The following is a 134,089-nucleotide window of genomic DNA, read 5'->3' on the forward strand; positions in this document are numbered from 1 at the left end:
CCAGGATCCAAACGACAAGCGTCAGATCCTTTGCGACGAAAAAATGCAGGCAGTATTCAAGCAGAGCAGCTTGAATATGTTTGCGATGAACAAGCTGATCGGCAGTCACCTTTACCCTGTCGACGAGGAATAGAACGTGACAGACTTGATACTCCTCTTCTATACCCCTTTCCCCTTTTTCTATGCTGTAGAGTCATTTCTCGGCTGTTGTTTACATTTTCATTTTCGTCCTTTTACACGTCGTTTGATGGTTGGTGCAAAGGGTAGCCGCAAGGGAAAAGCAAACTGGTATGGCGTTTCATGGCTTCTTCCGTGATTTTCTCTGAAATATTATAGTCTACTGCGCTTTTTCTTCATTTTTCTCTGTTTTCCTCGCTGTCCTTATATTTTTCAGTTCTCCTTTACCCTCTTACTACCTTTTTTTTTTTTTTCCCCTTCTCATGGAGCACCATATTCATATTGGCGCTTCATGTTACAAACAGTACAGATGTGCTTCACCTCTACACTGATGCATTTTGCTCGATTTTGCATTTCAAGTTTAGCACGGCGCAGCTCCTTACGATATTGGATTTGGATGGATAATAGTTGTTTGCGTTTTGCAGCGCATGTTGGTCAGCAGGTTTGGATCCAGGGTTTTAGAAGACTGGAACATGGCTTGTATCTCACATTGATTTCGTTTTTCATTTTTCCTTTTCCTTTTTTTTCTCCTTTACTGTTCTCGGGAGTCACTAAGATATGCTGGTCTTGGAGGGAAGGTTAGGATGCATTTAGTCCGGTGCAGGTTGAGGAAGCACACGACTATACGACACGGTGGCCTGGTCAATCGGCATACATGAGATAGTTGATAGTTGCACGATTGCAAATGACATACATGATGAGAAGGCCTGGATGCCAGGTTCTGATTAGTCTAGCACTTCAGACATAGCCCTAGTCAGATACTCATTTTATGTACATGATTTCTTTTGCATTTCGAGGCAGCGAACCCGTTATTTTTCATCAGGTATCACTGACAATTCCTCAATCGAAATATCTTGGTAGCACGGATGCGTAGCGGGCACTCGCTAATAACTGTCATTATGTCTCATCCAGGGTAGAAAGGCGTGACTCTTGGGGGCTTGGGCAGGGGATTGCGTTGGTCCGTGCATCCCTGGCAGGGCCAACTAGACCCCCATGTCATCGCCCGCCAGTTCAAAAGTGGGGCAGGCTGGCACGGATGAGGAGGACATGGCATTTTTTGGCCCCTCCCTCACTCGAGAGCTGGTGCTCTCGGCGCGATTTTGGTAGAGCTCTTTGGTAGTTATTTCCCTCGAAGCAACTCTTCTCTCTCTTTCGGCCCCGTCGCCGTATATTAGGTTCCTCCCTCCCATCCTGCCATTGTTTTTCACAGCATAATTTTTTATTTGTCTTGTTATTCGGTTTACCGTCGCATTTGTGGCAATCCTAGCAGCCTATTGGAGAGAGCACTGAACGATCAGAACGCAACTCGAAAGCCGCCACCTACGCAACATACCAACCTCCAACTATCCTGTGCACCTTGACACTGGGACTCCGGCTCACTCAGCAAATCCTTTATCCGACTCAAAGTCAAGAGGCCATTGGATCAATGGACTCTGCGGGCGGAGCAGCCGGTGGCAGCAGCAACGGCGCAGGCCATGCGTCTGCTCCTACCGGTTCCAGATCAGAGAATTCGAAGAGTTCCCGCGGCGGTCGGGGACGTGGAGGTCGGGGCCGTGGACGGGGTGACTCTAAGAGCGGTCGCGGCGGCGGCGAAGGGCAGCAACAACGTGGAGGTCGTGGCAAGCGAGGCGGAGGGTCGAACGCGCCCTCGGGCAACAGGGCTGACGGCGAGCCAAAGGAAGGAGCTCCGGCAGGTTCGCAGGCCAAGGCTCAAACATCAAATGACGACGAGGCCCAGGAAGAGGGCGAGGTTTGCTTCATTTGCGCCAACCCTGTCACTCACAGCTCCATTGCACCATGTAACCACATCACCTGTCACATTTGTGCGTTGCGCATGAGGGCGCTCTACAAGAACAAGGAGTGTCCGCACTGCAGGACACTGGCATCCTTTGTCATTTTCACCGATGATGTGACCAAGCGCTTTGACGAATATGGCGACTCGGACATTACAAGCGCCGACGATAATATCGGCATCAGGTACACGAGCGAAGATATTGTCGGAGACACGGTCCTGCTGCTTCGATACAACTGTCCGGACCCAGACTGCGATTTCGCCGGTCTGGGATGGCCGGATTTGCATCGGCACACGCGATCGGCGCACAACAAACGCATGTGTGACCTCTGCACGCGCAACAAGAAGGTTTTTACTCACGAGCATGAGCTGTTCAGCGATAAAGGCGTTGGCGAGCATATGCGCCGAGGTGACGATAAGCCGGGTGCCATAGACCAGACGGGCTTCAAGGGTCATCCGTTGTGTGCATTTTGTGGCGAGCGCTTCTACGACGATGACAAGCTCTACGAACACTGCCGACACAAGCACGAGCGCTGTTTCCTCTGCGACAGGAGAGACTCGAGACAGCCGCACTATTACAGGGATTACAATGCTCTCGAGAAGCATTTCAAGGACGACCACTTCCTCTGTGCGGACCGTGAGTGCATGGAGAAGAAGTTTGTCGTCTTTGACACTGAGATGGACCTGAAGGCGCATCAGCTCAGCGAGCACGGCAACAACCTGTCCAAAGATGTCAGGAGAGACGCGAGAGTAGTAGACATGGCCTCTTTCGACTATCGATCATCTTACCAACATGAGAGGAGAGGCGGCGGGAGTGGGAGCGGCAGAGAGGGTAGAAGGGAGGGGCGGGGAAGAGGACGCGATCCAAATGCAGAGCCGTTGCCTGTCAGTTCGGCGCAGCCAATGAGACGGGACGAGATTGCGTTCCAACGCCAAATGGCCATTCATTCTGCTCAATCGGTCACCTCTCGTACCTTTGGCGGCCAGCTCTCACAGCCATCGGCCTCTTCTTCTGGTCCTACCCCTAGTCAATCTTCCCGTCAAGGCGGTGCGGGGCGTGGCCAGAGCTCGACACAACCGCAGCCATCCGCTGATGCTATGGCTACCCTCTCCCTCACAGACGTGGCGAACCTAACGCCGCAAGACCACGCCCGCCTCGCCCGTCACGGAGCCGTCATCGAGCGCGCCAGCAACCTGCTAGGCAATGACTCGACCAAGCTCAACCGCTTCCGACAGCAAATATCGTCATACCGGCAGGCCGCGTTGACGGCGCCACAACTTGTCGATGCCTTTTTCGCCTTGTTTAGCGATACCTCATCCAATGCTCTTGGCACTCTTGTCCGAGAAGTATCTGATCTCTTCGACGACCGTGCCAAGGGCGAGGCTTTGCGCAAGGCATGGCAGGACTGGCGAGCCATCAACGAGGACTACCCATCTCTTCCTGGCCTTGGCGGCATGCACGGCGCCACGACGTCTAGCAGCGGGTGGGCCAATGCGGCCGTTGCAAGCCCGACTCAAATGTTGGGAGGTGCGCAGAGTCAAGGCCAGAACTCGAGGCACACCACCAGAGTGTTGAAGCTCAAGAACAGCACGAGGCGAGGGAGCATGTCCAGCATTGCATCTTCCACTCCATCGGTCGGTGCCAGCAACTCGGCCTCGGTCCCTGGCGCGAACTGGGTCAGTGGCAGCGGGTCCTCATCCACAGCCTCAAGGAGGCCGGCGGCATCGTCGGGGACAGCGTCGGCAGCGTTTCCTGCGCTGCCTAGCGCGCGACAAAGCGGAGCTCGCCAGGCGGCGCAGCCATCCTGGATCGGCGTGCCCTCGTTGTCGGCATCATCAGGCGCGAATCGGAACAACGGTCCCGCCCCTCGCCAACCTGTTCGCACAGCGGCATCCATGGCGTCTGGCGGTGCACCACCCGCGCGACGCACTGCGGCCGGCGAAGACGCATTCCCGGCCCTGCCTGCGGCCCCCAAACCCCTTACCACAATCTTCGGCTACGGAACCGGGGCAGTGAGAAGGGATACGGGCGGGGGGAGGAACACTGGCTTCTCGTGGGGCGGTGGAAGCGGCGAGGCCGAGGCGTCGGGCAGTGGGGCTGGGACCGGGTCGGCCGGCGACGATGGCAACGGGTCTGGACAAGGAGGCAAAAAAAAGAAACAAGGCAAGAAGCAAGTCCTTGTGCAATGGGGATGATTGAGGTTTCGCGCCCAAAAACGAGGAGTCCACTACATTGGTTGGAGATAGATCCTTCTCCGTTTGGGAGTTTTCTATGTCTATTCAATGTCTTTCATTTGTGGAAGGATCTCGGTAGGAAAAAGATATGTCACACTATCTTTGTCTTGTTCTTTGTTATTTGTTTCCGTAGAGCAACACACAAAGCGCTGCATGGGTTCCCTTTTCTTACTCTTTCAGCAATCGTGAAGCTGGCAGGTGTTCATCGCAGGCTCTGGCGGACTCGGAGTATAATAACAAGGAAGGACGTCGCTGTTGCTTGTCGCACCTGTGGGGTGGCAGTGCACACAGGGTTGGTCCGCATTTGCGACGATTGCAGATCAGAAACTTTGGCAACCCAGAACAACATACAATTTTAGCACAGAGCTCTTTCCATGTGCGGCGATCAGAAAGCCGGTTCGGAGGAAGATACCAAAAACCGCTCGGGTCGCCTGACCTTTTCGTATATTTTTGCCCGGCCACCAGGTTTTATCGTTCAACTTTGTTTGTTAATGCCGCCATCCTTATATAGACGAAACTAACTGGCCCCGAAAGGTTGAAAGTTTGGGCGGCGAGTGTCAGAATTCCTACTCCACAGGCCACGGTCAAGGACGTGGGGGGTAAAGAGGTGACATTCTTTTTTTATTTTTATTAATTTCTTTTTAAATTTTTTTTTTTTTTTCATCGCTTCTTCTCGTCTGAAGACACCGAATTCAGCGTAGGATCTGGTTCTAAATCAAGTCACGACCGCGGCTACCAAACCATGGGAACACCACTCCCATGTGCAGATCCACATAGACGCCGTTGAAACGCCCCGTATAAATTGTCAAATGGAGACAAAAGGGGAAATTCAAGGGGGGGATGATGCCTCCTCAGCAAGCGTTCGACGAGGCGTGGGCTTCAATGCGCTGCGGCCATCATGTCGCTAAATACAGGACGATTTCCTCAAGGTATCCTATCCTTCTGGTTTGTCAATCACGTTCTCAGCTTTGAGGCAAAATTATAAACGTGATTGTTCGTCCTTTGTTCTTTTCCTGAAGACTTTACCCATCCCGCTGCACCCTCATTTGGTCATTCACCGGCCAATTTACACTCTTTTTTTTTTTTTTTTTTTTTTTTTTTCTCCAGTCCTTCGGAATATTTTACATTCTCTATACAGCACAGGATGCCTTCCTCTTCCAGTCTCTTGAGCGGCGCCGTGGCCGGCAGCCTCTTCATCCAAGCAGCATTGGCTTACACTGTGATCCAAATCCCTTCCCCCTTCATGACCAAGAACATCGACCCGATCGTGTTCCCGGGGTCGTTTGACAAGTCGCATCTGCACTCCTTCTTCGGGGCCGACGCCGTCACGGCCACGACCAACAAGACGGCCGAGCTGCAGAACTCGTGCACAAACGCCGAGAACCCAAACGACCTCTCCATCTACTGGGTCCCGACGCTCCTCTACACCAAGGACGACGGCAAGACCTACGAGCCCGTACCCTTGTTCCGGTTCAGCGCCTACTACAACCTGGGCGAGACCGAGGCCGAGGTCGCCATCCCGCAGGACCTGAAGATGGTGGCGGGCAACGCCGACGCCAAGACGGCGGCCGAGATGCCCGCCGACGCAAAGATCAGCTGGTTCTGTGAGTCCGAGGCCAACCCGCCGGCGGCCGACAAGAACGGCTTCCCGTCCAAGACGTGCAGCACGCACCTGCAGCACGTCATCTTCTTCCCGCAGTGCGTCAACAGCGCCACGCTCGAGACGGCCTACAAGGCGAAGACCCACGGCACAAAGAACGGGTGCCCCCAGGGTATGTCCAGCATGCCGCAGCTCCGCTTCAGCATCCGCTACGACCTGCGCAAGGTCCTGCCCAACGGCTGGGACGGCCAGGCCCCCTTGCGTCAGGCCTGCGGCGAGAACATTTATTGCTCCCACGGCGACTTCATCAACGGCTGGTCCCAGGAGACCGCCCAAAACATGGTCGGCACCACAAAGGAGAAGTACAAATTCGCTGCCGTCGAAGGCCCCCTCAAGAAGAAGGACTGCACGCAGCGTGACGCCGACCCCAGCCACGGCACCAGCAACTATGCCGAGAGCGTCAAGCTGATGAGTAAGAAGACTTGACGAAGGAGGATGATCAAGATGTGAATTGATCCCCCAAAGTATGGTGTGAAACAAAACTTGTATCCACGACTTCATTTTGAAATTCATATGTATATATAGATATGAATAATATTTCGCATTGTTCAAAATGCGCGACTATCGATTCGTTTCATAACCATGACATTAGAAACCTTAAACCCACACACATACACGCCTCCAGCGCTTCTTTAACACAAATGGTATACGCGATTACATGATAAATAAAACCAGACACATTACATCCTCCACGTAAGCACACATTTTAAACCTTGGGGTTCTCGTCGTAGGCGGGAGCGCCCAGCTTCTGCTGCTCGGCAGCGGTGGGCTGGTTGCTGCCCATGAACTTGGTCTTCTTAAGGGCGTTAAGCTGATCCTCTTGGGCGTCGAGGTGCTTGAAGCAGAACCAGAAAGCGACACCGCCGATGAAGGCGATGATGGCAATCGAGGCATAGTTCCAGACAAGCAGGGGATCCTCAGAAAGGGGAACCCAGGCGAAGCCAAGGGCAGAGGCAAAGGCCGACATGAACAGGTTGACCGACATGACGAGCGACTTCATGTTCTCCGGGGCCTTGGAGAAGGCATACTCGTACGAAGTGACATTGGTGAAGATCTCTGAGATACCGACGAGAATGTACGGCAGACACTGAGCCCAGACGTTGATGGGCGCGGGACCCTCCTCGCACTCGGTGGCGCCCGTGCCGCAGGGAGACATGTTGTAGATGTAGTGTTGCATGACAGCAGCAGCGACCATGGAGAACGAGCCAAAGAAGAAACCGCACGTCATACGCTTGATGGGAGTGAAGTTGAAACCAATCTTGCGCAGGCCGGGGTAGAGGAACTTGTCAAAGATGGGGACCATGATGACGATGGAGATGGGGTTCAAGTTCTGGATCAGGTCGTTGGGAGCACCGTTGAGGACCATGGAACCGGCCTGGGTGGTCAGGTTGTTGGTCATCTGGTTGTATGCCAGGTGGAAGATGGGCAGGAAGAGGAAGACCTTGCAGGCCATCAGACCACGCCTGACCTCATCAACCCAAGCATCGTCGTAGGTCATCCATGCCGGGCGCTGGTCAACGGGCACGTTGGAAGGCTTGCCGGCGTCGAGGCTAACCTTGAACAGACCCTGGCGCTTGATGCAGAACGTCCACAGCTTGAGGAATTTGGACAAAACGGATCCGGTAGGCGGGGTAAGGCGGTAGTTCTTCTTGTTGGTCCACAGGATCAGGGGAGCCAGAAGGAACAAGATTGTGGGCAGGAGGAAAGCCAGCCAGAAGCCATAGTGCTTGGCAACAAAGACCATGGAGATCTGTCCAGTGACGGCACCAATGTTGATAGCGAAGTAGAACCACAAGAAGATACGGGTGTTGGTGATGGCAGGGTCGACGATGACACGCTCGCCCGAGGGCAGCGTCTCAACACGGTGGCGAGTGTCCTCGTTCTGCTCGGCAAGCAGGGGCGAAATGTTGGCCTTGAAGAAACCGGTACCGATGCAAAGACACAGGAGACCAAGGAAAAAGACTCCAAAGGAAGTGTCGGGGTTCTTGAGGACTTCGGGGGCAGAGGCGGCTGTCAGAATAGCGTGGGCAATAGTAGAAACACCAATGGCGATGTGGATGGTGACATAACGGCCGAGACGGGCGTCGGCAACGTAGGCACCGACGAGGGGAAAAATGTAGGCCAGGAACTGGTTCAGCAGCGAAACAGCCTGTCCAACAGCCTGTCCCCTGCCAAGCGCTCCAGTCTTGCCGTCCGGAGCCGGGTTGGCACCAGTGGGGTGGCCAGCGGGCAGCTCCCGCACAACAAAGTTGGTGTAAAGGACGGCGGAGCCATAGTACGAGAAACGCTCGCAAAGCTCGGCAAAGGCGATGGTGTAGAGAGACCACTTAATCTTGCCGGAAACGCGACGAAGAGTCTGGAGCTCCTCCTCGGTGGGCTTGTCGGCGTACGACTCGTCGTCCGAAGTTTCGGCGATGGCGTCTTGTTGGGCCGTGGCGGGGCGCGAGTGCGACTTGACCCGGCTCACGTCCATGGACCCCCGACCGGCCATGATCTCCTTCTCAGTTCCCTGGATGGCAGCATCGGGCACATGGGCTTTGGCCACGGCCTCGGCGTTGAGAGTGCCGGTGTTGCTCATGTTGGTGGGGTTGGGCGACCTGTTGAGCTTGCTTTTTTGTTTGTGTCTCCTCTATTGAAAGATAGACAGGTGGGCAAGGGAAGACAGCAGTCTGGTGGCGCGTAGATCGGAAAAAAAACAAGAGCTTGGGGCAGTGTCTCATGCAGGTAGGCAAGGCTTATATAGGCCCAAGAAGCTTGGTTGACTCTCTCCAATCTCCAGCCATGTGGTCCTTATCCCGTACCACGGCCGGTCGGCATGGTTTCAATAAGGAAGGACCCAACCTAAAGACGGAGGAGGCGAGCATCCTTGGGTTTGATACGAGTCTGTGATATGGGGGGGGGTCCCGCATGGTCAAGGGCTAGATGGATGGAGACAGACACATGCAGCATGGATGCATTGCATGGATGGATGGTAGCTAGTTCTTCGGTTCCACTCCTCCAAAGATACGTTGTAACCGTCGGAACCCCCGCTGCCCCATCTTGCACAGTCAACCTAGATCAGCAGTCGCACTGTTATGCGATGCAAGTGCAGAAAAGGAAGGAAATTGTTGGTAACCGGTGCAAAGTCCTCGATGGGAATTACAAAAATACGAGAACCTATCAGATATGTGTGTTTGCTCGGCGCTTCTCAAACTGGTCTGCTGCCGAGTGGCCGGCACTAGAGATGAGGGAGAAAAAAAGACAAAAAAAAAAAAAAAACACTCCTTTCAGCCACCCGTTGCCGTCTTGTCCCGTCCCTGTCTTGCCTGCCTTTGTGATACCAAAGGATGCAAGGCAAGAGAGACATGTGCGGAGGTGGTCTCGCCACCACACTCGCTTCCGAATCAACTTGGGGAATTGGGGATTGGATCTACCTACCAGCTGCTACTACAGCGAGGTAGGGTACCTAGCTTTGCTAGGAACAGGCTACGCCACTGACCTAAAAAAGAAATGATTGAGGGGACTGGCCAACCAACATTGTCTCCGAACTCCATTCTTCGGAATGATTTTTTTTTAAAAAAAAAGTAGGGGGCCACGGGGGAAAATAGAAAGAAAGAAGAACTCGCCGCTAACACCCAGCTCCGGAACGACCACTTTCCCAAACAGGAGAGTGCGCCCGGAGCTATGGCCCACCATGGGATCAAGCCCATTGCAGAGTTTGGCTGGTTGGACAGTGATTCGGTCTTGGCAATGGACCTAGATTTTTCGGTCGGTTCAGGCGGGGTGGAGAGGTGTTGTTGGTGTCGCGCTCCTTCGTTCAATCTGACAGATAAGGGCGGGTAATGAAAACAGAAATGGCCAGTCTGGAAACTTAGCAAAGCCGAGGGCAATCAGTGTTCAATCTGCTCACTTCCCTTCCTTTCTTCCCTGCATGTTTACTGTACTGTGTTTGACAGCATGCGTCGAGATGGACCCCCATTTACTAGAGTACCTACCTTACCCGGTTTCTTCTGACACCACTTTACCTCAGATAGGAAGGTCCTACTTTCGCTGTTATTTGCTAAATAAAAATAACAAGAAAAGAAACCGCAAGTGGTTTGAATTATCGGGACGCCAAACTCGGTGTTGGCTACCTTACATACTGCTAAGTCATGCTTCGTGGCTTCTTGGAGAATATGGCTGTTTGTGGTCCTGTCGCAACGAAGCAGAGAAGTATGGCATGTATCCCTGAATTGATTGCAAGACCGATCACAAGTAGATAGGTGGACATTTGAAGAATACGGATATCACTTTTGTGACAACGTAAATAGTCCCGGGTCAGATCCAAGGAGCCATACGCAAAAGGGTTCTCCGCAAACCAACAACTGATTGATTGATTAGTGGATGGACTGCTTCTAAGCGAAGAACCCCGCAGGTTTGCCCTGTTTCAACAGGCGTAATCGTGGTAGGATTTACCAATTGATAGAGGTGAGAAAATCCGATACCCTTTTCGTTTGTTTGTTCTAAATCTCACAGTGGCAACCTGATAATCGTCTTGATCGTCCTTAATCACATTGATAACTTTTGCTCTCCAGCTTATTTGCGTTTGTAGGTGTACCTTGAGCCTTATAAAACAAAAGAAGGACGTTACCGTTAAGCATGCTAAGCAAAGCCTCCCCAACGCTTGGCGATCCCCTCCGTCTTGTCCGTCTTCGGGTTGAGTTGTGCATTGCTTACTTGCGACGCGAAAAAATGGCAAAAACTTGGCTTCGCTTGGTTGACATTCCGATATGCAGTGCGGGCTGGGCAAACCCAAACACCATACCGTAAGTGCAAGAAAGCTTCTAGCGTGCTCGGCGTGCGCCTTCGAGAAGACTCTTCGCATCCCACCCTACCGTCGCCCGTTCCATCCCGCGCATCCCACACGCACACAAGAAAAACCATCTGCCTGATAAAGGTGGTAAGGCAGCGTAACATTGACGTATTGCATTTAAGGGATGAAGGGTATCTATCTGTGTGGCGAGCAGGTGTCTCGATCAAGATGATATGTTGGCGATGATGTGGCTGACGGACCACCACCAATTAATTTCATTCTCTGGCTGTCAACCTCGTAGTTTTGTGGTGTGCAAGGAACGTATCAAATTGAACCAGAGGTTCAGGGATCAGAAAGCACGGAATCGCACTCTAAAGGTCGAATAACCCCTGTATAGTTGACACAGTGTGCGTCTTTCTCGGCCGATTCCTTAAAACACCCTTGTAGATACCTTGGACACTTGAACCCCCAAACCCAGAAAGCCTCTTTCGCTCTTTCTCTCTCTCTTCCATGATTGCGGGGATAAAACGCATCACGCTGTTTAATTGGTCATGGACCCTTGTCAAACCCCCGCCACACCTTTCACCAAACACATACATCAATCAGACGTGCCCCGGATCCTTTTTTGCCATCGAAACAAAACCGAGCACACGACCACCACCACGGGGAAAAGAAGATAAAAAGAGAGGTGTGTTTGCTTTCCAATATCGCATGCACCAAGACGGCAAAACACACCCGACGTCACAGATAAGGCCAGGCTGTAAGCTGGATAGGAAAAATCTACCACCAAACTTCTCATTTTTAAGGCATCCTGGTTCTGGCCTGTGCCCTATCACCAGTCAGTCAGTCGACACGCCAAGACGTCGTCGCCAAGACAGCTTCAATTTGCAAAGCGGGACTCTTATCATGTATCCTTTCCACCCCTTTCGTCGACCGTTTCCTGGCACGGGGGGTACATTGCAATCACAAAATTTTCTCGCTGTCCGAATGCACCGTCTTGGCTTTCCTCGAAGTCACCGAGGCTTCAAACGAGGTTACCTGCTCATGCTACTTTACTGTCTGGATAGGGCCAATTGGCCCAGGTCGTAATATTGCATTATCTGGGTCGAATCATCAAAATCTTGGCCCTTTTTGTCCGCGTTGGAAAAACTCAGCTTGCCACACCAAAGCAAGGGGATGCCCGGCTGGATCGGCACAACCTTTTTTATAAACTCCAGCCTGTTTTTATTCAAGATATGGCGTATATATCATGCTCGATTGCGCCATACACTAACTGACAAGTCGATGGGGCTTTTTTTTGGCTGCTTTTTCGACTGCCTTGAAGTGGTTTGTAAAAATTTTGCTAAATTTGACAGCAAACTTATAAAGGCATTGCAAGCTTTCAAGTCACAATGGCCACCGACTCGGTTGGTGTGCTTTGGCGGGATGGTCGGGTAGGGGACGGAGTGTGCCTACAGCAGCGGGCAAAGCGGGCTAGGGAAAATACAGCTTGTCAATGGATGGATCCCTTCCACTCCTTTGGGGATTACACCTTTGATTCGTACAAGTTCGTCCCTTATTGGCCAACACGCGCAGCTAGTTGCAATGTTGGAGCTGACGCTGTCATGGCGCCATTCCATCTTTGGAAGGTGCTATCTTTGCCCCGGGGGAGTTTGTCCCATGCGAATGCAGGGGACCTTTTTTGGGTGGGCCGAAAGGCTGTGACAAAAAGAAACTCACTCCAAATAGGCTTCCCTCACCAATTAACGACAACGTCACAACGTCATATGGCTCAGCGCTAGGTAAGCCTAGACGATTCATCACAGCGACATATCTCGTACGAAACAAACGACTTCAATAGTTTGTTAAACTAGGGATTAATTGAGGCTATTCCAAATTCCCACAATGCCCTCTCAAAGCCGGCCGCCAGGCTCAACTAATCTCAACGCTGCTGCGAAAGGACGGGTTGAAGGCGCGTATGCGCTTCCGCAACTTATTAAGCGCCAACACCCTAACATTAAAAATATTTAACATAGATGTGTTCAGAGCTGCCGGAGTCTGCAAGCGGCAAGGCTACGCGATACTTCGAGCGCAGCATACTGAAGAGACCCCAGAGCAACGAGGCCGCAAAAGGCTACTGTAGGACGAGGACCGCGATAAGATCGACGCTCTCCTTTTCGATGAGGGTTTTGCGGGACGGGAAATAACCTACGCAGATCTTCGCGCCGTGGCAGGAGTGAACTGTTCCGGATCTGTACCTCTCTAAGGCGGGCGTTGACTAAAAAAGAGTGGAAGCATTATATTGCCTATGAGAGGACGTATGTATCGCCTCAATACGCCAAACAACGCATGGAGTTCGCCCGCAAATCCCTTGAAGAACGACCGAACAAAGAGACTATCGAGACATATGGTACCCAGGTGAACAGCATGCCTCCGTGCGAGGTTCAAATCAAGTGCAGGTATGTGATTTGATATCTTTCGAGGGTTCGTCCTAGACTACCATTTATATGGTAATTGCACCAGGTCTTTAAGAAACCCGGCGAACGGTATTACCCTAATTGCATCGTTGAACGGCCAGAGAAAGATGGAACCAAAGGGAAATACAATGCTCACTTTTTGGGGGAGCAATTGAGTACATCTTCAAGTCAGATCTTCACGAATTCCATATACCTACCAATACAAACGGCACAATGTCACAAACACTTTACCGCAACAGCGTGCTCAATACGATTGTTAAAGACTGGATAGACACAGAGGGACCCCGGGGCTTTATATTTGGGGAAAGACGTGAAGACGATCTATGTGCAAGATGGAAGCACGATCACGGACTATGGCATTTCTTGAACTGCCCAGGAAGCCCTGATTTTGCTCCAATAGAGAATTGTTGGAGAGTACCTACCAGTTCCGTCTTGGGTCAACCTTGGTTAGACCGTAACGATTTGGTGGAAAGGTCAAAAGAAGGTTGGGCCAGCATCTCGCAGGAGCATGTTAACTGGCTCATCGATAGTCTCCCAGATCGCTTCAGAAGATGCCTGGAAATGGAAGGCAGGATGACAGGATATCGACATTCTAATTTGATGACTAATGACTATTTGTATCTTGGTTGCAAACGATGAGGCCCCAGTTTGGAGCAATTTTCTTTTTGTCCCCCTTTTTTGGGGTGACCTTCGTATGCAGGGTCTCGGCTACAACGACGTAGTACGCGGGCTGCCACTCAAAGTCAATATCCTGCAAGGGGTCGTCCAAAAATCCTCCGCTCTCCCCGTCCAATCTGCCTTCTCAGTATGGAATATGGACAGCAGGTATTTATGTTCGGTCGAAATATTGGGCTTTGTCAGATTAACACGTGTATCTATTGGGTATCGATCGCACTGGGAAGCTGAATCACTAGTCGGAACCATGATCCGTGACGGAATCTCTGGGACAACACAGTCATTTCGAACGCTCCGGACCGGACGTTTTGACATCTCATATGCTAGTTTCGGTCGAGATATCCCTTATGCAGTCTCGACAACCATGGCAGTTACTTGTCCAACACAAGTTCGACAGTTGTTGGCTAGGAGGTGCCATCTTGTCATTGCAGGGAGATGCAGAATGGTTCCCTTCGCTCGGGTTACGGTACCCTCAGTGCCTGATCTTCTCCGACCCAGGAAAGCATCCCCGATCTGTTGCTACGTTGTCGCTGAAGTTTATCCGTATGTTCTTTACACATACACCCTCGGTCTCACCTTGAGGCTGGCTGCCCTTTTTTTCGATATCAACGTGTCTCAAATAGTCCAAAAACAACTGTTTGCAACAAATATCCGTGATGGCCGTGAATAACTTTTAAAGATGTCGATATCCCTTACAGCTGCGCCGTATCTCCCCCTCTTTAACATGTCGAATACGTCTTTGTCTTCATTCCCTTCTGCCTGTATAAGCGGCGAGTCCCGGTGTCCATAAGCGACCCAGGACGACGTATTTGAACGCGGCCGTGGGAGCAAACACTCTACTGTCTTGGAACAGGGGGTCGAACAGGACTTTGGGGGCCGGACCAACGATCTTCTCGTCGGCTGGCTCGCTGAGTATTTCGACCAGGGGCTCTTCCAGCCCACGGAAAGTATATCGACGATTTTCATACTGGCTGTGAAAAGAGCAGCCTGATCAAGAGACAGCAATCAGAACGTCACTTCAATCAAAGTTTCAGGACAACACAACAAAGAAGTCTCATAGCAGCTATGGAACGAATTTTGTGTTATAGACAGCGCCAAAAGCCCCTGGTTGGCTGGAGAAGCGTCCGACTGGCATGGTGACTGCTATCCAAAGATAGGAGTAATCATCTGGAATTTGATTCCGAGAGTAAAGTCGATATTGACGAGGCTGATAAAGATGGTTCCCTGAGGAAGGCTGGCCGTGATAAATCCAAATCGCAAAAGCGGGGTGAACCAGAGGGATGCCGCCGGTTTCCAACGGCAAACAGCTTATTCTCCGGGTGTTTTTTTTTTCCGCCGTTGGTCGAGCAACCCATTGTGCGGGGGAACAAACGTGATTTTGTGTTTAAGCAGAACATATTACGGGTGACCGTGAAGGTAATGCTTTGTAGGATCTTCCAGAGGGACAGGGCCAGAATTCTTTCTTTAGAGCAACGAATACCGGTCAAAGGAATATTTGAATAATTCATTGATTTGTAAGGGCTCTTGATGGAAAGGGAGTACAATATACAGTGGCTGTTCTTAGAACGGAAGAACTACGTTGGGGCGGTACGTCTAAGTCCGGGCTGTGGTATAATTAGTCCAGCTTTTTTGCTCATGTGGGGTGCGTGGCTCTGCGTGGCTCCAAGTCGAAATGTCCGGAATGCTCGGAACAGCGTCATATGTGATTCGTCCATGCTTAGTACGGATTGCTCCCCCTCCAAAGCTACTATTTCCACCGCGACGTCCTGTGATCCATTCAGTTGATGCTTTTCCTATAATATGCCCGGGCGTTGTCACTATCGGTCTTCCAACAGAGGCAAAAAAGAAAAAAGTTTACTGTCAAATGAATTTGCTTAAACGATAGTTCGCGAAGCTTGCCTCAACCAGCCCTGCTCCCCGACGCAGTTCATGCATGCCAGAAGGTCATTGCATAGTCTGATCTTCTAGAAAAAATCTTTGTTTTTCTTGTCCTCTCGTTCTCCAGAGTCCTCTAATCCCATAATCTCTATCAGTAATCTAACCCGTCCAGGGCGAATATACTTCCCACGGGATCGCGTGGCTTGCCCTCGGCGCGGCACGACTGCCGCCGACATTAATCATAACGCCAACCAAACGCATGGTCAACGACAAAAAGATACAAATCCAGAGGTCCAACTTGAACAAAATAAGTTCCTCCAGAACCTTCGCTACAGAAAGAAGAGCCATGGAGCAGCTCAAAGGATCAAAACAAATGGCATAAACCCAGCCTCTCAACCAGTCAGTCGTTTCACTGAGCAGACATCTTAATTGGAGGAGTGCCGATATTGTTGTGGTTGCGGAAGAACAGGACACCCTTGCCACTGCCCTCGGCCTCGGCGCTAGGCTCAACCCATTGGCACATGCGGCTGCTCTTCCAGAGCGATGCAAGGAAGCCAAGCGGGCCGCCGGCAGTGTCGCTGCGGTAGTGCTTGCCCATCACCTTCTTGATGGCCTCGGTAGCCTCGTCGGCGTTGTAAAAGGGGATTGTGCTGATATAGTGGTGCAGGACATGGGTCTCAATAATACCATGAAGCAGGTGGCGGCCGACAAAGCCAAACTCGCGATCGATAGTGGCGGCGGCACCTCGGACAAAGTTCCACTCCTCGGCGGTGTAGTGCGGAAGCGAGGGGTCGGTGTGCTGAAGGAATGTAATGGCAACTGCGGGATTCACGGCTAATATTAGCTCCAATGCTGACACAAGGCTGTCTTTGGAAGAGGTCACAACTTACCAAGCCAGTGGTTCACCCAGAGGTAGGGGATAAAGTACCACACCAGCATGTTCTTGAAGCCGAAAGTTTGGCAAAGGTACACGAGGCCAGCGACAGCAAGACCGATACCAAGGTCGCTGAGAAGCACCTTTCCGGCATCCTTGTTCTCATACAGCGGGCTGCTGGGGTTGAAGTGGTTGACGCCAGTGAACAGACCGTTCTTCTTGCCCTTGCCACGGCCCTCACGCTGGCGCTCGTGGTAGTTGTGGCCGGTCTTGTTGGTGAAGATGTAAAGAGGCCAGCCGATCAGCTGCTGACCAACCAAGTGGATAAGGGTAGCGATGGGCGTCTCCTCGGTCAACTCCGACAGCTCGTGGACCATGCGGCCGATCCTGTTGGCGTGCTCCTCGCGGGTGCGGGGCACAAAGACCATGTCACGCTCAATGTGGCCAGTGGCCTTGTGGTGCTTGCTGTGCGACATCTGCCAGCTGAAATACGGAACCAGCAGGCACGAGTGAAGAATCCAACCGACCGTGTTGTTGATGGTCTTGGAAGGCGAGAATGCCTGGTGGCCACACTCGTGGGCAAGAACCCAGAGGCCGGTGCCAAAGAGGCCCTGGAGCACCGTGTAGATGGCCCACAGACCAGCACGAGCCGGCTTCGAGGGAATGTACTCTGGCGTCACATAGTTGTGGAACACGTAGAAGGTCGTCGCCAGGAGGGCCATGTCACGGGCGACGTAGCTCAAGCTACGGAGAGCAGAGCGTTCGAAGCAGTGCTTCGGGATAGCATCGTGAATGTCCTTGATGGTGAAGTCGGGAATCTCAAAGGTGTTGCCATACGTGTCAACAAGTTTGCCGACCGACTTGTTAGAAGGCTTCTCCTCGGCTGCCGCATCAACTGAGGAGAGCGAAGAGAGTGAGGTTGACGAGGCAGAGTGGCGGGGCGAGTCCATAGGCGACTGAACAGCAGTTCCCGGAGCTGAGACGTCCGAGTCAACAGTTGCCGAGGTGGTCGTTCGCCTCAAAGGGTTCTTCTCCTGGGCAATGCCCGATGTGGTCGATCTGGTGGCGGGCATCTTGCAAAAGGATGCAGGAGTCCTGGGTACACAAGCGCTACTTCAATGAGGAACGCAAACCTTGGGCAGTTGTAAATAGCCTCAAGATATGCCAGGTAAAGAACAATATGGCGCTTGCAACTTCGCCAATTGGCTGGGAATGTAAAGAAGAGAGAGAATTTCTGTTGCCAGCAAGCAGAGCAGAATAGTCTTGACACAATCTTCAAGGATCAAGAGTGTATTGTAGTGCACTAGGTTTTGAGTAACAAGGCGGGACTAAATAAAGCAAGACACAGAAAAAAAAGCATTCGACCATGCTCAAGCCTCGGCCAAAGTTGTAGTGGCGGGATGATTTTGGTGGTTCGATTCGAGCTAGGATTTGTTGGGGTCTTGGGGGGCGGCCCTTGCCTAACTGTGCTTCTAGAGACACTCCCAACCTGGGCAGTCCGCCGCGGCGTTCAGGGGGCTTGCCGCTTTCTTGGTTGCAGCTGCCGGGGGTCGACTCTCCACAGTTTGGACGTTGCATGTTTGGACGCAACGGTACGGTAGGGCGGACGGAGATTGACGACCACGAGAAGAAATGGGCCACAATGGTAAAACAAAGATCGTCTTTTACTAGAAAAGCACAATGCATGTCAGGTGGCGACGGTAAAAGAAAATTGGCCTTGGATGTCTTGCGGGACCTTTGAACATCTGACCATGAATCCCACATACATACAGACATACTAATTAACTATCATATTCTATCAATACTAGTACGTGCGTGACTTGACTTTGGTGACGACGGTGTCGACATGTACAAGTGCGTGCCAGCCTTATCTGCCGAGGTTCCACCATCGTGGTATTTTTATCTGTATCCAGCTCAGGAACCTAGGTGAGTATTTAGGCTATCTTACCTTGGTAGTATCAGAGTATGTGGCAAGGTGGCATGTCTGCATAATATGTGACAAACGGGATGCGCTCCAGCCGATGCTTTTGGCTTGACGTGGAGCAAGCCACATGGCAAACACTTGGACGCATGTCTTATGCGTACTCCGTACATAGTGGCTCGCGTATTCTTATGTTTGTCATGATACGGAGGAAAAATAACGCTAGCACTTGCACGCCGTACATGATCTAAAAACGTTGCGCCTTTGGCTGGCCGTGCGTTGGATAATCTGTAATTACGTTAGTATCTCTTTCTCGTTGCTTACTTTGCCGCGAGGGGGAAGAAAAAAAAGTTACGAAAACCTGAATCACGACTCATACGCATGAATGTATTACGAAGGAATCAGCTAAGGGTCTTTCTCAGATTCAAAAGCTCTCGAAACTTTCACATGCTTGACATGCTTACAGAACTGGGGATGGGTTGGGTACAGAGTACAGTACCTATGTACATCCGAAACAACCAGATCTCCTTTGTATATTCATAGTATTGACTGCCTAGATTAAACTTGATATATTTTCTGCATATCTTTCTATGTCCAAGAAGCATTTTTTATAAATCAATAACTTACCAAAGTTTAATCGCACCGAGCAACTTGGGGAAATCCCATGTGCGCACCTTACCCCAACATGTACTTTCAGGTTTTTTTTTTTTTTTTTCACTATCCGCCAAACAATGGCCAAGTTCAATTGAGAAGGTGGGGTAGGTCCCAAAGGACAAGGCTTAGCGGTCCCACTAATCTAGGTACGCTTAGGACGTTCTACTACTTTTGTGTGAAAGTTTTCAAGCAGGCTCTCACCCTATACGCCGCAATAGCTGTTAATGCCCCTCACCTTAATTGGCATGTGACATGGCGTGGAATCAGGTCGGCACTAACCGCCTGGCCACTTAATCGTAGGCACTTGAAAGTAGCATCGTAAATAATCGGATAAGTGCCAGCTGTCAGATATATTCGCCACTATCTTGCTAGTTAGTAGTATATCAACGTAACTAGCGCGTTGACTCGCCTCAAGAATAAGAAATTCAAACAAATGTATAGCATGAGAAAATGGACGGTTGGCGATTGTCGCGGTAACGTAAACCGACAAAGTCAAAGTCGGTGGTTGCTCCCCTTCCGTATTAGACTCCATCCTCCGTAGGGTTGATAAATTGAGAATTAGAATCCCGAATTAGCAAGTCGAATGCAGAATGCCGAACGCCAGTCCACTTTCATTCTGATTTTTTTTTCTTTTTCTGTTGGGGATCTTCCCCAAGTTTTTTTGTTGAGGCTCCATCGCATCTGGAGACTCAGCCATGTCGGACAAAGAGCGATACCCTGCATAAGGGTACCACACCCCCCTGATTATCAAAGGCGGTGTGGACACGTCCCAGAATTGTCACATGCTCCCCCAGACAACAGGGCTCTTTGGGCTTGTCAGTCTTTTCAGAGTCCAGAGTTCAAGTACACACACTTCTGTATCTTGTTGTTAAACCGAATTGTATATCTTGGGAGTGGCCAAGCGCAGGTGATGCGGTCCCAGCGCAATGGGACCGTCTATGCAAACTGTCATAGTTGCGGGTAAAATGCAACATTGCCTAATTGACCAGAGGCTTGTTAGTTTCAAGTTGATCATTGACATAGGAATTCAGTGGTCTAAGAGAGCCCTTCTAACCTTGTGTCTTCGATACTCTGTACAAGCCAAGGTTATGGGGACAGAGCCCAAGTGCCCCGGCGTTGTATAAGGGATAAGGCTAACATGAAAGAAACTTTTTTTCGGGCAGACGTTGGCAAAAAGTAAAAAGACGTGCCCGCGGTGTGGCTTCTTCAGCTGCCCTTTTATACTTTCTTCTGGTTGAAGCGCCGTTTTTTGTTGGCTTTCTTCTTCTTGGCATTGTTGCTTTTTTGGGTGCCGCCACGATTCTGGTTTTTATTCGTCTGCCTTCCAGGCTCGTTGGGTGGTTTCTTGTGTGCGCCCAAGGCGATATTGCGGTCCAGTACCTCGTCAGCGCTGATACTTGCACCTGTCGAAGGTTTGGCAAAGTTCAACTTTTGTTGGATCTCACGCTTGCGCGGCTCAAATTTCTCCCAAGCCTTAGACTTCTTGGTGTTACCCTCCTCCTTCAATTCATTGCTTGCTTTGCGCTTGTGCTGTTGGAAGCTTGTCAGTGTGAAAGGCGAGGGAATGGAGGTGGATTTTAGATTCGGTTCGCTGTTGATCAGGTTCGGTTTGTCGTCTTTAGAGCTCGAGCTTGAGACGGATGAGTCAGAATCTGAGTCTTCAGACGACTTTTGCGCAATAGAGCGAGGTTGTACCTGTGGAGTGCGACGGAGATAGGCGTCAGCTATTGCACCTAGTAGTCGCCTGGAACTCTGCTCAGTCACAGTGCTTACCCTTGGGTGACCTGTCGGCGATGGTGGTGGGCTTGTAAGGTCCACCACGGTGATGGTAGGAGCCGGCCGAGTGGTAGGGCGAATATACTGTACCGGGCGAATTGGCAGATCGGTAGCAGGTTCTTTCAGATTCTGTGTCTGCCCCGGTAGACTTGTGAATTCCTGCGCTTGTACTGTCGATGCCAACGTCTCCTTTGCTTTCACTGGCCGCCGGGATTTTGCCGGTATCAAGTCTAACAGAGCTGTGCGCTGAGTCGACCTGGTCCATGAGAGGACCTCGTTACGTTGGTTGGCCGTGATAAAACGAGACTTGTCATTGTCTCGAGCTGCCATCACCAAAGGCATGGCGAGCAATACCTCAGCGTCCTGCCACTTCTCGGGACTAGTGGAGGGATGCAGCAACGACTCGCGGGCTTTCTGGATATAGTTGATGGAGGCTCTCGCCAACGCCTTTACCGAACGCTCGTCTAACCGCTGAAGCTTTTTTGGGCTGTCGACACGCGGGTTGTCATCAACGATGACGTTCCATTCATCCACCTTGATCTCTGCCTCGCCCACTGGGTCTGTCTTGAACGTGGAGTTGCGACGGGGACCGCACATTGTGAGGTGTACCCTGGATCTAATATCATCCGCGTCGACGACCCTGCCAAGCTCGGCCTTGGCTTGTGAAGCGACGATTTCGAAAAAGTCGCGCCGATCAGCTCGATCTTTTGACTTCCAGTCTTCTTTGTTCGCAATCATCAGCTTGAGGAGCTCTAACTTGAACTGGGCAGGCCAAGGACCACGATCTTTGCCGTCCATCCTTGCACGTAGTATAGGAGCCATGCCGGGCAGCTTGAGTGTTGCTCGAAAACTTAGCTCAACGATCGAAATTCTAGTTCCGCTATCCTGATAAAATGCATTTGATGTCACTTACTTTTGTATCTTGTTATCTGAAGCTGCAACTGTTTTCATATTGCACGAGTGCAGCCTTCTATGTGTTGTTGCTCGCAGGCGTTGATTTGGTAAAGCGAGATATCTAAGCAGTTCGGGTAGTTGAATCGATGTCCGGTAGGAAACTTTGAGCTGGATCAAAAAAGAGACTGTGGTCAGAGAGGACGGAAAGAATAGCGGGTGCTAGCTGAACACCGGCCTCTTGAATTGGTCTGCGCATTCACAAAGTCAAGGCATAATGTCAGGTCCTCATCAGTTTGTGTTCAAAGCTCTAACAAAAGAGCCTGCCTGAGGTACCTACCTAACCTTTCCACATCTCTCTCTCTGCCTTTCATCTCCTGATTGGCACTTGGGGACTTGGGGTGGTCTGGCATGTCTCCCACCAGTAACTACAAAGGCACAAAAATGATAGTAATCGTTTGGTTTTTGTTTTTTTTTTCTTCTCTGGCCAGTTATTTTACAGCTTTTGAAGAATTGTAAATAAAGTCCTCCTCTACACACGTCTCATCAGTCTCCCCTCCCGCTATAGCAGCATTGCAACAATTATCCATATCAGGTAGCATCCCTAGAATCATAGGTGCGGCTGCCCACGTAATATCGGAGACGAAGTAGACATTTCTCATATAGCATCAGCCCAGGATCCCGTAAGATCGTCCGCTCTCTCGCGATGTCTTGTTCTCATGGCTTCTTTTTTCATGCTGCATCCTGATCCTGCGTAACCACTGCACATCCGCTCTTGACTCTGGCCGCTTCCTTTTGCGTGCCTGTCGGCGCTGCAACAAAGCAATCGCCTGCTCGATTGCAACAGAATCATCATCATCGTCGTCATATTCCTCATCGACAGCGGCGTCGGTGTCCGCGTGATATGTAGCGGCGGTGGTCGACGTGGGCGATGAAGCTTCGTCGGTATGGGGCCAACATGGACTGGTCGTGATCGGCGAAGTTGGCGGGGATGAAGCTGCTTGATGGGCATCTTCGCTGGCGCTAGTCGTATCTCCACCGTCGTCATCCCCGCCGTCGTTGCTATCATCACTGCTGCCATCATCGCTGCTGTTGTCTGACTCAGACTCATCTTGTGCATCCGATTCCTCGTCCGCATTATCTGCTCCGTCACAAGCATTATGAGCGCGTTGCTTCCTCCGAAGATGCTGCATCTCGCCCAGCAGCAACTCACACTGCTCGAGGTCACCGGATTCAATAAGGTCCGGTACAATATTTGGGTTGAGGAGCTTGTCCTCGACAAAGCCGTCAAGTATCCCCCGACGAATCCGGATCCTTGCACAGCTCTCGATGAGCCTTTCGATATCACTTTTGCAGGGGACTTTCTTCCCCGCCATCGCCTGTCTCTCTCGGGGGCCAACAATGACGCCGAATGCCCCTGACAAGTCACTCCATTTGTGGGCGACCTCGACTAGTCGCAGCCGCTTCCGAATATCGATCCAGAACGGCATGTCTCTGTGACATTTTGCACCGTTTGCCAGGGCAGCGAGGTAATATTTCTCTCGGGCTACAAACTCCACAAGCAGATCCCTTTTCTGAGATTTGCTCAACTTGACTCTCGTCCTAGCCCTGCGCCTCACAGGGATGTGCTCGTCGTCGGAGCTATTATCGTCTGAGCTGCCACCATACGAGCTGCTGCCATCCGATTCGGACTCGCTGGACGACTTGCCGCCCTGCGAAGAGTTTTCTGTAGCTGATGACCGGCGAGGCGGAGGAGTGGCCGGGGCACGTGGGGCACATTGCCGTCGAGGAACTTTGTTCACGGCAGGACTTGTCGATACAACCCGAATCTCGAGCCGCTCATGGCGTTGGGCCTGCTCGCTCTGTGCATTCACATGATCGCCTGCACTTTTTCTAGGCCTCGAGGGTAACTGCAGGTCCATGAAAGGCCGACCACGGCGGCCAGCATCTTGCATTTGTCCACGTGGGCGCTGGGTCTATTATTTTCAACGTGTCAGACGCGAGAAAGAAGAAAAAGGTCAGAAGATATGTAGAAATGTACCTTGGGCTTAGATGGAATGTTCGCTCCGTAATCCCTCTCCATATCCTCAAGCTTTTTGTCTCGTTCTGCCTGAGCTTGCCTCAAAGCCCTCCGCAACTTCAATGGCGTGCCTCTGAGCTTAGGCACAGCTCGAGCATCTGGGCCTTGACGAGTGGGTGAGTTCATGAGGGATGCCGGGGGAACTGTTTGGGGTGTGTCTTGCAAATCGAAGCCGACATATGTGGAACTGATGATAAACGAAAGAGGCTTCTGTTTGAGCTTTTGCACTTATGCGAGCTTCTTATGCCGCTGGAGTTGGAGGGGTAGGGAAAAAAGAGAAATGTGATTGTGGGTGTGGAGGAATCGTGGTTGGGCTGTAGGGTTCGTGGTAGGGAGAAGGCAGTCATCACGCGTATGGAGGCAAAGTTGGTTTTCAACGCGACGCGTCAGTTGTAGTCCAGAGGACGTGACTTTCTAGACTCTCTAAGGGGTGCCAGCTTTTTTTTTCTGTGCATTTGGTTGGAGTGAGTGACAGCATAGCACTGGTACCTGGCCGTTGTCGACACGGGAGCACGCGCCAGAGTACCCCGGGACCAACATAGCAGCCAAAGGTTGGCTGCCCCTCACATCCCCATCAGATCGAGCACATATGTCGGCCTTCTAGGACACCTTGGCTAGGTTGAGTAGGTAGCCAGTTGATATTCCACTGTACTTCAGCATTTATGCCAGTCTCGATCTACTCGCATTTTCAAAAACCTCCCCCACCTTACTAATTATTACGTTTTTGCCCAAGACTGAAAGAGAAGTTGATAGACGTTTTGATCTTTTTTTTTTTTCTTTTTTTTTTCTCCAAAATCCTATGTAGTCTTACTACCCTATGCTGGTTTATCAAAACCTATGAACAATGCTCTGTGGCTTATCTTGGCCAAAAACAGAATACCCAATACAGAAACATGCATGCTTCCCTCATGATATGTATAAACGTCGAAAAAAACCTTTCCCGTCCAGCGATGGAAGACAGCCCATTTCCCAAAAAAAAAAACAAAGGAAACATTAGTTACAACACATATACCGAACCTTTGCTTCATATACCCATGGCAACCAGATCAGCCGCTACTTCTACTGGGACCAAAGTAGCCCAAGGCTTCTCTCCGATCGTCCACTATCCTGCCCCACTCGAGCAGTAGCCGGAACATGTACACCTGCATATCCGCCGGCCGAGTAACTTTTTGCGCCCACTCACGCCCCTCGAGCGCGATTTTCTCTCCGAGATGGGACCCCCGCCTGCCGCCGAAGAAGGCGGCCACCGAGTACCAAGCGTCCGTTCCCATCCCCAGCCGCAGGTCAAGTGGCACGTAGTGACGCCATGGGTGCACGCGCTCGTCGAACCACGTTCGAAAGAGGCCGGCCCGGTACACGAGGCTCTTGCTCTGCAGAAATGGGAGGAAGCGCCCGCTGAAGCCGGCACCGTCCAGGTCTACAAGGTGTCGGAATTTCCAGTGCTCCTCAAATGGAACCGAGTAACCTGAGCTTTTCTTGTTCTCCGCAGATGCCTTGTCGTTTTCTGCATCCACCCCCTCGATCGTGATTGGCGAGCGGCGGTTTTCATAGAAATGCTGCGTCTCAGCGTGACAGTCGGGTCCCTCGCATCGGGGGAAGGCGCCAACAAAACTGACGTTCAATCCAACGCCTGAGGTGCCTGCAGACGGCCCCATCTGTTCAGCAAGCGCATCTGCACCATCAACAAACCTTGCCCTCAGGAATGAGGTCCACGACCCAGCAGCAGCAAAACCATCCGTTGCAGAACCACGCCAGAAAACTGTGTTTTGCTTCTTGTCCCACGACATGTCATCAGACTCTTTGTAAGGCGACTTGGAATGAAAATTCCACGGCGATGGCACTAGAATGTCGACGAATCCCGTAACCTTGGCTTGGCTGAAGACGGGCATCATCTTCTGGGTTGTGATCATGGCTGCTGGCGAGAAAATGAAACCGTCTAGTTGCGCCATGTCGGGCTGATGGCACACATCCTGAGCCCCTGTCCAATTCGAGACGACCCTGCCTTCCATAGTCAAGGAGACGTGTGGCGCTGCACATGCCAGGCAGGTGTCCCTCTTGTTCCACCACCGCCAATTCCTCGCCGGCGAGTCGGGGGGACATGCTGGTGCCACCAAAGTGCGGTAGATGGGCTTTTTGTGATAGTCTTCAAAGAAAGGCGGTAGGATCATCTTGCTCTTCATGCCGTCCTTTGCCATGAAGCGATCTGACCATTTTGAGGTTGAGGCCTCAGATGAATTGAACGATGTAATCAGATATTCTGTCCCCATATTTCCCAATCGAGATCGGGTGATTCTAGCCTCGGCCTGAAGCGCCGCCTGATCTTCAAATGGCACAGCAGCACGGCACTCGTCGTCGAGGTTGATGGCAAGATCCATGTCGGGGAGCCACTTTGAAAATGGGCGTATTATATCGGCCATGCCCATCACCATCCACAAGTGGGTGCCCGGGATATTTGGCGACAGCTTAACCTCGCCATTCTGGATCCGTAGGCCACCCATCGAAGACTTGGGATACTCGAGCAGCTGACCGGTCATGTCCCGAATGGCGGAAGGCTCCATGCCCCAAAAAGGGAGAAGATCCGACTCAATCTGGGAAAAGTCGTCAATGATGATTGATTCTTTCGTCCGTGCAAACTCATACCACTTGTCGAAATTGGGCGGTGGCGGTATGCCCTGTTGCTGCCGATAAGTCCGAACCGCCTCCTCGAGCGTTTTGCTTCTGCCGGCCCGTGCTTGCCACCTTTCGGACTCGGCGTAGGCGGCGGAAATAATGGTTCCTAACCCTGACACATCTTGAACAGCAGATTCATCCGGTATACCCAAAACCGTCGAGTAGAGAACCGAGCCAGCCAGTATCAAGTAGCCAAATATTAACGCTCTGTGTACGACCCCCTCGGAAGCAGATGACCTCGGTTGCGGGCGCAAGTCTCGGTCCCACCGAATCAGCATTCCAGCCGAGATGATCATAATTGTAGGAAATAGCGTGGATGTCGTCCAGTCCATTTGTTCCCAGGGCGCATCGTAGCCACGTGTAGCGAGTCGATGCACGTAAAGGCTCAAACCGGAGAGTATGAGCGCCATCGTGGCTGGATGTATCCTGGCGAGTAAATAGATAACCGACAGCAGTAGCACCGCTGCACAAAACGAGTCGCCGACTAAGTCAGACCCCTCTAATCCGTCGAGTGCGTCGTGTACCTGGGCATCATACCCGCGCGTAGAACCGACCCAGACACAAAATGACATTATGGTGGCCGTGGTTGCAAAGACAAAACTGAGTGTCTTCCAGCAGGAGCCCGAAAAATAGCTCGAAGGGTTGTTGTCGACCCCGTCACTGCCTTGGCCTGGCCGAAGACGATGGGTTAGTACCAGGAAGGCGGCGTCCAGGGCCAAGCAGAGAACCTGCGTAGCAGGGATGTACTGCTCTATCCTCCACCCCCGCGGACAGATGACATCCGTAGGCCGATACCAGTGCATCGTCATCTGGGCGGATGCGAGGGCCCACATGGCCGCCAGCACTGCATATCTCAGGCGCAAGTTCCTCGAGCCATGGCAGTGGCGACCTAGTCGACATTGCTTCAGCTCTTCGTCATCATCTGTCCTCACGTGGGGCAAAGATATCCACGTGTGTTCTGCCGGGATTAGCCCATCGGCCAGAACGACGGATAGTGGCAGCAGAGCCTTTAACATATGTATGAATTATCGCGTCAGCTTTCAAGGCGACTCTTATATCGAGGTGGGTAGGGATGCGGCCTACCTGGATCCAGCCCCAGGAACATTGTATGTGCCTCAACACGTGCCAGAAGAGTAGTCCACGGCAGACAACCACAGACAAAAGTACAGATACTCTTGTTGGAGGAGACCACCGTTTTATGATTGCGGCAACATGTTTCGCCGACTTGAGAAGAGGTTGAAGAGTCCGGCGCGGCTCTGGTTCTGTGATTGTGAGGATCGGTATTTGCGAGGTAGCAAGTCCAGGTTTTTCGTTGACATCTAGAGCCTTTGGCCATACAGTCTCATTCGAGACCAGACATGACAGGACAAAACAAAATGCTGCAGTTATGGTGAAGACGGCTATGGAAAAATATTGTGGTCGCGCAAACGAGGAGGTGCTGTCAAACTGGGAGCCTAAATGGCTAGTGGTCGCGACGAGGCATCTGGGGGTTGTGTTTCGTTTAGGTTAGTGCGCCGTCAGCACCTTTATTTTAACTTTGACGTTGTCGTGTCGTAGTTGAACATCTGAGGTCGTTCCGTCTGATGCGGATCTGCAGGGGATTTGATTTGCATGCGAAACCCAATTCTTCTTCTGACCTCACATCTGCACATCACAAAAAGCCAAATTGTTTCAGTGTGCAAACTCACCCCAAAGCAAAGAGGTCAAATCGACGTTTCGTCCCTTTTGGTCTATCCATCGTTGCTGCGTGCCAAGCGATCGATTGTGCAGCGGGAACCATCCAAGACAAGGCTTATTGAGCCGTGCTGTGCCTCTTCAGCGACGCGCGATGAAATTATCGCACCAAGCTTTGCGGTCGCCCAATTACAGACGATCCACTCTGCAGAGGAAAGTCTTCTTGCCCGATCGACATCGGTATATTTTCGAAGTCGCGGTCGGGGAAGCCAATGTGGTTTTCTGCGTCGTATGGGTCGAGGGAGGTGAAAATTCGTGAAGAAAACGACCGTTTTTTTTTCTTCCTCGAATGGATGAAAAGAAACTACAATAGGGGGGCGAAGTAACGTAGAGCAACGTGCGTTGTTGGTAGATAAGAGACCAGCGGCTGCAAGTAAAATCTTGGAATAATACTGGGTGGCCAACCCCGTTGCTTCCCCATCACTGCCCACTTCCCCCTGGACATGGGGGCTTTCCGTGTAGATTTTGGAACCATCGAGATGCCCCCTTCCCTGTTCAATACGTCGTCCCTATCCACTTCTTGTGGGGAACGGTTTGCAGCTTTTCCCAGCTTGGCTGGAGCTTGCAGCCTGCTCACCATGGGTACCTGAATCAAGCACGAAGATCTACCTTGGGGAGGCGCCCACGGATCAGACAACCGGCGTTTGGTATGGATACCATGAAAAGAAAGCAGAAAGCCACACCGTGGAATAATTTAAGCAAAAGAAAAGAAGAAAAGAAACACAACCGTGCATATGAACCACTGCATGCAGCGCCGCTACCGGGAATTAACTCTGAATAAGTCCAATCAAGAGAGATTATGATTTGAAAGCTAGGTACAGCACCAGCCATTGGCCGACCAAATCATCACGCACGAAAAGTTGATTGACGCAAAAAAAATGACATGTCACAGCCCCGGCGCAAGAAGTAGCCGCATGAGACTAGCCTAGCTATCTGTAAATCCAAGGTCGGAAGTAATACTGATAGGCTAGACATGGTTGATACAGGGTCGTAGTGAAATGCCTTTCGGCAATTCCTGGCCATTGAAGTTCTGTGGACTTCGTCCGAACTTTTGCGCATAACTGGACATATTCAATGATGATGTATGTATACCTAATCGTACGTTGCTCTCGTATTTTTTATAGTTGGGGCTTCCCTGGATGCAAACAAGACGGACATGAAAGGGGTCCCGCCTACAAAGAAAGTCCTGTTAGGTAAACTAGTGTAGGCCTAGTCCTAGACCATTCATCCCTGACTAGGTAGAGACCAGGTTATTAGTGGCCAAACGCCATTGTAGGCTGGCATCGTATGTGTGTAGAAGGCTGGCTGAAGTGGTTCATTCTCGGAAGGCCGAGTCATTATTGCCCTTGGTCTTGTTCACCTCCAGACTTGGACTCTTTCGGGATGCTGTAAACTTCTTTCTTGCGGCCGATCTGTAAAACAAAACAAACAAAAAAAAAAAAATTAATTAAAAATCTCCGTCAGCAAGCAAATTCCCCGGTCGCATCACATTGCCACTGATGCAGCAATTGCTTACCCATTGTTTCTTGCATTCGCGATACGCACTGGGACCCGTGGCGCATGGGTTGAATGGGAATCGCGAGTTAGTCTCCTCAGGCGCTTCCAATCAAGGGTCTAGCTCTCCTGTCCTTGGCAGGCAGGCTCTGGCGTTGACTGCTCACGCAAAATAATCCTGGCACATGGTCCTATCTCCGCCATTGCGGTTCAGACATTGTATGCTCCTCGCGGCGGCTTCCTGGCACGGGTCATAGAATTCGCTAAGGTCTTTGCTGTCGGTAGAAAAGGTCGGCGAGCAGAGCCGTAGGCCGGGTCAGTCTCATTCGTCACGGTGGCTCAAGAGTCGTCGTGCTGGGAATGAAAGTACCAACTTTCGGAACTTGCGCTTGTTCTTTTCGCTCCAAGGACCGTCGCTGTGATCGTCTGGTTGTTGTGTTGCCATATTTTGTTGCGTTTTGTTTGAAAGATTGCGCGACGTCGGATGCGAGTGGTTGTCGATCTTAACGTCTGTCTGTTGCACGAAGACCAATCCCATGTGTAACAATTGACCACACGCAAAATGTCGAGCAATGCCGTCATCGGACGCTTGCGATAACAATTGTGTTATCACACTACTCGCAGTCACGTGCACACGTCACTTGTAACCTATGGCAACCGTAATCGGAAACATTGTGAAAAAGAGAAGAACTTTCCTTATTCTTGTTCCTTCTCTTCAGCTCAAACAGTAGCTTTCGATAAATCTTTTTTTTTTTTTTTTGGTGTTCTTTGTCATAAGAAAAAAGGGGCATGTTCGTCACAACATCTCCGTAGACAGTTCTTTGCTGCACATGCAGTCATGTGTCAAACCCCGTATCAAACCATAAAAAACACTCCTCCCACATCTGCTGGGCCCCCCTTCAGTCTGATCTGGACCTTGTCGTCTTTTTATCATTTTTCTTGTTCTTTTTCTCCTTCTCCTTGGCCTTCTGCCCAGCCTTCTTACGTTTCTTGTCTTGATTTTGCAGCCTTTTAAGAGCAGCAAGCTCATGCAAGTCTTTCTTTTTTATAATGCCATCCTCATCACCTTCGTCGTGGATGCTTACAGTCTCAAGATGCTCGGCTACATCTAACTGCTCTGCTGAGCTGGATTCGTCCGCTGATGTCACCGCAACTTCAGCACCAGCTGGTGCCTGTAGATTCTTCCGAGACTCGAGCTCAAGACTTGCCAGAGTGATGGGCTTGCTGGAGCCTTGTGCCTGGACCCACTGAGCGGTGTTCATGGCAGCTCCGGGACGACCGCTCACTAAGCCCTCGATGTGACTGTGAATGGCAGAAGTTCTCTGTTTCTTCTGCTTTATTGACTCCGAATTGGTGCCGCTTGGTTCATTGTCGCCTTCATCTTCCTCGCGATGTCGTTTTCTAGGTCCTTGGCCCTGCTCCAACGAGGAGTCCCATAGCTGCTTTTTTCTGGCCAGTCCCTCCTCGAGAGCGGCTGGTGGTGACAAAAAGTAAGTGGAACGCAAAGAGGCAATCATCCTTGTCTGGATGTTATATGGTATGATGCTGTTGATATCCTTGGCAAGCAGGACCGAGATGGCAGCCTCCGCATCCAGCCGTTTAGCTTCGTCGCTATCGCCAGCCTTCAACACATCAAAGTGATGAAGTAAGTTCTGCATGGCCAAAGCCTCCAGTCTTCCAAGCTCTTGCGCGTCACTGTAGCTTGCGGGCGTCTGTTCGGCTACGCCAAGCACCATCTTGTTCCATTTATCCTGCAAAACCAGCAACCTGTTGTCGTCCGGTCCACAGCTTGGCAGCTGCCCTTTACCTAAAAGGAGTCTTCGCTCAGAGCAGAGATTGTGATGGATGCGGTTACGGACATCAGGCCCGTACAGTACAAGGCCTCTTGACTCTCTAGCCTCCCTTGCTAGATCTTCGAAGAACTTGGTCCTGGCCGAGTCTGAGGCGGTCGCGTATTGAAATCGACTTTCGACCATTTTCTGCAAGAACCATTCTTGGTCTTCTGACTTTAGCCTTACTGTCTTTCTCAGCGACTCCTGCGATTTCTCGCGATGTGCATGGGTTGGGGAAGCTGGTGGGTGCTGCGGGAAGGAGTAACCCTGCGGAATTGGATAGCCTATTAGTGGCGGCGGCACTGTGGCAGGGAAGTGGGCTGGTGGTGGCATTGGATATGGGTGCCCTGGCTGGTCGAGCGATGAAGGTGGCTGTCAGAACTCTTCTATCAACGTCTTTCATCTGCGCGGGCTCTCTTACAACTGGTGGATAACCCCATGGATGTGGAAGGTAGTACATGTGCGCATTTGGATGTGGCGATTTGTACGAAGTTGGGGGACTCATAACGCCGGGACCAGGTCCGGAAAGGCGAGCTTGAGGGGCTTGTTCGTCATGCTTCTTCTTCATTGTAGTGCCGGAAGCTGTAGCAGTATGCTGATCTGTAGATGTCTTCAAACGGGTACTTTCTGATGTCCGTTTTTCTTGCTGTATGCTTCTTCGTTTTCTCTGCTTTCTGCCTGTCACCCGACTAGCCATACAAGATGTCTTTCAACAGCCGTGAAAAGCTACCGTCCGAACTCTTCCTGCTTATTCTCCTGTGTCAGTTCTTGAAACTTGTGACGGCACTCTCAAGCTCCTTTTGACCGGCCATTCTGGGCTTTTTTTGATGCTTCATCCGCCGGTCTGGAAGAGTGAAAGCCAACAGTGAGAGCCTATATTGGCGCAGCCGGCTGCTGTTGTAGGGAGGTAAGTGCCTGCTGCCCACGTTCTTATACGTTGGAGTATGCCTGGAAACATTCAACAATAATTGAAACTGGCTTACCTATATTGATAGAACTACTTCATATAATTCTCGATGCTGCTGAGTTGAACCTTCTTTGTCTCTTTCGATATAAGAGCTATGGGTGACTTGGAGGTGCAGGTTGTTGACATGGTAGTCTGCAAAAGTTGAAGTTTGTGCGTGGAATCTGAACGAACTTGGAACGGTCGAAGGAAATGGGTTTGTTCCGGTACCGGAACCACCCAACAAACCTGAGTGAGAAGTGACGGCAAAGTCAGCAATGAGCGCCAGTCAAATATCGAGAGACAGCCCTAGTATAAGACGCCTAAGGCGAAGTACCTGGTTAGATAATTGCTTAGAAGAACGGTTAGTTTCTCCTTTTTCGGAGGTCTACAGCCTTCCTACAGCGCAAGTCTGTTTTATCTTATAATGATACGTTCACGCATATTCTTAGATTCTCAGCGTCTTTTTTTTAAAGCCTAGGTAAGCAGTCAAGGGGAGACAGAGACAGACTAAACAACGTATACACTCAGGCCCATATAAGTACCTTTACATGCTTAAATCGCCTATCTTAGCTGGCAGGGACAGACTCTCCTTCCCTGTACAATACATAGGCCTTACTTACCTCGACCTGAACTTGGGCTATACGGTGAGATATAGGAGCCTACTGTGATGCTTCGGGACACCCGATTTAGTTGTCGAGGGTTTGCCATTATAAGATCGTACATAAAATTTGAACTTCTAGGTGTCAGGGATGTGGCGCCACAAAAACATCATGTAGGGTAAAAAGCTCAACTGGGTATCCGTCCATCTCATTTTTCATTAAGCGGCTGGGTACAATCTTTCCCGTCTATGGTATATTACAGCTTTCTAGGTTAATTGTACCACCCGCCTATCTTTATGTGTCCTCCTGGCATCGTGGTATCTACTGCCTCTCTCGCCTCCTAGGAGCTGCCCTGATGATATCGTCCACTCTCAACAGAAGCTGCAATGGTCGCAAAGTTAGAAAACAAAGATCTACAATTACGGTGTACAGAAAAAAAGGGGAATGTGTTTATAACTTACCTCAGCTGCCTCGCTGGCAGATGACACCACGGCCTTCTTCAGCTTGTAGCTCTCGATGACGCCGATGTCTCGCATGTCTGCGATGCCACCACCGGGTGTCATCAAGTCCAGTCCGTAAGTTGTCATGCCGTCATAAATAGCCTTGCGCAGCCGGGCAACAAGCTCGCCCGAGTCAAGACCAGCGTTGTCGGCCAGGATAGTGGGAAGCTGGCGCAGTGCCGTGGCAAAAGATGCGACTGCCATCTGTCTCTTGCCCTCGACGCGTGTTGCCGCACCTTCTACCGCTTTGGCCATTACCATCTCGGCGCAACCGCCGCCAAGAGTAGTGCGAGGCTCCTTCACTGTTTGTGACAAGACGGCCAAGGCATCGTGCAAGCTGCGCTCGGCTTCATCCAACAGCTGCTCTGTAGCACCACGAAGGACAATTGTGCAAGCCTCGCCAGCCGCAACGCCCGAAAACTTGATCAAAGTATCTTCGCCGATGATGATCTCCTCGATCAAATCACAATGACCCAGCTTGACCTGATCCGGATGGTCGAACGTTGAGGTGATTTCACCACCAGTGACCAGCGCCAATCGCTCGATGCCATCGAAGTCGGCATGCTCTATCGACATGATGCCTGCATCAGTAAACAGCTGCTCCGGCCAGTTGTAAATGAGCTGCCTGTTGATGAAGCAGTTAATTCCGTGCGCCTTGATCTTGTCGACCTTGGCCTTCATCTTGTCCTTCTCTGCCTTTTCAAGCTCTGCAAGCTTGCTTGTCGAACCGACCTTCATGCGCGCGCCAAAAATCTTGACCTTGTCCGTGTCCATAGACGTATTGGCGACCAGGATCTTGGCGTTTTCTAACCTCTTGGGCTGGTTTACACCAATCTTCTTGTCCAAAATAAAGCCCTCATCAAGGAAAGAATCGCTGAGCTTGCCGCCTGCCTTCTTAATTATCTGAATGTGACTGAGGTCGGCAGAGTCCTTCAAGCGCAGAACGGCTTCGCATGCCAACCGAGAGAAATGATCACGGTCTTGGGCAAGCACCTTGGAACTGAGTGTCGTCCTTGCAATGGCCAGCAGGTCCTTTTTGAAAGCCTCGGGGTTTTTGCTGTGGTCAACTGCAGACTGCTCAAGGGCTTCGAGAGCCGCTCTGCTTGCTATCCGGTATCCCTCAATGATAGTTTGAGGATGGATCTTTTTGCCGACAAGAATCTCTGCTTCACGCAGCAATTCGGCTGCGAGAACAGAAACTGATGTGGTGCCATCTCCGACCTCGTCATCCTGGACTTTTGAGATGTTAACCAGCACCTTTGCAGCGGCGTTATCGAGAGCGATTGATTTGAGAATGGTTGCACCGTCGTTGGTCACCATTATCTCTCCGGTGGAACTGCAGAGCAGAGGGAGTCATAGTCAGCTTCTTCTGCGAATTGTATCGAACTTATTTGTGCGGTGATACGATATCCTACGCGCCAGAGTGAGCGGGTGGGCAACATACGCTGACTGCAGGATCTTGTCCATGCCCTTGGGTCCCAGTGTGCTCTTTACAAGGTCGCCAACAGCGATGGCGCCGACGAAGGCTGAAAGACGGGCATTCTCGCCCTTCTCCTCCGTCGTGCCCTCCTCGAAAATCTGTGTTGGGCTAAAGGACGACTGTAAGACGCGGCTCGGTCAGCGATCGAACGTTGCAGGGCTGTGTAGCGGGGGGCGACGGAAACATTCGTGTATGTTGCTTTGCCTACCTACCATTGTGTTGACCAGATGCAAGATATGTGCGCAGAAAACGAGACAGGAAATGGTGTGTTTGCACAAAATGCAGATATGCTAGCGGCTGGAGACCGTTTGCGCCGATGCCTTTTCCACCTCCAGAGAGAGCTTGATACTGTCGGAGCTTGAGCTTCTTCACCGACGGGCAGGAAAGAAAATAATGGCGCGACAGGGAAATCGAACTTTTGGTTGTCGCTCTGGGGTACCGGTACTTTCAGATACACATTTATTTTGCAGATCAGGAATGTACAAGATACGGACCACCCCTCGAAGTGGGGCACATAACTTTTACGAGGGGCAAAGACTACAAACAGCCTGCGCGTGCCCGAAGCCAATAACGCGGGGCTCGGAGCTGGAACTTCAAATCGCCGTCCCACATCTGCCAGCTCCGAAAATTAATTCGCTGCCCAGAACACCAAAAGTCGCCTATTGAGTGCGACGACCCTTGGCCCCGAAGCGCAAAAGCCCTCAAAGCAGCCCGCAGACAGCTCAACATCTACAGTTGTCGCTTATTGAGGCCATTTTAAACAAGGCCCAAAATACTGCAAAGCCAACCGGACTTTTCGAGGTTGTCAAGGTCAAGTCACATAGACAAACTACAGACCCCACGAATCTTGGAGCACCCCGCTTTCGCACAAAAATTTCCATCTTTGGACCAAGGCTAGCTATCGCCCACACACCGACGCCTACACGACCGCGAGCGAACGCACGATCACAACGGAAGTCAAGCGCCTACTGAGCTCTGCCCAGCATGGCTCCGTCATACGAGCACCTCCGCGAGGCGGACCTGGACGAGGATGAATTCGACGAGGATGAGGTTGACGTTTCTGATCTCCGCGAGAAGTTCGAGGTGCAGTTGGAGCAAGGCTTCGACACATTTGTGGTTATCGATGGCCTCCCAGAGGTCACAGAGGAGCAGAAGCCCAAGCTTGTCAAGTTCCTGTTGAAGAAGTTGACCTCGGTCGGCAAGACAAAAGAGGACATGATTGATATGCCCATGGGCCCTGATGGCAAGTCTCTTCGGTAAGACTTAACCTCGAGAGTCTGCTCATGCAGCTTGTTTCTGTTAAGGAAGCATTTCTAACACCTGCGCCCCAACAGATTTGCTTTCGTCGAGTACTCTTCGCCCGGCGAGGCTGCTGCCGCGGTCAGGCAGTTGGACCGCGTTCCTCTCGACAAGAAACACACACTCCGCGTCAACAAGCTTATGGATATCGACCGTTTCGGACGCGAGGGTAGGATAGATGACGAGTACCAGCCCCCCCACATTGACGAGTTCCGCCCGAAGGATCACCTCCGCTCATTCATGGCCGACCCCTCGGGCCGTGGCCGCGACCAATTTGTCATGTTCCGTGGCGACCACGTTGGTGTTTTCTGGAACAATGAGAAGGATGCCCCAGAGAACATTGTGGACAGGCCTAACTGGACCGAGAGCTTTGTCCAGTGGTCTCCTCTTGGCACATACTTGTTGTCGATGCACATGCAAGGTGTGCAGCTCTGGGGAGGGCCAAAATGGGACAGGTTAGGCCGGTTCCCTCATCCGTTTGTCAATATGGCTGCCTTCTCTCCCCAAGAAAACTACCTCGTCACCTGGTCAAACCGTCCGATATCCATCCCGGATGAAGGCCACCCTGCTCTCTCAATGGACGATGACGGCAAAAACTATGTTATTTGGGATATCGCAACAGGCAAGCCACTCAGGTCTTTTGCCAATCTCGACCTCCCGCCTGACGACCCCAACAAGCCGCCACGCAAGCACCCCTGGCCTGCTTTCAAGTGGGCATCCGACGACAAGTACGTCGCAAGGTTGACCCAGGGTCAGTCCATTTCCGTGTATGAGCTGCCGCGTATGAACCTGCTCGACAAGACTACGATCAAGGTTGAGGGTGTCCAAGACTTTGAATGGGCACCGTCACGCCCGCAGAGAGATGGAGTCAAAACCTATGAGCAAATGTTCTGCTACTGGACACCCGAAATTGGCAGCAACCCCGCCAAGGTCGGTCTCATGTCCATTCCCTCGAAGGAGGTAGTCCGTTCGCTCAACCTTTTCAGTGTGTCCGATGTGAAGCTGCATTGGCAATCCGAGGGTGCTTATCTCTGCGTCAAGGTTGACAGGCACTCGAAGTCTAAGAAGTCTCAGGCAACAACGCTGGAGATCTTCCGTGTCAAGGAGAAGGGAGTCCCGGTTGAAGTTGTCGACACCATCAAGGATACCGTTATCAACTTTGCTTGGGAGCCCAAGGGTGACCGCTTCCTCGTCATCACAACAATCACGCCCACTGGCGAAGTTGCAGTTCAACCTAAAACCGCCATATCCTTCTTCTGCCCTGAGAAGTCCAAGGGGCCCACAGTCGGCAACTTCAAGCACCTGCGAACTCTGGACAAGAGGAACAGCAACGCTATTTACTGGTCGCCTAAGGGTCGATTTGTAGTGGTCGCCACTGTTCACAACCAAAACAGCTCCGATTTGGACTTCTTCGACTTGGACTTCGAAGGCGAGAAGCCCGAGGGAGAGAAAGACTTGACCGCAAACCTGCAGCTGATGAACACAGCCGACCACTATGGCATAACAGACGTCGAATGGGATCCTTCTGGACGTTTCGTGGCTACCTGGGCTTCTGCATGGAAGCACACTGTAAGTTCTGCGACTACTCACCATGTATGCCTCGAAGGCAGCTAACTAAGGATTCATTTGCTATCAGATGGAGAACGGATACCACATGTACGACTTCAAGGGCGAGCAGCTCCGCGAAGAGGCTATTGAAAAGTTTAAGCAACTTCAGTGGAGGCCGCGACCCCCTACACTGCTCGCCAAGGAAGAGCAGAAGCAGATTCGCAAGAACCTTCGTGAGTACTCGCGCGTCTTCGAGCAAGAGGATGCCGAGCGTATTGCTGGCGCAGACCAAGAGGTGGTCGACCGCAGACGTCGTATTCTCGAAGACTGGTACGAGTGGCGCGAGTCTGTTGATGTCGAGGTTGATGAGGAGAGCGCCGCAATGGGAGTCTCATCCAACCCTGCAGAGGAGCTACTCAAGGCCAAGACGGCTGAGATCCTTGCAAGCGGCCAAGAGGAGGAGCAAGTCATCGAAGAGATTGTTGAGGAGGTGCTTGAGGAGAGCGAGGAGATTGTGAGCTGAATCAGCAGGCACGCGGCGTTTTCTTAAATGGTCTGGGTCGTCGGTAAAAGTCAAGGGCAGCGGTCGATTCCTGGCGGGCGCAGTTACTTGAAAATGGATGTCATGGCTTTAATACGTAGAACGTATGTTTCTTTTTAGTGCAAAATCCAAGGATGATATGATGACAGCTGCGCATGGAAAAAGCGAGAATGCAGTACACGCCCTTGCTGCCCATCACGGCAGTACCGGTATTCTGGACGACTCGGATACGAGAATATGTCATTTTCATCAGATGGCAAGTGAAACCTGACTTTGTGAGTGAGGGGAGAGACGGAGCAAGAAGTGAACATAAAAATAAATTAAGTTGCAGCAAGAGTATAAACATCGGCTGTCATCTCCTAAGCAGAACTTAGATTGCCAATGCTGACTGGCTCTGGGCCCTCACATTTGCAAAATAGTCTCAAAAAGCACACCGGAGATCCCAATATAGGCACGTAACTAAAAAGCGGAGTACGTATGCAGAAATGGCCACAGGCATCTTGTTAGTTCTAGACTTAGAGCCCACCAGCAGAAGAGACCGACAAGGCTGCCGACGTGTTACTACAGCACAGGTTTTTCAAAGCTTGTCGAATAAGAAGCATGTGCAGAGGTACGTCTACAACTCACTAAAAGGAGCAAGAGGAGGTAGGTTGATTAGTAGACGAATGAAGATGGCTGACTGGATTGTACATCTTGATTTGCAGAAGTTGCAAGCCCCGTTTTCGTCATTGTGGACTGCTGATGGCAGGATTCAAACCAAATACTGGGCCGCCTCTGGGCACATCGACTGCCGGTTTGGTGGGTTTGGTGAGGCTGGTATTATGATATGCTTTTTTAAGGGGAGGCCCCACACACACCCTGTGCCCTTGTCCATGAACCTCCTGAATTTGTGCCTACGGATTTTCGATCCCAACTGACTGATCATAGGCATTATGACAATTTCGTTCGATGTTGTGGTGTTATCTTCCTTGCCGATTTCGTCTCGTGTCTGCATTGATTGGCGTCCCTTCGCTCTCATCCCCCCTTTTTGATCGTTTGGATTTATCGGTGACTTTTGTGTTTACATTTTCTTTTCTGACAGCGAGTTCTTTCGTTCGGGAGCACGCCGCCCTCTCGTGCAAGAGCCAAGCTCCACCCCACGATTAATTCGCGACGCCTTCAGCCATCGAGCTCCAACGTAATTGCACATTGAAGATTGCGTCGCTTGGTAAGTTTCGGAACATCAGCGTGGCATGCAAAAGTCGATTTCTCCAGCTAACATAACCTGCCAGATGCCACCAGAACCTTAGGCTGGGTCGATTTAATTTCTTGATCCTTGCTACTCGCCCACGTTGCTGCAACCCTACTACTTTACGTCCATACTCGCATGGGGAGACCATTCAGGACTTGGATCTGACTCCAGCGGAGAGAAAAGAGTCTGAAAATGCTTCCATCACTTCGGTTCCAACGACTGGTACCCGTCGCCTTCATTGTCCTGGTCTGCTTTTTCTTCCTGGGCTCACGTCTTAAAGAAACGCCGGACCCTGCCCTCGGCGCTCTTGACGGCGCCATCAGCCGGCCTGAGGGCGCGTCTGACGCACAGTCCCAAGCACAAACTCCAGCGCCACCATTAACGCCGACGACCCCCGAGACAAAGAGCGACGACGTGGCAGCGAAGCCAGGCCCTCCTCAATGCGCGTCCGAGATCGAGCGGCACCGTGCCTTCGGCCTGTCAAGCCAGTTCGTTTACCACAGGCGCTGCATCAAACCCAAGCATACGTCCGACGCCCCGAGAGATGTCGTCACAAAGATACAGAAGCCGCTCATCGGCAAGGGCGCCCACATCAACCTTGATACCTGTACACATGACGATCTCCCGCCATGCGACCCCCTAACGTTGGAGGTGCCATTCAAACACCCGGCAAAGAAATACCCACACCTACTCTTTGGTATCTCTACCATATACAAGCGGTTGGAGGAAAGCCTGCCGGCATTCGCGACATGGCTCGCCGGTTCCGAATCACCTATGGTGGCCGTGGTGGTGGATGCGGAGCCTGAGAATGAGGCGCCCAAGGATTTCAAGGCCATAGAGGCTGTGTATCTCAAGGCAGGTATCAAGCTGACCTGCGTAAAGCCGCGCAACTCGACTCTCAGTGTGGACCAGAATCACTTTGCTGTAATTGATGACCTCGTCGAGGCCGCCACGCCGGAGATCAAGTGGATAGGGCTATTGGATGATGACACATTTTTCCCTAGTCTGTACAACCTTGATCAGGAACTTGCAAAATACGACTACAAGAAGTCGGTATGGCTAGGAGCCCTCTCGGAGGACTTGGAGGCGATCCGCAACTGGGGCGTGATGGCATTTGGAGGGGCTGGTGTCTTCCTCAGTGTCCCTTTAGCCAAGGAGCTAGCGCCACGAATTCCAGACTGCATCAACAACGCTCGCCGCGACACGGGAGATGCCATTTTGCGCGATTGCATCTTTGACGAAACACATACCAAGCTTACCACTGTGACGGGACTATATCAACACGACCTTCGCGGCGATATCTCAGGCTTCTACGAGTCTGGCGTACGCCCGCTGTCCTTGCATCACTGGAAGTCGTGGTACCATGCGCCCGTGGACAAGATGGCCAGCATAGTAAATGTGTGCGGCGACTGCTTCCTGCAGAGGTGGCGCTTTGGAAACGACACACTATTTGCAAACGGTTACTCCATCACACAATATCCCGGGGTTGAGGGTGGCCTCGACAATCTTGACTTGGAGAGGACAGAGACGACATGGGTTACGAATCGCAACGACTTTGACTGGAGTCTGGGACCGCTCCGGGAAAGACTCGCCGATGGAAAGAAGAAGTCGTACCTCCTGGTCGACATAAAGAAGTCCGACATGAACCTGATTCAGTTTTATGTTTTCAAAGGCAAAAAGGAGAACCAGGAGATTGATGAGCTTGTCGAGATTATATGGGAGTTATAAATTTTTACGAGCGGTAATCAGCTTGACGATATATGCACTTGAACGTTCATACGTTATTTCTCTTTCATATTAATAAACAAAACTTTTTGAATTAATGTCCATTTACAGATGCCTCCGAGTATGTACGTGTTCACTAGTAACCAGAAGAGATTCAAACTCGACCTATTCAGCAAATATTATTTGTCTGGCTAGCCAGGTGGCCCCGGTTGCGCTGTTCGCAAGAACTAGTTCAACAACAACAGTTGATGGCGTGTCGCTGCTGACCTTTGCTAAAAATTAATTCCATGTCAAATAAAAGTTTGTACGAGTAATTAACTGTTCAGGTGCTGAAGTTAAAGTTGCTGTATTTTTGGTGACCGGGAGAAAGAGGAAAAAAAAAAAAAAAAAGAAAAAGAAAAAGAAAAACCAAGGATACCTTAACTCAAGCAACCTGACTGATGAGCTTTCTTTAAGACAGCATTGACCCCAGTCCCAAAACTAGTCAAGATCAACGACCTAATCTAATCGTAGTATTCCATTTATTTTTTAATACTTTTTATTTTTAATATTATTTTCTATAGTTCTATAGTAAGCACAAAGGGTTTGTTTTTTCCTAAAGAGAAACCCCCCCTCCCCTAGTTAAGTACCTTGTCTTGACCAAAGTAGAGAGTTAGGCAGTGCAGTCAGTATAGGAGGGAGTACTGCTAATAGTATTTTGGTAAATAATGTGATTGCCAAGACTTTGACCGATAATGTCGATCAGGAGTTTTTTTAAATTGGCAAACCCCGCCAATCGATTGTACTAGGCCCTCACGGCTCTGCTTATACATTTGGTTGCGGCTTGCGAACCGCCCATTATATTTTCATTTTATCTTATCCGTTGTTGTTCCCCCGCCAAGGCCAGCCATGGGATGGGGTGGGGGACAGGGACTGGACGAGCTTCCAACCGGTTTCTGCGAATGACAAGCGAGCCACAGCGTGCTTAATCTCCGACTATTTGGAGCAATAAGCACAAGATTTAAAGGTCATTGGTTATAGCTCTGGTGATGAACAAAAATGGTTCGAAACTTTGGACACATTATCTGAAGACTGAGAGGAATCTACTCCAGGTACCCTCACATGCCTAATAAGTCATTGATTGATTTGGGCGTCAGTAAATTGCCTTGCTTACCTTGCCTACTAGTCAAGGCTTTGCAGTCGGAGTTCACGGCGATTCTTTTATTTTGTTCTTATTTGTTTTTCTCGCGATTACTTTGTGTCCATGACCTCTCCCTTGACTAGGCGTCACCGGGGCCGAAATGCGCTACTGCAGCTTGGTGGCTGCGCACAGTTTGCTGCTACGAACCCGCGACATTTTCAACGGTAGGTTTCAGTCACACAAGCCACGCGAGTAGCTCGAATCGCTTTGGTTCCGACAATTTGTTGCAAGGTGCAACGCACTTCCGACGTATTGTCGTAGGCTTAGTGGTCTCGAATTCCTTTAGCAGCCAACAATCATGTCTTGTAATGAAGGACCCTTTGCTTTGGGTATGGATGTCTTGAATCTAACTAGAGAAAGACAAAGAAAAAGGTCGGCTCCAATGGATTCTGCAGCCAAACCGTCGTAAGAAACTGAGCAAAAAAAAAAAAAAAAAAAAAAAAAAAAAAGTCGTCTACGGCAAAACAACTTTTCATCCTGCAGTACAGTAGTAGCATGGTTTCTTCCTTGTTCAGGGTCAATCCAAGTAAATGGGGTATACTGTACCAAATACCAACAACAAAGAAGTACCTCTTTCCCGCTTCACCCCTGGATAAAACCTCGTCGATGTACCTCATAGATGCATCAAGCAGGGAATATACCTGTGTTATCCCCCTGGGGCGGTCCAGCGCCCCTGGCCGGTACCTTGGATGATTTGATTCGGTCGTAGAAGCGCGGGGGTGAATTGTCTCATTTGCTTTGCACACTAACAAATTGGTATGGGGACCTTGAACCAGGATGTTAGCGGTGCCTTGTTTCTTTTGTCGAGAGAGAGGGTTGGGGTGGGCGATCCACCGGGCCTGATTGCTTGTTCGTGCAATCAATTCAATTCTTTCTCTGTGCTAGCGGTCAATTACCGCTCTACCGCCTAGACGCATCATTCGTGATCGGGCTGGGCTGCATCTTCAATCCAAGTTTTTCCCCTTTTCTCTACCCTCTTTGCCGTCATTCATTGCGTCTTATCTCCTCCACCCACGCTCTTTGTTTTTTTTCATTATTTTTATTTTATTTTATTTTTTTATCTTCTTAACATTACCTTTGCCGACAAGTCCTTGTCGAGTCTGACAATTATCTTGTCAACCCAACACTCGTTTCCTAGTCATTCATTTGTTCAAAGTCGCTCGCTCGTTGCGATCCTTTCCGCTTATTGTTTTGAAGGAGGGACTGTGTACTGCCATCTTCTTTTTCGACTAAAAGAGTCAATTCCTTCGATATTCCCTGCACTCTATTTTTGGCTGCCTGGAATAACCCGACACGCCCGAGACACTCACAGGCCTGGGTCCGTCGCATACTTCGGTTGATACTGCGCATCTTCCCGCTGCACATCCCAACTCTTGCCATCCGGACTCTCGAATCACAGCATTCTATCCTGCAGACGAACCTCATTTCCCCTGGAAGATTGGAAGACCTCAAACTTTAACCCGGATTTCAGCTGATTACTCGCGACTGAAAACAACCAAAAACCCGGCCGGCCTTCGGAGCCCTGCCAATCGGCAAAGGCGATCGATACCCATAACCGACGACCACAGGTGGCATTCAAATTCGTTTGGTGCGCCCCTATATCCCGAAGGAAGATCTCAACACGGCCCAAAACAAGGTCGAGAGAAGAGGGCCGTTTGGTTGCGTGATTCTAGCCCGTCTACTCGCCTCGTACCTGTATACCTTCGGAGCGTTCCGTACTGTCTTAGCCAAAGAATGAACACAGCCCATCTGCCAACATGATGCTACACGAGCCCCCAATGGCGAATCATCTGGCTTCACTGAAACGAGCCGACTCTCCTCCCGGCCTCACCGGCTCGAAGTCATCCAAATCCTCGTCCTTCCACTCTCGGAATTCTGACGACAGCAGCGTCCTGGCAGACGTTAGCCATTTCGAGGAGATAGGACTCGACGATGTTGCAACCCACCTCGATCGGGAGGCGCCCGTCAAGACAGCCCCCAACCCTTTTAGCACCTCGTACCCGACAGACCTACGAGCCGCCTCCCGCGCAAAGTCAGCACCACGCCTGCCCGCCCCTAGGGACTTGGGCAAGACACGACCTTTGCGAGAAATCACTACCGGACCCAAGACACGGCCAAAATTCCCCCCGCTACACACCACCGACCTTCGGACCATCAATGTACGCAGCACAAATCTCAACACACTCTATCCCGCGCCCATGACAAGCCCCATTCGTTCCAAGAGCTTAGGCCCACGCAATGCCGCCATTCTACCCTCGAGGCGCCGCAGGAGCCAGAGTCCCAACTTGTCCTTGGTTGCACGGGATCCAAGCATAGCGATGATACGACCGCGAAGGAGTAGTTGGCAAGCAACCCATGAGCGCAAGTCATCTTTGGAGCTGGAAAGAGAGTGCGACGAGGATGACGATGATGACATCCCCGACTATCTCATTCTGGACAACGTGCCGATATCCCCAAGACCACAATCCGAACGTTCGAGGAGTCAGGTGAGCTCCAAGGCCAACTCCCCGGATCGTGGACCCAAGGAGAGGGTTAGGAGCATCGGCAATGGCACTCCTGCCGTTGCCATGGCACATGGATCTCTCAGATCACCGACCTGGAAAACGGACAGTGCGCTTGCCTCGCCACCAACCTCTTACGGTCCCAACCCCATATCCACACCACCGAGTGGCACTGTGAGCCCGATGAAGACGCGGACTAAGAGCTGGACGGTTGCATTGGCTGAACTGAATGCCGAAGCAAAGGAACTGACCGAGAAGCTGGAGGAGCATGCCGATGAACTGCAGCAAAAGTCCGCTCAGCGGTCCAGCACGGGTTCCATGCCCACAAATCGACCCCGATCAGCTGACTCCAACGACAGCAAGACACGTCACAAATCAGCATTGCCAGAATTGCCACCGCTGCGCAGGAGTAGTATTATGATTGATCCCCTGCCGATATCTAAAGAAAAAGAAGCCGTGCTCTCGAGGACCCGTCCATCATGGCTACCACCCAAGGACCCTGCCGAGGAGCGTCGTCACCTGAAAGAATACCAAAAGATGATGGCAAAGAGCGCAGAGGCAGATAGGCGGCGAGAGACGGCTAAGAAGCTCAAATCGGAATGCAAAGACGTCGCGGCGGATACTCTTATGCAAGTTTGGGAGTTTGACGTGCTCCCAAGATGGAACGAAGCCATTCGGGAGCGTCGAACTCGCGAGCTCTGGTGGAGAGGAGTTGCACCAAGGAGTCGAGGAGCCGTCTGGACAAGAGCCATTGGAAACGAGCTGGGCCTAACCGAGACATCATATCGCGCCGCGCTTCGTCGCGCTCGCGAGGCCGAGGAACGGGAGGCTGCAGGAAAGTCCACACCTGCCGATCAAAAATATGCTAGCTGGGTGCGTGCCATCCGACGAGACGTTGAGAAGGCCACTTGGACCGACCTCAGAATCTTCCAGAAAGGAGGACCTTTACACCAGAGCCTTGTTGATATTCTTTCCGCCTATGCCATGTACCGCAGTGATATCGGGTATGTTGCTGGATGCAACGTAAGTTCTGACTCTTATCCATGAGACGGTGTCATATTTGGTGCTAACACAAATCATCTCATCAGACCATGGCGGCTCTTCTGCTCCTTAACCTTCCCTCTGCAACCGAATCTTTCATCGCACTGGCAAATGTGCTTAATCGACCACTACCTCTTAGCTTTTACGCCGCCGACCCTGGCGCAAAAGCTACGGCATACAGCCTTATTCTTCAAACTCTCGCCCACAAATCGCCAGCTCTGCACAATCATATCACCAACTTGCCTGACAATGATCCCGAACTATACCTGTGCGACCTTTTTACTGGCCTCTTCACTTCTCACCTACCATTAGACGCTGCCGCACGTTTGTGGGACGTCTATGTCTTCGAGGGAGACAAGCTTCTGATTCGTGCCGCCGTGGCACTAATGACGGAGAACGAAATGTCTTTGCTTGGTACCACCAGCGCTTCAGAAGTCCATACCGTCCTTCAAGGCCGCTCTTGCACCACATCGTCTTCATCACTAGGCTCCGACAAGCATTCCAAGTCGCAACGCGTAGTTGGACGTGCTGGAGAGGAAGACGCATGGATCAATGCCGTGCGCTCTGCTGGCAAAGTTTGATTGTCACGCCCTTTATGACTGCATGCAACCGCCCCTTGCTATTTGGCCAAATATTTGTTCGACGCTCGACGTCATGTATATACCCAGTATTCAATCTGGAGAAACTGGGCTTCGTCTAAAGATTTGTTTTCCCTAGCCTTTTGTTCTTTTGGGGGGCGTTGATTTGACCGGGCCGGATTTTATACTGTTAGTTATAACTTCTCGCTGCAAGCTGATCTGGAGATTTGTCCCTCCAAATCGCGCTTTATTCTGTATTCTTAATCTTCATCTGGGTATACAAACCCAGGTAGGTACCTAGAAAGTTGCGCCCAGTCAACGTTACTGTACCTGGACATAACCTGGCTATGTTCTCAAAGACCGTTCAATATCACGATGAAAAGTGTTTACAAACAAACTATTTGCACAGCATAGACGGTTTTTCGTTGTGGTGATTGGAAGGTTGATAGTCGCCCACATGACCGACATACAGGTATCAATTACGGGCTTGAGACAGTCTGCTGTAGTCTAGGTAATCGTGTCACCTCTTCCGTGCCACGGCAGGGCAGGATGCATGCACGTCATGAGCTCAACACTTGAGAACACCAATGACGCATGCCAAGCAACTGCGTCACCAAACCACAACGTCGACACTTCTGCCCTACCACTTGCCTTGGTTTTCCTCCCGTCCCAAAATTGACGTTACGATGGAAAGTGGGTTTATAAGAACAATAAACCAAGTCCTCCAGCTTGGCCGGATTTCCTTGGGATGCGTCACTTTAACAGATTCACGAATCCACTCACTCACTCCTAAGAAAAAATATAAAAAAATAAAAAAATTACCCAGTAATACACTTTCAAAGATTGGTTTGCCGTTCTAGCCGGCCCCAAACCTGAGAAGGCAAGTCGTACCGCGAGAAATGTCCGAAGTAGAATCCTCTATTGTTATTTCGGGTGTTATCCCCCCTCTCCATAACACCGGTGCACTCTCGATAGATGCGTACCAGTAGAAGCTAATTCTAGGATAAATAGAATACAAAAGGGAACAAATACAAGAGCAGAAATAAGATAAGCAAAATAAATCGGGACAAAAAGAAGTCTTGCGACAAAAGGAAACCTCCAGCGGCACTCCCCAAAAGAAGAAAGAAAACGCAAACACAAACATGCCATTCTTCTACAGCAAAGGCATTGGTGGTCGGCGCTTTGGAACGAGCATCCATGCCGACAGGCATGGTGTGCGTCGAGGGCCGTGGAGGTTTAATATCTGCGGCTTCAACTGCTTCAAGAACCGGCATTGATAGTTATTTGATGGAGAGAGAGCATGCTGCCTCCGCAAAGACCGAGATGAGGGATATATGAAGAAGTTCCCTGGAACCGGGTACACAACAAGACATTGACTAGTCGCCTAGAGAGGCGGGTTTCATGGAGTAAAGTAATTAGATCCAGGTGACGACTGTTATGAGAATTGACAGGCAGGCAGTCAGGCGAATAGGCGCAACGCAAAACACAAACAAGACTTTCGGAATGGAGTTTTCTCCTATTGTGATAGAAATGAGACTGGAAGATGATTTGGCGGAAACACAAATTCAAACAAAACGAAACAATATTTTGTGATAAAATGCGCCATCAAAACTCGCGAAAAATGGGGTCCCAGACTGAGAGACGCCAGGACATAACAGCAGTGAGATATTGTTGTAAACACGGGGTCGCATGAAGACGCTTGAGCGCCAGCTGGCGAGGTCGGCATATTTCAAGACAGCCATGTTGCAACATGGCTGCCCGCCAGCTTTGGCGGCCGCATCGCATGCAGCGACCTTCTGCCTACTTTGTTCTCTTCAGCCATCTTGAATTTCTTCTGTTTTTTTCTTTCTCTCTGTTTCATCCGCCGACTTCAAACTTTGGTGAAGCTCGGTTCTCGTACCCAGCGCACGGTTTCGTTGCCACGACAAAGGAGATCGGCGTGGCGTTTTTGTAAGCGAAAAAAAAAAAAAAAAAAAAAAAAAAAAAAAAAAAAATCAACCCGTGGAAAAGCGTTTTCTCCCGTCGCCCCTGCCTGAAAGCCCCTTTGCCGGCGACTTGGCGACAGAAGTGTTCTTCTCGTCCGTTGCCTTTTTGATCTTGGGTGGAGTCGTGGCCGGTGCCTTGCCGTCTGGTTTCTTCTGCTCATCCCTGACATGTTTCTTCTTGGCCATCACCGCAGCGGCTCGTGCCTCCTCCTTTCTCTGTCGCTCCTTTCTTGCTTTCTTGTTGAGCCTTGCGCGCCTGTTCTTGAGAACTTTTTTCTCCCGCACATCGGCGCTGATCGTGGTGGGAGCCATGCCTCCCTGGTGGTTGTCGTCCGACTTGGTATGGTTGACGTTGGTTGTCGGCGAATTCCGAGGCTTCTTGCTCTGTGCAGGGCAGCCTTCCGCGTCTTCAATTGTCTTTCGCTTCTTGGAAGCAGAAGACTGTCGGTGGTCTGCCTGGGAACCACTCTGCTTTAGGGATAGTCGGGGGACGTCTTGATCATATTTGCCTAGGTTGGCATGGGGAAAAGTCGACTGTAATGGATTAGAATGAAGGTGTGGAACCGAAGGAAATGTGGCTAGCGTCTTCTTGCCGGGTTTCTTTGAAGATGCCGGTAGGCCAAAGTCGTTGATTGGCGCGACAGGCCGCTTCGGCCCAGTGAAAATAGTAGCAGGAGTATTGGCCGCGATAACGCTGTCAGCTTCCTCATCGGACGTTGCTTCGCACTTGATGTGGACCAAAGAAGACCTTGATGGTACACCGTAATGTGACGCTTTACGGTGCAATGTCTGGGAAGGAGTATGTCTGGGGATCTCGTCCTCTTCATCAGCAAAAGACTCTTCGAGATTCTCCCGCTTGAGAGCAATAAGTTCATCATCAGAGATGCCGGTATATGACTGCTGGCCTGCCTCTGGCTTAATCTTGACTGTATCGGGACAGAATGCAGCCTTGTTCTTTGCAAATGCCGGCTCGGCCCCTTTCTACGATGTCGAGCTGGTATCTGCAACGGCTTCAGTATTGTCAACATCGGGGATTGTGCGGGGCATCTCATCTGGAGAGTCCCAATGCTGTTGTTGCTGAACGGGATCCTTAGAATGACCTTTGAGAGCAGTGGCCATGTCATCCTCGGGGAGACCAGGACTGGGAGCTTGTTCTCTCCTTCGCCGCTGCAGTGAGACAAGTGACTGGGCAGATCCGTCTTCAAGGGCAGGAGAGGCATTCCTGAGCCTACCAGCCTCGTCAAAGTCGAGGATACTAAAAGCATCCGCCCAATCTTTCAGAGAGCCGTCACTGATAGGAGAGCGTGAGGGAGACCTGGCCGTGGAGCTCTGCACAATGACGGGCTTGTGCTTGTAGTCGAGCTCAGTTGAATGGCTAGCTTTTTCGGGGCCTGGTACATTCTCATCCTGTCGGCCTGCGTGATTTGACTTGTAGTCGCGGGCGAGAAGAGCAAGAGCAATATGCACCTTGTCGCACTCTTCGACTCTCCTCCGGGCGCGCTCATCGCCCTCTCTCTCCTGTCGCCGCTTTTCTTTCCTTGTAGCGATCAGAAAGTCAATGCCAGTTTCGTGGAACCTGATCCTTCTGGTCTTCCTGCCAATCGTCGATCGTAGCCAATCCTTGTTGAAGCCCCTCTCGATGCCGTCGTTCATCAGTCGGTCCACAGAGGTCTGGGCGGGCTTCTGACCCCGTTTTGTCGTGGGTACGATGGGTGGGACTCCGGTCTTGGATGACCGTTCGAGAGCTCGGGGCAAAAGACTCATGTTGGCGACGTATCTCGTGCCGCGGATTCTCTGCCTCCTGCCGAACCGCTGGGAGTCGCTGTCTGACGCCGACGAGTCCCAGGCAAGCAGCTCCTCTGTGAAAAGAAGCTGGTCCTTGAGGCGCTCGTCGTTTCTGAGGCTCCAATTCACCTTCCGAATCGCTTTGGAGACCTGTGCCTTAGCATCGTCAAGACTGGGCAGCTTCTCCTCGGTCCAAAGTTGAGCTGGGGCCACGTTGTTGTCGGTGGTCAGATCGATGATGTTTGGTGTGGCTTTGTTCTTTGCAGAGTATCTATCTGTTGGCTTGAGACCCGAGATACAAGCTGGTAATGCATCTGGATCAACTGAAGCTGCTCTGAAGGAGGAGGAGGGCTGAGTCTGCGCAGTTCGCGCACTATAGCTGTGTAAGCTATGAGGATCAGTGGGGAGATGAGTCTGAGAAGGTAGTCCACGGGGTGAAATGGAATTGGCGGCAACAGCCGCCTCGGAAGATCGCCGGCTCTTGTTGGCAGATAGAGTTGCTGCAGTCCTTGCGGAAGGAGAAGATACTGGACTTGGCGGGCTGCTATTGACTTGAGGCGCGGGAAGACCCCGGCCTGCCGTGCGACTTTTGGATGCCGAAGAATTCCCGATGGTCTTAAGCAATGAACCTCCATCTTCCCCGGTTAGATCGACAAAGCAAACCTTGTTCCTTGATGACGAAACATAAGAGCTTTGTAGTGAGCGATTGCGCAAAATGCTACGCGGAGCCGGCGGTGTGCTGATCGGGGGCATAGTTGGTGATCGTAAGGAGACCTGTTCTGAAGAAAGATGACGAGCTAATCAATGGTGGTAAGGAGAAATTAAAGTGGTCTTGCTTCTTTGAAGAAACCTCGACTGATCAAAGTTGAGCCGTGGCAAAACGCGTTTGTGAAAGTCGGACTCCAGTGTTAGATCTGGTGAATGTAAAGAGTAAAGCACGTGGTATATGACATAACCAACTCCCAGGAAAAGTTATGAGATTTATGGACAGAAACAAGAGGTTGACCCAGAAAGTGAGTGGAAAGTGAAATGGAGCAAGTGTAACTAGTCTAGAGTCTAGACTTAAAGCTGAAAGACGAGCCACATAGAATTGAAGCTCAATAGCTGTTTGCGGATTCAGGATATCAGCGTGCCTGCTAAACACGGTAAAGTTGATAAGTGATGCAGCTAGGGTGCAAATCTAAGGGGTTGGTGCTGTCAAGTCCATGTGTTTTTTTTTTTTTTTTTTTTTTTTTTTTTTTTTTTTGCTTTTCTTTAATGAATTGTTCCATCAAAAGACTTCATTAGTACAGAGATACGCTTACAAATACAAAGGGCCTGTTACCACTGAGAAATGGTTTGCCGCTGAATGCTATTAGGTAAACCACTACATTCACCAAAGGAAACACCTCAGGCAGTTACAAACACTTGAGGCGGTTCGCATTAGAGACGTCAGTATTCACGCTCAAATATGTTCACGACAGGGAGTGATTTGCATCAACCGATGGGGTCACTATCGGCAAGGGCGGATGGATCATCAAGATAGAAACCGGATCAATCTCCGCGAGCTGCCATGCGTAAAACCTTCAATCATGATCTCATATTAGTTCCATTGCTCCTACAAGTGCCAATGTTCCCACCATGTAGTAATCAACGCTATTCATAAACAACGCAGAGCTTTTCCCCCAAGGCAGTCAGTCATTCCAAGTCTTCAACTCTTCACGGTGTTATCCACGTTAGCCTCTCCCCCTTATCTACTTGCATGACAGGTTGCCATCTCTAATTACTATTCCGTCATCTTTGACAGCAAAAGGTCAGCATCATCACAACGGCTACTAGAGTGTGCGTAGCCAAGATTCACTTACCCAACTTGAGTGTGCTGGCCTGCTGGTTACATGTGCAAGCAAGCACATTGCCCTCCTTGAGACTGCACGTGTCGCAGTAGTTGCGGAGTTTGCCCCTGTAGTTGATCAAATTTCCTGTCAGTTGCTGGCAATTTTGTTCAGGCTATTGGTAAATAATATCCTCAGGAGAAATTACAATGGCGACCAAATCAGCGTGCTTTTGCTGTGATCGACACCGATGCACTGGTTGAGGTCCAGAGTGCTCTCGAGTTTCGTAGCCTGAGGACTGGAACATATGCCTTTGAGATTGTCGTTGAGCGCCTTGCCTGGATAGCCGTTGACTAGCTGGATGTTGGTACACGAGTCGCTGATAACGGTGCTAGCCTGACGCATGGTTATGGCAGGGAGGGCCGCCACGAATGGGATGATGATCAGGTTGATGAGATACATGATGGCTTTGTTGGTCTGTTGGAGGAGAGTAACAGAGATGAATGACCACGAGCCGGAATTGGAAAGCAGGCGAGGTAAGGTGAAAGGAAAGAGAACGAAGCGAGTGAATCTTTGTTTGGTCGTACGAGATGTGATGGGGCCGTTTTGCCGAATTCGTGACAAGAACAAAAGAATCAGAGAGTTTGAGGACTGGGACCAAGATTACCACTCTAGCATGTAGGGCGTCTGGCTGTCCACGTTCCTTCCTTCTGGGGATTCGACGACGGGGGTGGGGGGAAATCTTCTATTGCTTTGCGGTACGAGATCCAAGACCTGATCCCACGGGTACCTAAGGCAAAAGGTTCGCGACGCAGACTTGAAATTAAGGGACTATCAGCCAACCCACTGCAAATATCGCCGGCTCGACAGTCCGAGACCTGGGTGCAGTAAAACAGCAACCATGATGATCTTTTACCTAGGTGGGTAGGTAATTAAAGATAGTTTAGATTTTTTCCGACTTCCTTCCCACTTGCTGCCTGCTTGGTTCTAGAATAAGGAAAGTTTTCTGAGCAGCCCCCCTGAGCCGCAGCTTTTTATGCAGTCCGAACTATTTTTCAAGCAGGCTCTGTTCGCATTAGCGAAACGGGGAAACGATCCTCAATTCACTTGATGACTGTTTGGCTTTACCCCGGTTCGTGGGACGACTTTCCGTCCAGCTTAACCAGGATTCCCCACTAATCTCGCCAAGCATGGAACATTGGCATCAAAAAAACTGCCGTGCCCCACTTTGAAGAGAGCCCCGCATCCGACCAGTCATCTGAGCCTTCTCTTCCTTCGAGTAACGATAACGAATGGATCGAGTTTGGCAGAAGTTATGCACGAGGGGTTTCGCAGTGACTACTGTAGTAATCTATATCGAGTACCGCTTCACAGCCCCAAAGTAGACAGGTACCTTTGCTAAGGTAATCTAGACCACCTTGGAAGGTGATTTGACAGCACAAACACTTGGCTATATCCGAAAAAAAGAAGGCCTACAACCAAAACAAACCAAACAAAAAAAAAAAAAAAAAAAAAAAAAAAAAAAACCCCCTACGCCCCTCCACGACTCTTCCGAGACTGGCGTCAGGTCAACAGCCATGTCCTACAATGGCAGCTACTACAGGCCGTCCCTAAAAAACAGCGTTGACGTCCAACTCCAAAACGCGTTCGGAGATGGCAACTGGGCGACCGTCGTTCGTTTGGCTGACAAAAGGGCCAAGGCCACCAACGACCCCTACTTCGAGGTACGAGTCAAAGGTCCTATAATAACCCTCGAAATGGAAATTCCTAGCTAAGTTAAGCCACACAGGTAGTAAAAGCATGTGCAGCCACACAGCTGGAAGGGCCGCTTGAAAGACATGCGGCACTGGTATCTATCGACAGCTTTGTGAGGAAAGGCACTGTCCTCAAAGATGCCGAGGCCTTGGAGCTCTACGAGTGGGCACTCAGGGACTTGGCTGGCCTCTTTAGTTACACCGAAACTCTAGGTGCCATGAGGTCGCGATGGGTCAAAGCGAACCCGCGCAGTCCAGCAGCACTTCAATGCCTGAGAGCCTGCATCCAGAACTGGGATCTGGTTAATGCCCAGCAGGTAGGCAAGATATTGTTTTGTTTATTCTTCCCCACGCATGAATCTGAAAATCCTAGCTAACGCTCCGATAACTAGATCGCAGCAATCCTGGATAAAACGCCCGGGGTTCAGCGACATTTCATGTACTATAACATCCTTCTAACATATATGCTCTCTGTAAGCTAGCGACGCACCAAAAGACTACGTACACCCTTGACTTCTGGCTGACATTGTCAACGCTACCTCCTTACTAGAACAGCGAGCAGTGCCCCAGGGAGAAACAGAAGATATATGGCATGCTGGCAATGAAACAGCTTGAACGAGCCGCGGAGCTCACCGAGTCGGTGAGTCGCTGATATGGCACCAAACTCGCCATACTTGGCTAACCACCATCTTCTCAGAACCCCCACAAGAGCAATGAGGACAACCAGAGCAAGCTGTCGGATAGGGGTCTCCGAACAGACGAAGAAATTGTATTTTATTACCGATTACTCGCCGCTCAGAGTGCCCCCGCCGAGTTTCTTGCCCACATGAAAAGCCCGGTTCTTGGAGCACTGAAGCAATTCGATGAGGGGCGCAAACACCTCCTTATGGAAGCACTCAAGACTTTCGAGAAACAGCAACAATGGGAGGCAATCTTTGAGTTTTGTCTCCATGCTTTGAGCAAAGAAGAGAGCGACGGATCACCTTCATTCCTTGCTGCCGATCTGATCATATGGAAATCCCTTATAAGTGCGGCAGCGAAAATGTCAAACCCCGAAGAGTAAGAAACTACAGAGCGGTCTCTGATTTTGTTTTACAACCCATGCTGACTATATGCAGAAGCCTCAGCCTAGTACAAAGCCGCCTTGCGGTGTTTGCTTCTGCAACCAAATCGCAGAAAGTACCTCCTATGTATAGGAAAAACATCGGAATTGCGCTTCTTGAGCTTACCTTCAAGAGCGAAGGCAGCGGCTGGTTTGAGCCCGGGTCAAGTAACCCAATGAGTACGCGGGTGGCGCAGCTCGGACTCTTCCTCCAACAATACGGGCATGAGATATCAGCATTTGACGACGTGAAAGGGTTCGTCGAAGTGTTGAGCTTTGAAGAAACTCGCTGTTTGTTGGACGAGGTGCTTATGAAGAGCATATTTACAAAGGTTAGCCCGCTCTAGCTTACAACCCCCCCGGTCAAGCTGTGTGCGTAACTGTTACAAAGGTATGCGTCGAGCTGACATGACCTTCGTCATAGCACCACTCGCCTCATATTTCCTCTCTATACGTCAAGCTACGATATCACCTGACCACCTCTCCCCACTCGATAGCTCACGATTACGAGGAAGCCAAGGAACCAGCGAAACGCTTCCGAAAGCCCTTGTCTCGTTGCAAATACTGCTCTGGCGTACTGGCGGGCAAAGAATGTCAAGACTGCCTCCGTCAAGTTGCAAAAGTGGCGATGGAGCTGCGCAAGGTCAACAGCCAGAAGCAGCCCGATGAAACATCAGATTTGGACCGAGATCCTACCATTGATCTCGCTCTTGTGGCTGCCATGTGCCTTCTCAAGCTCTCTGGCCTGGCATCTTCTAGCCTTGTCCTTCCTGTGCAACATCAAGTAGACTTTAGTCTCTTTCTCCAGGCAGTGGCAATTCTCGACACCCAGCTGCAAAGCACGCCAGACCAGCCGCCTCTTCGATTACTTCTCTCGCGGCTGTACATTGTTCTTGGCTGCGCATCCTACTCTCATGAATTATGGTTGCCACTGGGGGTCAAAAGAACCATCCACGACTCTCTCAGCCCACTCTTCTTTGATCGCATATCGACAATATCACCCGGACTCTTTGTAGGTTCAAGACCGCCAATGGAACCCCTGAGGACATTCTACTCGTACACCCTGCGAGATCCATGCCCCGTCAAGATCTGGGATGCTTTCGATGCTGGAAGCTACAGCTCGGTTCTGGAGATCACGGATTATTGTGAGAGGCTTCGTCACAGCTGCACCCTCATCATGACAGTCGTTGAAGAGCGTCGTGTAGCTCGAGCGCTGGGAGGGCGACTGGGGAACTTGGAGGATATTTCCTTCCTAGGTCAGTGCAGGAACGAACAGTACCATCCCCTGGTGACAGTCACATATACTAAGACATGAAGAAATCGGGGAGGAAAACAGGCGACATATACGACCATACAACTCTTTTCACGACTCTCGATGTAGGATCTGTCATGAATCTTGAATCATCTCATGCACCAGCCCCACTAGAACAGCTTGGTGTAGGGCCAGCACCTTCGGTAAGAATTCTAAGGACACTTTCTTTGGTCGCGGAATCTGCAGCAAAGGCCTGGAATTCAACTGACCAATTTCGGCCTTGTTCTACAGAACACCCGTTCGCACCTTGAATTGCTTGCAGAGCAGTTCCTCCAACTGTGCGATTTCACGCCGTCCAAGGACTACAAGCCAGCAAAACCAGCTATCGTAGCTGAAGAAGACCTGCGGTATCTCTTGGAGATGCTGACTTCGCTCCACGAATCATTCACCAACTTTTTGCATCTCGGCGACACGCCTTCTCATCTGGCCCGTGCAGAAGAGGCATATTACACCATCCTGACGTTGCTGTCTGGGCTGATGTCCATCGCGATAACTACAAGCCGCTCAGAAGACGTTACTCTGACTGCGCCAGAACTGATGTCGGCCATCCTGGCCACCGTTTCGACAATGAAGCAGCTGGCCTTCAGCACATCACTTCCAAAAGGCCGAAAGCACATCCTGCTCCAAGTCAGCAGCCCGCATGCGGCAGCCTTGTTGCGCGAGGCTGCGGTAGCTCTCAAGAACGGCGCATCGTTTGTGCTCTTGCTTCATGAGCAGGCGCTGGCGCGGGACCGATCGGGTAAAAGCGGTCTGCACAAGGACATCGTGGCACAGATGAAAGAGATAGCCAAGGTTTCGGCAGAGGTCCTGAACCAGACTAGAGATCACTTCAAGTTGCTCAAGTCCGAGCTGGGGGAGCCGGGGTGGCTAGATGACGTCGTCAACTTGACGGTGGGAGAGCAGAGCGACGGCCTGGCCGCGGCGGTTCTAGCTACTGTAGGCGGCCGCGCCAACATGGAGAATTGGGCCGGCAGGATGCTTGACAGTTGGAGGGAGGGTGTCAAAGGATGGACCATGGTAAAGACTGACTAGCCAGAACAAGCAAGTCATGCAAGGGCCCGTTGAAGAGTGAAGTTTCCAAGGGATATAGTAATTTTGACCACGGGCGAACAAAAGAGAACTACTGTCCCATGACTGATTATTGTTGGGGGCGACAGTTCCAAAGTACTCCAAGCCCTGAAAGGGAACGGTAAAACAAGGAACAAGAAAAGAAAAGAAAACAACAGAAGCTAAGGTTTATGCGGCAGATACGGCGATAAAGCGAGTAGGGATATTTAAAGAAGTCGGTCTCTTCCGGCGTGCGTTTAATGTCGCAAATTCTATTTCTGCAAAGTGTGGCTGCCCTGGCTACCCCTCCTCCGCATGGCCTTCCTGGTGAGGACCTCCTTGCGCTCCTCACGAAGTGTAACCCAGACCCAGAACCAACACATCAGCTCCAGGAAGGCGAAGGTGAAGAAGACGCGGTTCTTGAGGCCGTCGCCGCCCCACGTCGCGGGCTTGTAGCCGGGGTTGTGCACGTGCGCCGACGGGTGGGTGAGGATGCCGCGGGGGTTCGCACCGGCGTATATCGGCGACGAGGCCGAGAACGTAAACGTGTAAAAGACGAGGAAGAGAAAGATGGACATTCGGAGCGGAGCTGTTGTTGGGACGGGGCATCGGATACCCCTAGTTAGCAAAGTGTGAAAAGCTATGGGGAGAAAAAAAAAAAAAAGAAAAGCCAGATAGTCCAAGATGGCCGGGTCTACTGCGGACGAACCTTGTGTACCCCAGTGGTGAACGAGGCAGATCTCGTCGGGCAGGCTGAGGGTGACGAGATCAGTGATGCCGACAAAGGCAAGTATGACTGCCAGGAAGGCCAGAGAGGGCGACTGCGAGTCAAAGGCGCGGGCGAAGGGCTGTGGGATTCGATGTACGAGGGTCCTTGGTCAGCTAGGTCGAACGGACGTGAGGGCAAGGAAGATATCGACGGGATAGTTAGTACGCACCATGCCCATAGCCTCGCCCAACACCCACACGAGCGCTTGGTCGGCGACGGTGATGGGGCTTGTGAGGAAAAAGTAGCCCAGAGTGATATGAAATAGGGATAGAGAGGTGATGATTGTCCTGGCTGATATGAGCGCCATATTTGCGACGGTTACCGAGGCTCTTTGGTTGGCGCTTTTCCCGGTCGTGATGGTTTTTGCATTGGACGGTTTATTTCTGGTTGTTTCGCATGCTTCGTTCGCCTGCAAGTTCGGATCGGACAGGAAGAAAAGCTCGATCGCGCGATTGAATACGGGCTGCACGACGAGTAGGGTTAGGAAGACTTTGGAACGGATTGTCGGTCAATAAAAAGGTAGGGAAGTAGACACAGCTACCTAGCTGTGAATTGTAAAGGCCAATAGTGGTGGTTGAAGAAACATGTGTATATAAAATAAAGTGAAAGTAAGCGGCAGGCCAAAATGCTGGAGTCTGACCAAGACAGCTGGAGAAGGGTAGGTGAGTTAATCCGAACTAGCCATCAGATCAAGCTGTCTCATCAGAATGAAGCAAGTCAACAATTGACTGTCAGTAATAGACTGAACTGCTCCTGCAGATGGGGATGGGTTGACAGTGCATGGATGTACTGTATTAGTTCCACTAAAGATTCACGAGACGGCAGACGTTGACGCGAGCGGTGCGCCCCACGTCCGAAGTGGGGTTGCAGACGGGATGGATGATTAACGGCGACAGGATGGATTGGTCAACAAAGTAAACTGTCTTTGGCAGGACCCTTAGCTGACTCAGCTTTTTTTTTTTTTTTTTTTTTCGAATCTTCTTTTTAGAGTCGATTGCCATGGGGCTTGATCGCATTACGTCACACCTTCAGGAGGTAACGTGGAGTAAACAGCAATAGTGGAACAGCCGCAGGTGGCCCCTGAGCTGAAGTACCTTGGCTTGCTTGGGTAAAGTATCCTCAATCGCTCGCCCACGACAGCAGAGGCACAAGCAGTGCTCAAGATATTCTCGTCCTCGAGGCGCTCAGACGTCCGAAATGTCCGCCCAGGAGCAGGGCAATGGCAATTTGGATATAGCAAGGCATCTGCGGTACTTTACAAGATGCATGCGAACCCTGCTGCCCCAACAGTACACGAGCAATGACAGCACCCGCATGGCCCTCGGCTTCTTCATCATATCCGGCATCGATCTACTGACCCAAAGATCCTCCTCTGCCGATTCCGCACAGAAAAAGAGCACTTCCCACATTTCCGCTACAGACCGATTGAACTTTCGCGAATGGGTGTTGTCGTGTCAGCACCCCGCCGGCGGCTTTGCTGGCTCGACCACGCACACGCTACCTCCGCACCAGTATGACGGCTGGGACTTTGGATCCCGGCGCACGAAGCCCGGAAACTCTAGCTGCTCCAACATAGCAGCTACCGCCTTCGCGCTTCTCCTTCTTGCCATCCTGGCCGACGACGCCTCGGGAGAAACAGTCTTCTACGGCGTCGACCGCGTCGCCACACTCCGCTGGCTGAAGAAGCTGCAGCGCCCCGACGGCAGTTTTGGGGAAGTGCTTGTCGAGATTCCAGACGTCGACTCACACGATGGAAACGATAAAGGACCCGGCTCGGTGATCGAGAATATTGCAGGTGGACGAGACATGCGATACTGCTACCTGGCTGCCATAATACGCTGGATACTGCGCGGTGATGTGCAGCCCGAAGACCCCGGATGGGTCGAGGATATCGATGTCGAGGCTCTTGTGCGTCACATCCGTGCGGGCCAGACCTTTGACGGCGGCGTAGCAGAGAGCTCCATGCACGAGAGTCATGCCGGATACGCATACTGCGCCGTCAGCGCACTTTCGCTCCTCGGCAGACCTGTCGAAGGCGACACAAAGGACCCGCAAACGGGGCCTCCCGAGTCCTCTATAGACATACCGTACATTCTCCACTTCCTTGCATCTCGACAGTTTGAATACAAAGATGCGCCCAACGACGAAGATGAGGACGAGGAGAATTTCATCCAACCAGACTCGCTCTCCCGCTTGTCTCTCACTGACGAACACCCACCCTTTGTTGGTTTCAACGGACGAGTCAACAAAGTCGCTGACACATGCTACTGTTGGTGGGTGTGCGGAACTGCAGACATCCTCAGGCAAATGCACGGCTCCAAGGGCGTTGACGTATCCATGGCCGAGGAGTCGGCGCGCCGATTTTTGATGGAGAAGACTCAACATATGATTGGTGGTTTCAGTAAGCACCCAGGAGGCCCTCCAGACGTTTATCATGCCTACTTTGGACTCAGTGCCCTGGCCGTGCTCGGCGAGCCAGGTCTGAAGTCTTTTGATGTTGGTCTTTGCGTCAGCAAGGACAGTATTGCAAAAATAGAGCTTGGCCGGCGGGGTCTTTTTAGGAGAAAGTATACGGCTGCCGATGCATCCAATCTACAAACCCACACAACCACGAACGGCGCGCCACAGCTGTCTAGAAGGGATCTCCTAAGCATGGGTGAAAACATAGCCGGATGCAGTGTGAGCGATTTGAAACAAGGGCACACATCGGAAGCACCGGCTCTGCTTGAGCAGATAGTGCAACAGGCAGGAAATAGTCTCAAGGTATCTTGAAAGACATAAGAGAAAATTGACGGTCAAACTTGCATACATAGGTGACTCAAGTTGCCGTGAACAGGTTATTTCACTGAAATATTTGACCAGAAAATGGCGGCTATCTAAAGCAGCCAGGAGGAGGTAGAGTCCGATTTTATGAGAATATCAAAGACGCTCACCAGGGGATATCCATAAAGCAAAGTTTGTGCGGAGTATACACGCGGGCCGGAGTCTATAGCCAGCAAAAATGAGAAGAACAAAAAGGTGGAAAAAAAAAAAGAAAAAAAAAAAGAAAAGAAGGCAAACAAAAAGAAGGGCGCTATGCACAGATTAAAAACACCCGTAGTCGTTACATTCGTAAACATCAGCGAAGATCCCTTCGCTCGCCATCGCCCAGAGTTGGCTCACTGAGAGTGATTGGACTGATGGGCTGCGTTACCATCGGATCCGACCCTTCCTTGCTCTGATTATCCACGGCCTCCTCGGTGCCGCTATTTCCCTTATCGTCGGGCTTTTCACCCGCCTCATCTTCCTCGAAAATCTCCTCGACCCGCTCACCCGGCCGACGGATAACAGGCGTAAAAGACTCGACCTCTTCGATATCGTCATTCCCCGGCGCAAAGTCCTCCTCGTTCTCCTCCTGGATTGTGATCTCGCCACTTCTTCGTCCCAGTCCGCTGGCACTGGCTGACCGAGAGTGCGACCCGGCACTTGAACTTCTTGTACCGCTGCCGTTGCTGCCACCGAAGGCGAGCATTGGTCCTTTGAAGATGTTACGCTTCCTCTTTGCAAACGTCACGGACGACCCTATTCCAAAGGGGTTCGGGGATCCCGGCGCCTGCATCGATGAACCGCCCGACATGGCGTCATTAGGGCCTCCTCGGACGAGCCGGATGTTGCTTGGAAAGCCAGACATTGTCGGTGTCGCCGGGAGGACTTTGACTGAGTGGTGAGGCGAGCGCGTCGCGTGCATTGTGGCCTTGGACATGTTGGTAGACACAGATCCGTTGGAGCTGGTTGAGCTAGCTTTGGAGTGAGAGTGATGGTGGTGATGCATAGAACGGACAGATGATACAGATGAAGAGGTGGACTTGCGCCCGCGGAGTCCCGCCGTGCCTGCCGAGGACCTTCTAAGTGCCGAGCGAGGCGTGAGTGGTGATGGGGACAGCGACTGTCTCTTATAAGCCGCAGACCCGCTCCCGCCGCTAACCACCCTTTGATGCGGGTGGCTGTTGGTTGGAGCAGTAAGAATTGGAGGCACAGTAGTGCCCGATGTTGTACCGCCCGTCGGTGATGCCAGCGCCCCAGAAGCGGTAGTTTTAGAAGCGAAACCGTTGGCAACCACGCCCTTGGGAAGCCCAGAGACGTTGGTTTGTGAGGATGAGTTGGCCATCGTCGAGTGCTTGCTGGTTTGTGGTCTAGGACTGGCATCCTTGGACTTGGCTTCCTTGTTGCCAGACTTACCAACCCTTTCTAGCAAATTCGGTGTAGAATGACTTCCCCTCCGGCCCGAATGCCTGTTGCGTCTCGTGTTCTCAATGATCCAGTGGGTCCAGTTCCTCCAGTGTGCCACGATTACTTGAGAAGGCTTCTTCCTCACCTTCTGCTGCGATCCCTCGTGGCCTTGCGAGCCTTCTTCACCAACCCCAACTGATCCACCGCTGCTGCCTCCAAAGGCATCGCTGGTCGTCACCAAGTGGAGTGTCGACCCTCTGGACCGCGCGCTTCGCAGGACGCCCTCCTTGGGCGGAGGAATCGGCCGTCTGTGGCGTGAGGAACTTGCCGACCTAATGGAATCCTTGTCGATTGGCGGTGGAGGTATTTCGCCGTCGGGACTCAGACCCCCATTCACATTGTTTACGTCCTTCAGTCCGGGAAAGTCTGGGATCCGGAGATCCGGATAGTGTGCACTTCTGCGTTCTGTCCTCCCCCTGGTCCTCGGCGGGGGTGGGTCACCAAGCTTGACGAACTGACTGCTAGAGCCCGTCCATTCTTCCCCGACAGTAGCCAGACGCTCAAGTCTGCTGGAGGTGGTTGACAAGCGGCGTGATATACGGTTTTCCTCCTTCTCCTTGCGCTTCCTTTCTCTTCGTAACAACTTCCTTTGCTCCTTTTCCGTAAGCAGTGTCCACCATCCGGCGAGCGAGTCACATCTCTGGGAAAGAACCGACTCGATGACAGCATCCATATTGACACCAGCGCTGCGCATGCGCTGTAAGACATCTTTATCCAGAGCTGTCGAAAAAGGAGCTGGCTGCTGCGCCTGAAGGATCGTCAGTTGGTTGGGTGCATGATCGGCGAGGAAAGGATGATTTAGGATTTCGCCAAGCTCTGGGCGGCGCAGAGGCCGTTTGGAGAGCAGAGCTTGGAGGAGTGATAGCGCATCTGGAGGAATATGGTCGGGATATTTCGGCTCTTCCGATAGAATACGACGGCGTGTGTCGTCATCGTCGTCTTCATCAAACGGGAGCTCTCCGCACAAAAGAGCATACAGAATAACGCCAAGGCTCCAAACATCAACCTTCTCACCCGCGTACTTTTCTCCCTTCAACATCTCGGGCGCAGAATAGCATATAGTCCCGCAAAAGGTCTGCAAATGGTTCGATTTGCCCTCGTACTCTCTAGTGAAGCCAAAATCAACCAGCTTGACATTCTCGTGTTTGTCCAGAAGGATATTCTCGAGCTTCAGGTCGCGATGGACACAAGATTGCATGTGAACATATGTAACGGCACCGACGAGTTGGGTGAAAGTTTTCTGGACCTTTGTAACCGGCAGCTTCCCATGCTTGAGTAGATAGTTGTAAAGTTCGTCGCCGGGGCAGTATTCGAGAACCAGCCAGACCATTGTTTCGGTAACAATAACCTCGTATAACCGCGCAATGTGCGGGTGCACAAATTGCCGGTGGTGGTGTATCTCACGAGCGAGATTGGAATCATCCTTCTTGGCAGACTTGAGGACAACCTGTTTCCATGCGATCCAAACCATGTTAACCGATGCACTATTTCGATTGACTGGGGTTGAGAGTAGCGGGAGAAACACGGACCTTGGACCCGTTGATGAGCTTGTGCGAGGCAAGGTAGACCTTTCCGAAGGAGCCTTTGCCAATCAGCCGACCAAGTGCGTAGTTTCCCACGGTTTTGAGTTCCTTATTAGAGAATTCACTGAAAAAAGGCGTAAATTAGTGAATAGCCCGTAAGTGGTCCACGGCAAGCAAGGAGCAAAGCAGCTCGAGCGCGTGCCGTAGGTGGTTGAATGAGAAGCTTACTCGAGAAGTGCCTGGTAAGAGTTGGCAAGCTGGAGACATGGCATCAAGGTGTTAGCGGCGGCAGGCAATTGACGTGTCATTCCAGCCGGAAGGGCCGTGTGACGCACCTTTGCCTTCCTTCCCGGGTCGGGCTTTGCCCTGGCCGACTGCATTACTCCGTCTCGCTGGAGCTCCTGGGCAGTACAATGCCCTCAGGCCCAGGTCCACTCTCAAACGACGGAGTTGTTACTTGATTGAGAGCGTGTGACGTCGGAAGTAAACGTTTCGAGTGTTTTTTTGCCGGCAGCAGATGTGATGGCTCGGCCAAGGTACTGGCGGAAACGGCGTGACTCTTCGACTTAGGCATGTAGCTCGACGTGTTTTGTATCGTCTCGAGGTAGACGGAGGACGGTCGCAGGGTGACAAGACTGGCCCGGCTCTAGCCCTTATTGTGACTTATGATGTCTGCTGGGAGCATATGATGGACAGCGTGACAATTGGGCTGTTGGCGAGACGGTATGAATGGCCTCCGTCGCGACACTCGCCGGGCGAATCGTGGCGTCCAATAGCGTATCGGTCCTGGCTTTGCGGCGGCGGGAACGGGGCTCAACGTGACGACTGGGTTGACAACTTGGGCTGAATTGAAATCGCTCGCATCGCCTGCTTTGGGTAGAGCAGATGTTGTTTATAACAAACCTCCACAGCAAGTGGTTTGGTATTTTTCGTTCCTGCCTTGGTATGGAAGTTGAGGGTGCGTGCGCAAAGTCGCAGGGCGGAAGGTCGAACGGCATTTGATGCAATGGAGATGAATCCGTTAATTGGGATGCTCCGCATGTGGGTCCTGAACTCCTGTCACTTGGGTTACGTAATGCCGATGTTCATGTCTCACCTAATCACCCCGGGCAAGTAGAGAACACCCCCAGGTACTTCTTTCACCAACAGCAGCCAACAAATCCCATCTTGGCCATGTGTTGTGGTATAACAATCTTAACCGCCCCCCCCCNNCAAACTGGGTCTGCTGAGAAACACCCCAAAATACATACTTTATTAAAAATAAACATAAAAATAAAAAGACGTACAGACCTAACAATTTTCTGACATGGATACAACGTTACTCCTTTTCCTAATGTGGTCGCTTCTATTGTTCCAAGCGAAAAGCTTACAACAAATCGGGAATCCGACGCAAGATTCGTCCGGCCCAACATTATTAAATCATGATCTCAAGCTAGATAGTCAGCAGCCTCTCAACATCCAATCGGACATTCCTCCTTATCGCTCACGGCTTCTCGATTTGCATCGCTCTCTTGTTGAGATATCATCCACAACGGGACACGAAGCTGAAGTAGGGACTTTCCTCTCTCACTACCTGCAAAGTCGCGGGTTCGATGTAAAACAGCAAAACCTCTCCATGGTGGAGGACGCCCAGGCCCACAGTCACAAGCCCAGGCGCTTCAATATCCTCGCTCGTCCGTCCACAACTCACAGTAGCACAACCTGGAACCCTCGTCTGCTCATAACCTCGCATATTGATGTGGTGCCACCCTACATTCCTTATTCCATCGATGCCGACCCATCAGACGTTACGGAGGAGACGATAATTCGCGGACGCGGCAGTGCGGATGCTAAGGGCAGTGTGGCATCACAGATCATCGCCGTGGAAGAACTTGTCCACAGAAAGCTCATTCGTCCGGAGGATGTGATGCTTTTGTACGTCGTCGGTGAGGAAGTGGATGGCGCAGGGATGAAGCGTTTTTCCGACTTTTTGGAGGACCCAGGCAAACCATTTCATGGATTCGAGTCGGTCATCTTCGGAGAACCCACAGAAAACAAACTTGCATGTGGCCACAAGGGCATTATAGCCTGTACCATCACCGCCAGCGGCAAAGCAGGGCACTCTGGCTACCCTTGGTTGGGCGAAAGTGCCAATGAGATACTGATGCGAGCTTTGGTGAGAATACTTGATACCGACCTTGGGAGCAGCGACAAGTTTGGCAACACTACTATCAACGTGGGTACCCTCGCTGGCGGTATTGCATTCAACGTGATTCCAGAATTTGCCCAGTCCAACATCTCAGCGCGCGTAGCAATTGGCCCAGAAGATTCAGGCCATGTTGTTGTTCGCAATAAAATCGAGACAATACTGGCAGAAGAAAACGCAGACCATCTCAGTATCGAATGTGGGCTCGGGTACGGCGTCGCAACTTGCGACTGCAGCATCGAAGGCAAGTTTCCCTGTTTAATCCAAGCCAAATTACCAGTATTGATAGTGTTTCATTATTGTAGGTTTTCAGACGACTATAGTTAACTATGGCACAGATATCCCAAACCTTAAGGGTAACCACACGAGATATCTGTATGGGCCAGGTAGCATTTTGGTCGCACACTCCGACGATGAAGAACTTACCGTGGGTGACCTTGAAAGTGCTGTCAAGGCATATCAGAAGATCATTTTACACGATTTGAGTACTTGAGGAACAAAAAAAAAAGAAGTTGGAATCAGGAAATTCTCAGCAACATGTTGCCCATTTTCCCAAATCCTTGCGTACAATTGATCCCATGAAATCATGAATCCATGTACCCATAATCCCAAAATATATATACACTGTACCAATCCCTACGCCGAATTTGACCCTCATTCTCTCATAACCTTTGCCCAAGTTTCCGCCATAACTTGGCTAAAATCGAACTTGCCATCCTGTTTCACTACCACTCCTTTCTCTGTCACAATCGCGTCGATCAAGTCGTGAGGAGTGACGTCGAATGCAGGATTCCAGACATCTATCTGCTGGTCCGCCGTCGCAACCCTTAAAGTCTTGGAAGGATCGACTTTGCCGTCTTGGTCGACAAGAGCACCAGAGATTTGCGTCAACTCTTCCTTTCTTCTTTCCTCAATCTTGATGCCCGCGCCCGTCGTCGTTTCGAGGTCTATGCTGGTTGTAGGCGCTGCCACAACAAACTTAATCCCATGGTGACGAGCCAGGACGGCAAGCCCGTAGGTGCCCACCTTGTTAGCAGTGTCGCCGTTGCGCACTACACGGTCCGCACCGACGATGACAGCCCCGATGTTGAACTCTTCTTTCTTCAGCGCGAAAAGGGCTGCGGCCATGGAATCGGTGACCAGTGTGCTGGGGATGCCCTCATACACGAGCTCAAACGCAGTCAACCTGCTGCCCTGATTATAAGGCCGGGTCTCAGTGCAAAACGCATGGTGAAGCGTCTTCCTCTCCTGGAGGGAGCGAATGATACCCAGGGCGGTGCCATGGCCAGACGTCGCCAAGGAGCCGGTGTTGCAGTGTGTCAACACAGAGACTTTGCGGTCGGAGGTTACATCCAACTGAGACTCGAGCCATGCGGCACCAAATGATCCAATAGAGATGTTGCTTTGGAGATCTTTGGCGAGTATGTTCTCAGCGGCCTGAACATACGCGGCAAGGATGTTCTCATTTGCTTTGGTGGCTGCCAAGTCTACTTGGCGGATGGAGTTTTTGAGCAGCGTGATTGCGTTGCTCAAGTCCACAGCTGTAGGACGGCTGCCTTTGAGATAATCGAGTTTTGCGTCGATGAAGGCGATGAACTCATTAGGGGTTCGGTTGGCTTGCAGAGGTTTAGTCACTTGGGTTTGCGCAACAAATTGGAACATCAGGTGGCTTACTTGAAGAATTCGCAAGCTGCAGCTCAACAGCAAGAGCCAAGGCGGCCACGATGGCTATGGCTGGGGCTCCTATTACAGAAGTAAGTTTAACCGTGAACTAAGCCAAATGCATACTACCTGCAGAATATAACCAAGACGAGTTATATTACCTCGAACTCTCATAGACTTTATGCAGTCAAACGCCTCCTCGCTTGTCGAAATGTCGTCATAGTGGTTTTCGTGGGGAAGCCGAAGCTGGTCAAGGACCTCAAGCTTCGGTGTTGCTCCGCCCGAGTATCGGATTGCTTGCAAACTGGTCATTTTTTTGACAACGGGATATGAAAGTGGTCTAAGTCCCCATCCAAAAAAAGAAGCTTTTAAAGTAAGTTAAGCGCTATGAAAATCAATGTGAGAGAAGCTTCTTCTCCAAAGACTTTGAGAGATTGTAGATACAAGTTCGACGCCACAGCTATTGCCACCCCGCTTTCGTCGTGATCGAAGGGGAAAAAACACAAGCCCCACTTTGTCCCCATCGCAGCGATGGCACGCCAATGCTGACATATACGGGAGATCCACCTTTGTCGAGCTCAAGCTTAAGCTCGCACGACTGCAAAAGGCGGCATTCTACTCGAGGCCAACGCGAAAGTACCCGCGCCAACGAGCTGCGCCAAGGTGATGGATTATAGTGCCTTGTACAATCGACCCAGCAAGGCATATATATAGGTACTTCTCGTCTAAACAGCGACTAGACTAAAGAGACCATCACCGGCTGGCCGAGGTGGCTCAATGATAACAGCTCGGGGTTTGAACACGGTCATTCAACATGGACCAACAGTACTCGACCTCGAAAGTTACGGGTATGTAAAGATTGACCTCGAAAAGAAGGCCCACTGCCAATCCGAAATCTAACACTTTGAGTGTCGTGCCGTACCCAGTCGAGTATTTCGATCCCCATGATGTTTACAAACTCATCGCGCCGGGATTACTGCCGTTGCTGCCTCTACGCAATCTCAATTGGAAATCGCACGCCGGGCCCCCGCGATCCATCAACACCCTCCACGTCGACCTTGTCCCTGCCGGCGGAACTGCTTCTGGTACTACAGCCACTGCCACTCTTTCCCCAGTAGCTTCTCCGCAACCAAAACACGCCTTCGAACCCTCAGCACACGATAACCACGATGGCTTCCAAACCCAGACCCCTGGCAGTCTCCCAGCCTCAGGAGACCATGCCGACCCGCTAGCCACGGCGCCTCCACCGCCTGGAAGGGAGCGACGCCATCAGATCCCCGGACTCCGACGAACACCATATCTAAAGATCCTCCTGGTGCGATGCGACGACAACGATTCGTACAAAGCGCAAACGCGCTCCGAGATACGCGACTGGCTCAAGCAGAACACGCCCCCACAAAGCAGCAAAAAGGCCAGCAAAGCCGAGAACCATGATGCCTTCGAATGGCTCATCGTTCATGTGGTCATCCCCAATACCGTCGCGGCCACCCAGCCGAGAATCACGGGCAAAAGTGACGTTGCCGACGCCAAGGTTGCCTCACGCTGGAGGGGTAGTTCCACAACCTTGCTCGAGAAGTTGATGACCGATTTCAACACAACCAAGGGCCCTGTGGACAGAGTTGCCCAAATCCGCATTGGAATCAACGACGTACCTTATGACATTCTCCCACGCGTCGTGCCAGCAGTGCCTACTGGCTACACAGAGACTTCGCAAGATGTCGAGAATGCTTGGGCGGATCTCATCGGCAAGATGAAGGCGTGGATCTTGTCATCGTTCGACATGCGCGTCAGCCAATACGAGGAGGATATTAAGGAGAAGGATGCACAGCGCAACCTACCAGGATGGAATTTTTGCACCTTCTTCATCCTCAAGGAGGGACTGGCCCGGGGTTTTGAGAGTGTTGGTCTGGTAGAAGATGCCCTGGTTGGCTACGATGAGCTCAGCGTCGGGCTTGACGCAATAATTCACGGCCAGGCTGGAACCCAGGTCGCAGAGACACATGGGGGATCGCTGCTCCCATACACCGAAGAGTTGAAGATTATGGCACAGAGAGCGTTAGCAGCAGCGAGCAACGAGAGCATGGACCCTGACGACGACAACGAGCTGCCAGTCGATCTGCAAGCTGGCAATCCCAATACAAAAGCGAGTCAAGGAGTGGGTGCAGCAGGAACGAATGCTATGCCGGATTCCTTCGACCATGATGTCCTCATTAGTGCAAACAAGAAACCCTACCGTGAGCTCATCCTCGCGAACAACGTATCTGTGTTTGATTTCAGGTGCTATATATTCGCCCGCCAAATAGCCCTGCTCTTCCGCCTGGGCAACGCTACTGCGACTAGGGAAGAACTCCTTGCCAAGACAAGGGAACAGCAGGAATACCTACTTCATGGAGTAGCACCCCGGACGCCGGCTCTTGTGGATAACAGGCAACATAATGATGCAGAAAATCTCTCCATGCTGGCTGAAGTCTGTCGGAGGACATTAGAGTTTATTCCTTCTGTTTCAACGGTGATGCGTCAGGACTTGCTTGCGGCCCTTGGTGGAATGAACAAAACAGGGGAGGAGTCGTCCTCGTCTGACAAAACATATCCGTCTCCTCGTTTGGTCGAGGTTGTTGACAACATAGTTTCTTCCTTTGCATTCTCTGCTGCTCAACAGATCCTTGCGCAAACATCCACCAAGGCGTTGCCAATACCAGAACCAAGTGTAGCCGACCATGATAGCAAGGAGCTGAAAGCCAAGATCCCGGAGCCCAAGACCATGGTAAATCCGGTGAGAAGCTCTTCCTTGCATGGAGCTTTTGGAGCACACGCACAACAAGGTGCAGGGATTGCGCAAGTTACACACGAGGCAGGCCACGTACACACACAGTTTCTCAAGGCTGGTCTAGAAGAGCTTGCGGCTAGGCGTGCAGAGCTTTTTACTCTCTCGAGAAACATCCTTGAGGAATGCGGAAAGAAATGGGGATGGAGTGACGGCTGGGATTCTGTTCCACTGGTAGGGGATCCCGAAATTGACGGCATGGAAGACATAAACCTGGACGACGAGGGTAGCAACACATCGATCAAGCAGACACCGACTCCGCCAGTACAGGCGTCCCCTTCTTTATTCGGATTAGGCACGCGGCTCCTATGGACAGCACTTGACAGTAAAGACGACTTCTATCGACTGTACGAGACACTGACTCTCAAGGCGCTTCGCCACTATGTAGTCGCAAGCCATTTCAACTCAGTCAAAGCAAATATGATTGATATGGCAGTTCTCAAGTTCCACTTGGGAGAGTTCCACGAGGCAGCCAAGTACTTCATGGACACGATCCCTTTCTTTGGAGAAAGAGGGTGGTCTCTCCTCGAGCTCTCGCTATTAGTTATGTACTGCAAATGTCTCGAAGAGCTTGGCCATCAAGAAGACTACGTTAAGGTCACTTTGAAGCTCTTATCCAAAGCAGCGATGGCAGAGCACGAACGTCTCCAGCATCGCCGAACCGGAAAAGCAATCCACAAAGCCAAACCCACCAGATATCCAGAAAGCACTGCGATCAGGGGATTCCTTCCCAGTGTGCTCCAGATCACTAAAGAGTTGACGCACGATGTCCTGGTTCCCTTGCGCGATTTCTTCTCTGAGGTTACCTTTGATGGCGCCCCGGCCTACAATGATATGCAAGACAGCTTCTCGATATGCCTGGCTATGCAAAGTCTACTCGTCGATGACCTGGAACTAGACCAAGTTCAAGTCAAGCTGCGATGCAATGATACAAGCGGACTGAAATACATCTCGCTTGCGAATCCTTCTCCAGTTTGTATCAAACCGGGCAGAAACAAAGTAGAGCTAACGTGCAATGTAAGTGCGTCTTGTATCCACTGACTGTGGGTACTGCTTTACTAACATTATGCATTTCCCCCCTACTACAGGTAGCTGTCGCCGGTGAATACGAGATTGAACAAATCCTGCTGCGTAGTGGCAAGCTTCAGTTTCACCTCGAAAGGGATCCGGCTTTCAAGACTCACAAGGGAATCAGGGGCACCGCGCATCCGGAGGTTGTGATCAGCTCCAAATTGAGCATCTTCCAGAGAGCGGGGTCCTTGGATATTCGCCTGCTGCCTGCGAAGCAGATCCGGCTTGACAAGAACAGCTCTCTTGAAATCGAACTCACCACCGGTTGGAACAGGACACGGACGTGTGACGTCCGTGTCAAGGCTGCCACAGGAGGTTTGAGGCTACTTGTGTCCGATGGGACACTTGTCAACGGCAAGAAAGAAACAAGACTGGAACCACCAGAAGCTGGATTGTTTCACCTCGGAGAACTGGAGAAGTGTTCAACTGTCCGACTTCGTTTTCCCTACACGGTCGAGCAAGATGTGCCCGCCATCGCAGTCAGAGTCGAGGTGATGTACACCACCAAGGAAGATGGGCCGGTACACTTGTTTGCGAAAACCCCGTCTATCAGCATTTCCTTGGCCCTTGGTGTCAACGTGCAAGATGTTTTCAAGCACAACGCCCTCTTCTCCCGCTTTACGGTTACAACGGCGAGCGCGAGCCCTTTGAGACTGTTTGCTAGTGAACTGTTGGAGTCGGACCTGTTCTCGGCAGACCTTGGTGGCACCCCGCCTCCTTCGAGGAACGACACGTATCCCATCACTGTTTTCCCAGAACAACCTGCCAGTTTACTGTACAAGATGGTGCGGAAACGTGGATCCACAGCCACGGGGAAAGGTACAAGCAAAACTATGTACCTCAAACTTACATACACCGTGGTGCAAGATGAGATCGAAAGCCTCGTGGAGGCTTCCCTTATGAGGGCCTTTGAGTCAGACGAGGCTTTGGGGAAGCTGCTCTCGATATACTCCCGACTGGTGACTGGCATCGTGCTAGCTCACATTAGAACGGCACCTCTTGCATCTTGTGACCTTGAGCAGACCGTCATGTCTGGTTTTGTCTCGACCGCCTTTCTTGCCAATGTACCATGGGAAACGCGGTTGACAGCGCAAATCGGCCTTGCAAACGGATGCCAGATCGCATCCAAGCTTGCATCGGTCATTAGGGATTGGCAAGTCCAGCACCCCAGGCTTGTTTTGACCTCATCGGCAGACCAGACCCAAGACCTTTCATGCATACTGATTCCTGTTGACATTCCCTCAATCAGCATCGTACACACAGCGGATATTCAGCTCGTTCCGAATTCCAGTAATGCAACTAGCGACGGTGGACGGACCCACAGGATGCCGCAAGAGACGTGGAAAGTGAACGAGTTGATCCCGTCCAACCTGCACCTCAAGTGGTCAAGGATATGGGACACAGGAGACGCAGAGAAAGAAGCTACTTCACCACCTTCAAGGGACGCAATCGAGTTCAGCTACGAGGTCACTGCTCCTCAAGACACTTGGTTGATCGGTGGGCGACGCAAGGGCCACTTTGTCATACCGGGACTGGATGAGGATGCGACAACAGATGAGAAGTTAGCGTATTCGCTCGGGGCATGCTCTACACCCGACACGGAGGCTGACATCGCCTTGCTGCTTGTACCGCTGCGCGAGGGCTGGCTTCCATTCCCTAGCGTTGAGATTCGGGAGGTACGAAGCTTTGCTACTGGCACAACCGCCTCGCGAGAAGGGGATGTCCAAACTGCCGGTACTACAGTCGAAAGAGGGACTACTTTTGAGACGGACTTTAAAAATTTGGGAGAAGCAATTCATGTGATCGCAGACCGCCATAGTGTTACTCTAAGTTTGGATGCGAGTGGGCCTGGGGGAGGCCCCTTAGTTTTGGGAAATATTTAATATACATTTTTTTTTTTTTTTTTTTTTTTTTAGGTGCAGTTGCAGTAATAAATAGCATGTTCCCGGCTGTCGGAATCACCGAAGAAACTTTCTAGACTCGACGCATTATAGAATTGACAAAGCAGAGTCTATAACTTGCTTTGCAAAGTACATGCATGAATTAACATTGTCATCATGTTATGCAGTCCAGGCATTCCTTGACCGCCTTGGAAACCTATAGAATTGACACTGGAGAGTTTTCTCCGCGATTTACTATCTACAAGTAAGTTCAGTGGTTCAAGTTGGAAATCTATCGAATTAATGCAGGAGATTCTTTTCTTTCCAAAGTCTATTAGCCGGAACAAGGCTATGCAAACAAGATACATTTTGGCGTCTTTGGAGAACCTATATGCTGATTTTGAGGCGGCAGCAACTCATTGTTGACATTGCCCAGTCTGGGGTTTAGCCCGTCGACCTCAGCTGGGGAGGTAGAGGTTGCAGGGCCTGGTGCTATTTTGGGGTTACAAAGAAATGTATATATATATATAGGTTGTGCTTTGCCTTCTGCCCTTGGGTCCAGACTTTTATTTTCACACCATCCTTTTTTAACAATATAGATATTCAACCTCTGGTTTGCAATCCATTAGCAATTTATATCTTCTTTTTGTTTCACCCACAGCCCCTCTTTTATTTTGTTATCTTTCCTTTCCTTTTTCAAAACAAAAATGCACATTTTCAAGATTGTCCAGCTCTTGGGCCTGCTGGCCGCCGGCGCTTCCGCCTTGCCTACCCCAGCTGCCGCCGATGCCGCTCAGCCTGGCGAGGGGGGACAGTCCCAGGCCCGTACGGAGCCTGGTTCTGGCAACGAGGCCAATGTTAACCGGCCCAAGGAGACGGTCAGATGCCCGAGATGCCCGGAAAGTGCATTCCCGTCCGTGCAAGAATACGCCGAGCACTACGGCAAGGCTCATCCTTCTGATGCCTGGCCCCGCCCTATCGCCATTAAGAAGGCCAATTAGTTGGATAGAAGAATTAAGACAGGGGATGGAAAGGTGAAAGGGTTGGAGCGCACACGAGGACGGTGCATTTGGTAGACGATATAGAGAGACTTTTGCTACCTGCCGTCTCAGCGTGCGTTGTTTATTTACTCTTACAAACTCTAAGTTACACTCTTTTTCATAGAAAATTTTACTATGCTCTCCTACCTTGTCCCGAAGTGTACCAGTGACGGTGCCTGACGTAAAAGCTGAATTTTCCTAGTCTCGGGGCTTATCCCTGAAGCCCAGAGCTCCACAATTGATCCACTTCGTTCCATTTCGTGGCTCAATTGCGGTTTTGCAATGTATTTGTGGGTCTCTCCAAAAAAGCCTTTAGTTTAAGTCTAAGGACAATTTGTCGATTTTCGCCGTTTATAGCGGTATTTTCGTCCACTCGGCGACCAATATTCCGTTATAAAAAAATAAATAAAAGTCGTAAAAATAAACGGGTTGCACAATGGATATGGTATTTAGTACCGTTAGTAATAACGATTTAATTATCATTTTTATTTATTATAATGGCTGAATTGGATAACATTTGCCTCTAATCCGCTTATGGCGATATTGTTTTTTCGATTTTTTTTGGATTTTCGATTTGTTTTCGTAATATTTTTGTTTTTTGACCAAATTTTCAAACTTTTGCACGTGAAGAATGGTATACGTGTATATGACGATATTGAAATTTTGGTAAATATACCGTATTATATAAACAGTTAAATAAAGGGATGGATAAAGTATATATATTGTAATATAAAATTCACAATTGAAACGCTTTTATATTTTAACCAATTTTAAACATACCAAGACCAAGGTTTCAGGGATTGGGTTACGTATGAAAGGAAACGTCCACGTAGAATCTGGCTTATAATATTTGATTAAATTACTCTTTTATTAGTCTCAGTGCTCAGACTAGACCCCCCTGATTCGCAATGGGGACCGAGCGCTCCATATACCTTTTAGCCACATGGCTTTTCGACCAATTACATTGGCCGAAAAGATCGCGCTCGTTCTAGTCTGAGGACATCTTGTCGCATTTCACCGTTTATGGCGGTACTAGCAACGATAATTTGTCGCATTTCGCCGTTTATAACGGGTATATATAATATTATAAAAAGCCTTATAAACGCCCTGCGACCGCACGTTAAATATAATAAATTGCATTCTTTATACGCGTAACCAATTGAACAGCGGTATGATTAATATATTATATTCGAAATATAATAGCATAAAAAGACAGTATAACTACGGTATGCAATTAATATTCGAATAACATATTAAATAAAAATTATATGAATATGAAATAACCTGCATTAAATTAGTTGGAGCTAAGGAAATTTGGTATCGAAAACCGCGTCCTTATATTTAATTTATTTGGAAAGAAATTTCAATGTTTAGTTACATTTGTATTTTATTATTATATTTAATTATTGTTTTGAATAATAATATATAATATCGGTTCAAAACCAAGTATTATTATTGATGATTAAGCGGATTTAAAACTACAAAGTACATGCAATTAACGTTTAAAACAAAACTTTTATTAGTACTTTTATATTATTTATTAAGTTTTCAAAAAACTGAATATTTTACGCAAATAACTTTAAAATAAAATGAAATTTTAGTATCCTCATTTTGTACTAACCCTATTTATAAACTTAATTTAATTAAATAAAGCAAAAAATAGAAGAAAAGCATATATTTAACATTTCCTTTTATATAAAAATAATATAAGTAGGTATTACAAATTGGACTTCACATCAACGTTCGTATATTTATATTTGATTCAATCCCTGAAAGTTTGGTTTAATTATTGTAAAAACTGGTAAAAATATAAAAGCGTTTCGATTGTAAATTATATATAAAATTACATACATGTTACCTATTCGCCTGTTTTACGGCTTATATAACTCGATTTATATACCAAATTGGAATATTATATTATGTATATATTTACCATCCCCCACGTACCAAATGCATCAAATTTGGGCGCAAAGTAAAATAATATACAATTAATTAAATAAAGCAAAAAATCGATTAAAAATATATATTTAGCACTTCTTTATACAAAAGACTTTTTAAAGCGAGTATTATAATTTCAAACACACATGGACGTTTGTTTATATACGTCATCGAATCTCTGAAGTTTTGGTTTCATTATTGTTAATATTAGTAAAAATATAAACGAGTTTCGATTGTAAATTATATATAAAAAATATATACTTTGCCTATCCGCCTATTTAACAGTTTATATAATACGGTATATGCACCAAAATTTATTATAACGATATATATATATAACCCTCCACGTGCAAAAATTAAAATTTGGTTAAAAATCAAAAATAATATTAAAAAAAATCGAAAATCGAAAAGAAAATCGAAAAAACAGTACCGCCATAAACGGATTAAGGGCAGGTGGTATCGAATTCGGCCGTTATAACAAATAAAAAAATAAATTAAATCGCTGCTCATAGCGGTATTAAACGCTATTTTTAACGATATTTTCTTTTTTCAATATTTTGCGTGGTTGTGGAATAATAAAGGACTGTCGGTCGAAAAAAGGCCGAGAATACCGCCATAAACGGCGAAAATCGACAAATTGTCCTTAGACTTAAACTAAAGGCTGTTTTGGAGAGACCCACAAATACATTGCAAAACCGCAATTGAGCCACGAAATGGAACGAAGTGGATCAATTGTGGAGCTCTGGGCTTCAGGGATGAGCCCTGAGACTACGACGATTATATAATTTCCATCCAAACGAGTAATAATTGCAAAAATGGTAATAATAAATAATGCACCAAATACGCGCGACGAAAATAATTATAAGTTCGAAAAATAATAGTTGTTTATAGCGAAACTATTACGCACACCTGTTTGGACCAAAATAATCGAAACGAACTGGATTAGCAATATATAATGGTTAAAATATATCGACCCGCACGTATAGGATTAACCACCGCCTAACCTTTAGCAATTATTGGACCCCAAAATGGCCGTTATATATTTTATGCAAAGTTATTACGAAACCCTGGTTAATAAACGCAAAACCCAAGGTGCGGCAATATATAATTTTAAAGAATAATTGCGCGACCGATATTAAAATTTTTTTAAAAGTTGGACAAATTACCAATTCGACCAAATAACGCGCGAAATCCGTAAAACGTACGTCGATTTGTTAGACATAATATACGGACCTATCCCAGGAACAAGGATTAACGATCAATTCGTACGGCTTTTCAGGGACGAGGATAATTAACTAAATAAATAAGCTAACGAAAAATAAAAAAGGAAGGTTAACGTACGGTAACAATATTTATTCCCTAATAAACCGTATATTTATTAATTAAATACGATAAATAAGGAAACTATATTGCAAAACGGATACGTATTAGGAATACGCCAAATTTTGTCCCAAATATAGTAGGCGCGCACGATTTAGGAATGGGGATTTTAACTATACCGGGAAACAGATTAACGTACGAAATTTATATTTATCCACAATTCCTTTACTATGGAAGGAATAGCGAAAGCCAACGTACGATAAATTAAAGGCCAGGAATACCCAAATATGAATTACTCAGCGTGCGATTAATAATAAACGAATTTATAGATTTTATAATGGTAAACCGTTTTATTGAGATATGGAAAACAGCGAATAATTATATAGGAAAACCGTATAATATATTCCTGGATAGAACCAGAATTTTCGTTTAAACGTACAATAAAAAAGGATTATTATTAACTAATACCACGCCATTTTCTTCAAAATTTTAACAGACCGCACGCGCGATTATTGGATCAATTTTTCCGGGTTAAATACGCGATAGGACGGAATATACAATATATTGGATAAATATTTTAACACGGAATTAAACTATGTATAATATTATATAAATTGGATAATTACCACGTTCGCACGTATAAAAGAGGAAAACGTAAATAAAGGTAATTCAAAATTGCTGGAACTGCTGCTGCACAAATTTAGGTTCGTATAACGAATATTGGGCGACGAATACTAAGGAAAACGCCAATTGTATACAACAATCGTACAAATATGCCGAAAAGTGCCGGAATTCGAAAACGCATTAATAATATAGAAAGGGACGTACGAAACACTATTTTTTAACCTGCGTGCGTTATTTTAAATGGTATAAAACCGAGTTGGCAGGTAATAACTGTTAAATAAAGGACCGCAGGACGCCAATTTTACAAATAAACGATATTACCGCAATGAGGAAAAACTAAAAGGACGCGCGTACGCACTAAAATATAAATAAAGCGGGATAAAAAAGGTGTACGTTAGGTTACCAGGCCCAAAGGTTAGCTTCCGCACGATGGGGAATATAAACAGATATTAGGATAAAAACACAAATATTTATTTTATATATAAAAAGTAAAATTGTCGATTGTGTAAATATACCAAAAAGGAAAGGGAAGACGTACGCCAAAGATATTACCAAACGTGCGATATATTGGGCAAGGAATACGAAAGTTTTAATTAATTTTTCATAAATTGGGAAGTAGACAGGCCGCAGCCGCACGACGATATAAATGAGGCTAACGACGAGGACGAAAATGAGAATAATGAATACTATTTCGCACAATTCCTGCAAAATTAGGCGTATATTTATCGCGCGAGGGGCGAATATATATATATATATATATATACCAGAATTAATATAATAAGCAGATTAATTTGTGTTGCACAATGAATAGAGCATAATATATTCAGGTGAATTTAGTCTCAGTGCTTAGACTAGACCCCCCTGCTTCGCAGTGGGGACCGAGCGCTCCATGTACCTTTCCGCCACATGGCTTTTCGACTAATTACATTGGCCGAAAAAATCGCGCTCGTTCTAGTCTGAGGACATCTTGTCGCATTTCGCCGTTCATGGCGGTACCAGCAACGATAATTTGTCGCATTTCGCCGTTTATAGTGGTTATATATATTATATTATTAATAGGCTTTATAAACGCCCTACGAGCGCACGTTAAATGCAATTAGTTGCATTTTTTATAGGCGTAGCCAATTGAATTACGGTATAATTAACATATTGTATTTGAAATATAATAGCAAAAAAAGGAAAAAACAATATCATTACAATATGCGATTAAATATTCGAATAAAATATTAAATAAAAATTATAAAAATATGAGATAATCTGCGTTTGAATAAATGGACCTTTAGAATTTTGGAACTGAAAACCCCGTCCTCATATCTAATTTGTTTGGAACAAAATTTCAATATTTAATAAAACTTGTATTTTACTATTATATTTTAATTATTATTCTAAATAATAGTATATAATATTGCTATGAAGCCAAGTACAAATATTTATGACGGAAGCGGACTTAAGATAACACAGTGCATGCAATTATAGGTTAAAATAACGCTTTTATTAATATTTTTATATTATTTATTAATTTGTCGAAAAGCTGAATATTTTACGCAAATAATTTTAAAGAAAAGAAATTTTAATATTCGCATTTCGTTAAAATTTTGTATATAATCGTTAATCAACTTCATTTTTACAAATTCTATTTAATTAAATATGGCAAAAAATAGAAAAATAGCCCAAATTTAACATTTCCTTTTATAAACAAATAATATAAATGGGTATTACAATTCAGATTTCACGTTGACGTTGCTTTATATATTTCATTCAATCCCTGAAATTTCGGTTTTATTGTTATAAAAATTGGTAGAAATATAAAAGCGTTTCGATTATAAATTATATGTAAGATTATATACATCTTACCTATCCGCTTATTGAGCGGCTTATATAATTCGATATATATATACTAAATTGGAATATTATATTAAGTATAAGAATGCCATCCCCCACGTGGAAATTGCATAAGATTTGGCTGCAAAATAGAATAATGTAAAACTAATTAAATAAAGCAAAAGATAGATAAAAAATATATTTAGCATTTCCTTAATTAAAAGATTGTTTAGAGCAGATACTATAAGTTTAATCCAGCGCGGATGTTTGTTTATATACGTTTTCTAGTCCCTCTAACTCTGGTTTTATTATCGTAAAAATTGGTAAAAATATAAACGAGTTTCGATTGTAAATTATATATAAAAGTGTGTTTACTTTACCTATCCGCTTTGTTAATGGTTTATATAGTGCGGGTTCTAAACCAAGATTTAATATAACGGTAAATATATATATACGACCCTCCACGTGCAGAAATTCTAAGATTGGGTTAAAAATCGAAAATAATATTAAAAGAAATCGAAAAAACAGTACCGCCATGAACGGATTAAGGGCAGGTGGTATTGTTAAGTATATGCGTTATTTAGCATGTAATGGGTCCACTTTTATTTGTATATAAGCCACAATAGATAGTGCCGAAGTGGGGCTGCTGAGGTTGTCAGATTTTCTGTTATATTTTGTGTGTTGCAGGAGTTGCGATTTAAAGTCAGCGAATGGGGTTTCACCCTGTACCGGGTTTAATACCCACCCTGCATTTACGAATTAGCTACCCTATACCGGGTTAAAATTTTCACCAAATCAGCAAATCAGTGGGAACTTAAAAATGGTTTGTATGGAAATAAGGGTGTTTTTTTAACAACGCATATAAAATAACTTTTCGGAAAATCGTGTGCGGTACCGGAACCTTTTGCGGGGTGCGGACCCCCATTTCGATGTCGGAGAGTATGTAAGGGAGATAAAGCAAAGTTTCACCCACCAATGAATTAAATTTATTAATCCCAAAATTAATAAATTTAGTGCATATAAACCCTGTAATTACAGGTTTTTACAATGCAATTAGCACCACGCCGCACCTAAGCTAATACCTAACCCCCTGTTAGCAACCCATATTGTTAACAGGTTATAAGCCCGGAAAGGTTCTAACTTGTGCACTAAACTGCATTTTGAAAAGCTGGAAAGCCTGAAATTTAAGCTTTATTTTGGTTATTGTCGCATTTTTACAGCACGCATATTGACGAAGATATTGCTGTTTTTGTGCAAAATTGTTGGTTTTGGGCGCTAATTAAACACTTAACCCCCTGTATTTACAGTGGGGATCGCTAAAAATTAACGTTCGACTCAGGCCTTTTTAGGTACTGCAGCGATCGCTTGCATTGCAAATCCAAAATATTTGGTATGGTTTTTGTGGATCGTGCACGCTACTGTAATTGGTTTAAACTTTTAATAGGGTTCACGTTAGCGAATTAGGGCCAAAAACCCCTGTATTAGTTGGCTAATAGCCCATTAAATCCTAGTGCGTTTAGTAGGGTTTACAATAGCCCACAAACCCATTAGCGGAATTACGTTAATGGTCAGTTTATCCTGCACGATACCCTGCAATATACCCTGCACCCATTTAACCAATTGAACTCGTTACGTGCACCTGGATTAGTACAAATACCAGGGCACCCATTAATTGGGGATTTCAGGGATTCCAACCCTGTATTTTAGTGGATTTTAACAACTGAAAATAGCAATAAGCCCTGTAATTAGCAATTACAAACCTATACCCGTTAAAAGGCAAACGGTATAGCAAATCCTAATTTAAATATGGTATTTACCCTTAGGCAATTAGGTTAGTTAATTATAATTATAAATTAGCGAATTGCAATTATAATTCAGGCTATTTTACAATGGAAAACAGCCCTATTGCGGGCCTTCCAGGCCCAATTCCAACAGATAGGGGGCCTGAACCCAGCCCAAACGAAGTTTTAACCGTTAAATTACAGGCCTAAAACCTGCAATTAAAAGCGTTAATTACGCAAATGGATTAATTTCAAAGGACAATTTAACAATTAACTGCCCTGTTAACCCTAAAAAGCGGTAATTCCACTAACTTTAATGGTAATTCGGAAAACAAACCCGCTACCGCACCCCCTAATCCACCTGGTAACCTAATTTTAGGTGACGGGATAGGTAAAAAACTATCGAAACGGGTATTTTCCTTCCCCGAAAATTGTAAATTAGTAGGGGTTAGCAATTACAATTTGTGGAAACAGGCGTTCATAATACAATTTAAGGTTATAAAAGCAGCGGAATTTATTTCCAACTTTAAAATTGGTTATACTTTACCGGAATGCGAACAATTAATCCTATTATTTATTATAAAAAACAGCTTAACCAAAAAACTTTTAAAATCCATTGCATGGCATTCCAACCCTGTAACGGCTTATAAAACCCTGGAAAATAACTACTCCGTTGCACCCGAAATTAGTCGAGATTCACTATATCGGGAATTCCACGCCCTAAATCTTTCGAAATTTAAAAGATTAATACCTGAATTTAACAACCGTTTTAGCTTATTAGTAGCTGAATTAGCGAATACTAACGTGCAAATTAACCCCGTAAACGTACGAAATCAATACCTACGGGCCCTGGAAGGGATATGTGAACATGGCTAGCGCAGGGCTTATTATATTAGCTACCCTGCATTATCTTATAACGGCTAGCACGGGCTAATTTTATTAGTCACCCTGGATCGAATAAATAAATAAATAACAAATAAAACGTATACGCGTTTATACACACAAAGCTTTATATATCACGTCTTTGTTCATAGGTTCAACAATAAAACAAATACGTCATATATAATTTAGCTTAATGGTATAATGCACATACCATAATCTATATTATATATACGTTGTTAAAGTGCGTGGGTTCGAATCCCGTTGTGGTCGCAGATTCTCTGTGCATGCATAAGCACAATAGGCCGTTGGGCTCAATAGGTCGGCAGGTCAGTCACATAATCTCAGTGCTTAGACTAGACCCCCCTGCTTCGCAGTGGGGACCGAGCGCTCCATGTACCTTTCAGCCACATGGCTTTTCGACCAATTACATTGGCCGAAAAAATCGCGCTCGTTCTAGTCTGAGGACATCTTGTCGCATTTCGCCGTTTATAGCGGTATTACCAACAAAACACCCAATGCTGCGATATCGCCAACCACCATTCCCCCCGACACACAAAAAAATAAAAAAATTCTACCATTATACCATATATTTACACATATTAACCTTTATTCGATATACCATTAAACCAAATAAAACCCGAATCCAACAATGGAAAACATATTTCTAATAATATTAATAAATACACCCGAAAAAGTATTCCCATCCGCGCAACCTGTAACCCAATATTTTACGTCCGACCTAACCTTATTACCTCCATCGATATCGCAATTATTTTCGTTTTTATCGTTATCCCAATTATTATCGCCCAATCCTATATTCGAAAATAAATGGGAATTTAAACCCTTTTTAATCGATTAAAAGCAATTACCGAGGGAATCCGAATTCGAAACGGAAATAAACCCCAAAACCAAATTTATTCGCAATATTATTAAATTTTGGCGTAACCGTTACCGACGCACCAATTTTACGCAATTTATCCACGTTTGGGTAATAGCGGTAAACTTTTACGAAATTACCCGACCTGCCCTATCGCGAATACTTTTTTTTAAAAAAGCATTACGAAACCCTTAAATCCGAAAACGTTTACGCGCTAATAAAGTCGAATACCGTTTTAATAATAAATTTCCTGCGCCTATTAAAACCGACCTTTTGCGCAGGGAATTGCAACAATTAATATAATATTTACGCCTTTTTAACCGGTTCGAGCCCACAAATTTCCAATTTTCGGGAATAAAGGATTGTTCCGCCAAAAACGTGAACGATATGGATTAATTTAAACAAATATTCGACACGTGCACCCAGGAAATCCCGTCCAAAACGCCAATATTATACAAATTTATATTTTTATTATTATTATATTCCCGGGGCCACCGCCCGTTTTATCCATTGTTACAAATTTCGAACGTGGTACACCTGGAACCAAATACCTTTTTAAAAACCACAAACCCCCCAACGTTAAAAAACCAACGCGTTATATTTATATTGGCGATTTTAACCCACGGATATTTCCCCCAAAAAAGCAATTATTTGTTACACGCATTCGCATTATACTTTATAAATAATGGAATTCCACGACGTATTGTAAATATATTATCCGGGTTTAGAATATATTTATTTTATAAAACTATTAAACGGTAAACCCAACAATTTATCGCCGTTGCCCGAATACGTTATTAATAATATCTATATTTATATTTAGCTTTTACCGCGAACAGCAATAATAATTTTGTACATATATATATATATATATATATTTATATATATATATATATATTAACATATAAACCAATTTAAAAAAATCGCTCGTAACCCAACACTATTTTTCGTATATAATAATTTCAACTTTTTGGATAAGGTACAGGATTTTAGATATGGAAAACGTAACCGAATGCAAAATTTAACATCGTATCTCCTTATATTAACGCCAAAATTTGAACGATATACGCAATTCCAATGCTACGCCACCGTACTTTTCCGCTAAAAATGGTTGCAAACGCCCGCCTTTTTACAATATCCGGACACCTATTACGAAAACGCCAAATATTATATAATGCACCAAATTTGTGGCTTTTTATTCCCCAACCGCCCACATACGCCTGGAGCAATCCCACAATACCCTACCCTCGCACAAATTATATTAACCTTTTACTTTATCCAAACCCCCGCTATTACCGAAAACGAAGGGAAATACGCAGGAATTATCCAAATTTACGAAATCCTTTTTAAACGTTTTTTAAACCTGCTACCCGACCATTTCGACTATTTTTCCGTCCTGCTCCTCGTTTATAGGAATTAAAAAACAACGTTATATATCCGTACTATTTAAGGAATTTATATCGAATTATCCCAACCCTTTAACAAAAAATAATATACATTACCCGTACCAGCGTTTTTCTATATCGAATTCAATTTTATAAACCAATTATAGCAATATTACGCCCCCATTATATTTATAAATATAAAAGGGTTAGGGAAATATAACCAGCTTTAAAAAAATAAAAAGGAGTTTTACCACGTTTTACGGCTTTTACAAAATGCATTCCGGTCCCGTATTTTATATATTATAATTGTTATTTTAATCCAAAACGGATTATTGGACAGGGATTAGATTTTTAAAAACGCCCTGGAAAAGGCTTTTACCGATATACCATATAATATATATATTTCCGTGGTAAACCGTATTTACGACAATATATTCGCTAATTATATTAACGGTTTAATAGGTATTGGATTATCAAATATAAAATATAAAATTAATATCGCCTTCCGCACGCAACGCCGTTATTTGCAAATAATTAACCTTTTATAAATAATAATAAACGCGTTCCACCAAAGAAATTACGGCGTATTGGAAACTATAATACCGCAATTAGTCCTATTTTTCTACGGTTATAAAACAAAAAACTATAACCCTAAAATATGATATTTAACCTAGTTATTACGACCAGAGGTTATAAATTAACAGTTGCGCACCGGGATTTTAAAATTAGCGTTCGTAAAATATACCACGGCCGGGAATGGATTCAAACCGGCAAATTTAACAATTAAACATATTAATAAAGGTTTCGCTATAAATATTAAAAACAACCGCAATTCCACGCAAAATTTGCGAAAAACATTTCTAAATTGTGCAGCGATGGGGCCAATCGCAATTACGGTGCGCAAAATATTGGAAAACATCGCCCGTACACGCATTAATGGCAAATACCACATAATATCAACCAACCAAAACATAATCCATTATACGTATTTATTATTCCAAAATGGTTGGGGAAGCGAAAAGGCCGAAACATTACCCAATTTCGATTTCGACGGCCCTAATTTATTATATTTGGGTTTAAAAAAGCTAATGGGCGACAAATTGGAGGTATTTAATTAAAAAATCGTACGCCTTAACAGCGTGTTATTTTAGGCGGATATTAAAAAAATAAAGGCAAATCCAAAGGAGGGATACAACCGGATAAGCGGTTTAAATATTAGTGGTATAATTAACACCGAAAGAGATTTGCTGGACGGAATATACGAAAAATCCGACGAAAAAGGCGCATAAAATTTAAAATAATAAAAGGCAAATTACGCAAACTAAAACGGGTAAAAGCGAAAATCGTTTTATTATAAAAAGGAGTTAATGGACGAATAACGGTAACTTTACCCGCGAATAACGGAGGTAAAACAGCGTCCGCAAAACCAGTAAATACAAACAAACAAATACCAATTGTAAATTTGGTTTAAAATAAAAAACGAGGTATAATTTCCTCCAAAATCCTCCGTATAAACAACCGGTTTCCTATCCATTTTCCTTACCCAAATAAACTTTATCCTCCATCCACCGCCAATTATAAATCCAGCAAAAAAATCTTGGTAATAACCGTTATTATAATACCCCATTAACCACGAATAATAAATCCATTAAACCGGATTTTAATAGATATAACTGCTACAATATTATATATACAAAACCCCCAATTTCCTAACACCAAACCCCAAAAAAAAACAAAATAAAAAACCCAAACCGATTAAAAAAAACGAAAACGTTTGGCAACGTTAAATATTTTTTTAAAAATGGGTTTATTAACGCCACGCCTCATTTTCCGAGCTGGGGTCGCGGGAAACGATCCAGGGACCGAATCGTCCTCCTCCTCATCCTTTTTTGAAATAAGTATGCAGGGTTTTTTTAACGAATCGAATATCAATTTATCGTAATTAAAACCAAAATCGATAAATGAAAAAAACGGAATAACGACCGCCAAAAAGTCGGCGTTATTATTACTAAAAATGCTTTTTTCAAACGGTTTATTGGTTTCCCGGCGTTTAATAACCCAAAAGCTAAAATTGCTTATTCGGGCCCCGATAACCCGCGCGGTCGCGGTTTCGTCGTAAAATTTATCGCTATTTTTAACTTATTTTATAAATTTAACTATAAACCCCTAATTTATAATAGTAAAATCGAAATAAAGCAAATATGTACAATTAATATAATTAATGAACGTATTACGGCCACTATTTTGCTCCTGGTATTAATAATTAATATAAACTGGACCCAACGTTAAAATAAAAACTGACGTTTTTTCCACCAAATCCTGTTCGTTAAATTATTTAGGAATATTTGATACGAATATTAAAACCAGGCGAAAATAAAATTCGCTTATGCGGCGCGTCCTGTTAAAATAAAAGGTATTAAAATGCTGGGGGGGGGGTTTTATTATCCAAACGAAGCAGTTAAAAGGCCAGGAAAATATAATTGCCATTACCTTATACGCCAGGAATTGTTTAACAATTGGAAATTGGATAATTTTAAGGAAACGCATGCGCGTAATATATTTAAGTAACATTTACTATGTATTAATAACGGCCGGAACAGTAGAAAAAGGGGCATTAACCTTCCGGAATATACGATTTTTTACCCAATCGAAAAAAGTATTTCGCATTTCAAAAATGCGCCAAATAATAGGTTTATTTTAACCCAACCGAATTAAACGACCACAAATTTGCAATTATATATTGGCGTTCCACATTAAAGGGATAATAATGCCAATATAATAATTGGGGTGCAAATTAAAACCAGCGCTGGAAATGTTAATATTTAGGACACAAACGTCAAAACTGGAGCTGGAATCGGTGAAATCGGAGACGGTTTTATCGCGTTGGGTTTAGGACAGGCCTAATCGGATAATAACCACACCGAAACTGGTTTTTTCCAAAATAAAAGCAATAAAATTAAAAAGATTAGCAAATATATTAAAAATTGTAATAATTGTTACAAAAATGGAGAAATAATAGCCATTATAACATTTATTATAATCCAAAAACATAAAAATTGTAACAATTGTAACAATTGTTACAATAGCTGTGGGGAAGGGAAGGGATTGTAACAATTGTCACCATATAACCAATTTACGCTTAAATCCAAGGATTAGGGGTTATAACCAGGACGCGTTGACCCTTTTTTTTTCCTCCATACAAATTTCGACCACGCGGGTAATAAATAGCGATTCGTTTAATATAAAATAAACCATTTTAACCCTGCCCGACGGAGGTAACGTTTTAAAATTAATACAGGTTTTCGAATAAACCTAGTTAAAAGGACCGTCGCCGCTATATTAAATTAAAACGTCCACAATTACCGATCCAAAACGGGTTTTTCCTTCCTGTAAGTTTTTTTTAAAACTTTGTCGGACGTTGCGGTATTTGGCCTTAAAATCCATTCCTTTAAACGCGAATATTTTACCCAATTCCGCCGAACTAATATCCCGGGTATCGTCCTCGGCGTGGATTATTAACCAAAAAAAATAATTAATTGCCAAAAACTGCAGCAAACGGATAAAACCTATATTAAAAAAAACCGAGGTTTAACGGTTATTAATTATAATATCCGCATTAATAGGAATTCCTAATAAAATGGGACCAATTTGGTCGGTATTTTCGCCCACGAATACGGTAATAATATTTTTAAAAATTGTTTCGGTATTCGTTATAACGTTTTCGAAACGGTGGCCAAATTGGAACTCTTCAATAATAATATTATAGGGCGGAATACGTTTACGGGGATAAATAATTGTACCGTTAGGTAAAGTAAACCCGGTATTTATACCCCTGCGTACCGTAAATACGCCCGTATATTTAAAAATTATTAACGATTTTTCGTTTGGTATAGTAATAGGAGTTATAAAATTTAAAATTCGAGGGTAAAACAGCCACCATTTCCAACCCATCGACTCGAACTTTTATAAAAAAACTTTAATATTTTTATCGATATTAAAAACGACAAAACAACCATTACTTTCCCAAATAAAATCGACCGTAAACATATTTTCCTAAAACAGGTTTTCAGGTCGGGCGAAAAAAATCGCAATTTTGTCCCAAACCAGGGCATTAAAACCAGTAATATCCCTAATTTTATTAATAATCGGCGTGGTAATGGCCATACCTCGATTAATACAAAAAATAAAACGAAATGCGCGGTATATTATCGATTCGCGGTAACGGAGGTATTAAATTTCGTTTCCAATTATACGTTAAAAAAAGGTACCGGATAATAAATATATAACCAAACGCCGGATATTTTTGGTGTTTTCGCCCGTGAAAAAATAGGTTTTCCGACCGTTTCTGCGTTAACGGTTCCTAGCAAAATTATTTCATTTAAATAAATATATTAGTATAACGAAATTATAACAACTGTTACAAAAAAACATTTACTGGGTATTATTTTCAATATCGGAATTATCGTCGAAATTGTCGACGTCGGGGGGGGCGTTGCTAAAAATTGGAATCGATAATTTTATCTATACACCATGGGTTAAACACCTTTTCCGCGTTATAAATTTCGTCCAATTGTTCAGTTTCTCGGATTAAAAATGTCGAATAAAATATAATAATAACCGTGCCCGCAAATTTGGGATTAAATTTGCGGGCGGCGAATTTAGTTAAAATATTGTAAAATTGCGCCTGGGTAAAAATAGCAGCCGCTCGCGGGGTATCGGCAGCGTATACCTCGGTTAAACCATAATAGCATTTAACGTTAAGGGCTGGGAAATTGGTAATTATTTTTTTAAATATTTGCGAAACAAGGTTGGCCGGGACGAAAATCAAAGTGGGAAAACATCCGTCGGTATTTTGGATAAATCGGTCGTATTGGTAACGGATATACCACATATAAATCGCCGTAAAATAAATAATCGTTTTTCTTGTGCCGATTTCGTTGGTTAATAACCAATTTTTAAAAGTTAACTGCTCCAATTTTAATAGGGTATAGGTATTTAAACCGAAAAAAAGTTAATTTAGCAAAAACAAAAACTGTAATAATAATTACAAAAATAGGGGTGGGATTATAACAATAATTACAAAAATAGGGGCAAAATTGTAACGATAATCACCATAATCAGGGACAATGCATATATAATTTACCAACCAGTTAATATGGTAACCAATGGCGACTAAAAGGAGCATTAAATATATTCCAATTAAACCAAAAATATTTGCCTTTAATTTTTTTATATTTAAAACCGATTTTGTTATCGGTATTTAAACCGTCGACAGGCAAAATGTTTTAAAAAAAACGCAGATTTTTTATAACAATCTAAATCGCGTCCGAATTAAAAAAATAACCAGTCCAAGGATAACCTTTAATTACAATGGAAAATTGCGTATAATATACCAAAAAAACCGCTAGGATTTTTTCGCGGGCGTTTTCGAAAATTTCCTTTTCTGCGCGGTCCATATTAGCAAATTAATCGGCGATAATGGATTGGGTTTATATAAAATTAAGGAAATCGTTTTATTGGTCGTCGCCAAAAAGTTTGGGATAAAATTCGGTAATTTTTGTTTTGGGTTTGGTAAGGATGGGACGATGGAACCGCCCCTCGTCGTACAAATTGTTAAAAATATTTTCAAATATTAACAAATCCAATGGGTGTATTTAAATTTAATTTGCACGTTTTTTTTTCTTTTTTAACCGTCCGACTTTAATAAGTTTAAAACGGGACCCGGTATCGATAACGAATATTATTATCGTCCTGTTGTAATAGGCGCGGTTAAAACCAAACAAATTGGCGACGTCGATAGTTTGATCGGCTCGCGAACGGGCAACCAAACGATACTAAAATTATATTAAATATAAATTATTTAAAACGATAACGTTCTCGGCGATAATTGCATAATCGGCGACAGCAAACAGGGTGGAAAATTATTCGATATTAAATTTAAAAAAATTGTGGCAATTTCCACCAAAATCGCTAGGATTTTCTTTATTTCCAATAACGATTTTTCCCTACCGGCGAAAAATAAAATAAAGGAAATAGTAGCAAATTTTAAACCAATCGTCGATATGGTAGCCGCTATATACATATAATCCAGGGTTAGCGGTTTTAAACTTTAAATCGCCGTTTTTAAGGTTAGGTCCGGTAATTAAATTAACATCGTGGCGAAAATTGTGGAAATTATAACCGGTTTAAATTTATCTACTAATATTTTTAACCCGGGGAGGTTAATATCGTTTTGGCGGATAAAAAGGGGGATAAAAGGTAGGCGACGCCGATTTGCCAAATTATCGAAAATGGGTTTGGTACCCCTATCGTTAAATATATCCGGTACGGAAGTTAAGGTCTTTTGCCAAACGGGCATTTTATTACCTTTAATCTATTTACCGGGATTACCTGCCTTAAAATAAATTAAAAACCCGAATACGTCGGCGATTAAAAATAAATTAACCAACAATTAAAATTATACCCGTTATTACAAAATATATAAAAGGGTGAAAACCAAATTGTAACAATTATTATATTATAGCAATAATTGTTTGGTATTACCGCAAAAAATTGTAACAGGTGTTATAATATAAAAATAGCAGGATATATTAATGCAGGGATTATAATAATTGTCGTAATCCAATAAAAAGAAATATTAACCTATTATATTAATAAATTGTACCAAAACATTCATCGTTTCGTAATCAAATATAACCATTACCTCGTTTATATTCGACGAATTACTATTAAAATAATATACCAAAATTTGGTTATTAACGCGTACTTTTGTTGCGGCGACGCCAATAACGGATTAAAAACGTTTAGGGGTTTGGGCCATTAGGCTTTCGTTCGTATTACGGAAAATATTATTTCCGCGACCAAACCAGGCGGGCGGGTTAATATTATTATTAATTTTAAAACAATTAATATAACCTAAATAAGGTATAATACGAACCATTTTGGCAATATTCGTATTTCCTACCTTGCGCCAAATTATAATAATTATCGCCGATACGGATTGGTTTTTACCTAGTTAAAAATCCTTTTATAACGGGACGGGCAAACGATCCAGGAAATCCGTATTTTTATACGATGGAAAATAATATTTGGGTTATACGAAATTTATTAATCCATTATTTGGCGTCGAATTAGGTTTAAATTGCGTCCGTAATACCGAAATAAGGTTGGTTTTAGCTAACCGAACGGTGGTGGTTTTGTATATACGGGGTGCGGGCGGCCTATTTAATGGTACGGGTGCCGGGTTAATAATAATTTCCGATTATAATGTAGGGGGCCGGTTTTTAAAATCCTTTGGTGGCGGGGATAATACGCTGGCAGGTGGTTTAAAAGATATTAAAGGAATTTGCAATTGGCGGTTATCCAAATCCGGGGCAAATTCGTTATAATTATCGTCCATATTAATATTATTATCGCCTTTATTCGCGGACGCGGGGGCAGGTTAGTTGTCGTTTTCGCCTATATAAATATCGTCGTTATTATAATCGACGGGGGCGGGGGTAAATTCGTTATCGCCGGCGTCCATATCGGTATTATTTCCATCTTTATCGACGGGGGCGGGGGCAAATTTATTATCGCCGGAATTTATATCGGCATTATTTTAATTATTATTATTATTATTATTAGGAATAGGGGGAAAATTTAGGGGGATTCCGGTTGCATTTGGATAACCTTATAATGTAAAACGGTCCAACCGAGCAAAATTTAATTCCAAAATAATTGCAGTGTCCGCGTCGTGATTTTCCACATTTTTAAAATACTGGTTTATTTTTTTTATCCGCGTTCCTTTTTATGGTATAATTATTAAATTGGTAAATAGTTTAACATTACTAGGTATATATCCCAACGTAAATTTGGTAGTGGTTTGGGCGGAGGTTTTACCTTTTTGGCGTCTTTTAGGAGTTATAATGACAAAAAAACGTAATTATAACAGTTATTACGGTTTTTGGCGAATTAAAGCAATTATTATAACTATTATCACAATAAAATTAGTTAATTTGCTCCGGACCTAGCCGGGTGGGAGGTATTTTTACAATGTAAGGGCGCTAATTATAATTTACCCTCGTTACGACTGGGTTAATAATTATTTGGGTGGGTAAAATATAAATAATTTTGTCCAATTAAAAATATTTCAATTAAGATTCCTAACGAATGTGTTTGCAATATTTGGTAAAGCAATTTTACGATTGTAATAATTATTACGTTTGTTAATTAAAAATTAAACGTTGGTTTAATCGTTACAATTTTTTATTAATCGTTACAAAAAAAATCTGGCGGTTGGGAGAAAGGTTTTTATTATAAAAAAAAAGAAAAAAAGCTAATAAAAATAAAAAAGGAGGTATTTATAATTGGGTTTACGTATAGGGTTTTCTGCTAATAAAATAAAATTAAAGTGGAAACGCCAAAATTTCCGGAATTTAACCGTAATAATTATTACAATTCGCAATATCGAACCTTTTTATTTTAATCGGGGCGCCGTTACGCCGTATTAACTTATATATAATCCAAGCTTTTAATTAACGTAACAATTGTTATTATCCAGCATTTGGTCGTTTTATTTAGGCCGTTAATTGGGGATTTTGGTATTTAACAATTATATACCTTACGTTGTTTAATTTTTCCCCCCTGGTTAATCCAATTCGGCGTCGCCTTTTTTATCGTTCGACCCTTTTATAATCCAAAGTACGTTATTTAATTTAATTAGGATTTAACCTTAATCCTTTTTTAGCTTTTAGGTTATAAATTTATAAACGTTCCTATATTGGATATTTTTGCAACCGTTAACGCTGACCAGCATTTTAACTTATAATTATAATACCGTTTAATTCGTTCGTCGGCGTTTATTAGTTTATTTTCCCGAATAATTGTTAAATATATCCATCGTTTCCTAAAATACCACCGTGTTTTAATTCCGCCGCTTTTTTTTTATTATTTGTGCAAATAGGAGGCGTAATTTCGTATTCCATTTTGGTATATTATTGGGAATTAAACAACGAAATAATCGCTATATTGTTCAAACCATTTAATTAATTGTAAATTTGGAACATTTTCCAACAAATTGTTTTTCGTCCATTCCCGGTTATAGGGATGGACGAATTTCTTAACGATATTAAAAATTATTGGTTTGGGTAATACCAGCTGGGATGGTAAATCGTATAACCGCCGCGGGTTTGGGAAAAAGATGGTTATTGCAAAATGGGCACCCCATTTGTCCAATTGTTTAAATATATAACCTTTTTTGGAATTTTTCCTGGATATTTTAATTGGCTGCTTTTTAGGGGGTAATGCGGGTAAACCTCCAATTTGGTGCACGTAAACGTTGCAACAATTTTCAAATTGGTTTATTATAAAAAATGGATTCGTTTCCTATATAAAATCTAATATAATTCGTCGAAAATATTTAACGTTGGCAAAAATTTGCATATTTGGCGCCTCCTTTTTTGATTTTTTCCTATTTATTATTTCCTATTGAATCCAATAGGGCGGAACGCGTGGTTTAAATATACCCAAAAAACCGGTTTATGGTAATTCCGACGTTTTTACCTGGTTATTGTCGTTTAAATTAAACTTAACAATACGTAAAAGGTTAATAGGGAATAACCACGTTTATAAATACGTTAAAAAATTTAAATAAATAATTTATAAATTTTTAACGTTTCCTCGTAATACCACGGGTTATTTGGTTAATTTGGTTAATAATTTTGGTTTGGTTAGTTTGTATTTAACGATAAACCCGTGCCTATCGAAATACCAATAAAGCGCAAAAAAATATGCGGTTTTTTTACGGTTGGGCCCGCGTGCGGTTCGTCCGAATTTTTACCACAGGTTTACGGGGTCGGTTAATATTAACGCGCCGTATTATATTATACGTTTTATATTAGGTATATCCATACCCATACCTCAAAACAAAATGGAAAATATAATACGAATTTTAAAATCCGGTTTGGAAAATTTTGCGTAAATTTTAATTTTATCGATTTTAGGTGTAAATACATTATACCGGATAATTATATCGGTTACATTTCGTTTAATAAATTTCCTAAATACGAGGTTTTTTATTAAAAACTGGCGTATTTGGATAATACGGCTCCTGGCGTCCATATATATAATGGTTTTAAAAATACGGGTGGCGGATAATGGTATAATATTCCCTATTAGGAATAGGAAACGCCGGTCATCGTTAACAAAGGTTTTACGTTCCAAACACTATATTATAATCGTAATTTCGGGTCGGTCGAAAGGCGTTTTAACGAAACGTATTATCCTTTTATAATACAATTGGTCGAAAACGTAAATTTTAATTTTTGCTGTAAAAATTACGGTGCACCCGAATATAAATACGGTTACTAATATAATTACCCGGACCAAACGCAATATGGAAAGCGATTCCCTAAAATCCTTCCACTGTAAAATTATATAAAATTTATTAATAATAAATAAAGCGATACGTTGGTGGAATATAGGGTTTCGAAAAAATTTAAAAAATCGGTAACTGGTGGCTTATTCCGGGCCTAAAGAAATGTGCGTATATTTATAAACGGTTTACGGGTTCCAAAAAAAGTTATACTAAACAAAATTAGTTTTGGTAATAAAAACCGCATATTTATATTTACGTTTAAAGTAAATTGGTCGATTAATTTGGGGTTCGCGGCGGGATAACGTTATATATTGGGTAATTGTTTTTGCCCTAATTTGTTTAATAGATTTACTTGGATAATGGTGGTATTATTGCAAATAACCGAAATAATTTATAATATTATATTTTTCCCGTACCCGGTTTTTACCAGCAAAATAACATTTTTTATATTATATAAAACCCGGTATATATACTGCATTTAGTTATAATATGGGATTCGTGCAGGAGTATTAGGGGGTTTGTGGAAATTGAAAAACCATATAACAGTTGAGGAAACGAGCTTATATTATAGGTTTAAATTACCAAAAACTTTGGTTTTAACGTATAATTCCGGGAAAATGTATACGTCGGAGGAGGTATTTACCGCCGCGTGTGCGGGATTGGGACCGCGAAAAATTGCGTCGATTTGGTGGGAAAACAAAATATATATAGGCGTGTTTCCGGACATTATATATATATAATTTAATACAAATATATAAAAAATTGCGGAAATAATGGTTTTTTTTAATGGGTGGATGTATAGCGTATTATATAGTATATACCCTATACGGATTGTAAAATTAATGGTTTTGCGTTATTTATATTAAAATTTATATATAAAAATTCCTCTCGCTTTTGCGATTTTCCCCATATAAATTTTAACGGATTATAATCGTTATTAGTGAAATGCGAAATGGGTATGAATGGTATTTATGGGTGGACGTATAATATATTAAATAAAATCTACTTTATACGGATTATAAAATAAATAATTTTGCGATATTTGGATTAAAATTTATATGTAAAGATTCCTTTCGCTTTTGCGATTTTTTATATATAAATTTTAACTGATTATAATCGTTATTGTTAAAATACGAAATGGGTATCGATGGTGTTTTTGGGTTAATAATAAGGATACCGCCATAAACGGATAAAAGGCGGGCTATATTACATTTTTAATTGGCGTACCGGGTGCAAAGAATTTTGGATTAATAAAAAAGGCTTACCAATTCCTATTTTTAACGATGTTTTCTTTTTTCGATATTTTGCGTGGTTGTGGAATAATAAAGGAGTGTCGGTCGCAAAAAAGCCAAAAATACCGTTATAAACGGCGAAAATCGACAAATTGTCCTCAAACCTGAACCAAAGCGTTTTTTGGATGGACCCACAGGTACATTGCAAAACCGCAATTGAGCCACGAAGTGGAGCGAAGCGAACGGAGTGGATCAATTGTGGAGCTTTGGGCTTCAGGGATGAGCCCTGAGACTATCAGTCACATGAATAAGGCCAAATCATGTAACGTGACCCCGCATTCCGGACATCCGGATCGAAGATCTGCACCTACGGATTCGAACACGTAATTCACAACTTAGCCTTAGATTCATCACCTTCATACCTTCATCGATTCAACGATTCAACGAATCGATTGTGCAATAACAATATATTATCTCTATTACCCGCTAGCAGACGGTTATCTGCCATTTCAACGTTCCATTAACCTTATACGTGATCCACTTTTCCCCGCGTTTAAGGTTAAGCTTATTCTATCTCGTAACCTCCTCACAGGATATTCCCTATTTGGACCGAACGCCAACGCAGTACCCAACGGGCCCTACAGGCAATAGGCCAAAATTCGGAAAAGTTAAATTTGCAATACCTTATGGCGGACCTTATATCCGAAAATTCGATTTCAGGCTCTAACACGGCTAAAACCGCTAATTAAAGGTTTAAAGGCAAAAGAACGGGTAAAAAAAACGTTAAAAAAGGCGCTAAAAAGGAAAATAATGGGCAGGAAAACACCTTTAAATTACGAAAAAAAGTAAAAACTTTAATTCGGATTTTGTTTCTGCAAAAAATACTAAATCCTCCTCCAGCGAATCAACCGCTGGAACGTCCATAATTTCTATGGATTTCGAATTATTTACTGGCTTGATTGCAGGTGACGTTAACCAAGGCGCAGCGTATAACGCCTTGGAACAGGAGGTTAATTCCGCTAATAGCGGAATTATAAAATCACGTTCGGATTCGAATTCGGAAACCGATACCGGTAAAACGTTAAAACCACAGGCTTTAGCAGCTAATTTTAAAGCTAAAACGAAACCTGGACGCGGCGTAAAAAAGACCCTTAAACCATGGAAATTAGGTTACCCTATCCTGTACGATACAGGTAGCACGCACCATATTTTTGCAAATAAGCAATTTTTTACCGCTTATACCCCCGGTTTTACAGTCAAAATCAATATAGGAGGTGGCCCTATTAGGCCTGTAGGCACCGGAACTGTGAAAATACAGGTCCGTTACGGCCAAAAAGCTGACGAATGTAAAAAGGTTACGTTAAATAACGGTTTATATATCCCTTCGTTTGGAATAAATATCGTTAATAGTTTTATACACTATAATATAAGGGGTGTATTATTAAAAAATACCCTGTACGATAAAGATCGCAAAGCGTGGGGACGTTTAAATACCGCTAAATATTCGTTTTATTTGGAGGTTAAAGGGTGTAATATCCTTATTCGGAATAATATTATTTCGAATTACGCCTGTGTAATAGGTGAATATAGCACCGCTTTTAGCATAACTTTACAAGGGGTTATAAAGGGTTACGCAGCCCCGTTGGAAATAAAATTAAATAATATAAACCCCGAAAATTACGAGGACTATAGAATTTACACCGATTCGGAACCGGAAAAAAATACGGTAACGGAAAAACTAAATCCCGAACAAAATACGGAAATAACCGTAAAATCACCTGTAACGCAGAAATTTAGCGGTAAAAACCCTGAAAATCCACGTGAAATTGGGCCCCGTAGGCCCGGCACACCGTTAAATAACCTTTTTATACAACCTAATACAAAAGGGATTATTTCCGAAAAAAGGGGTTTCCCGTACAAGAAATCCGTTTTTAGAACCTCCTTTATTATCGGATTTAAAGCAGGCCCCTGTAAATTACCTTTTTTTAGGCCTAAAACGGACTACGGACGGTTGGTTAACCCCTGAAAAAACGGAATTATAGGTGATTGTAAAGAAATCCAGGCCTAAAAATCCCTGTTATGGCACAGACGTTTGGGGCATATAGGGTTGTTATTGCTAAAAAAAACCGTTAAAATCACAAAAAGTTTACCTAATTTCGACAAAATTAGGGCAATTACCTATATTGCTTATATTAAAGCCATTTTTGGTAGGCGTACAAATAAAGTCGCACTCCTTACACCCCCTAATATTTTCGATTTTATAAAAGGTAATACAGTGACCTTTAAACCTAATCCTTACAATAAAAAGCCCGTATTTTTGTTATTAGTGAACCGAAAATCACGTTTTCGGTGGTTTATCCCATTAAAAAATAAAGCCGGACCTAGGGTTTTAATAGCTATTAAAAGCTTTTTTAGGGCTTTAAAGGCTACGTACGGGCGCTACCCCCTGAATTTTCATTTCGATGGGGGGCACGAGGTTAATATAGATTTTTAAAATTGGTTTACAAGCAAAGGTGTTAATTTTAGCATTTCGAATCCCTATAACCACGGCCAAAACGGATTAACGGAACGGTCCTTTAAAGTTATTTTGGATAGGTTTTGGTTTACCATTACAACGGCGGGTTTACTATTATATTTATAATATTATTTATTACCTGCCGTGGTTAATTTAGTTAACCGTACAGCCGTAATTAATAGGGATTTAACACTTTACGAGGAATTTTATTCCAAATTCTGGCCTGGATTACCGTATAAGCCCAATTTAGGGCATTTTCGGGTTATTGGTACTGTATACCAGGCTACTATACCGCTGGAAAAACGCCAAAAATCTAATAAATTGGCCCACGCACCGAAACGGTGAAACTTTCAACCCATTTATCCAATTCTACGGCGTTGGTTTACGCCCCCGCTAAACGGGCCGTCTATTAATCCTTTACCGTAAAAATTATAAAGGGTATAACCGCTGAAAATTTGGCTATTCCAGGGGAAACGTTACAAATTTTAAAGGGGGAAAATACAGATTTAAAGGGGGATTTTGATTCTGAACCTAAAAACGAAATTAACAGCGTTCCAGCGGATAATTATCCCCTAAAAAACCCTGAAAATGAAGGGCATTTACCACCGGTTACAGGGTAACCACCACCTGTTACAGGGCATTTAAACCCTGAAAATACAATGCCCGCCAGGCCTGTATAACCTACCGTTCGCCCCCCGGAACCTATAACGGTAGCGGTACCTAATCCAGTACCTAAAATAACGGAAGTTCCGGTGTTTTTAGCACCTAAAATACAGAATATGGAGTTAAATTCGCGGTTCGAAACCCAAATCTAATGGATATAAATTACGTGCATTATCTTTGTTTTTAAACCAAAAAAAAATAAAAAAGCCCATTAAAAATGGAGAACCACATAGTTATCAATAGGCATTAAATAGCCCTAAAAATTCTAAATAGTTAACTGCTTTAGCGTTTAAATTCGACCAAATCGTTACTGCAAAAACCTTCCGTTTTATCCCAAAAATTAAAATACCTACAGGCCGTAAAGTCGTTTTTACCCGGCCGGTATTTAAATTAAAAAAGGATGAGAATAATAAGCTTATAAAATATAAAACTAGGCATGTTATTAGGGGTTTTTTACAGGTCGAAGGCCTAAATTATATCGAAACTTTTGCTAATACTAATATACCACTTACCTGGCGTATATTATTAGCTATAGCTAATACACAAAATTGGGAAATAAAACAAATCGATTTTATCGGTTCGTTTTTAAATAGTAACCTTACCGACGTAAATATATATTTGCAAATTCAAAACGGTTTTAACGAATGGGCAAAAAATTGTAACCCTACCACCGCTAAGATTTTAGTGGAAATGGGTTATAGCCCAAAAAATTGCAGGTTATATAGTTGGAAAAGGCGCTATATGGTTTGAAACAGGGTCCAAAAAATGGTAAAACAACCTTAAAACCCTACTTTTTAAACAAGGTTTTGAACCATTAATCTCTAATCCCGCTGTCTTTTCTAACGTTAAATCCAAACATTTTATCGTTACCTTTGTAAACGACTGCCTGCTAATAGGTCCTATATTGCAATGAATTTAGGATTTAAAAGCCCGTTTTAATAAGGTATACGCGTTGGAAAACAGGGGCCCTGCAGCCTATTTTTTAAGCCTTTGAATTATGAAGGATAAGCCTAAGCGCCTATTTTGGTTCCATTAAAATTAATATATAAAGGAAGTATTAATAACGTTCGGATTAGTTAATTGCAAACCTATATTTATTCCCTTATAACCGGGTATGCTAAAATACAATGGGGGTAAACCCGTTAATGCGCTGGAAGTTAAATTATTATAACGTATTATTAGCACCCTTATATATTTAGTGCTATTAACGCGCCCGGATATCGGTTTTGCGGTTCAGTGGTTTTCACGTTTTTTAACAAAAACCACTACAATCCATTTAACGGCAGCTAAAAACCTATTACGTTATTTAGCGGGTATTAAATCCTTATTTATTTATTACGGAAATAAAGTATTTAAAGCCGAATTACCACCCAGTTTATTAATAGGGGGTTTCAAAAGCCTAAAATTACTGGGTTTTAGTGATAGCGATTTTGCCGGGGCTAAGGAAAATTCAAAATCCATTTACGGATATTTATATTCCCTATTTGGGGCCTATATAACGTGGAAGTGCAAAAAGGCTAATATTATAGTTTTAAGCACTCCAAAAACCGAAACCGATGCCTTAGCGGAAAGCCTGCGTAAAACACAGTGGTTTAAAAGCTTATTTATAGAAATTAGACTACTTATAAAAGGCCCTATTGCAATATTTGGAGATAATACAGGCTTTATAGCTAACGCACATAACCTTACGCACCACCAACGTATTAAATATACGTTATTAAAATTTTACTAAGTACGGGAGTTAATTATAAAAGAATTAATAACCTTAAAATACCTGGAACCCAAACAAATGCCCGTTAATAACCTAACGAAACCCCTAACGCTTCCAATTTATAGGGTTTTGTTTGAAACTTATAGGGCTTAAACCCCTAAAAATTTAGTTTTTACCTATTGAATTTTAGGGCATTTAATTAGTTCGTTAACTAATTACCCATTACATCTCCTTTGTTTGCAAATACTGGATTTTTGTTAGCCCAATACCGGCCGTATTACCCTAATTTACCCTGCACAGGTCGATTAATAAGCAAATTATACCGACCTTATACCAGAAGTCGAATCAAAATTGAAAAAGCTCGTATTTTGGGCGATTTACGCATTCGAAATACCCTATATAATATGCCTAGTTTGGACTATTACCAACGAATAGCCAAATAAGCTACCTGGTTTAATAGTTAATTCCGTGGGTCAATATTATGCAAATCGGGGGTTCGAATCCGGGGGTTGTTACAATTTTGGGGTTTTTTTTTTCAATTCGGGGGTTCGTCCATTTCGGGGGTTACAGGTCGGTATAAAAAGCTTAATTATCCAGGGGGTTCATATCGGGAGTTCGAGTCGGGTTGGGACACAAGGGGGATCTTTGTTTTTAGGGTTTTATTTTTTATGTATTTATTTTTTCCGATTTCATGTAAGTTGTAGCAAAAAAAAGGGGGTGTTAATTATATGCGTTATTTAGCATATAATGGGTCCACTTTTATTTGTATATAAACCACAATAGATAATACCGAAATGGGGTTGTTAAGGTTGTCAGATTTTTTATTATATTTTGTATGTTGCAGGAGTTGCGATTTAAAGTCAGCGAATGGGGTTTCACCCTGTACCGGGTTTAATACCCACTTTGCACTTACGAGTTAGCTACCCTGTACCGGGTTAAAAGTTTTACCAAATTAGGAAATTAGTGCGAACCTAAAAATGGTTTGTATGGCGATAAAGGTGTTTTTTTCCAAAACCCATACAAAATAATTTTTCGGAAAATCTTGTGCGGCACCAAAACGCTTTCAGGGGTGCGGACCTCCATTTAAATGTCGGAAAGTATGTAAGGGAGTTAAAGCAAAGTCTCCCCCACCAATAAATCGAATCTATTAATCCCAAAATTTAGTGAACAATTTAGTGCATTTAAACCTTGTAATTACAGGCTTTTACAACGGAACTAGCACCACGCCGCACCTAGGCTAATGCCTAACCCCCTGTTAGCAACCCATATTGTTAACAATAACGCATATAATTAACATATAAAAATCATGATTAACGGTGTTGCGACGACGTTGGGTTTGGTGTTGGTAATACCGCTATAAGCGGCGAAATGCGACAAATGGTTTTTAGATTAGAACGAGCGCGATTTTTTCGGCCAATGTATTTGGTCAAAACGCCATATGGCTAAAAGGTATATTGAGCGCTCGGTTACCACTGCGAAGCAGGGGGGTCTAGTCTGAGCACTGAGACTACCTAACGGCCCATTGAGGCTAACGGCCTATTGTGCTTAAGCATGCACAGAAAATCTGCGACCACAACGGGATTCGAACTCACGCACTTTAACAACGTATATATGATATAGATTATGGTACGTGCATTATACCACTGAGGTAGACTATATATATAACGTATTCGTTTCATTGTTAAAACTATGAACAAAGACGTGATGTTTAAGGCTTTGTGTGTATAAACTCGTATACGTTTTATTTATTATTTATTTATTTAGTCGATGGAGGGTGACTAATAAAATTACCCTGTCCTTGCCGTCGTAAGATGCAGGGTAGCTAATAGAATGAGCCCTGCCCTAGCCATGTTCAGAAGGGGGGTATTCGTGAATATTATAGTATCTGAAGCTTTGGCATATTTAACAAATTATATTAGCCATTAAATAGTCTAGTAGGATATATATATACTAGATCTACGCTGTATTTAACCAAAGGTTCAGGACTTTGGCTACGTATAAAAACAAATATATACGTGAAATCCGATTAATAATGTTAAGTTTAATTGTTTTTTATAAAAATGTATGGTAAATTTATATTACCTTCATATATTTTATTTTGTTTCATCAAATAACATTCATAGGAAAAAATCAAATAATCCTTAGCAATCTTACTATTAGATGATACTCATTTTAGAATATTTTTTCGTTTTATTGATAATTCAGTTAACTATTTAATCTCTTAATGAATGATCCATTAATTTAAACACATTAATCAACTATTCAACTCAAATGGTAATTGCATGGGTTCTGGATCATCAAATCTGTAAAGACATCGCTCTCTAATAACTTACTGAATCTGTACTCCGCTAAACTATTCATAGTAAAACCTATATATAAAAACAAAAGAGAGTAAATAAATATATTTAACATTTGCAAATCATCACAATTGAAATAATTATAATATCGGTTTTTACAATAAAAAGTTCCCCAAATTCTGAATAATGCAATACAGTTGACATTATATTTTACCGATTTTTATATAATCTTTGAGTCCAATATACTATTATGTATAATGGTTATACGGTTATTTTTACGTGTATAATAAATATAAAAGGCGAATATAATGCAAATACCCGCTATAAACGGCCAAATATGACAAAATATCCTCAAATTCGAACGAGCGCGATCTTTTCGGCCAATTGAATTGGCCGAAAAACGAAATGATGAAAATGTGTGTAAAACGTTTGGTCTTTCTTGCGAAACAAGGGGGTTTAATTTCAACATTAAAACTAATTGGCGGCCCAAATTCGGTTTTCTCGGTCTTCGACACCACTTCGCCACCAAGGATCCATATGGACTTTTCCTTCTTTTACCACCCCAAGCGCTATCAATTTACCGTCCTCGCAGCTAGCTGGTGTAATGGTCCAATCAGCCGATGTTGCACCATACGATGTTTGCGAAAACTCCTTTAAACTCGCATGACGGCAATATTCCGGAAAATTAATGTGTTTTATGTCAAATTCATAAAATTGTTGGATATAGTGATTCATCCGTTTATCCAACACTATTCCTGTTAATTTAACTTCGCCTAATTGCCCAAATTTGAAACAAATTCCGTTTACCGGTCCAGCACGGGCGACATCATTAATAGTTAGCCAACAGCCGTTCCAATTGATTTTAACCGTGTCGGCGGCTTTAGTGAGTTGGGCGCCCAAAACGGCTATTAATGAAATTGCTGTAACTTTCATAATAAAACGTGAATTGAAAATAATGATGGGATCATTTCTTCAATTTCGTTAAACAAAATTGAAAACAGTCGATAAACCGTACCGGACAAGGAATAATAGCTGTTTATAGTGAAAATTGAGATTCAAAATAATGAAAAATGGATTTTTTTGTAAAAAAGTTACGTTGGTTTAATCAGCTTTTTACATGTTTATCAAGCGTTTTATATTCGCGCTATGTATAACATCCTTATATTTCCCAGTAAGGCCCTGGTTTTGTCGCATATAATTAACCGAAGAAAAAATCAATGCTTTTATTTTCATATTATTAAAAGCAGCTATTATAGTATTTGGCGCAAGGATTCCATTTACAATTGTACCTATTTATGTGGCTTTTTGCGAATTTTACCAGGTTTAAACTTTCCGGCGTTTGTAACATTATATTTAGCATTCGTATCTTTCGAATTCCTTATTTAAATAACTTTTGCTAATATTTTATGCTCATTTAATGGGGTTTTCGGTAATTTCAGGGCTTATCCCTGAAGCCCAAAGCTCCACAATTGATCCACTTCGTAGCTCAATTGCGGTTTTGCAATGTACCTGTGGGTCCATCCAAAGAACGCTCTGATTCAGGTCTGAGGACAACTTGTCGGTTTTCGCCGCTTATGGCGGTATTTTCGTCAATTCAGCGACAAACACTGCGTTATAAAAAAATAAATAGAAATCGTAAAAATAAGCGGCTTGCACGTTGAAGATAGTGTTTAGTACCGCTATTAACAACGATTCAATTTATATTTTTAAATGTAGAATTGGGCGAACTTGCTAGGCCCTACCCTTAATCCGCTCATGGCGGCATTATTTTTTCGATTTTATTTCGATTTTCGACTTTCTTTTGTATTATTTTTACTTTTTGATCAAATTTCCAACCTTTTGCACGTGGGGGGTGATATACGTATAAATGACGGTACATCGAACTTTGGTATATATGCCTGACTATATGAGCCGTTGAATAAGGGGATAGGTAAGGTATATATAATTCTGTATATAATCTACAATCGAAACGCTTTAGTATTTTTACCAATTTTATCGATAATAAAAACTAATTTTCAGGGAGTGGAAAACGTATATATATAAGGGTCTACGTAGAATCCGATTTTTAATATTAGCTTTGAAAATGTTTTTATCAAAGGAAATGGTGAAATTGTATTTTTTTATACTTTTTACTTTATTTAATAAAATAATGTTGGTAAAAGAGACGTTGAAGAATAGTTATATATAAGAGCACAATGCGATTGCTATATTAAAGTCTTTTTGGATTCTACGAATAATTGGGCGAATCATTAAGTTTTTCAATAAATTATTTATTAACAATATGGGTTACTAACAGGGGTTTAGGCATTAGCCTAGGTGCGGCGTGGTGCTAGTTCCGTTGTAAAAGCCTGTAATTACAGGGTTTAAATGCACTAAATTGTTCACTAAATTTTGGGATTAATAGATTCGATTTATTGGTGGGGGAGACTTTGCTTTAACTCCCTTACATACTCTCCGACATTTAAATGGAGGTCCGCACCCCTGAAAGCGTTCTGGTGCCGCACACGATTTTCCGAAAAATTATTTTGTATGGGTTTTGGAAAAAAACACCTTTATCGCCATACAAACCATTTTTAGGTTCGCACTAATTTCCTAATTTGGTAAAACTTTTAACCCGTTATAGGGCAGCTGACTCGCAGGTGCAGGGCGGGTATAAACCAGGTACTGGGTAAACCCCATTCGCTGACCCTTTGAATCGCAACTGCTGCAACATGAAATATAAAGGAAAATCCGATAACCCCGGCAGCCCCACTTCGGCACTATTTATTATGGCTTATATAAAAATAGAAGTGGACCCATTACATGCTAAATAACGCATATAATCAATACACTTTAATTTCATTATTTCCATCATAGCCCTATTAACCCGTGATTTTTCTATTCGACGGGGCCTTTAGGTCTTAAAAATTGGATAAGGAACCAAAAAACGGGTTATCCAACGTCTTTCAATACCTTTTATATCTCCGGCGGCTTAAAAAAATCATCCGGCAAAATAGCGGAATTTTTAATTCGTTGGCGGAAGCCTTAAAGCTGTTTTAGTTAGTACTTAATCAGCTAAATACTTTTCCTGTTCCGTAAAAAGCCTTTGAAAAAGGGTTTGTGCTTTTTTAAAAGGTTGAAAACGCTTAACGTTAACTTTGAAGTGTAGACCTAGGTATACCCTATTTCGGGAGGTCTTTGCATTTGGATCGCCATTATTGACGTCGTCAATTGCAGATTATTAATTATATGCGTTATTTAGCATGTAAAGGGTCCACCTTTATTTGTATATAAGCCACAATAGATAGTGCCGAAGTGGGGCTGTTGGGGCTGTCGGATTTTCCATTATATTTTGTATTGCAGGAGTTGCGATTCAAAGTATCTGCGAGTGGGGTTTCACCCTGTTAAGAACAGGCCTTATAAAGGCCCTGCGACCGCACGTTAAGTGCAGTCGGCTGCATTTTTCATGCGCGCAGCCAATTCAACAGCGGCATAATCAACACACCCTGTACCGAATTTAACACCCACCCTGCACTTACGAGTCAGCTACCCTGTACCGGGTTGAAATTTTCACCAAATCAGCAAATCAGTGCGAACCCAGAGATGGTTTGTATGGAAATAAGGGTGTTTTTTCAACAACGCATACAAAATAATTTTTCGGAAAATCGTGTGCGGTACCGGAGCCTTTTGCGGGGTGCGGACCCCCACTTCGATGTTGAAAAGTATATAAGGGAAATAACCCAAGATTTCCCCGACCAATGAATTAAATTTATTAATCCCAAAATTAGTAAACCACTTTAGTGAACAATTTAGTGCATTTAAGCCCTGTAATTACAGGTTTTTACAATGCAATTAGTACCACGCAGCACCTAGGCTAATGCCTAAACCCCTGTTAATAACCTATATTGTTAACAGGTTATGAGCCCGGAGAGGTTTTAGTCTGTGCATTAAAGTGCAATTTGCATCGCTGGAAAGCCTGAAGTTTAGGCTTTATTTTGGTTATTGTCGCATTTTTACAGCACGTATATTGATGAAGATATTGCTGTTTTTGTGCGAAATTATTGGTTATAGGCGCTAATTTAGCATTTAACCCCCTGTATTTACAGTGGGGATCGCTAAGAATTAGCGTTCGATTCAGGCCCTTTTAGGTATTGTAGCGATCGCTTGCATTGCAAATCCAAAATATTTGGTATGGTTTTTGTGGATTGTGCACGCCACCGTAATTTGTTTAGATTTTTAGTAGGGTTGCCGTTAGCGAGTCAGGGCCAAAGACCCCTGTATTCGTTCGCTAATAGCCTATGAAACTTTTTTAGTGCGTTTAATAGGGTTTACAATAACCCACACACCCATTAAATCCTAGTGCGTTTAATAGGGTTTATAATAGCCCACAAACCCAATAGCGGAACAACGTTAATGGTTCGTTACTGTTAATTATATGCGTTATTTAGCATGTAATGGGTCCACTTTTATTTATATATAAACCACAATAGATAGTGCCGAAGTGGGGCTGCTGAGGTTGTCAGATTTTCTGTTATATTTTGTGTGTTGCAGGAGTTGCGATTCAAGTCAGCGAGTGGGGTTTTACCCTGTCCCGGGTTTAATACCCACCCTGCACTTACGCGTCAGCTACCCTGTACCGGGTTGAAATTTTCACCAAATCAGCAAGTCAGTGCGAACCCAGAAATGGTTTGTATGGAAATGAGGGTGTTTTTTCAACAACTCATACAAAATAATTTTTCGGAAAATCGTGTGCGGCACCGGAACCCTTTGCGGGGTGCGGACCCCCACTTCGATGTCGGAAAATATATAAGGGAGACAAAGCAAAGTCTCCCTCACCAATGAATTAAATCTACCAATCCCAAAACTAGTGAATTTAGTGCATATAAACCCTGTAATTACAGGCTTTTACACCGCAACTAGCACCACGCCGCACCTAGGCTAATGCCTAAACCCCTGTTAGCAACCCATATTATTAACAGTTACCCTGCACGATATTTTGCAATTTACCCTGCACCCATTTAACGAATTGAATTCGTTACCTGCACCTGGTTTGGTACAAATACCAGGGCACCTATTAATTGCGGATTTCAGGGATTCTAACCCTGTATTTTAATGGATTTTAACCATTGAAGATAGCAATAAACCCTGGAATTGGCAATCACAGGCTTATACCCGTTAAAAGGCAAACACTATAGCAAGTCCTAAATTAAATAGGGTATTTACCCTTGAGCGATTAGGTTAGTTAATTATAGCTATAAATTAGCGAATTGCAATTATAATTTAGGTTACCTTACAATGGAAAACAGCCCTATTTCGGGCCATCCAGGTCCAATTCCAACAAATACGGGGCCCTAACCCAGCCAAAACGAAGTTTTAACCGCTAAATTACAAGCCCAAAACTTGCAATTAAAAGCGTCAACTACGGAAATGCATTAATTTTAAAGCATAATTTAACAGTTAACTGCCCTATTAACTTTAAAACGCGGTAATTCCACTAATTTAAATGGTAATTTGGATACTAAACCAGCAACCGCTACCGCACCCCCTAATCCACTTGGTAATCTAATTTTAGGTGACGGGATAGGTAAAAAACTATTGAAACGGGTATTTTCCTTCCCCGAAGATTGTAAATTAGTAGGGGTTAGCAATTAGGACTTGTGGAAATAGGCGTTAATAGTACAGTTTAGGGTTATAAAAGCAGCGGAATTTATTTGCAACCCTGAAATTGGCTATATTTTACCGGAATACGAGCAATTAGTCCTATTATTGCTTATAAAAGACAGTTTAACCAAGGAATTTTTAGAATTTATTGCATGGTATTCCAGCCCCGAAACGGCTTATAAAGCCCTGGAAAATAATTATTCCGTTGCTCCCGAAATTAGTCGAGATTCGCTATATCGGGAATTCCACGCTTCAAATTTTTCGAAATTTGAAAAATCGATACCTGAGTTTAACAGCCGTTTTAATTTACCGGTAGTTAAATTAGCGAATGCCAACGGGAAATTAACCCCATAACTATACAAAATTAATATTTTCGGGCCCTGGAGGGGATATTCCCTATTTGGACCGAACGTTAACGCAGTACCCAATGGGCTTTGCAGGTTATAGGCCAAAATTGGGAAAAGTTAAATTTGCAGCACCTTATGGCGGACCCTATATCCGAAAATTCGATTTCAGGCTTTACAACGGCTAAAACTGCTAATTTTACATCTGAAGGCAGAAAATCGGGTAAAAAGAACGCAAAAAAAACCGCTAAAAAGGAAAATAATGGGCAGGAAAACACCTTCAAATCACGAAAAAAGAGTAAAAACTTTAATTCAGATTCTGCTTTTGCAAAAAATACCAAATCCTTTTCCAGCGAATTAACCGCTGGAACGTCTATAATTTTTATAAATTTCGACCTATTTGCGGGTTCGATTCCAGGTCACGTTAACGAATGCGCAACGTATAACGCCCTGGAACAGGAGGTTAATTCCGCTATTAGCGGAATTATAAAATTACGTTCGGATTCGGATTCGGAAACCGATACCGGTAAAACGCTGAAACTAGAGGCTTTCGCAGCTAATTTTAAGGTTAAAACGAAGTTTGGCCGCGGCGTAAAAAAGACCCCAAAACTTTGGAAGTTAGGTTTCCCTATCCTGTACAATACAGGTAGTACGCACTATATTTTTGCACATAAACAATTTTTGAACGGTTATACCCCCGGTTTTACAGTAAAATTCGGTACAGGAGGTGGCCCTGTTAGGCTTGTAGGCACCGGAGCTGTAAAAATACAGGTCTGTTACGGTTAAAAAGTTGACGAATTTAGAGAGGTTACGTTAAATAACGTTCTATATATCCCCTCGCTTGGAATAAATATCGTTAGTGGCTTTATACACTATAATACAATGGGCGTATTATTAAAATTTACCCTATACGATAAAAATCGCAAGGCGTGGGGACGCTTAAATACCGCTAAACATTTGTTTTGTTTGGAGGTTAAAGGGTGCGATATCCTTATTCGTGTTAATTATGTCGCTGTTCGAATGGCTGCGCGCATGCAGAATGCAGCCGACTGCCCTTAGCGTGCGGTCGCAGGGCCTTTATAGGGCCTGTTCTTCACAATTCGAAATAACGTTATTTCGAATTACGCCTATATAATAGGTAAATATAGCACCGCTTCTAGTATGGCCTTACAGGGGGTTATAAAGGGTTACGCAGCCCCGTTGGAAGTAAAACTAAATAATATAAACCCTGAAAGGGATTAGAAATTTACACCGATTCGTAACCGGAAGAAAATACGGTAACGGAAAAGCTAAATCCCGAACAAAATATGGAAATAGCCGTAAATTCACCTGTAACGCAGAAATTTAGCGGTAAAAGCCCTGAAAATCCACGTGAGATTCGGCCCCGTAGGCCCGGCACACCGTTAGGTAACCCTTTTATGCAGCGTAATATAAAAGGGACTATTTCCAAAAAAAAGGGGGTTTCCCACACAAGAAATCCGTTGTTAAAACCTCCTTTATTATCGGATTTAAAGCAGGCCCTTGTAAATTACTTCCTTTTAAGGTTAAAACGAACTACGGACGGTTGGTTAACCCTTAAAAGAAACGGAATTACAGGTGATTGTGACGAAATCCAGGCCCAAAAAACCCTGTTATAGCACAGGCGTTTGGGGCATATAGGGCTATTATTGCTAAAAAAAACCGCTAAAATCACAGAGGGTTTACCTAATTTCGACAAAATTAAGGCAATTACCTATATTGCTTGTGTTAAAGCTATTTTTATTAGGCATACAAATAAAATCGCACTCCTTACACCCCCTAATATTTTCGATTTTCTAAAGGGTGATACAGTGACTTTTAAACCTAATCCTTACAATAAAAAACCCGTATTTTTGTTATTAGTGGACCGAAAATCACGTTTTCGGTGGTTTATCCCACTAGAAAACAAAGCCGGACCTAAGGTTTTAGTGGTTATTAAAGGCCTTATTAGGGTTTTAAAAGCTACGTACGGGTGTTACCCCCTAAATCTTCACTTCGATTGGGGGCACGAAGTTAATATAAACCTTTAAAATTGGTTTACAAACAAAGGTATTAATTTTAGCATTTGAAATCCCTATAACCACGGCCAAAACGGACTAACGGAACGGTTCGTTAGGGTTATTTTGGATAGGCTTTGGTTTACCATTATAGCGGCGGGGTTACCGTTATATTTATGGTATTATTTACTGCCTACCGTGGTTAATTTAATTAACCGTACAGCGGTAATTAATAAGGATTTTACACCCTACGAGGAATTGTATTCCGAATTCCAACCTGGATTACCGCACAAGCCCAATTTAGGGCATTTTCGGGTTATTAATACTGTATGCTAGGCTATTATATAGCTGGAAAAACGCTAAAAATCGAACTAATTGGTTTCCCGCACCGAAACGGTGAGATTTTTAGCCCATTAATCAAATTTTACAGCGTTGGTTTACGCAGCCGCTAAACTTGCCGTGTACAAAACCTTTACCGTAAAATTATAAATGGTATAACCGCTGAAAATTTGGTTATTCCGGGGGAGACGTTATAAATTTTAAAGGGGGAAAATACAGATTTAAAGGGGGATTTTAGTTCTAAACTTGAAAACGAAATCAATAGCGTTCCAGCGGATAATTATCCCCTAAAAAACCCTGAAAATACAGGGTATTTACGACCTGTTACAGGGCAGTTGCTACCCGTTACAGGGCAGTTACCACCCGTTATAGGGCATTTAAACCCTGAAAATACAGTGCCCGCCAGGCCTGTACAGCCTACCGTTCGCCCCCTAAAACCTATAACGGTAGCGGTACCTAATCCAGTACCTAAAACAACGGAAGTTCCGGTATTTTCAGCACCTAAAATACAAAATATGGAATTAAATTCGAAGTTCGAAAACCCAGATTTAATGGATATAAATTACGTGCATTATCTTTATCTCCAAACCACAAAAAAAATAAAGAAAAAGCCCATTAAAAACGGTAAACCAAATAATTACCAACAGGCCCTAAATAACCCTGAACATGCTAAATGGTTAGTTGCTTTATTGTTTAAATTCGACCAGATCGTTACTGCAAAAACTCTCCGTTTTATCCCCAAAATAAAACTGCCTGCAGGCCGTAAACTCGTTTTTACCCAGCCGGTATCTAAATTAAAAAAGGATAAAAATAATAAACCTATAAAATACAAAGTTAAACTTGTTGTTAAAAGTCTTTAACAGGTCGAAAGCCTAAATTATATCGAAACTTTTGCTAACATTAATATACCATCTACCTGGCGTTTATTTTAAGCTATAGCTAATGCACAAAACTGGGAAATAAAACAAATTGATTTTATCGGTGCGTTTTTAAATAATAACCTTACCGACGTAAACATATATTTGCAAATTCCAAACGATTTTCACGAATGGGCCAAATCTTATAACCTTACCACCGCTAAAATTTTAGTGGAAATGGGCTATAATCCGAAACAATTGCAGGTTATACTATTGGAAAAGGCGTTATACGGTTTGAAACAGGGTTCAAAAAAATGGCAAAACAAGCTTAAAACGCTATTTTTTAAAATAGGTTTTAAGCCGTTAATCTCTAATCCTGCTGTTTTTTATAACGTTAAATCCAAACATCTTATCGTTACATTTGTAAACGACTACCTGTTAATAGGTTCTAAATTGCAATATATTTGGGATTTAAAAGCCCGTTTTATTAAGGTATACGCGTTGGAAATTAAGGCCCCTGCAACCTATTTTTTAAACGTTTAAATTATAAGCGATAGGGTTAAACGCCTATCTTGTCTCCAATAAAATTAATATATAAAGGAAGTACTAGCAACGCTTAGATTAGCTGATTGCAAACCTATATTTATTCCCTTACAACCGGGTGTGTTAAAATATAGCGGGGGTAAGCCCGTAAATGCGCTAAAAGTCAAATTATCACAGCGTATTATCGGTACCCTTATATATTTAATGCTATTAACGCGCCCGGATATCGGTTTTGCGGTTTAGTGGCTTTTACGTTTTTTAATAAAAACTACTGTAATCCATTTAAGGGCAGTTAAAAATTTAGTACGTTATTTAGCGGGTATTAAATCCTTATTTATTTCTTATGGAAAGAAAGTATTTAAAACCGAATTACCACCCAAGTCTTTAATAGGGGGTTTTGAAGGTTTTAATTACTGGGTTTTAATAATAGCGATTTTGCCGGGGTTAGGGAAGATTCAAAATCCATTTACGGATATTTGTATACCCTATTTGGGGGCCCTATAACGTAGAAATGCAAAAAGGCTAATATTATAGCTTTAAACACTCCCAAAACCGAAACCGATGCTTTAGCGGAAGCCCTGTGTAAACCACAGTGGCTTAAGAACCTATTTACAAAAGTGGGACTACCTATAAAAGGCCCTACTGCAATATTTGGAGATAATACAGGCTTTGTAGCTAACGCATATAACCCTGCGCACTACCAGCGTATTAAATATACGTTATTAGAATTTCACTACGTACGGGAATTAGTTACAGAAGGATTAGTAGCCCTAAAATACTTGGTATCCAAACAAATGCTCGCTAATAGCCTAATAAAGCCCCTAACGCTTCCAATTCACAAGGTCTTTCTAAAGCTTATAGGGCTTGAACCCCTAAAAGCTTAATTTTTACCTATTGAATTCTGGGGAACTTAATTAATTCGTTAACTACTTGCCCATTATATTACCTTTGTCTGCAATATTGGATTTTTGTTAGCCCATTACCGTCCGAACTACCCGAATCTATCCTGCACAGGTTGATTAATAAGCAAATTATACCGACTATACACCTAAAATTACGAGACCTATTCCAAAAGTTGAATTAAAATTGAAAAGGCTCGTGTTTTGGGCGATTTACGCATTCCAAATACCCTATGTAATAAGCCTAGCTTGGACGGTTGCGAACGAACAGCCAAATTAGCTACCTGGCCTAATAGTAAATTCCGTGGGTTAATATTATGCAAGTCTGGGGTTCGAATCCGGGGGTTGTCACAATTCTGGGGGTTTTTCCATTTCGGGGGTCATAGGTCGGTACAGAGGGCTTAATCATCCAGGGGTTCATATCGGGAGTTCGAATCGGATTGGGACATAAGGTGGATCTTTTTTCTAAGGTTTTATTTTTTATGTACTTTTCTTTTCCGACTTTATGTGAGTAGTAGCAAAAAAGAGGGGGTGTTAATTATATGCGTTATTTAGCATGGAATGGGTCAACCTTTATTTGTATATAAGCCACAATAGATGGTGCCGAGGTGGGGCTGTCGGGGTTGTCAGATTTTCCGCTATATTTTATGTGTTGCAGGAGTTGCGATTTAAAGTGTCAGCGAGTGGGGTTTACCCTATACCGGGTTTACACCCACCCTGCACTTACGAGTCAGCTACCCTATATCGAGTTGAGAATTTCACCAAATCAACAAATTAGTGCGAACCCAGAGATGGTTTGTATGGAAATGAGGGTGTTTTTTCAACAACGTATACAAAATAATTTTTCGGAAAATCGTGTGCGGCACCGGAACGCTTTATGGGGTGCGGACCCCCACTTCGATGTCAGAGAGTATATAAGGGAGATAAAGCATAGTTTCCCCCACCAATGAATTAAATCTATTAATCCCAAATTTAGTGAACAATTTAGTGCATTTAAGCCTGTAATTACAGGCTTTATAGCGCAACTAGCATCACGCCGCACCTAGGCTAATGCCTAACCCCCTGTTGGCAACCCATATTATTAACAGATATGTGTACTAAACTGAGGTATTATACTATATGTGTATATATATATATATATATATATATATATATATACCACCCCCCACGTGCACAAACCATAAAGTCTGGCCGCAAAACAAAAATAATATAAAATTATTAATAAAGCAAGAAATAGGTCGAGAATACACATTTAGCATAGATTTTACAAAAGACTTTTTAAAACCAATATTATGAATTCGATGGGATGTAAACGTTTGTTTATATACGTACTCTAATCCCTGTAACTTTGGTTTTATTATCCTCAGAATTGGAGGTAAAAATATAAGCGAGTTTTGTGAACATGCCTAGCGCAGGGCTAATTATATTAGATACCCTGCATTATCTTATAACGGTTAGCACGGGATAATCCTATTAGTCACCCTGCATCGAATAGATAAATAAATAACAAACAAAACGTATACGCGTTTATACACACAAAGCTTTATATATCACGTCTTTGTTCATAGTTTCAACAACAAAACAAATACGTCATATATAATCTAGCTTAGTGGCATAATGCACGTACCACAATCTATATATATATACGTTGTGAAAATAGGTGAGTTCAAATCCCGTTATGGTCGCAGATTTCCTGTGCATGCATAAGCACAATAGGCCGTTAGGCTCAATAAGCCGGCAGGTTAGTCACATAAATAAGGCCAAATCATGTGACGTGACCCCGCATTCCGGACATCTGGATCGAAGATCTGCACCTACGGATTCGAACACGTAATTCACAACTTAGCCTTAGATTCATCACTTTCCATAACTTTTATCGATTTAACGATTTAACGAATCGATTGTGCAACAACAATATATTATCTCTATCACCCGCTAGCAGACTGTTATCTGCCATTTCAACGTTCCATCAGCCTTATACGTGATCCACTTTTCTCCGCGTTCAAGATTAAGCTTATTCTATCTTGTAACCCCCTCACAAGTTTCGATTGTAAATTATATATAAAAATGTATACGCTTTACCTATCCGCTTATTTCACTGTTTATATGATACGGTATATACCCCAAATTTTATGATAACGGTGTATGTATTTATACGACACTCCAGGTGCAAAAATTATACAATTTCGTTAAAAATTAAAAATAATATTTTAAGAAATCGTAAATCGAAAAAGAAATCGAAAAACCAGTACCGCCATAAACCGATTAAGGGCAGGTGGTATTTAATTCGGCCGTTACAATAAATAAAATAATAAATTAAATCGCTGTTAGTAGCGGTATTAAACGCTATTTTCAACGATATTCTCTTTTTTCAATATTTTGCGTGGTTGTGGAATAATAAGGGAGTTGCGGTCGCAAAAATGCGAAAAATACCGCCATGAACGACGAAAATCGACAAATTGTCCTCAGACCTGAACCAGATCGTTCTTAGGATGGACCCACAGGTACATTGCAAAGCCGCAATTGAGCCACGAAGTGGATAAATTGTGGAGCTCTGGGCTTTAGGGATGAGCCCTGAAACTAGCGCTCGGTCTCCATTGCGAAGCAGGCGGCTAAGTTTAAATATGGAAACCAAATTAAATCATAAAATGCATTAATTGTGCCGTTATAAGTTTCAATAACAACCCCCAAAATTCCTATTAACGGCGAAATGCATTAAATTTCCTTTATTTTAAGACGACCGCGATTTTTACGGCCAAAAGAATTCATTGGTGGAAAACCCATAGCGGCTAAATATATATAAAGCTTTCCGTCCGCATTGCGCACAAGGGCTTTAAATTTAATTATCTAAGTTTCATTAAACCACGTAAAATTTGGTTAAATTGTGGCGGTTTAAATTTAAATATAAACTCCGAAATCGGCGTTATAAGCTTACCTCGAAATTATAATCAAACCATGTTCATTTATGCAATTTCAAGTTTTGGTGGGGGATATTAAAATTAAAACAATTCCCCACATAGTTAAAGGGTTTAATTTGTTTGAAATTTTGTTGCTTTAATTGACTAATTAAATTACTAAGAATAAATTAACAAATTTATTATTGGAAATATATAAGCTTTTATCCACTACGGTAAAAATAACTACGCTGCTAAAATTATAAAATTATTCCTACTTATATGTATATTTTATATTTTAAAACCACGCTATCCCTGTTTTTCTTAGGCTGCGCCGATATATACCGTAAATAATAACTGTTTTTAATTTCTCTTTTTGCTGTTTTTCTCATTATATAAAAGCCAATTATTTTTCTCATATTATCGATCTAACCTCGGCTAATGCATTCAATTTTGCGATTATTTTTTTGCAAATAATTAAAACCTTTTACCATTACAGAAAAGGTGATTATATTTGTTAATTTATATTCAGTTTTTACAAATTTATTTAGGTGGTTATTCAACCCGATTTATTCAAAAATGAATTTCCCTCCCATTTTATTTTTTGCGTATTTTATTATAATCCCAGTTTCCGTTGCTATTGAGCCTCCTTACCTGGCTGAAATCAGAGTTTCCACACACCGGAGCGACACTCAAGCTTGCAAAATTGCCATAGTCAAAAATATCGACAGCGATACATTTGAACATGTAGTATTTACCAAAGTTTGGAGTACGATTTCTTTACCTAATATAGAAAAAACTACGGTTATAGTAAACAATTACGGCGAATTGGCGGATATTCAAAATCCTCCACAAAATGCGATTATTACAGTAACGCCCCTTTACTTCCCTACCGTTCTTCCGGAAAGAGCCCAACCCACGTTGGATTATTTAAATGAGATGGGTAAGTTTAACCGATCACCATAAAAATTGGAATTAAATTAAATTAAAACATATTTTAAAAAACTGCTTATAGCGAAAGAAACTGGGGGAAAAGCGAAAAAAGCTTTTACTGCTATTTACGACAATATTTTCGACCCTAGATTTACCTGGGAGGCAATTCCAAAACAAACTTATACTGAAAAGCTTCACACATATTTTTTTGTGGTACCGAGCGGGTTTTTGCTAGCGGAGTCTCACCAGGGACCAGTTAAAACCGGTTTAAAAGCTCATTTAAAGGGGCTTAGAAAATGGATCCGGTAAAAGGACCGGGGTTTAAAATCCCAAAAAGAATTTACGGGATTTAACAACATAACATACTATTTGGCTATTTATAAGAAGAATAAATAAAGATAAAATAAGGAATTGGCGATTTGATACACCATTCAAATAAAGATTGAAGACAGTTTCTCCCTTACGCAACGCCCATTTATTGTTCAACCTTTGTTTGGCCATTCACGTTATATATAATCTAACTAAATGGTATAATGCATTGACCATAATCTATATAATATATACGTTGTTAAGATGCGTGACCTCGAATCCCGCTACGGTCGCAGATTTTCTGTGCATATATAAGCACCACAGGCCGTTAGGCTCAAAAAGCCGACAGGCTCAATAGGCCGGCAGGTTAGTCACATAAATAAGGCCAATTACGGGACGTGACCCCGCATTCGGGCAATGCGGATCGAGGATCGGCACCCACGGATTTTAACACGTACTTTATAATTTAGCCTAAAATTCAGGATTTGATCGATTTATCAACTCAACGATTCAACCATTAGAAATCAATTGTGCAATAACAGTATATTATCTCTACTACCCGCGAGCAGACAGTTATTTACCATTTGAACTTTTCCATTAATCTAGTACGTGATCCATTTTTCCCCACGTTTAGAATTGAATTTAGTTTATCTCGTAGCTTCCTCACACGTTTTCAGTGAAAAAATGTTTAAAACCATTTACCGACGATTTGGATGCATTTTAATAGAATATTTATGAAAAACGTTTACAAACTGATTATAATATTAGCCGAAGTATATTAGAATTAATAGACCATTTTTATTACCATTGTTCAATTGAAAGAAATGGTTTACAAGGTTTAAAAGTTATTTAAAAAAACAATATAAGTTTCATTTTACGAACATGCAATTAAAATAATAGATTTGGAATGTGAACAAATCTTCGACATGGTAAATACTGGTATTGCATTCCAAACTGTACATTTTTTAACAAATATAACCGCCAAAAAATACGAAATATTAAAAAAAAGGCTGGATCGATATATATTTGAAATTACCCGATATTATTAAACATGATCCAAGAATAAGTTTTACCACGCCCGGATTTAAAGCAAAACCCGTGTTCGTAAAACCATGGTTTTATTAACATATCGTAATCGAATTCAGTATAAAAAGTAACAACGATACATTTTTTTATATTCAGGTATATTTAATATTTTTTCGATCTTAATTTGGCCACTATACGGCATTTTTCTACCGTTGGATAAAAACTCTGCGTACGGTCCGTGCACCATTGTTAATTATCCAATTATAATCCGCATACCGCAATTAATTATCCCGTTCCGCCGGGTTAGATTGTCCGCCCCGGATCTCCTTATTAGTTTATACGTAATTATGAATATAGCTAGCGCACAGCTAATTATATTCGCTACCCTGCATCTTCCCATACCGGCTAACGCAGGCCAGTTTTGTCAGTCACCCTGCATCGAATGAATAAATAATAAATAAAACGTACACGCCTTTATACACACAAAGCCTCATATACCACGTCTTTGTTCATAGTTTCAACAATAAAGCAAATACGTTGTATATAACCTAGCCTAGTGGTATAATGAACGTACCACAATCTATATATATACATATATATATATATATATACGTTGTGAAAATGGGTGAGTTCAAATCCCGTTATGGTCGCAGATTTCCTGTGCATGCATAAGCACAAAAGGCCGTAAGGCTCAATAAGCCGGCATGTTAGTCACATAAATAAGGCCAACCACGTGACGTGACCCAGTATTGCGGCAATCCGCATCGGAAATCTGCACCCACGGATTCGAACACGTCATTCACAACGTAGCCTTAGGTTTATAACCTTTATCACCTCTATCAATTTAACGATTTAACCATTGAAAAAATCGATTGTGCAATAGCAGTGTATTATCTCTGTTACCCGCTAGCAGATGGTTATCTGCCATTTCAACGTTGCATCAGCCTTATACGTGATCCGCTTTTCCCCGCGTTGAAAATTTATCTTATTCTATCTCGTAACCTTTTCACACCGCAATCGTGCGGGTATACCGAAAAGTGCCGGAATTCGAAAACGTATTAATAATATAAAAAAGGACGTGCGAAATACTATTTTCCGAGCTGCGTACGTTATTATAAATGGTTTAAAGCCGAGCTAATAGGTAATACCTGCTAAATAAAAGGCCGTACAACGCCAATTTTATAAATAAACAATATTACCGCAATAAGCAAAAACGAAAAGGACGCGCATACGTACCGAAATATAAATAAGGCGGAATGCAAAAAAAGTACGCCAAATTACCAGGCCTAAAAGTAGTCTCAATGTTCAAATTAGACCCCCCTGCTTCGCAATGGGGGCCGAACGTTCCATATACCTTTTAGCCACATAGTTTTTCGACCAATTGCATTGGCCGAAAAAATCGCGCTTGTTCTAGTCTAAGGACAGCTTATCGATTTTCGCCGGTTATGGCGGGTATTTATATTGTATTCGCACTGTGCATGCACTGCATACCCAATATTAACAGTATAACCACTATATATATTAATTATATGCGTCATTTAGCATGTAATGGGCCCAATTTTATGAGTATATAAGCTATAATAGATAATGCCGATATAGGCCTGTCGGGGTTGTCGGATTTTCCGTTATATTCTTTTGTTGCAGGAGTTGCGATTTAAAGGTTAGCGAATGGGGTTTATCCTGTACCGAGTTTGACAGCTACCCTGCACCTACGAGTTGGCTACCCTATATCCGGTTGAAAATTTCACCAAATTAGCAAATTAAAGCAAACCCGAAAGTGGTTTGTATAACGATAAAGGTTTTTTTTCTAAAACCCATATAAAATAGTTTTTCGGAAAATCGTGTGTGGCGCCGGAACACTTTCAGCGGTGCGGACCCCCATTTCGATGTCGGAGGGTATATAAGGGAGATAAAGCAAAGTCTCCCCCACCAAAAAACCTAAGTTATTAATCCCAAAATTAGTTGTGAACAATATGGGTTGCTAACAGGGGTTTAAGCATTAGCCTAAGTGCGGCGTGGTGCTAGTTGCGCTATAAAAGCCTGTAATTACAGGGCTTAAATGCACTAAATTGTTCACTTAAGTGGTTCACTAAGTGTAAAATTAATAGTTTAAATTTATTGGTAGGGGAAACTTTGCTTCATTTCCCTTATATACTCTCCGACATCGAAGTGGGGGTTCGCATTAGTCTCAGGGCTCATCCCTGAAGCCCAGAGCTCCACAATTGAGCGTGGCTCAATTGCGGCTTTGCAATGTACCTGTGGGTCCATCCAAAAAACGCTCTGGTTTAGGTCTGAGGACAACTTGTCGATTTTCGCCGTTTATAGCGGTATTTTTGGCCTTTTTTCGACCGACACTCCTTTATTATTCTACAACCACTCAAAATATTAAAAAAAAGAAAATATCGTTGAAAATAGTGTTTATTACCGCTATTAGCAGCGATTTAATTCATTTTTTTATCTGTTATAATGGCCGAATTAGATACCACATGCCCTGAATCCGTTCATGGCGGTACTGTTTTTTCGATTTTTTTTTCGATTTTCGATTTCTTATAATATTACTTTTAATTTTTGACCAAATTTTATACTTTTTGCACGTGGAGGGTCGCATATATATATTTTCCATTATGATAAGTTTTGGTGTATACACCGCATTATATAAGGAGTGAAATAAACGGATAGGTAAAGTTAACATATTTTTATATGTAATTTACAATGGAAACTGGTTTATATTTTTACCAATCTTAGCGATAATAAAACCGAAAATACAGGGATTGGATGACGTATTTCAACAGACGTTCACGTTAGATTCAGCTTATAATATTCGCTTTGAAAATGCTTTTATATAAAAAAGCGCTGAATATATATTTTTGATCGATTTTTTGCTTTATTTAATTAATTTTACATTATTTTATTTTGCGGCCAAACCTTATGCTTTCTGCCCCTGGGGGGGTATATTGATATATAATATAATATTCCAATTTGGTATATATCTCGAATTACATAAGCCGTAAATAAGCGGATAGGTAAAATGTACAAAAATTTATATATAATCTACAATCGAAACACTTTTATATTTTTACCAATTTTTACAATAAATGAATCAGAATCTCAGGGATTGATTGAAATACATAAAAAGACGTCAGCGTTAAATCTAGTTTGTAATACCCGTTTACATTATTCTTTCATAAAGAAAAATATTCAATTTGTGCTATTTGTCTATTTGTTGCTTTATTTAGTTAAATAAAACTTAGCAAAATACACTAGATTAGCGATTATAAATAAACTATTAACAGAATGGGAATATTAAAATTCCTTTTTATTTTAAAATTGTTTGCGTAAATGTTTGAGCTTTTCGACAAATTAAAAAATATTATAAAAATATTAATAAAAGCTTCGTTTTAAACGGTAATTGCATACACTTTATAGTTTTAATCCGTTCAAACATAAATATCAATACTTGCTTCTAAACTAATTCCATAAATTATTATGCAAAACAATAATTAAATATAATAATAAAATACCGCTTTTACTAAATATTTAAATTTCTTTCCAAATAAATTAGATATAAAGACGCGTTTTTCAACACCAAAACTTTTAAGCTCCAATTAATGTAACGTAGGTTATTTCATATTTTTATAATTTTTATTCAATATTTTATTCGAATATTCAATTGCATATTGTGGTTATACTATTTCTTTGCTATTATACTTTAAATAAAATATACTAATTAGACCGCTATCCAACTGGTTGCGCGTATAAAAAATGAAATTAACTGCATTTTACGTGCGGCCGCAGGGCGTTTATAAGGCCTATTGATAATATAATATATATACCCGTCATAAACGGCGAAATGCGACAAATTATCGTTGGTGGTACCGCCATGAACGGCGAAATGCGACAAGATGTCCTTAGACTAAAACGAGCGCGATCTTTTCCGCCAATGTAATTGGTCGAAAAGCCATGTGGCTAAAAGGTATATGGAGCGTTCGGTCCCCACTACGAAGCAGGGGGGTCTAATCTGAGCACTGAGACTAGGTTCGCATCCCTGAAAGCGTTCCGGCGCCGCACACGATTTTCCGAAAAATCATTTTCTATTAGTCTCAGGGCTCATCCCTGAAGCCCAAAGCTCCACAATTAATCCATTTCGTTCGCTTCGCTCCATTTTATAGCTCAATTGCGGCTTTGCAATGTACCTGTGGGTCCATCCAAAAAACGCTCTGGTTCAGGTCTGAGGACAATTTGTCGATTTTCGCCGCTCATGGCGGTATTTTCGTCAATTCGGCGACCAATACTCCGTTATAAAAAAATAAATAAAAATCGTAAAAATAAACAGTTTGTACGTTGAAGATAGCATTTAATACCGCTATTAATAACGATTTGATGTATTTTTTTATATGTATAATTGGGCGAATTTGCTAGGCCCTGCCCTTAATCCGCTCATGGCGGTACTATTTTTTCGATTTTATTTCGATTTTCGAATTTATTTTATATTATTTTTATTTGTTAATTTAATTTCAAACTTTTTGAAGGTGGGGGATGATATACGTTGAAATAGCGGTATACCGAATTCTAGTACATATGCCTGATTATATAAGCCTTTAAATAAGCGGATAGGTGAGGTATGTACGATTTTGTATAAGATTTACAGTCGAAACGCTTTTATATTTTTCCCAATTTTAGCGATAACAAAACCAAGATTTCAGGAATTGGATTACGTCTATATACAAACGTCCACGCCAAATCCGCTTAGTGATATCGGTTTTTATAATTTCTTTGTTAAAAGAAATGGTAAAATTATACTGTTTTTATATTTTTTATATTACTTGATAAAATACAAATGGTAAAAAAAACGTTAAAAAGCATTTATATTTTATTATATACTATAAGTGTTATATTAGAGTTTCTTTCCAATTTATAAACAATTGGGCGAATTATTAAGTTTTCTAATAAAATACTAATTAAATGAAGAATATTAATATAATATTTATTTTAAGCGGTAATCATATGCACTTTCCACCGCGACGCTAATTTACAGGTCGGTTTTATAATAATATATTTTATTTGTAGAAAATATCATTGCTTAAAATCATAAATTAAATATAATAATATATATTAAGAATTAAACAATATATTCATTATTCAATTATCCATTTAATCGTAGGAAATATACTAACAGCCTCTGCGTTCAAAAGATACAAAAATTCTTTCATTACAACGCAGGTTACCTTATATTTTTACGATTTATATTCATTTATTCATTCGAATATTTAATTGTATATAGTGGTTATACTGTTAGTATTACGTATGCGGTGCAGACACAGTGCGAAAACAGTACAAATACCCGCCATAAGCGGGGAAAATCGACAAATTGTCCTCAGACTAGAACGAGCGCGATCTTTTCGGCCAATGCAATTGGTCGAAAAACCAATTGGCTGAAATGTACATGGAGCGCTCGGTCCCCACTGCGAAGCAGGGGGGTCTAGTCTGAGCACTGAGACTAATTTTGTATGGGGTTTTGAAAAAACACCCCTATCGCCATATAAACCATTTTTTGGTTCACATTAATTTGCTAATTTGGGGAAGATTCTAACCCGATACTGGGTAGTTAACTTGTAGGTGCAGGGCGGGTATAAACCCGGTTTAGGGTAAACCCCATTCGCTAACACTCTAAATCGTAATTCCGGTAATATAAAATATAACGGAAAATCCGACAACCACGACAGCCTCACTTCGGCACTATTTATTGTCGCTTATACATAAATAAAAGTGGACCCATTATATGCTAAATAACGCATATAATTAACACCCGCTTTCCTTCGCTACCACTCACATAAAGTCGGAAAAAAATATATAAAAGTAAAACCTTTAAAAAACAAATCCCCTTTGTGTCTCAACCCGACTCAAACTCCCGATATAAGCGCCCTGGTTGATGAAGCCCTCTGTCCCGACCCATAACCTCCGAAATGGACGAACCCCCGAATTGGAAAAAACCCCCAAAATTGTAATAACCCCCGGATTTGAACCCCCGATTTACATAATATTAAACCCCCGGAATTAAGTATTAAACCAAGTAGTTAATCTGGCTATTCGTTGGTAATAGTCCAAGCTAGGCATATTATGTAAGGTACTTCGAAAATGGGTAAATCGCCCAAAACGCAAATTATTTCAATTCTAATTTAACAGTGGGGACAAAATCGGTACAAATTGCTTATTAATTAACCTTTACAGGGTAGATTCGGGTAATACGGACGGTATTAGGCTAACAAAAATCCAATATTTGCAAACAAAAGAAATGGAATGGGTTGTAATTAGCTAACGAATTAATCAAAAATCCCCTAAAATTCAGTAAGTAAAAACTAAGCTTTTGAAGGTGTAAACCCTATAAACTTTGAAAAAGCTTCTAAATTGGAAGCGTTAGGGGCTTTATGAAGCCTTTAGCGGGCCTTTGTTTGGATTCCAGGTACTTTAAAGTCGCTAATCCTTCTATAACTAACTCCCGTACGTAATAAAATTTAAATAACGTATATTTAATACGTTAATGGTCCGTAGGGTTATATACGTTAACTGAAAACCCTATATTACTTCCAAATATCTCAATAGGGCCTTTTAAGGGTAGTCCTACCTCTATAAATAAGCTTTTAAACCATTTTGCTTCACGCAGGGCTTCCGTGAAAGCATCGGTTTCGGTTTCTAGAATGCTTAAAACTATAATATAATCCTTTTTGCACTTCCACGCTATAAGGCCCCCTAATAGGTATACAAATATCCGTTGATGGATTTTAAATCTTCCCTAGCCCCACCGAAATTGCTATCACTAAAACCCAGTAATTTAAAGCTTTTAAAACCCCCGGTTAAGGGATTGGTGTGAGGAGGTTACGAGATAGAATAAGCTTTACCTTAAACGCGAGAAAAGTGGATCACGTCTAAGGCTAATAGAACGTTAAAATGGCAGATAACCGTCTGCTAGCGGGTAATAGAGATAATATATTATTGCACAATCGATTCGTTAAATCGTTAAATCGATGAAGGTTATGAAAAGTGATGAACCTAAGGCTAAGTTGTGAATCACGTGTTCGAATCCGTAGGTGCAGATCTTCGATCCGGATGTCCGGAATGCGGGGTCACGTCACATGATTTGGCCTTATTAATGTGATTAACCTGCCGACCTATTGGGCCTAACGGGCCATTGAGCCTAACGGCCTATTGTGCTTATGCATGCACAGAAAGTCTGCGACCACAACGGGATTCGAACCCACGCACTTTAATTATCTATATATAATATAGATTATGGTACGTGCATTATACCACTAAGCTAGACTGTATATGACGTATTTGTTTTGTTGTTGGAACTATGAACAAAGACGTGATATATGAGGCTTTGTGTACATAAACGCGTATACGTTTTATTTGTTATTTATTTATTTAGTCGATGCAGGGTGACTAGTAGAATTAGCCCGTGCTAGCCGTTATAAGGTAATGCAGGATAGCTGATATAATCAACCCTGCGCTAACCATGTTCACAGTTGGGTGGTCATTCAGCTTTAAATACTCTATTTCCGTAACAAATAAATAAGGATTTAATACCCGTTAAATAACGTACTAAGTTTCTAGCTGCCCCTAAATCAATTATAATCATTTTTATTAAAAAACGTGAGAGCCATTAAACCGCAAAACCGATATCCGGGCGCGTTAATAGCAGTAAATACTTTGAGGTGCCAATAATACGCTGTAATAATTTAACTTCCAGCGCATTTACGGGCCTTCCCCCATTATATGTTAGAACACCCGGTTAAAAGGGAATAAATATGGGTTTGCAATCAACTAATCCGGACGTTGCTAAAGTTTCCTTTATATACTGACTCTAATGGAGCCAAAATAGGCGTTTAAACCTATTCCTTATAATTTGAACGCCTGAAAAATAGGCTGCAGGGCCCCTGTCTTCCGACGCGTATACCTTGCTAAAACGGGTTCTTAAATCCTAAATATATTGCAATTTAGGACCTATTAGCAGGTAATCGTCTACAAAGGTAACGATAAAATGTTTGGATTTAACGTTATAAAAGACAACGGGATTAGAAATTAACGGCTTAAAACCTTCTTTGAAAAATAGGGTTTTAAGCTTGTTTTACCATTTTTTTGGACCCTATATTAAGCCCTTTAGCGCTTTTTCCAACTGTATAACCTGCAATTGTTTCGGATTATAACCCATTTCCATTAAAATTTTAGCGGTGGTGGGGCTATAAGATTTAACCCATTCGTTAAACAGTCTGGAATTTGCAAACATATATTTACGTGGGTAAGGTTACTTTTTAAAAACGCACAAATAAAATCAATTTGTTTTATTTCCCAATTTCGTGCACGAGCTGTAGCTAGTAGTATGCGCCAGGTAGGTGGTATATTAGTGTCAGCAAAAGTCTCGATATCATTTAGGCCTTCGACCCGTAAAAATCCCTAATAATAAGCCTTGCTTTGTATTTTATAGGTTTATTATTTTCGTCTTTTTTCAATTCAATACCGGCCGGGTAGAGACGAGTTTACAGCCTGCAGGTATTTTAATTTTAGGGATAAAACGGAAGGTTTTTGCAATGACGATTTGGTCGTATTTAAACGCTAAAACAGCTAACCATTTAGCATTTTCAGGGTTACGAAGGCTTTGCCGGTAGCTATTTAGTTCGCTGTCTTTAGTGGGTTTTTTCTTTATTTTCTTTCGTTTTAAAAATAAAGATAATGCACGAAATCCATATCCATTAGATTTGGGTTTACGAACTGCGAATTTAACTCCATATTCTGTATTTTAGGTGCTAAAAGCACCGGAATTTCCGTTGTTTTAGGTATTGGATTAGGTACCGCTACCGTTATAAGCTTTAGGGGGCGAACAGTAGGCTGTACAGGCCTGGCGGGCACTGTATTTTCAGGGTTTAAATGCCCTGTAACAGGTGGTAAGTGCCCTGTATTTTCAGGGTTATTTAGGGGATAATTATCCGCTGAAACGCTGTTAATTTCGTCTTTAGGTTCAGAATTGGAATCCCCCTTTAAATCTGTATTTTCCCCCTTTAAAATTTGTAGCGTCTCCCCTGGAATAGCCAGATTTTCAGCGGTTATACCCTTTACAGCTTTTACGGTAAAGGTTTTGTATACGGCCCGTTTAGCGGGTGCGTAAACCAACGCTGTAAAATTTAATAAATGGGTTAAAAGTTTCACCGTTTCGGTGCGGGGAGCCAATTTATTAGATTTTTGGCGTTTTTCCAGCGGTGTAATAGCCTGGCATACAGTATTTACAGCCCGAAAATGCCTTTAATTGGGCTTATGCGGTAATCCAAATTGGAATTCGGAATAAAATTCCTCGTAAGGTGTTAAATCCCTGTTAATTACCGCTGTACGGTTGATTAAATTAACTATAACAGGTAGTAAATAATATTATAAATATAATGGTAAACCCGCCGTTATAATGGTAAACCAAAACCTATCCAAAATAACCCTAACGGACCGTTCCGTTGGTCCGTTTTGGCCGTGGTTATAGGGATTCGAAATGCTAAAATTAACACTTTTGTTTGTGAACCAATTTTGAAAATTTGTATTTGTTTCGTACCCCCCATCGAAGTGAAAATTCAGGGGTTAGCGCCTGTACGTAGCTTTTAAAGCCCTAAAAAAGCCTTTAATAACCACTAAAACCGTAGGTCCGGCTTTATTTTTTAGTGGGATAGACCACCGAAAACGTGATTTTCGGTCCACTAATAACAAAAATACGGGCTTTTTATTATAAGGATTAGGCTTAAAAATCACTGTATGACCTTTTATAAAATCGAAATTATTAGGGGGTGTAAGGAGTGCGACTTTATTTGTACGCCTAATAAAAATAGCTTTAACACAAGCAATATAGGTAATTGCCTTAATTTTGTCGAAATTAGGTAAACCCTTTGTAATTTTAGCGGTTCTTTTTAGCAATAATAGCCCTATATGCCCCAAACGCCTGTGCCATAACAGGGCTTTTTGGGCCTGGATTTCGTTACAATTACCTGTAATTCCGTTTCCTTTAAGGGTTAACCAACCGTCCGTAGTCCGTTTTAGGCCTAAAAAAAGGTAATTTACAGGGGCTTGCTCTAAATCCGATAATAAAAGAGGTTTTAACAACGGATTTTTTATATGGGAAACCCCCTTTTTTCGGAAATAGTCCCTTCTGTATTGGGTTGTATAAAAGGGTTATTTAACGGTGTACCGGGCCTACGGGGCCCAATTTTACGTGGATTTTCAGGGCTTTTACCGCTAAATTTTTGCGTTACAGGTGAATTTACGGCTATTTCCGTATTTTGTTCGGGATTTAGCTTTTCCGTTACCGTATTTTTTTCCGGTTCCGAATCGGTGTAAATTCTATAATCCTCGTAATTTTCGGGGTTTATATTATTTGGCTTTATTTCAAACGGGGTGGCGTAGCCCTTTATAACCCCCTGTAAAGTCATACTAAAAGCGGTGCTGTATTTACCTATTATATAGGCGTAATTCGAAATAATATTATTCCGAATAAGGATATTACACCCTTTAACCTCCAAATAAAACGAATGTTTAGCGGTATTTAAACGTCCCCACGCTTTGCGATCCTTATCGTACAGGGTATTTTTTAATAATACGCCCCTTACATTATAATGTATAAAGCCATTAACAATATTTATTCCAAACGAAGTGATATATAAAACGTTATTTAACGTAACCTTTCTAAATTTGTCAACTTTTTGGTCGTAACGGACCTGTATTTTCACAATTCCGGTGCTTACAAGCCTAACAGGGCCACCTCTTGTACCGATTTCGACTATAAAACCGGGGGTAAAATCGGTAAAAAATTGCTTATTTGCAAAAATATAGTGCGTGCGACCTATATTGTACAGGATAAGGCAACCTAATTTCCTTAATTTAAGGGTCCCTTTTACGCCGCGTCCAGGTTTCGTTTCAGCTTTAAAATTAGCTGTTAAAGCCTGTAGCTTTAGCGTTTTACCGGTATCGGTTTCCGAATTCGAATCCGAACGTAATTCTATAATTCCGTTAATAGCGGAATTAACCTCTTATTCCAAGGCGTTATACGCTGCGCCTTCGTTAACGTCACCTGGAATCGAACCCGTAAATAATTCGAAATCCATAAAAATTATGGACGTTCCAACGGTTGATTCGCTGGAGGAGGATTTAGTATTTTTTGCAAAAGCAGAATCCGAATTAGAGTTTTTACTTTTTTTTCGTGATTTAGAGGTGTTTTCCTACCCATTATTTTCCTTTTTAGCGCCTTTTTTAGCGTTTTTTTTACCCGTTTTTTTGCCTTTAGACCTATAACTAGCGGCCTTAACCGTTGTAAAACCTGAAATCGAATTTTCGGATATAAGGTCCGCCATAAGGTATTGCAAATTTAACTTTTCCGAATTTTGGCCTATTGCCTGCAGGGCCCGTTGGGTACTGCGTTGGCGTTCGGTCCAAATAGGGAATATCCCCTCCAGGGCCCGTAAATACTAATTTCGTACGTTTACGGGGTTAATTTGCACGTTAGTATTCGTTAATTTAGCTACCAGTAAATTAAAACGGTTATTAAATTCAGGTATTATTCCTTTAAATTTTGAAAAGCTTAAGGCGTGGAATTCCCAATATAGTAAATTTCGACTAATTTCGGGTGCTACGGAGCAGCTATTTTCCAGGGTTTTATAAGCCGTGACGGGGTTGGAATGCCATACAATGGATTCTAAAAAACTTTCGGTTAAACTGTTTTTTATAAGCAATAATAGAATTAATTGCTCGTATTCCGGTAAAGTATAACCAATTTCAGGGTTGGAAATAAATTCCGCTGCTTTTATAACCTTAAACTATACTATCAACGCCTTTTTCCAATAATCGTAATTGCTAACCCCTACTAATTTACAATTTTTGGGCAAAGAAAATAACCGTTTCGATAATTTTGTAACCTATCCCGTCACCTAAGATTAGGTTACCAGGTGGATCAGGGGGTACGGTAACGGGTTTGCGTTCCGAATTACCATTAAAATTAGTGGAATCACCGCTTTTTAGGGTTAATAGGGCAGTTAACTGTTGAATTATCCTCTAAAATTAATCCATTTGCGTAATTAACGCTTTTAATTGCAGGTTTTGGGCCTATAATTTAGCGGTTAAAACTTCGTTTGAGCTGGGTTTAGGCCCCCTATTTGTTGCGATTGGGCCTGGAAGGCCCGATATAAGGCTGTTTTCCATTATAGGGTAACCTGAATTATAATTGCAATTCGCTAATTTATAGCTATAATCAATTAACCTAATTACCTAAAAGTAAATACCCTATTAATTTAGGATTTGCTATACCGTTTACCTTCTAACGGGTATAGGCCTGTAATTGCCAATTACAGGGTTTATTGCTATTTTCAATGGTTAAAGTCCACTAAAATACAGGGTTAAAATCCCTAAAATACACAATTAATAGGTGCCCTGGTATTTGTACCAATCCAAGTGTACGTAACGAATTTAATTCGTTAAGTGGGTGCAGGGTAGACTGCAGGGTATCGTACAGGGTAAACTGCAGGGTATCGTGCAGGGTAAACCAACCACTAACGTAATTCCGCTAACGGGTTTATGGGCTATTGTAAACGCTATTAAACGCACTAGGATTTAATGGGCTATTAGCGAACGAATACAGGGGTCTTTGGCCCTGACTCGCTAGCGTAAACCCTATTAAAACTTTGAACCAGTTACAGTGGCGTGCACGATCCACAAAAACCACACCAAAAATTTTTGGATTTGCAATGCAAACGATCGCTGCAGTACCTGAAAGGGGCTAAGTCGAACGCTAATTTTTAACGATCCCCATTGTAAATACAGGGGGTTAGGTGCTGAATTAGCGCCTAAAACTAACAATTTTGCACAAAAACAGCAATATTTTCGTCAATATACGTGCTGTAAAAATGCGACAATAACCAAAATAAAACCTAAATTTCAAGCTTTCCAGCGATATAAAATGCGCTTTAATGCATAAGCTAAAACCTCTCCGGGCTCATAACCTGTTAACAACATGGGTTGCTAATAGGGGGTTAGGCATTAACCTAGGTGCGGCGTGGTGCTAATTGCGGTGTAAAAGCCTGTAATTACAGGGTTTATATGCACTAAATTCACTAATTTTGGGATTAATAAATTTGATTTATTCGTGGGGGAAACTTTGCTTTATCTCCCTTATATATTTTCCGACATCGAAATGGGGGTCCGCACCCCGCAAAGGGTTCCGGTGCCGCACACGATTTTCCGAAAAATTATTTTGTATGCGTTGTTGAAAAAACAGCCTTATTTTTATACAAACCATCTCTGGGTTCGCACTAACTTGCTAATTTGGTGAAAATTTTAACCCGGTACAGGGTAGCCAACTCGTAAGTGCAGGGTGGGTATTAAACCCGGTACAGGGTGAAACCCCACTCGCTGACTTGAATCGCAACTCCTGCAACACACAAAATATAATAGAAAATCTTACAACCTCAGCAGCCCTATTTCGGCACTATCTATTGTAATTTAAATACAAATAAAAGTGGACCCATTACATGCTAAATAACCCACATAATCTACACATTATATGCTAAATAACGCATATAATTAATAAAAGCATTAGGTGACCTATTTTTAGGGTAAACTGACTAATTATACGCGTTATTTAGCATGTAATGGGTCTATTTTTATTTGTTTATAAATTATCATAAATAGTGCCGAAATGTGGCTATTAAGTGTATCGGATTATCCGTTACATTTTATATTATAGGAGTTGCGATCTAACGGTTAGCGAATGGGGTTTGCCCTATACCGGGTTTAATATCCACCCTGCACTTACGAATTAGCTACCCTATATCGGGTTGAAAATCTTTACTAAATTAGCAAATCAGTGCGAACCCAGAAATAGTTGTGTTAATTATATGCGTTATTTAACATGTAATGGGCCCCCTTTTATTAAGATATAAGCCACAATAGATAATGCCGAAATGGGGCTGCTGAAGTTCTTAGATTTTCTATTATATTTTGTGTGTTGCAGGAGTTGCGATTCAAAATCAGTAAATGGGATTTCACCCTATACCGGGTTTAATACCCACCCTGCACTTACGAATCAATTACCCTGTACCGGGTTGAAATTTTCG

The 134,089-nt window shown here is 44.2% G+C and overlaps 28 protein-coding genes across 28 annotated transcripts in view; 14 read left to right on the plus strand and 14 right to left on the minus strand.

Annotated features, from left to right (window-relative positions):
* PpBr36_10583 (uncharacterized protein) overlaps window positions 1-133 on the plus strand; it is a gene marked incomplete at both ends in the record, with an annotated part of 1,134 nt that extends 1,001 nt beyond the window's left edge. Inside the window, one exon of the mRNA XM_029897694.1 lies at window positions 1-133. This exon is cut by the window's left edge and continues 56 nt beyond it. Coding sequence (XP_029744092.1) covers window positions 1-133 — 133 coding nt within the window.
* Window positions 134-1,603: 1,470 nt separating this feature from the next.
* On the plus strand, window positions 1,604-4,165 carry PpBr36_10584 (uncharacterized protein; the record flags this gene model as incomplete). The annotated part of the gene is made up of 1 exon (XM_029897695.1): window positions 1,604-4,165. The coding sequence occupies one exon, from the start codon at window positions 1,604-1,606 to the stop codon at window positions 4,163-4,165; it is 2,562 nt and encodes an 853-aa protein (XP_029744102.1).
* Window positions 4,166-5,348: 1,183 nt separating this feature from the next.
* PpBr36_10585 (uncharacterized protein) lies at window positions 5,349-6,290 on the plus strand (the record flags this gene model as incomplete). Its single annotated transcript, XM_029897696.1, has 1 exon — window positions 5,349-6,290. The coding sequence occupies one exon, from the start codon at window positions 5,349-5,351 to the stop codon at window positions 6,288-6,290; it is 942 nt and encodes a 313-aa protein (XP_029744088.1).
* Window positions 6,291-6,570: 280 nt separating this feature from the next.
* PpBr36_10586 (uncharacterized protein) lies at window positions 6,571-8,442 on the minus strand (the record flags this gene model as incomplete). The annotated part of the gene is made up of 1 exon (XM_029897697.1): window positions 6,571-8,442. One exon carries the CDS (start codon window positions 8,440-8,442, stop codon window positions 6,571-6,573), a length of 1,872 nt encoding a protein of 623 aa, XP_029743984.1.
* Window positions 8,443-9,134: 692 nt separating this feature from the next.
* On the plus strand, window positions 9,135-9,685 carry PpBr36_10587 (uncharacterized protein). Its single transcript, XM_029897698.1, has 2 exons — window positions 9,135-9,300; window positions 9,432-9,685. The coding sequence occupies exons 1-2, from the start codon at window positions 9,191-9,193 to the stop codon at window positions 9,601-9,603; spliced, it is 282 nt and encodes a 93-aa protein (XP_029743985.1). The 5' UTR covers window positions 9,135-9,190; the 3' UTR covers window positions 9,604-9,685.
* A 2,341-nt stretch (window positions 9,686-12,026) lies between these two features.
* PpBr36_10588 (uncharacterized protein) lies at window positions 12,027-12,821 on the plus strand (the record flags this gene model as incomplete). The annotated part of the gene is made up of 3 exons (XM_029897699.1): window positions 12,027-12,181; window positions 12,364-12,416; window positions 12,661-12,821. The coding sequence occupies 3 exons, from the start codon at window positions 12,027-12,029 to the stop codon at window positions 12,819-12,821; spliced, it is 369 nt and encodes a 122-aa protein (XP_029744129.1).
* A 3,232-nt stretch (window positions 12,822-16,053) lies between these two features.
* PpBr36_10589 (uncharacterized protein) lies at window positions 16,054-17,591 on the minus strand (the record flags this gene model as incomplete). Its single annotated transcript, XM_029897700.1, has 2 exons — window positions 16,054-16,463; window positions 16,535-17,591. 2 exons carry the CDS (start codon window positions 17,589-17,591, stop codon window positions 16,054-16,056), a joined length of 1,467 nt encoding a protein of 488 aa, XP_029743986.1.
* A 2,720-nt stretch (window positions 17,592-20,311) lies between these two features.
* Window positions 20,312-21,691, minus strand: PpBr36_10590 (uncharacterized protein; the record flags this gene model as incomplete). Its single annotated transcript, XM_029897701.1, has 2 exons — window positions 20,312-20,788; window positions 20,867-21,691. 2 exons carry the CDS (start codon window positions 21,689-21,691, stop codon window positions 20,312-20,314), a joined length of 1,302 nt encoding a protein of 433 aa, XP_029744006.1.
* Window positions 21,692-22,428: 737 nt separating this feature from the next.
* Window positions 22,429-23,966, minus strand: PpBr36_10591 (uncharacterized protein; the record flags this gene model as incomplete). Its single annotated transcript, XM_029897702.1, has 2 exons — window positions 22,429-23,736; window positions 23,802-23,966. The coding sequence occupies 2 exons, from the start codon at window positions 23,964-23,966 to the stop codon at window positions 22,429-22,431; spliced, it is 1,473 nt and encodes a 490-aa protein (XP_029744005.1).
* Window positions 23,967-24,886: 920 nt separating this feature from the next.
* PpBr36_10592 (uncharacterized protein) lies at window positions 24,887-28,248 on the minus strand (the record flags this gene model as incomplete). Its single annotated transcript, XM_029897703.1, has 3 exons — window positions 24,887-27,517; window positions 27,594-27,993; window positions 28,199-28,248. 3 exons carry the CDS (start codon window positions 28,246-28,248, stop codon window positions 24,887-24,889), a joined length of 3,081 nt encoding a protein of 1,026 aa, XP_029744008.1.
* A 1,311-nt stretch (window positions 28,249-29,559) lies between these two features.
* On the minus strand, window positions 29,560-30,276 carry PpBr36_10593 (uncharacterized protein; the record flags this gene model as incomplete). The annotated part of the gene is made up of 4 exons (XM_029897704.1): window positions 29,560-29,656; window positions 29,761-29,788; window positions 29,906-30,013; window positions 30,113-30,276. The coding sequence occupies 4 exons, from the start codon at window positions 30,274-30,276 to the stop codon at window positions 29,582-29,584; spliced, it is 375 nt and encodes a 124-aa protein (XP_029744007.1). The 3' UTR covers window positions 29,560-29,581.
* Window positions 30,277-30,637: 361 nt separating this feature from the next.
* PpBr36_10594 (uncharacterized protein) lies at window positions 30,638-32,138 on the minus strand (the record flags this gene model as incomplete). Its single annotated transcript, XM_029897705.1, has 2 exons — window positions 30,638-31,921; window positions 31,992-32,138. The coding sequence occupies 2 exons, from the start codon at window positions 32,136-32,138 to the stop codon at window positions 30,638-30,640; spliced, it is 1,431 nt and encodes a 476-aa protein (XP_029744002.1).
* A 1,298-nt stretch (window positions 32,139-33,436) lies between these two features.
* PpBr36_10595 (uncharacterized protein) lies at window positions 33,437-35,310 on the minus strand (the record flags this gene model as incomplete). The annotated part of the gene is made up of 4 exons (XM_029897706.1): window positions 33,437-33,496; window positions 33,577-34,951; window positions 35,060-35,214; window positions 35,308-35,310. The coding sequence occupies 4 exons, from the start codon at window positions 35,308-35,310 to the stop codon at window positions 33,437-33,439; spliced, it is 1,593 nt and encodes a 530-aa protein (XP_029744001.1).
* Window positions 35,311-36,079: 769 nt separating this feature from the next.
* On the plus strand, window positions 36,080-38,465 carry PpBr36_10596 (uncharacterized protein; the record flags this gene model as incomplete). The annotated part of the gene is made up of 3 exons (XM_029897707.1): window positions 36,080-36,351; window positions 36,430-37,963; window positions 38,031-38,465. The coding sequence occupies 3 exons, from the start codon at window positions 36,080-36,082 to the stop codon at window positions 38,463-38,465; spliced, it is 2,241 nt and encodes a 746-aa protein (XP_029744004.1).
* A 1,441-nt stretch (window positions 38,466-39,906) lies between these two features.
* On the plus strand, window positions 39,907-41,442 carry PpBr36_10597 (uncharacterized protein; the record flags this gene model as incomplete). Its single annotated transcript, XM_029897708.1, has 1 exon — window positions 39,907-41,442. The coding sequence occupies one exon, from the start codon at window positions 39,907-39,909 to the stop codon at window positions 41,440-41,442; it is 1,536 nt and encodes a 511-aa protein (XP_029744003.1).
* A 2,904-nt stretch (window positions 41,443-44,346) lies between these two features.
* PpBr36_10598 (uncharacterized protein) lies at window positions 44,347-46,742 on the plus strand (the record flags this gene model as incomplete). Its single annotated transcript, XM_029897709.1, has 2 exons — window positions 44,347-46,143; window positions 46,209-46,742. Coding segments are annotated over 2 exons (2,331 nt in total), but the record flags the coding sequence as incomplete, so codon positions are not given.
* A 1,139-nt stretch (window positions 46,743-47,881) lies between these two features.
* PpBr36_10599 (uncharacterized protein) lies at window positions 47,882-48,016 on the plus strand (the record flags this gene model as incomplete). The annotated part of the gene is made up of 1 exon (XM_029897710.1): window positions 47,882-48,016. One exon carries the CDS (start codon window positions 47,882-47,884, stop codon window positions 48,014-48,016), a length of 135 nt encoding a protein of 44 aa, XP_029743999.1.
* A 717-nt stretch (window positions 48,017-48,733) lies between these two features.
* Window positions 48,734-51,262, minus strand: PpBr36_10600 (uncharacterized protein; the record flags this gene model as incomplete). Its single annotated transcript, XM_029897711.1, has 2 exons — window positions 48,734-49,705; window positions 49,751-51,262. The coding sequence occupies 2 exons, from the start codon at window positions 51,260-51,262 to the stop codon at window positions 48,734-48,736; spliced, it is 2,484 nt and encodes an 827-aa protein (XP_029743943.1).
* A 980-nt stretch (window positions 51,263-52,242) lies between these two features.
* Window positions 52,243-52,782, minus strand: PpBr36_10601 (uncharacterized protein; the record flags this gene model as incomplete). Its single annotated transcript, XM_029897712.1, has 3 exons — window positions 52,243-52,286; window positions 52,354-52,448; window positions 52,529-52,782. The coding sequence occupies 3 exons, from the start codon at window positions 52,780-52,782 to the stop codon at window positions 52,243-52,245; spliced, it is 393 nt and encodes a 130-aa protein (XP_029743942.1).
* Window positions 52,783-53,897: 1,115 nt separating this feature from the next.
* On the plus strand, window positions 53,898-57,520 carry PpBr36_10602 (uncharacterized protein; the record flags this gene model as incomplete). The annotated part of the gene is made up of 9 exons (XM_029897713.1): window positions 53,898-54,044; window positions 54,110-54,391; window positions 54,467-54,547; window positions 54,625-54,714; window positions 54,772-55,133; window positions 55,193-55,508; window positions 55,601-56,432; window positions 56,513-56,631; window positions 56,720-57,520. 9 exons carry the CDS (start codon window positions 53,898-53,900, stop codon window positions 57,518-57,520), a joined length of 3,030 nt encoding a protein of 1,009 aa, XP_029743945.1.
* Window positions 57,521-57,807: 287 nt separating this feature from the next.
* PpBr36_10603 (uncharacterized protein) lies at window positions 57,808-58,611 on the minus strand (the record flags this gene model as incomplete). Its single annotated transcript, XM_029897714.1, has 3 exons — window positions 57,808-58,124; window positions 58,245-58,383; window positions 58,474-58,611. 3 exons carry the CDS (start codon window positions 58,609-58,611, stop codon window positions 57,808-57,810), a joined length of 594 nt encoding a protein of 197 aa, XP_029743944.1.
* Window positions 58,612-59,501: 890 nt separating this feature from the next.
* Window positions 59,502-61,076, plus strand: PpBr36_10604 (uncharacterized protein; the record flags this gene model as incomplete). Its single annotated transcript, XM_029897715.1, has 1 exon — window positions 59,502-61,076. The coding sequence occupies one exon, from the start codon at window positions 59,502-59,504 to the stop codon at window positions 61,074-61,076; it is 1,575 nt and encodes a 524-aa protein (XP_029743947.1).
* On the minus strand, window positions 59,802-60,281 carry PpBr36_10605 (uncharacterized protein; the record flags this gene model as incomplete). Its single annotated transcript, XM_029897716.1, has 2 exons — window positions 59,802-60,023; window positions 60,054-60,281. The coding sequence occupies 2 exons, from the start codon at window positions 60,279-60,281 to the stop codon at window positions 59,802-59,804; spliced, it is 450 nt and encodes a 149-aa protein (XP_029743946.1).
* A 346-nt stretch (window positions 61,077-61,422) lies between the features above and the next one.
* PpBr36_10606 (uncharacterized protein) lies at window positions 61,423-64,476 on the minus strand (the record flags this gene model as incomplete). Its single annotated transcript, XM_029897717.1, has 4 exons — window positions 61,423-64,020; window positions 64,103-64,220; window positions 64,325-64,353; window positions 64,432-64,476. 4 exons carry the CDS (start codon window positions 64,474-64,476, stop codon window positions 61,423-61,425), a joined length of 2,790 nt encoding a protein of 929 aa, XP_029743949.1.
* A 396-nt stretch (window positions 64,477-64,872) lies between these two features.
* On the plus strand, window positions 64,873-66,774 carry PpBr36_10607 (uncharacterized protein; the record flags this gene model as incomplete). Its single annotated transcript, XM_029897718.1, has 3 exons — window positions 64,873-65,039; window positions 65,462-66,480; window positions 66,587-66,774. Coding segments are annotated over 3 exons (1,374 nt in total), but the record flags the coding sequence as incomplete, so codon positions are not given.
* Window positions 66,775-66,935: 161 nt separating this feature from the next.
* PpBr36_10608 (uncharacterized protein) lies at window positions 66,936-68,255 on the minus strand (the record flags this gene model as incomplete). Its single annotated transcript, XM_029897719.1, has 3 exons — window positions 66,936-67,897; window positions 67,956-68,024; window positions 68,105-68,255. The coding sequence occupies 3 exons, from the start codon at window positions 68,253-68,255 to the stop codon at window positions 66,936-66,938; spliced, it is 1,182 nt and encodes a 393-aa protein (XP_029743951.1).
* A 502-nt stretch (window positions 68,256-68,757) lies between these two features.
* Window positions 68,758-73,721, plus strand: PpBr36_10609 (uncharacterized protein; the record flags this gene model as incomplete). Its single annotated transcript, XM_029897720.1, has 3 exons — window positions 68,758-68,791; window positions 68,870-71,784; window positions 71,856-73,721. The coding sequence occupies 3 exons, from the start codon at window positions 68,758-68,760 to the stop codon at window positions 73,719-73,721; spliced, it is 4,815 nt and encodes a 1,604-aa protein (XP_029743950.1).
* A 704-nt stretch (window positions 73,722-74,425) lies between these two features.
* On the plus strand, window positions 74,426-74,719 carry PpBr36_10610 (uncharacterized protein; the record flags this gene model as incomplete). Its single annotated transcript, XM_029897721.1, has 1 exon — window positions 74,426-74,719. One exon carries the CDS (start codon window positions 74,426-74,428, stop codon window positions 74,717-74,719), a length of 294 nt encoding a protein of 97 aa, XP_029744060.1.
* Window positions 74,720-134,089: the final 59,370 nt, after the last annotated feature.

The sequence above is a fragment of the Pyricularia pennisetigena genome, assembly GCF_004337985.1.
Source record: "Pyricularia pennisetigena strain Br36 chromosome Unknown Pyricularia_pennisetigena_Br36_Scf_10, whole genome shotgun sequence".
Taxonomy (NCBI): domain Eukaryota; kingdom Fungi; phylum Ascomycota; class Sordariomycetes; order Magnaporthales; family Pyriculariaceae; genus Pyricularia; species Pyricularia pennisetigena.

What these genes read in the sequence shown, in the direction of transcription:
- PpBr36_10587 (XM_029897698.1), top strand. Translation starts at nt 9,191, where the DNA reads ATGCAAGGCAAGAGAGACATGTGCGGAGGTGGTCTCGCCACCACACTC. An exon ending in CCAGCTGCTACTACAGCGAG is followed by an intron (nt 9,301 to 9,431) that starts GTAGGGTACCTA and finishes AAAAAAAAGTAG; the next exon opens with GGGGCCACGGGGGAAAATAG.